The sequence below is a fragment of the Zosterops lateralis genome (genome assembly GCF_965231275.1).
Source record: "Zosterops lateralis genome assembly, chromosome: Z".
NCBI lineage: Eukaryota > Metazoa > Chordata > Aves > Passeriformes > Zosteropidae > Zosterops > Zosterops lateralis.
Window position 1 is genome coordinate 73,882,958 of NC_139800.1, and position 144,179 is coordinate 74,027,136.

A 144,179-nucleotide genomic window follows, 5' to 3' on the forward strand; every position below is an offset into this window, starting at 1 on the left:
ATTTGCAAGAGCACTTTAGAGTATCCTACTATGTGAACAGTTTACAATATCCCACTTCAGAATGTCCTACTACATCGATCTTCCAGCTCTGATATATTTTAGAATTACTTATACACTGTTTGGATGATTGTTCAAGTAGAAAAGAAAATATTTTTCAAATCTATTTTTTTCCTTGATTAAGAAAGTACCTCTAAAATGTTATAACTCAAATTTATAAAACTAAAGAAAAACAAGCAAGTTTCCCTTTCTGTTTACATAATTTGTTATTTTCTCCATATATTACTGCATTAAAAATAAATAAACTTCTATAACTTTTTTTTTTCATTAGGAACTATAGCAAAATACCCAAAGTGTTACAGACTGCTAACAAGAAAAAGAATAGCTCACATTTTTGTGCCACTTAGTGCCATATGATGAATTCTTGAACTTTAGCTTTGTTAATATACTTTAAATCAAGGTTATATATAAAAGATACAGTAACCACGATCTGCCCTTGTAATAGAAGTTTTGGCAGTGGCAGAGCTCTAAGTCACCCTCCTGAAAAGGGCAGTTCTGCAGTCCTGGCAGGATGGAAAGGAAGGGCTCTTCCTCTCTGCCTTCTCCCCCAAAATACACTTTTCCAAAGCAGATTCCCTTTAAAAAGCAGTTGTTCTTGGGCACGCAGACAGAATAGAAGTGGCTGAAGAACAGGACCCCGGCTAATAGAGGTGCACCCACAGCCTCACCCTGAGTGCCTCCTCTGGCTCCCCTGGGAGGTAGCTGTCCTCACGGCTGCCGTCCAGCTGCTCCATCCCCTTCTCCTGGGGCACGCTGGTGATCTCCAGGGTGTACAGCCCAGGCACAGCCCTGCCCCTCAGCACGTGCAGGAAGCTGGCTCCATCCCTCCGGCAGATCTGGAAGATTCCGCGCTCGTTGCCGCGGGAGAGGACGTAGCGCACGTGGCGCCCGCGGGCCGGCAGCAGCTCCAGGATGTCCTCCCGGCTGCCCAGCCTGGACATGTCCACTCTCACCCTCAGGGGACTCTCCGTGTCAAGGCTTCCCCAGCTCGTCTGCTCCAGCTGGAGGAGGAAAGAGAGAGGAATAATCAGGAAAACAGTTAGCGGTTTCTGCCCCGACTCCATACAACACAACCTATAAATCCTAAAGGTATCAAACACGCCTTACAAGGACAATGAACAGGAGGCTCTGGCTTCAGATTATTTTGAGAAATAGTTTAACTTCATGTTTGCAAAGAAGCCATGTAGAAAAGTGTTAAAAACAAGCATTTGAGATAGCTTAAAAATCATCAGGGTATCAGCAAAAGCCAGATTCAATTTTCAAGGCCAAGGCATAACAAGGATTTCTCAGACTGCGCTGCAGCCTAGAAAGAAGGAGAGGGGAATGCACCATCACAAGGAGAAACATGTCCTGTGTTTACACACAGTTTGTATGTTCTTATGACCAACAGAAAAACACAGAAATGCATTTCACAGCACTGCATGGAAATTCCCTGAAACCTTCTCTGAAAATTCCGTACTGTAGCAGTATGTAATGCAGCTAATAAAGCATAGTGAAAATAAGGAAAGTTTTTGGACCAGAGCAAGTAATGCAGTAAATACCTCAACCCCATAGATGATGATAATGATTAAAAAGTGTTTCTTTTTCACATAGTTTATGGATGTCATGGTTACTGCCTAGAAAGTTCTAGAAACGGAGAAGATTAATGGTATTTTAGAAATGCAATAACAAGATGTAACAATTACAAACTAGGTATGAGTTCCTGTAACTTACCCTTATAAGTCCACAAAACGCAGCAAGAAAAAAAAATATTCTGAAGTTTAATTCTCTAAAAACTTCATCAATTCTGTAAATATTGGACTTCCATCACCCAGGTCTAATCCCCCACCTCTATGAGCAACTATGGAACAGACAGCAAGATTAAAACGATCTTCTGCAAGGAGATCTGTTTAGCTGTCCCAGACCACAAATTCTGTCCAACTTCCTCCTGGCAGAAGAACATGCTGAAGACAAGTCCAGTTTGCCAGGTCTTTGTAATTAAAGGAGAATTACTCCCCTGAATGTACTCTGAGGAACAAGACCACATCTCACACTACAAAGGAGTCTTTGCAAGCTTTAAAAACTTCATCCTTTCACATCTGTTGGTGTGCTTCTTATCATCAAATTATGAGTGCCAGCAGGACCTAGGTGAGGCAGGGGGAGAACAGAGATTCTCACCACTGAATGTGGCCTGTTTAAAGGCTCCCTCCATTTACTACTGGAGTCATATCTCTGAAAATACCTCAAAAAACATTACAGTGCGTTTTAATGCTGGTACATACCCTGTTAGCACTTCTCTTCTTCCTGCTGTCTTTTTTGGAGTAGCCATTGATTTTGCACTCATAACACACTTCAGGGGACAAAGCATTCTCTTCATCAGCATCTCCATCCAGTGGCAGGTACTGGCTTTTGTTAACTCCCATCCCTGAGACACAGTGTCTGTGGAATGAAAACATGTGTTTTAGTTACTCCTTGCAGTTTTATGAACTGTCCCTGCTAAATGGAGTGTGTGTAATTTGTGCCAGTGTCTGTATTCCCTTCCTTGCCCTTTCCCCAGCAGGAGGGCTGTGCATTAATTTCCTTCACACTAGAGTGGCTTCCTGAGAGAAATGCAAACACTGGCTGAAGGCTTTTAGCTAATCTAATTTTCATTTACAAGTTCTACAGAGCAACTGAACAAAGTCAGCTTGCCCTGAAGCTTGGGCACTACAGAATTTACCCATTGTTCTGTACCAGAACAATGTTAATTTGTGTTTAATGTTCTGGACTGATCAGTGATACTTAAACCCCTTAATTATCTCAGTACACATGGTACCTAACCCTTATTCATGATCAATCCCCACTGAGCAGGTCTGTGAACAATTCATGTGCTGATACTGGGCGAGAAAGCAGAACTCCTTGATTAATGTTATTTATATGCTACATTTAAAATTAATGTCATGTTGCATGTACAGACATTTTACTTTTTTCCTAGTTTCTGGATATTTTGCACAAGACTAGAAAGGACTTAGCAGCTTGTCCTTCATTTGCACCTCTGCACCTTCTGAATGTGTCTTTGGTGAATGGCTGCATGGAGAAACTCACCCCTGTCCAGCTCTGTAATAGCCAGGTGGGCAGCCACAGAGATAACCACCCTCAGTGTTGGAGCAGCCATAATTGCAGGGGTTCTTGGCAGAAGAGCACTCATCCACATCGTGGCAGGCGTGGGAGAAAGGGTCATAGGAGAACCCAGATGGGCAGACACATTTGTAACTTCCCAGGGTGTTGTAGCAAGAAGCAGAGCCACACGTGTGAGGATTGGAGCACTCGTTTTCATCTGGTAAGCAAACACAAAAATATTGGTGTTTTCTAGTCTGAGACAACAGGCCAGCATGATGCAGCTAACAAACCAGAACATCTGCAAGTCCCAGGGCTCTGCTACACCCTTGACCTCATCATCCCATAAATATCAGTATCGTCTTCACTTGTGGGTGTTAAGATACAGAGAAGATGACACCTCCAGTCAGTGTGACTTGATTTGGTCTGGTTTTGGGGAAAAAGAAAAAAAAGAAAGGAAAAAAAAGAAAAGGAAAAAAAAAAGGGGGGGGGGGAAGAAAAAAAAAAAAGAGAAAAAAGAAAAAAAGAAAAAAAGAAAAAAAAGAAAAAAGAAAAAGAAAAAAAGGGGGAAAAAAGAAAAAAAAAAAGGAAAAATAAATTTTAAAAAGGAAAGGTTATGGTACAGGAAGTCATGTTTTGGTAGTTGGTATCATAGTTATTTTATTTCTCTAGCCAAGGTATTTGTCTAAAACCTGTAGGTTTTTCTCACCAAGTTATCCTCACCTCAGTTTTCCTCACCACGGCCTGTAGTGAATGCTTTGCCACTCCTGCCTGCAGTCACTTGAGGGAGATTCTTTTGAGGACTATAGTTTACAGAAACTGAAGCTGGTGTGGGGATTTGTGGGACCTGTTGATAGTGCATTCTGTCACACTCATCCCAGTCCTTTGCTTTCTTTGCTGAAGAGCAGTATTAAGTCAGGAGTGATCATGGTGATTGGGACTTCAGAAAAACTGGCTGATGTGCTACTTAATGTTAAAATGCGTAGAATAAACTAATTTTTATGTACGGAATTGGGACAGTAAAATCAGCCTAAATGAAATGTATGGCAGTGCCCATAGTCATGCTCTGACTGTGATACCACTGACAGAAAACCATGAAAGCAAACTTGAAAAGGTAAATATTTTGTATTGGTCTTTGTGAACAGCACTGGATGACATTGTTTCTGTGTGTATTGTTTTTTTTTTTTAAAAAAAAAGAAAATCCCACATTTCATTTTCCATATGATACATCTTGGTTTGTGAACCACAGAAAATAATTGCTGGATTGAATGAGTTAAATCTAAACAGAACTCCTGAGCTTCCTAATTCGTCCCATTCCCTGCACAAAGAACTAATGCTGGCCTTAAAATTGCATTTTGGAAGTAGGAAATTCTTCAATTTTTTTGGACTTCTTTTCCTTGCCATTTGCTTTAGATGCTATTCTGTAGAATTCTTAAATTGCTAATAGCTTTTTATGCTTCTTTTGTTTGTTTGTTTTATGACAGGTATGGTTTTTTAATGTTTTTTTTTTTTTTTTTTTTCCTCAGCAGAGGTATTTACATTGATACTTTCAGGAATTCAATGAACATTCAATGATGGGGGTTTTTCACAGAAGAAACAGGCCAGAATTTAGACCTTCCTAAGAAAGCTAATTGTCAAAAGGCTGAGCATGTTTTCTTGCTACCTCCTGTCACTGATTTATGCTGGGATTAGTACGTGTATGGAAGGAGAGGGAGACACATAAAAAGGATTTTTGTTTGCACACCCTTTGTTCTGCTCACTCTTGCCCTTGCCTGGTATTGTCCCTATAAACACTCTGATACATTTGCTGTTTAAATGAATTCTGTGCTGTTTGATTCCTTACCAACACACTGATTCCACTGGTAGTGCTGGATAAATCCTTTTGGGCACCCACATCTGTATCCACCCAGGATGTTCTGACAGCCATGCTGGCACCTATGGTTTCCATCACATTCGTCCACGTCTGTGGATTCAGGAGGAAAGCAGAGCATGACACGGGTTATACCCATTGCCAAACACTGGTGGATCAGAAGTTTGTTGTGACCCAGCCGTGTGCTCTGGCAGCCCAAGAAGCCAAATCTGTGCTGAGCTGAGCCCCAGCGTGGGCAGCAGGGGAGGGGGATTCTGCCCCTCTGCCCCCTCAGCTCAGAGCCCACCTGCAGAGCTGCCCCAGCCCTGGGCCCAGCACAGCAAGGAGCTGGAGCTGCTGCAGCCAGGCCAGAGGAGGCTCCAGGATGAGCAGAGGGATGGAGCAGCTCTGCTGGGAGGAAAGGCTGAGAAAGCTGGGGTTGTTCAGTCTGAAAAAAAGAAGGTTTTGAGGAGACCTTAGAGGCCCTTCCAGTGCCAAAAGGGGCTACAGGAGAGCTGGAAAGGGCATGTAGTGATGGGACAAGGAATGGCTTTAGGCTGAAGAAGGGTAAATTTAACCTGGATATATGGAAGAAATCCTTCCCTGTAAGGGTGGGGAGGCCATGGCATAGGTTCCCAGAGAAGACCTCCAGGAAGTATCTGGAAATGTCCAAGGCCAGGTTGGATGGGGCTTGGAGCACCCTGGGACAGTGGAAGGTGTCACTTCCCATGGCAGGGAGTAGAATGAGATGGGCTTTAAGGTCCCCTCCAATTCAAGTAATTTTGTGGTTGTATGACTTATGATAGAGGATAGAAGTTCTAAGATAGAAGGACCATGCAGGTTTTTCTTTTGGAAAGCCTGGCAGTCAACTCACATTCAGTTCTCTCCATCAATAATCTGATTTGAGCCTTTCAGTACTCAAATTTGGAGGATAAACAACATTCCTGGTAATCCAAACATTGTTTTTTTAGTGTAATGCTTAGAATTTGAGGGGGTTTGTAATTTCAGTTTTAAACCAACCACTCAGGGATAAGCTTTCAGTTTCCTGAAACATATTGTAGTGTTTGAATGTCAAATTTGGATGTCTTTGCAATTGAAAGTAAAAAGCCACATAAAAAGTCTCTGAGACAAGTGTCAGTGAAAGGATACAGCCACAACCATCCCACCCTCCAAATTCTAAAAACTCAGACATCCTAAATTGTACCTGCTATCGGAAATAAGTGGATTGTAAGCAACCTAATTATTAACGTATAGTATGCAAGTCTTGTAGAAAATAAAAAAAATAATTCTTTGCTTTATAGGCGCACCAGGACATATGTACTTTATGAGAATAAAGTAAACCAACAGGAGATAAATCTTAGTAAAACTTCTAGCTGCATATATTCTGGACTGCTGTTATAGAAATAGGCTCTAAATATCAATTCCTGTTTTAAGTGCTCCATCAGAGGTGTTTGTATTTTGAAAGTCATGAATTTCTTCATGTATGCTCTTGCATTTTTAATTCTCAGCAGCCAGATGGCCTTGTACTGCCTTTTATTTTCTTCTTTGATCAATACCTGAGGCCCATTGAGAAGTCTGGAGCTCTCAAGTACAGATTTCCTGACTGAGGCTTCCCCTTGGGCCAATAGAGAGAGATAAAGCTCATCAATGTAACTTGCATTTTAACTAATAATCAACTTTCTGAATGCAGTGAATTGGCCTTCTCAGTGTGTAACTCTGTGGTAGGAGAATGAAGTACAGGAATTTGGAATCTAATCTTAGTCCACTCTCAGGTGGACAATTAAAATTAGCTAAAATGAAAATTGTAGAGAGATCCTGTTCAGACATACAAAGACATAAATGTAAAAAAGCCCCACAACTACTAGACTTTTAGATGCAGAAACCTATGTGAAATTGAAATGGCAGCCTGAAAACAACTGTTGAAGAGTACAACTAGAGAGTCACCTTTTCACCTTTTTACCCAAATTTCTGTAAAAATTACTTGAGGCAGTACATTCTTGCATATACTTTTCTTATACTTACAATTAGTCTAATACTTTCCAATTTACTTTTGTAATTACTTTTACTATGGCTGGTGGTTTGTTTTCTCTGTCTTTAACGTCAAATGGTTTGCTAGAATCTGAAGTAAGGATTCACACCATAAAAAAGTCTGACAGTTCCTAATTACCTTCACAGTTTAATCCAGTAGAATCCAGAGAAAATCCCCTTTGACATTCACAGGTAAAACTTCCAGGAGTGTTTTGGCAAATTCCTTTTGATCCACACAGTGATGGATGAGAACCACATTCATTGTTATCTTCAAAATACAGAGGAGAGAGAAGGTTGGTTTACCTTGTGGCATGATATTAGACATGTTCATATAATATAAAAATAAAATCCACAGAGGTACAACATTTTATTTTGTAGCTTTTCATTTTTAAATGCCAGATGAACCAGAGACTCATGCAGAGCTATGAGTAATTAATAAATGGAAGTGCTAGTGGCAGTTCAGTTGTGATGTGAGTGTGGAAGAGCAGGGATGTAGTTGCTGATATTGGAAAAATGCTGCCCTTTTGTGTTAGCTGAACTGAAACAGTTTCAGTTGGCAAGATTTATACATATACTTAGGATCTAAAGACATCTGTATCTACTAAAAAAAGAAAATGTAGTCTGGTTTTGGTTAGCTACATTTTAAATGAGATTTTAATAATTCACCCTTTTGTCTCCATGTGGTTATTCTTAGAACATAATAACACGTATTAAATATGTACAACTCTTTACTAACCAAGAAAATAAAAATGGTGAACAGACTGGACAGACTTATTTTTCTTTAGCTGTAATTGCTGCTTTTCAAAATCTGTTTTCTGCCCTCTTGACACTATTGCTCTGCATAAAGAGCACAAGAGATGGTTGAGAATGTTGTTCTCGACAGAAAAGCTTATGAAAGAAAACCAATGTTTTTCTTACCAATACAAGCTGTATGATGTTGTGTAAAACCAGGTGGACATTTGCATGTGAAGCCACCAAGGGTGTTGATGCAGAGAAACTGACAATTGTGTTGTTTGGTTTGACATTCATCAAGATCTGAAAGTAAGAGATGCTGTTGTCTTAAAAAAGTAAACAAAGAGGCACATTTAATCAAATTTAATGAAAATATCGTACTTCTAAACCAATTTCTTTTAAGTTAACCTGTAACCAAATTAAAAGTTACTGTGTATAACCTTCTTACCTTTACATGTCTTTCCATCCTCCTGAAGGACATAGCCCCGGGGACATGAGCACTGATAGCTCCCTTCTGAGTTCTTACAGATAAAATTGCATGGTCTGGGAGACTGGGAGCACTCATCAAGATCTAAAGAGAAGAAAATTTTAAGTTATCTTTTGTCCTCATCTCTCTGACAGAAAGATGTCTGCTAGACAGCACAACATTTTAGAGAAAAATGCTCATAGAAGAAAGCCCCCAGTCACACTTGTTCAGAGTTCCTATTCCTTTCTCTACAAATGTGTTGCTGTGGAGTTTATATGGGGTTGCCACTACCACGACAAACTGTCTTGAAGGAGTAATATACTAGAGTGACAGTGGCACTGCTATTTTCATTTAAGCAACAAATATTTACTTTTTGGTATACTATGGACCTGCAAACCAACAAAAAAGTGGGAAAAATGTAGACTGTGAAGTAATGAGGTGGTTTGTCACTTAAAGTAGTTACACAGCTTTAACCTATTTCAGTGATCACTCAACTGCAGGAATACTGCCAGCAGAACTTGTTCTTCAACTTCCCCAAATGAAATACAAAACCAGAAATGCATATTAGGGAAAGAAATAAAGGACATGAGATAAAAGAGATAAATAGACAAAGAATGGTTTGCTACAGGGATTTACAAAGGTTGGCACATCACTATGTAACAACTAAAAAAATAAATATACTTCAACTGATGAGTAATTAATGAATCTTACCATTACAAGATGTGCCAGTTATGTCAGTGGTATAGCCTGCTTTGCAAAAGCACCGGAAGGAGCCCACGGTGTTAATGCACTGCCCATTCCTGCACAGGTTTGGCAGGACCTTACATTCATCAATATCTGTACAGAAATTATTAAGTATGTCATGTCTCAGTTTTAAATTCAACCTTTTTCTTCTCTTCCATTTTTGCACAGTTCCTCATCATCATGTTTCTGACAGGAACTTTCTCCCTTCTCCCTCTTTAAAAATGGATCTGAATGAAAAGCCAAACATCTTTCAAATTTCATTATTGTTCTTTGCACCAACAGATTCCTGCTGTTTCACTGGGCACTCAGGTTCCAGTTTTGCTAACTCCAAATACACACCCCATGCAAGACAATTTTTTACAACTACTTCCATGTCAAAAATTATCACCAACATTAAAAAATACACATTAGCTTCTGCTTCCTGTGTGGAGAGTACCTGCAAAGCATTGTGAGATCTTTGTTAAATGAGATGGTTTTTGTCTTTGCCATGTGTCCAACTTTTCAGCAATAAAAGAGCTCTGGGATCATTTCTAGCTTTTAGTTACTGATTAGTACTTCCAACCAAATCCTAATCTTGAAAATTCTGCACAGTTGATCTGTTTGCAGCTACTGTCAAATGTGTTTTTAATTTCTGGTCTCTCAGCACTATTTGAAAAATCAAACTCTGTTGTTTAACAGGAAATTCTCCAAAGGAACTTCAAAGGGAATTTTGCATTTTCTTAAGCATGCAAGCATATTCTTTTCCCCTTTTCTGCCTCTTTTCATCTCTGCAAATACCTCTTCCATCTGTGGTATAGCCTGATCCATGTGGACAGAGTTTCTTGTAGTGAGTGGTTCCAGGGAGGGGGCAGAGCCTGCACTGGTTCCCCCAGCCCCGGCCCCCGTCACAGCAGCACTCGGACCTGGTGACAAGGTTCTGGCTGCTCGAAGCCATGTGGCACATGGTCTGCAGAACTTCAGCAAAGCAAAACCCATGGCGATTATCTGTAAGGAGGAAGGAGAGAGGCTGGAATAGAGGAGGAGATAAAAATCTGCTCCATTCAGCATCTGGTGTATTTCTCTGGCTCTCTGTCAACACATGCAAGCAGCAGAAGGTTATCAGCTACCATGAAGTCCATCTTCATTTAGCCTTCCAGAATTGTTCTGGTATATGCTGCTGTTCCAAAAATATCCTTAATATTCAGTATCTGCATGAACTGGGTAAGAGTTTTCCTTGTAGGAAAGTTGTGCCCTTTGTAGTAAAATATGCTGTGGGCAAAACTGAGCTTCCACTTCAGCCGCCTATGCTGTGTTTGCATTTGAATGATTTATTTGGAATGGGGTTAGAAGTTTGTTTTGTCTGTTTGTTTCACTGGCCAAAATAGCACATTTGATCATCTGTAATTATCCTGCTGTGGTTTAAAAAAAAAAAAATCCTTACAACTTAAAAACGTATGCAACTCAGTACTTTTTCAGTGGTACTCCTAAATTTTGCTGAGGAAAAAAATAGAATTGTATTGTCTTATTGTTGGTATGTCCCTGTCTAATTTTAGTTTCATTTTTAAGCCTTTTGGTTAACACCTGTCAAAAATGAAAGGGGAGCAAAACTTTAAATTCATGGGGATCCTACCGGCTTCCTTCAAACAGCTGAGGAGAAAAGAAATACCAGTTTCCAGTGCTAACAGAAATTCCAAATCTTGCCTTATATATAGGCTATGTCACCTCTCTTATTTCTTGATTAAAATGGAGACATTGTCAATTACTGATCTGAGAATGCTTGTGTTTTTAAAAGAAAGCTTTTATTTTCTTTTTCTCTTAAAGCCAGTAGTGATCCCTCAGAATGTATAATGCCTCAATACTTAGCTGACCTTCTCTTTTACAAATTAGAAGAATCTACTTTTCTTACAAAAATTAGGCAAACTCTGGTTTTGGGAAAGAATTTGTTCACCTGGTAACTTAACTGCTTACATCAAATAAAGCTGTCCTCACTGAAAGTGTCAGTTTTGTGAAACAAAATATTTGCTGTAGTAATTTGCAAGACTGTGCAGATTTCTGTTCCCCCAGACAGGGATATTGTGCAGATCTTTAGGGACATTATGACCTGAAGAACACAAAAATGCTTTGTGTCCAGTTTGAGATGTGGAATGAATTTTAATGGAAGCAGAATATAAAGGTTTGCACAATATATTTATAATAATGTAATCTGTGACTTAATGCTCATGCTGTAATTCAGAAGAAATTCTGTTTCTGCCAGATCCATTCCTCATTGTAATTTCTAACCCAGGAAACCTGAAAGGAAAAGCAGCAAAAAGCAAACCTTCCCAAGGCAGAAAATAGTAAGAAAACTACATCTTAAATGTAGGAAAGCAATAATGACCTCCAAACAGGGTATTTCTTTGGCATTAATGATTGGCTGGGGTTAAGAGACTGAAGTTTGCTCTTCCCATCTGGTTCTAATCCTTAGGAAGTACTCTTTACTTCAGTGTTATTGCTTAACCATGAATTCAGCATAGTCCTCATGACAATTTACAAGGAGCTGGTTTTTATAATAATAACGTAAGATAATTATGCTTTTTTTCATGCAAGAATACTAATAAATACACCCTTTCGGTACTATATGTACACTTAAACACCAGTCAAGAAAAGTCAATTTTTGCAGCTCCATTTGACTCCAAAAATGGGAATGATGAATTTTGTAGTGGAAATGACAAATACAAACATATTAAAAAGAAAATACAGGTTGATGAACAAAAACCCTCCACCAGTATTTAACTTGCAGGTCTGCATTAAAAAAAAAATCTTTCAATTTTCTGGTACAATCATAGTATTTTATGTCTGAATTAAAGGTTCAGAAAATTCATTGCCATATGGTGCTTAAGATCATGTTCTGAATAAGAAAACACTCAGCTTTACTCTGCATCCATTTTTGAATTATCTCAAGGGAACTGAATTTTCCTTCTTTAAAAATCCCTGTATTTTGTCTACATTAATGTCCTATGAAATTGATTGTTACAAGCTGTTAATTCCTATCATTATTTAATAATATCATTTAATATTGTATCATTATTTAAGAAGTGTAATTATTTAATTTCTGTAGAAATGACAGCTATTAGGTATTCAGAAGCCTAATTTTCTCTCTGAATTTACACTCTAATGTGAGATGAAATGTGTAAAGAAGAGACATTTACCAAGACACTCGATGCCTGATGGACTTGACAGGAATCCTTCATTACATTCACATCTGTAGCTCCCAACAACATTCACACAACGACCGTTTTCACAGACACCTGGCTTGGAGCGGCACTCATTTTCATCTTTACAAAAAATATAAAGACATTAATAAAATTAATAATAATAATAACAGCAACAGTAAGAACGAAAATAAAACATAATAACATCAATAACCACAACAATTCATTACAATATCTATCAGGCCCTCTAGAATACATTAAATATTCCATGCAGTATTTGAAAAATATTTTCAAGACATGGAAAAATCAACTGATTTAGACTGCAAAGGGCTTTCCAAGGAATGTTATCCTATCCCAGTCCTTCTATACTTCATACCAGAACAAAAGCTTTAATGCTTCACAGCTTATAACAAGAGGCAGAAAACACAGCAGAGCAAGCAAGCTCCAGTCACAACATTTACCTGGTAAGTAATATTTAAATAAAATCAGAATACATGCATGATTTGAGTGACAAATCTTCACTCTGTAATCATCAAGAGTCTCTAAACACACTTTATATCTCCCGCAATAAGTCATAATTCAGTCCATGTGTTATTTTCTACACTCTTCATGTATTTTCTTCCGTAGCTAATGGCACATGTATTGTAAGCAATTGCACAAAATTTTTTTGATTTTTAAAATAAACCTCAGAAAAACCCCAGGTTCTTTAAAGGTAGAATTCCATGTCAAAAAGAGGGCAAAATATTTGTTAATACAGATTTTTTTCCTCTAAACTAAAAAGAAAATCCCATAAAGTTCCCTAAAGGAGAGTAGTCATTCTCTTGCTGAAGGAACATTGCTATAAAATATTTCCATTTAAACCATTCACTAAGACGAGTGTTCAATTTTTTCCACCCCAGAGAATTTTGGAATGGTCCTGGGTTTCCTTCTATATACCAGAAGAAAGTACAATTTGCTAAACTATAGCTATTGTCTTCCCCTCAGCTAATCAAGTAAATGATGGAGCAAAGGTGTTTGTTTACTTCCAGGATGGGGTATTGTTTTGAACTATAGGAGTTTCCATATATTTTGATCTTTATGTAATTTATAGGCAGTTTCAGAATCCTTAGAGTCTTAATTCTTTTAAGAAGTGAGTGACACATTATTTATACTAATGCTAAAGGAAATGTAGATTTTATTAATGAAAATTTTGCTTCCTACCCATAAAATGAAACCCACTTGTTTAGCAAATTCATTTTTTACACGTAACAACTGTCTAAAAACCTTCTGGATTTAGTTTTAGAGCAATGGAGGTTTTATTCTGAAATCCATATTAGTCAGTTAGAACTCACACTGAAACAAAACAGAAAGTTTAAGATGTTTGGTATCATTAGATATCTTAAATGTCCTTCATGAATTGTTATTTTCTGATTTTTATATATACACACACATATAATTTTTTATCTGTATGCTTGTGTATATTCCATTACATGCCTTCTTCCTTTTCTAAGCTTTACCTGTGCATCCTTCTCCATCAGGTCTCTGGATCATCCCAGGAGGACAAATGCACACAAAGGTACCAATCAGATTTTTGCAAATCATGCCTCTTGATTCACAGTCATGGAGACCTTCTGCACACTCATCTAGATCTGGGGGGAAAAAAAAAAAAAATCATGTTTGAACTTCCTTCCAGTAGCTTCAGTTTCTGAATACAACTTCAAGAGAAAGGACATACAGGCTTCCCTAAGTAAAAGCACAGATGGAAAAGTCCAAAATTTATGATTATTTGCAGTTCTCTTGATGTCTGTGAGCTGAATCATTTTGTCATGTTAAAGATGAATTTCACCACTGTGCCATTCTGGGCTCTGCAGTCCCCCTCAAGGGTTACACTTGATGACAAAAACACTGAATATTGCTTTTTTGTGAGTTCTGAAAGAGCAAATCATCACCTGCTGGGCTGTTTGCTACATTCCATGGAGAGGATGAGTGCAAGATGCACAGAAATATTTGGATTACGTGTTGGTGATGGAAGGTGGGAGAAGTTTATACATCAGTCATTACCTTTGCACATCTTTTGGTCTTCTCTTAGTTCATATCCCACTGGGCAGGTGCACTCATAGAAACCATAAGTGTTTGTACAACGAAAAGCACACAGCAAGGGGTTCTGAGCACACTCATTGATATCTGAACAGGGAAACAAAACAGTCATTCTCTACTAAGTTTCAAAACAATCACCAAAAAGGTTTATTACACCTATGCTTCTCTTTTCAGCTAAAACTATCAGAAATGTGTTAATTCAAACCATTAGCTTTCGAGTAACGAGAGAAAATAGAGCAATGTTCTGCTTAAGAATAATGTAATAGTATATATATAGAGCTACTTGAGCTTAGCATGGCAAGTTAGGGCAGGCCTATTTCAGATTTTTGTTATATGCTCATATTTAATATACTTTTCTGTGATGAGAAATGTCAGCTTCAGAAAGCAAACTAATTATGATCAATAAAATACAATATTTTTGAGAATGCCCCACAAGGGGCTTTCCCATTGAGTGGAAGTCCTGTGATAAACTAGAAGTTCTGCTTAAATCAATTCAGATTTCTTTTCTAACTATGTATTTCAAAGCACAGAAACTTTCTCTTCCTCTGAGTTATTACAGCATGAAAGACATGGCTAATAAAGTAATTTGAATGCTGAGGACTGGACAAAAGCCAAAAAGAAAAAAATAATAAAGAGGACAGGTTACCTTCACAATTCATCATTGGGCCTGGCTCAAATCCTTCATGACAACTGCACTCAAAGCTGCCAACCACATTGGAGCACGTTCCGTTTCCACAGGGGTTGCCAATGGAACATTCATCTGTATCTGTACATAATGAATAAATGCAGAGTGAAGAGAACTGGGACAAGTTGTGTTTTAAGTTCACGGGTTCCAATTTCTATAACTGCACACACCTATGCAATGCACTCCTGTGAAATCCAAGTTGTACCCCATGGGGCACTCGCAGCGAAACGATCCATCGGTATTGATGCAGTGACCATTGGAGCAAATTCCTGGGCTTTCAAGGCATTCATTGACATCTAAAAAGCAGGAAGATATTAACAGCCACCCAGCTGATGCATTTCACGTCTAAAAAAAGGCATTTAAAAAAATAAACCTAAGCACCTATTATTATTTTTCTCAAACCATGCATTTCAAAACTTTTTTTAACACATTTTACAGATCAGCCTCTTGCACCAGCAGCTGTGAGGTGCAAGCTGTAACATACTATAATATCCAAGTATAGTTTTAAGTATTAATACTTACTTTTTATATTCAGAAGAATACCTACCTTCACGTGTATCATCAATTCCAGGAATAGTTCCATGACCATATGGGCACAGGTCCTGAAAAGCAACTGTAGAGATACATTTTCTTTAAAAAATAGAGCAAGTGAGAGACAGAATCATGACAGATGGTTAAAGCCATCCAAAAAGGATACTAGTACAGGTCTCTACAGAGAAAACTAAGAAATTAGTATTTCTCTTTGTGGTGTCTTCCGTTTAATTTTATTCCTTTTGCTAACTTGAAAAAATCATTCTAGAAAAAGACACTGAGAGCAAACGTCAGAAAAATCTCTCTTTCCAGTGGCCAAAAAGTACACCACCAATGTGCTCCTCCTTTTCCCCCAGCAACAAATCTTAAATTTTAAATACATACCTTCTTCTTCCTTTGGACAGAGCTCACAAGGATCACCCCATCCTTCTCCTGGCATTTTACTGCAGCAACACTTGGCCTTTGAGGTGTTGAAAGCCTTGGGCACTGAGCACTTCCCGTTCTCAAAGTTGGTGAAACAGAAGCTCTGACGAGTGTCTAGGAGAGTAAAATCCAGTTACACAGATCTAGAACCTTTTCCCAAGTTAGATGATGACTGTCTGGCCTGAGAGAAATAATGTAAGACCTGTATTTTCCATACTTTTAAAAAGGCACTCGGCAAACTTCGTAAAGATATAAATTGGAAGGGGTATGTACAGAGTATCTGTTATCTTTTAGAATGAGTTATTACCTTCCTGATCCATGAACTTACCAAAGCACCTCCGCCCGTTATCAGATAGCACAAAGCCTGTGGGACAGATGCACTGGAAACCTCCCGGGGTGTTTGTACAGGACCCAAAGAGGCAGATGTTGGGATCCTCGTCACACTCATTAATATCTGTAAAGCAATGGAGAAACCTTCACCATAACCTCACTTGCTGTAAACTCCTTGGTTAAGGAAGATTGTTTATTTATTTATTTACTGATTTAACTGAAGCCATGTGCCCAAGAGATAAAGCAGCCCATAGGTTTCACTGACTCCTTCAAATTAGGAGTTTCTCACTGGTATGCAACTTCTTTCCTGAATACCATTGTCTGTTATTCATTATATTCAAAATTAAATAAATGCTTTTGGAATATATTTCCCATAGGAACAAAATTTTTCTGTAAGCATATAACATCCAAAGATTTTTTTTTTTTTTTTTTTTTAAATCTATACATCGGGGCTTCTTTTAAATTAAAGGTGTACTTTTTTCTTTCTGTCAGATTCTGGGACTGAAACTATAGCAAGTTATTAGTAGAGTAACACCTTTAATTGTATTTAGATGCCCAGATTTATACTTAGCAGTCTTTTACTGCCACCCTCATTGGGCTATCTAAAATGTATTCCTGTTCTACTGAATAATCTGTAATATATTACTATTACCATTAGAAGATAGTTAAGATTAATTTTTTAATAGCAGTATATCATTAAATATTATATTAAATAATTATCAAAAGCATAAGCCAAAGTATTAGTATTTAGTGTAAATAACAAGCATCTGTAAAATTGTGCAGCTTGAACATATCTGGTGTACATCTCCCATCTATACAGACAACAGGTAAAGCGAGAAAATAATATATTAAAAGACCATTAATTTTTCGTATCTATTATTTAAAATTATATTTTAACTTATCCTATTCCACAAATACTAAAAGAATATATAAGCCGCCTCGCTAAGGTAATTTTTAAAGGTAATTATAATCTGATAAATTTTGAGATGTATTTTAATAATCTTTAAAGTACAACTCTTCTTGAGTCTTTCACAAAGGAATATTGAAAGAACCATCTCAGAAACCTGTGGCTATACAAGCATCCTACAATGGAAGCCAGACTGAGCTTAACTGAAGCTTAACCAAAGCTGTAGGCAGGAACAAGGCTCTTTTCATGAAAATTAGCTTCATGGATGTTGAATTTGTAGTGCCATTTTTTCCCTTATTTACTGAATTCTCTGCTGTACTGAGTTTTAGAAAACCACCCTGTTTTCAGCAGGAAAGAAAATAATGGAAATACAACCTTTATTATTTGGAAAATATAAGAGGAATGATGGAAGAAATCCATCATGGGAGTAGATTCTGTGATGTAACTTCTGAAAAACACTACTTTGAGTCCCATTTTCAGAAATTGCTGTTAGGTACAGCACATGGACAAACCACAGCAGCACAATCTGGCATATGTCTGAACTCTGCAGTAGCTTCCCACAGACAGCCTCTTTCTGTGTGAAGCATTCTAAGTCAGCTTATTTCAGAAAAAATGGTAAATAATTTCCCAGTTGCTGTGATAGCTGTTAATAAACAAAGCTCAGCAATCCAGCTGCATAAGACATGAAAATTGCTCTTTTGAAGTGCTCATTATTACTGCAACGAATGGTTTGGTGATAAGACTCTTTCTGTGGCCATGATGGAGAGGTGATTAGCCAGACTGTGGAAGTAAAATGAGTCCTTTTCCCTTCATTCCTGTAAAATGGAAGGGAATATATCACATGGGTGGGTGGAAACTAATTTTTCTGTGGCCCCAGTTGTTCTGGTTTCTCCTGCATATATATTCACCCTGAGCTCACATAGCAATCAGCCACTGCCAACCTTCACATCACAGACAGAAATAATAGATTCTCATACAGCTGTTTGCATACAACATCAATAGAGAGTAATGGGGAACATCTGCTACAAGGGCTGTCAAAATATTAATCTAAGCTTTAGTACAATCACATGTGACAATCTGGGCATTTCCTAGGAGCTCTAGCTTTGGATTTTCTGGACACGTGGCAGAATGACAAAAGAATGCAAGCAAGCCTCTTTTTTTCAATTTGGGCAAAAATCTGTCTGGCAGTCACTGATGCTCTCAAAAACAGAGATTCTGAGAAGGTATTAAATTTGAAATAAACAGTAATATTCCTTGAAAACCAAAACCTTTCATTATTTTATATTCATGAGTGTAGAATTCTAGGTGATTTGAATTCACCTCAAACATAACTGCTAATATGGAGTCAGCAGCTGCCAAAAGAAATCATGAGGTTAGCAGGCAAACTGAATATTGGTGGCATGATACAAGTGGCTGAGAAAACTCTGGGGCTTAGTAAAATAAATCCTGTTGTTCAAGACAAAAAGTTCAAAATGATTCCTGTTCCTGCAGCCACACAGATTAGGTGACAGTAAGTCAAATCTTAAATGACCAATAAATTCATAGTGTCCCATGCTTTGCCCTGTTGCAAAAGGGAGTTGTAACTTGGATTTATTTGTTGTTCTCTGTCACAGAAAATCTTAATTCAGTGTGTGACATTCAGCTCCTGAATGGCATTCAAGACTTTAAGTGAGAATTCTATGAACAAACTAGAACATAAAAAATGATGACAGGTCTGCTGTATCCTCCTTCTCCTCTGAATCTCAGCACTTGAGAGGCGTTATACAAAAGTCAAAATCAGAAAATAGTTGTTAGAAGAAACCGATTTAACTGATTATTCCTATGAGTGCCATAATTTTGTCAAGATTTTTAAACTTCATTTCCCTCTGAAACCAAATGTTTAGTTCATGTACTGATTGCCAATAACTACCTTCTGTAAATATTATATAAATACAGTGAGCACATCTGTTTTATGAATTTTAATTCTGAAAAGTGACTGAAAGATAAAATACTTCTTTTTTAAAAATAATTTTTGTTTGCATTAATGAAGAAACCAATGTTCAAGAAAGAGTACAAGACAGTACAAAAATATTCTTCTGCCTTCCTTTTTAAAACCTCTTCTTGAAGACTTTTCATATGTACTCGTTGTCACCTTTATTTTAAGTAAGGAAAAAATCACAACCATTAGGGTGTACGTGGCCTTCCACCCAACTAGAATCACATACAAACTCTTAAATTGTTCAGGAACAAGAGTTACAACTTGCCTTACCAATACAACTTTCACTTTTTACTTCATATCCTGGTGGACAGATGCACCTGAACGATCCTTCCAAATTTTGGCAGGTACCAGGGGAGCACGAACCAGGCAGTGCCACACACTCGTTGGTATCTTTGGGGAGTGGAGGAAATCAAGAAAGGTTTAGAATCCTATAATTCTTGTGGTAACGAAAATTGAAAAAGACTAAAAGGTTCTGTACTAATTTTCTTTCTCTAAGGCAACTGATTGCTTGAAGACCAACAACCATTCCAAAAACACGCTGTTACTTCTACTGTGTTTTCATTTAAGTCACTACCATTCTCTTTTGATAGATATTCAGACTGTGTTACTTCCCTCTACATGGGAGCTATTAGTTTATTTCAGGTCATCAGTACTTGAACATCATACATACCCACACAATTCTTGCCATCCAGAGTAAGCTCATATCCTTCATTACACAAACATTTGAAAGAACCAATTTCATTGAAACACCGTCCATGTCTGCACACTTGACCAAAGAAGGAACTGCACTCATCAATATCTGATAAAAAAAAAAATTAAAAATATCAAAACTGAACCTAGGGAGTGAGAATTGAGTCCCAGCATACAACATACAGTATATTATAACCACACTCAAGTTTCAATACTTGGTATTTCTGTGGAGAAACAAATCAACTGACATCTGATGGAAAGTAACTCTCACTGGAGAATTAAGGTGCATGTTCTAATTAAACCACACTATTTTCATAGAATATTACAATTTCCAGGCTTATAGCATTACCTCAATTACTGCATCTGGAGATATTCAATTACTCCTAAGGGACTGCATGACACCAAGTCTATCTACAGAGGCTAAAATGTTACTTGGGGTGCTCTGGACTTTATCTGGATCCTTATGCACTTGAGTTTACTCTTAAAAACCTGTCCCTGCCAATCTCAAGTTTTGGACTATGTAATTTCCTTTCCACAGGATGATTTTCACCTTCTTAACTGTTCTGAAAATGATGTTTTAAAATTCTTGTTGTTTTGTCTGTTTACTTCAGCAACACAGACTTAAAGGAGCACTGCATAAGGAAAAAGATATGGACGAGGAAGAATAAATGAAAAGGATATTGGATATACATCACGCTGTAAGAAAAAATTGTACTTTGCGGCACATTCTTGTTACTTTAACTTTTTCTTTCCTGGACAAGAAGAGGATTTAAAATGCCTTTTTAAAGATGTATTAGCTCTCTTCTGAAGCTGAAGGAACAATTAGACTTTGCTTTGTCTTCCTTCTGTAGCAGGAAGGAGTGTAAAGCTTCTTTTCTTTACCTATGCTCTACACAAAGGGTAAGATCTCGTGGTTTATGAGCCTGTTTCTCAGCCCAGGAAGGTGTCAGTTGCTTCATCACAAGAACTCACAAATTGAAGTAGTTCAAACTCATCAGATATTGTGGAGCCCTGTGCTTTAAGGAATGCGAATAGCCATGCCTGTGTCAGCTCTGCATAACTTTGCTCATTTTAGGAGAGTAGATCTGGCAGGTCTGCTCTCCTAAAATAAGCAAAGTTATGCAGATCAGCTGTCCTGGCTTTCTTATTGTTGGTCTGCTTCTTCTTTCTCACCCCGTGCAAGAGTCAAGCAAAACTGTGAAATAAAGGAATTATTTTAAATTCATGAGGCAGCACTGGTGGGATAGAACAAGTGGTGCCTGTGGACTGTACCTGTAGCCAAAGACGTGCTGTAAATACCAAGGAAATCTAAAGGAGTTGTGAGATGCATTAAAACATCAGTGAACTGAAAGTTACTCCAGTAGTCCAGATATTTAGGATAATATTAAATTATCTCAATTGGCTGTAATTAAAAAACACTTTTAATTAGTTTAGAACATGACATTAAGGATTAACATCTAGGGCTGGTAACAGCAGAAGCTACTGCACTTAATTAACTTTCTTCACACCCTTACATCTCTTCTGTTTAGCTACACACTGTCCTCCTTGGCATGCCAAACCAGCAGCAATGGAAATAAAAGCTTGGGTTAGGTCTCTTACCCACGCAATCATTATTACGAGTTAATTCAAATCCTGGATAACACAGGCAGTTGTATGATCCAACTGTGTTCTTGCAGGTTCCATTTCCACATGGATACTGTTCACATTCATCAACATCTGCAAGGAGAGACAAAAATGCATATGGGAACTGGTTTTCCCAGGTATGGGTTAATGAGCTGCCTGTGCACAACTGCAATACCCTAAACTTTGGTCCCTTGTTTCATCTGTCACATTATGTAGTTATGCTACAGATTTTTACAGTTTCTCAGACACAGAGGAAAATACTACATGATGCAATTTTGTGTGTATTTTAAAACAAAGAGTACTGTTACATGTAAAAATAAATGTGTATGTGCAGTTATCTGAAGGCATTCTGTCTTTCTGTTTCCCATACAAACATTAATTAATTTCTTAATTTACATATACGAGTGATCAGGTCTGAGTACAAATATGTACTACAATATCAATATGTTTAAAATATCTATTTAAAATTAAAATGCCTCATCTTTTCATTTTAAAACCCTGTAGAAGTGATTATGAACTAAAAGAACAAGATGAACATTCTTATTGTTCAATCTTATCTCTTATATAATCTCTATCATGCCATCATTTTCACATGAAGTTAGCACAGTTACTTTAAAAGGGGGATTCTGTTTATTAAATGACACATGAACTCAACAGATTTAAATAACTGAAAAATGTGCAGTTTTAGCTCCAAGCTCCGTCACTCTCTGATATGTCCTATAAAACTGTCAAATAAGCCACTATGATGTATTTCTGTGGAAATGTTTCTTCAGTAATGTGGAATTACCTCGAAATTGTTTTGTTCTGAGTTTTTTTCTCAAACTAATCTATCCTCTCCAAGGACAACTTCACAGACTCTATTCACAAAAAACCCCCCAGAAATGCATGAATCAGTTTTATAGTATCAGTATAACCTACTGAAAAAATTAGACTTATCCTCTCCCCATGCAAAGAACTCACAGCTAAACAAACCACATGCAGAAAAGTATTTTCTCTCCATACCCATGCACATAGTCTGATCTTGGGATGCCTTAAAACCATTGTGACACACGCACTGGTAGCTTCCCTGCATGTCCACACACAAACCATGACTGCAAACGTTAGGAATTTCCAGACATTCATTGCGATCTATAACAAAATCATAAAACAGATGGTGCACGTTACTGACCTCCATTATATCGTCATTTTACACAATAACCTTTTTACAATCTGTTGTTACGATTAAAACCAGGTTCAAAATTATCTGTAAGTAAATCTGATTCATAACAGACCTTCATTTTACAGGAAGTGCTTGCCTACACATCTTGAGGATAAAACTACTGTCAGGATTTGGCTGATACCTGGAAAATGTCCTTTAAGAATGTCACCCTATCTTTTCTTTCCTTTTACTGAGAAATGTGGTTATAAAGCAACAGTAGAATGCACAAGGTAACAGAAAATAAAGGATGCTGAGAGAAACACACGTATACCACTGCTGAGGTAAAAACAGGAGAGAAAAGTCATCTGACATCCTACCAACACAGGCACCGTTGGGTGACAGTTTAAAGCCAGCAGCACATTCACAGCGGTAACTCCCAGGGCTGTTGATACAGTCAGCATTTCTCTGGCAGAGGTTGTCCCCATTGCTGCACTCATCAATATCTGAAACACCAAGAGTTCAGACATCAGAAACCACTCCTGCCTCAGAGTTACACTGCATTGTCTCTCTGTGCAAGAGGAAATGTAAGTCCTCTGCAAAGTCTGAGCAGCCTGACCTCCAGCCCTGTGTGCTGGGAATGCACACAAAAACCAAAATCAACACCATTTCACCCATGTCACCTTCCTCTGAAAGAGGATCCCACAAATCCAACTTACCATGCATCAAAGTCACTTTGCAAATTTGCAATATCTGCCTAAAGATTTTTTTTATTAAAATAAACTTCCTCTTTGCCTCTGAATTTAAAAAATAAGTGGCATGGTTTGCAACTTTTTAGGTTGCACATGTTAGCACAAAATCCTCAAACAAATGACAAAACTTCTACTGACTCTACAACACACAAAACTTATTAGCTTCTAAGAGTATCTCTGCCTCTGAAACTGTAGAAGAGACTCAAGTTGAAAAAAAAAAAATAAACCAAGATACTTTTCTCTGAGAAGTTCTAAGGACAAGAATTATATTTTCTCCCTAAAATACAACAAAACAAAACAAAAGCATTGACTACCTACTTAGGAATTTGACAGAAAACAATTACAAATTTTATTAAGTGTCTGTGTATCTGTATTAAAGATAAGCACTTTAACAGATTTATAACCTTGAGCCCTACAAAAGCTCAGTCAATCTCTTAAATTTTGAAAACCACATGAATTAAATGTTTCCCTTCCCTTCAGCATAAGTTTAGGGGGGCTAAGGAGAAAATAACCAAATTTCAAATCACCTTCACAGACCAGGAGCAGGTCATTGTAGCTGAATCCAGTGGGGCACTCACAGCGGAAGCTGCCAATCTGATTGATGCAAACTCCATTGGCACAGATTCCTGGGATTTCCTTACATTCATCAATGTCTGAAAGAGAGAAGAGCTACTTTAAGTACAGTTCATCATGTCTTTACAGACTTCAAGGATTCCCATTTTCACTGTGTTTAAAACTGAGTTGAGATGTTCCTTTTAATGTACAGAAATTACACACAGGTTATAAAACCACACATATGCCCATTATGACAGAAAAAGTCATATGAAGTTTGGGAAGTGATCAAAACAGAGCTACCTAAAATATTGGTCAAGATGCAAAACTTACATGCAGAGAAGTCTCACAATGTTTTTGAAGGCAAAGCTTTTTATCTTACCAATTAAAACTCAAAATCATGAACTCAGATGATGGCAGGTGAGCAAAATACCACAACAAAATGCAGAAATTTAAAAAAAAAATTGGAAGCGTTTTACATATAATTTTGTCTCAATTTATGTTACCACTCTAACTCCAAATTGAAATTTAACAACTTTAGTATATAAAATGTTTATTTTGGTTAATGTTATGCAGGCACAAAAATATTATGCAAAACCATTTTTGGTTAAAATAAGACCAGTGAAACTTACCAACAGCTTTTCCAGTATGGATGTCAAAAGTGAAGCCAGGAATATTTCCACACAAGCTCTTGAATTCAACTAGAGCAAAATAGAGAGCAATGCATTTTCAGGGAATGCATAAATCTCCCAAGAATTACCTGCAGTTTTCTCAAGAGTTGTTTTAAGCCAAATGTATTCAGGAGAGCAATTGCCTCTTCTATAGCTTGTACTGAAAATTCAGACTGCCAACAAATTAATGCAAATTGAAATAGTAATTCAAAACTTCCTCAAACCTTTGCAGACTTTGGCACATAAGTAAATGTCTGATTTGAGAATGCAGCCATTCAGGGTTTTTTTTCAAATAGAACTCCTTAAGTTTTATTCCTGTTTTCTAAGCATCTACAGTAGTGAGAATCTACAGCAGCACTTTGAAATATGAGAAATACATAAAATTTACCTAAGTAAATTAATTACCATACCTAAGCTTCTTTCACATTTCTATCTATTTTATTTTCTGTGGAATTACTGCAGATTAGTTCCACTGAGCTGTTCACCAGAAGGGAGACTGTGCTTTAAAAAGAGATGCCCCAAAATCCTCACATTTTTTTAACATGCTCCTTCTGTATACTCTTTTTGCACTTGAAGAATGGGAAATGCTTGGTGTGAAGTCTTAAATAAATTAACCCCAGTTTTCTAGGAAAGATGTTTGAAATTGAGTGGGTTTGAAAATACAGAGAAAAATTTCTAGCATAGATTCTATTAATTATTGCAGATGAGATTTTAGTGGCCAAATAGTGCTCTCCAGACAAAAAGTTATTACACATTTACAGTAATAATTTTTTATTTAGGTAGAAATATAAAAAATGACAGGTCTACAACTATAAGCATGTCAAAATTCTGTAATACTACCAGAGGAATTTGTACCTGTTTGAGGGAAATGAAGCAACTCCAGTGTGAAGACACAACCAGTTTGAATGAACAGTTTGCAAACAATAACCATACAGCCACTATTCAGCACCTTTTCAGATCATATCAGCATGCAAATTATCCAGAAAAACTATGTTTCAATATTCAGTTTCCAAACTACTGCCAAGGAAGCATTTCGAGGTGTGTGGAAGGTTATTGTATACCTTCAGGGCATTAGGTTAAAGCAAAATATGCTTCAAAAAAGTGAGTAAAATTTACAAAAACATCAGATTGACATAAAATTTGAAGGATTTCTGGAAGTTTAATATCTGGAGAGTTCCATGAGTGCTTGGCCCACTGTTGGTGCTGCTGAGGACCTACAGGACACCTCTTTACCCAAAAAAAGGAAGAGTATGGAGCCTGCCTTCGATGTGTCTCTAAACTTGAAATGCTGAGAAATCATTCTAAGGCCAAAGAAAGAAAAACATAGACCTCCTTCTGTACTCCTGAAAGTAATGCTCTTTAGTCTGCAGCAATCACAGTCTTTGCTGGCTGTAGTCTGAGTTTCTTATCATCTGCATTTTAATGGCAGATCTTCAGCAGCTCATGATTCTGAAAAGTTTAACTATAATTATAAATTGAATAATTCTTGCCTCCTTTACACAAAACATCACAATTTTTAGCAAATTTAGTTAATTACTGCTCAGAATGGTATTTGGCAAAATCTTTTTTGCACATTCAGACATACTTAGTCATTTCTCTAAGCCAAGCAAGAGCCAGTATGAACATCAGCATTTTCTCCTTTCTTCTGTCCTATTGTTTAATGGCTGCTCATGCAGGTTACTTTTGCAGTACAGGGCTACAGAGCTGTCTACCACAATGCTTTACCATCCAGCATTTTACTGCTCTTTCACAGATGCATCTTTAATATATGTTACTATAATAATTTAATACACTAATATATTTTACATACTACTAATGTGTAAGATTTGAGGCTTAGCAACTTAGTTTTTTTCTGCAAGGAGATGTACGCCATTTACTGCTCTCAGTAAGCCTGTCAGTAAATGTATCAGACAAAAACAGAGCCTTGTGCTCACTATCCTGTCCTAGTGGGCAGTGATCTTCTAGCCCCATGATAAAACACATCAGGTCTGGGAAGATGAGAAAGAGGCTCAAAGGGTTGCAGGACCTCTTTCATTCTATTACACTACCACCATATTTCATGAATTTCACTGAATTTAGTTTTCACTTTTTTTTTCCCACCCTGTTTTTACTGTGTAGAAAAAGAGTATATAATTAGGTAAGGATTGTATGAAAATGTCTTTGTAAAAAGTGACAAAATAGCCACAAAAAAAGCTGCCAGAGATTTACCTTCTGGAAGCTTGGCTTTGCCATCAGTGACTTTAAAAAGATCTCAAAATCCCATATACTTATAACTATACTATTTTTAGGACAAAAAGATCTGTCACATAACAGGAAGAGGCACTCCTGGAATTACCAAACCATGAAAGAGTTCTGTAGATGCTTTGTTATTTCTTAACAGGGAAACAGCTTTCTACGCCTCTTTGGGTAAAAAAAAAAATAAACAAACAAAAAAGGACTATTATGTCTGATTAAAGTCTGTATGCTAATAGTTATGATCTGCACAATGTGTGTAAAACCAAGCAAAACAGTCTTTACTACTTTACTCCAAAAACTACTTTACTATACTCTGTCATCAAACAGACACTGATTGCTAAACATAAACAGAGAAAAAGGAAGACAGAGCTCTGTTCACCAAGGAAAAGAAAAGACAAATGCATGGGCATGTTAAATTCACTTACAATCCTCCTGAGGGCAGAATTATGCTCTCAATGAGCCACTGGGCTCAGTCTGGTGACATGGTTGAGGTCAGTGTATCCCAACCCCTGGCTGTGATGTGCAACCCCCACCAGATTGTGAAACAACTGAGTACAGAAAATAAGTGAAGCTATTCAACCATTTCCCCTTGGAATTTGTGTTTGCTCCCTTAGGCAGTCCCCTTTCATGGCAAAAAAGGTTCAACCATGCCTGCAAAAACAGTAAAGTCATTTAGAAAAGTTAACAAGGCAATATTGAAATATTTCAGGAAATATTTAAATCTCACAACTGCTTGCACAATACCAAGCAATTTTTGTTTTAACAAATCATCAAAAGCTGCAGAAGTTTTTGAGAATTGGAATGGAAGTAATACATTCTTTACACTAAAATCACAAATTATTTTAAAATCACAGCACCAGAGGCATAGATTTAGTGATACTATACCAGTAAACTTGGCACAAGTATATTAATCAATAAACTGTGTTTGTACAAAACAAGCACATGAGTTTTTTAGTTTTATCTACGCATCTTGGCTCTTTTTTTCAAATGTAAACAATCTTTCAATGAATGTCAGGTTTCCTTCCAAGTTTATGATTCTCCCACCAATGACTTTTGTGAGTTGAGCTTTCAGGGGTGTTTTATTCCAGGAAATCAATTCCGTAAAGACTGACTGAAAACGAACTGTCCTTAATTATTTTCACCTCCATTTACAGAAGAGATTTTTTTACTTCCCATTGCAATGCCCTGCCTACTGGGCAACTTTGGCAAGTTCAGTCACTTCTGGTAGAGGAAACATAAAAGCAACCAAGCAGATCATGAATCAAATGTGAGACACAGCTGAAAAATCTAGAAAGGCTTCCTACACTCAGTATGAAACCCAATATTGATGCTCTGACAGACTAGGACTACCAGGATGGATGTGTCTCTAAATAACAAGAACTAAATTATACTCTCCTGAACTGATTTTCCTGGAAGAAAGACTAAACAGGAGGTAGATCTGGTCAGCCAGTATCTTCAACACCACTATTAGTGCTCAGTAAAAGTTCCTTTGGGATGAACTGTTAACTTTAGTTAATAGATCAAAGCAGCAGATAAGCAAAGAAAGAACAAAATAGGGTGACCACAGAAGACTTTACCTGCTCCTGGAGTTGGACATGGCTCACAAGGTTTGTTCCAGGCTTTCCCAATATTGTATGTGCAGCAGCACATCCTTTTGGTCACATTGAAGGGCAGTTCATTCTCACACGAGGTTCCATTATAGCTTCTGTAGCAAAAACTTTTCCTCATGTCTGGATGTGAGAAAAGAAGCACTTATGAAGTAATCAACATTATGATAATTACGGTACTATGTAAATATAAATCCCCTACCAAACCAGAGAATGATTCATAAACTCTGCTTTCTGAATGCAACATAAACACTGGCATTTAAAAATAAAGGACCGATTTATTCTACAGTCTTTGTTTTAAACTTATGTGACATATTTTCTGTTTTCATTTAAAGACACAAGGGGGGAAAAGGCAAACTCCTAAGAAATCATATACACAGTGTAGATACTAATTTGTATGGTAAACCCCACCATTTGGAAATGATCAGCTAAAATAAACCACTGAACAGTGAGCCCTGTTAGGGAGTTAAGAGCCCTTAAATGCTGCATGTCCATCACAGGGATCTCTTTCCTGACAACATGACACCAACTGGGAGCCAAAAATAATCAAAATAAACACAAAGCACAGGGTCTGGCCTTCAAACAGTCTGATATTCTTGCAGTTCTAATAAAGATGACATTTTGCATACCCATGCAGTTGTGTCCTCCGTTGACCTGCATATATTCAGGTGGGCAAATGCAGGTGTAGTTCCCCAAGGTGTTATAGCAGGTACCAGGACCACAGACTCCAGGGTGTGCAACACACTCATCAATATCTAGAGACCAAAAAAAAAAAAAAAAAAAAAAAAAAAAAAAAAAAAAAAAAAAAAAAAAAAAAAAAAAAAATTTGCAGTTAACAAGGGAGAAGAGGTCCAAGTCAAAGCAAATGCTTCTAAGAAATACAACTATAACAAAAGACAACAAAAATCTTTCATTTAAAGAATATCTTGGAAAGCACAGCTCTGATTTTAACCTCTAAGCTTAGCCTTAGTTCTCTTAAGTGCAAGACAACACATTAAATAAACTAGAAGTTCTTGAACTGGCCTCTGACATAGGAACAAATCAACTTCACAAAAGACATTCACACCTTCTTCTCACAGCAGGGTTGGTCACTTTTTAGTTTTTGGATTAATTTTTACAATTTTGGTTGTAATAGTTATGAAAAATCTCAAACACAGAAGGAAAAACAGTATGATCTTTACTTCATAATGAGTAAATTAAACTGCTACTCTCACACCCAAAATGCAGGGAGCATCATAAAACTTGCCAGGGATACAAGGTGTTGAAGTGAGAAGCCAGAAACCATTAATAACCCCTTAGTTTACTGAATACACAGGCTGAGGTCTAACATCTAAAATAAACATTAATATATCCAAGTATTCCATTCCAAGCCTTGTGCTAATTATTGTATCAGTGGTGCCAAAGATAATGATTTTAGGGAAGACTCTAAGTAAGGGTGGCATGTACCATGCCCACTTATGGATTCAAGGCTAAAAATTAGTGGTTTTCATAATAACTGCACTGTGACAGAGAAAGAGGCTTTAAGGGACTCAACCTTCACAGATTCTTGTCTCTTCACTGAGGTAGTAACCTCTTGGGCATTCACACTGGAAGCTGCCAAAAGTGTTGATGCAATTTCCACCCTGGCAGAGACCCGGCAGCTCCTGACATTCATCAATGTCTGAAAACAGAGGAAGAAAAAAACAAACTTCACCATATTTTCATTCCAGAATGAAAAAAAAAGAAGAGAATTTAAGTACTACCCTGAAATTTTGCCAACTAGTAGCTTTGAACTGTCATGTGTGGTTTTTGGAGGGTTTTTTTGCTTCTAAATTGCTCTCCAGGAATGCATGGATAAGATGCTCATTCTCTTCCATTCAAACATCCCTTAAGGAGCAGTTCCAGCTTGTTAAGCCCAATGTTCCACTGCTGCTTGCAGGAATTTGGCATCTAATTCCTCACTCCTGCCCATTTATTGGAACCAGAGCTGCTTTGTCTGATGAATATTTCCTGACATTTGCACCTTCTGCTGATGAGCTGTAATTTTCATAAATTATCTACCCTTCAGGGCCTGATTTTGAAATCCAGTTAAAGTAAGAACACAAAAGGTATGCACCAGACTGTTTTCCCACTGAAACGGTGCTGGACTTCTTCAATATTCTTTTGCTGTGTGCCTTTTCATATTGTTTCCCAATTCACATTAATAGCGGTTTTTGATTTCCACTAAATTTAATTATTTCTGAAAAATGCAGTTCCTCTTCAAAGACGATCCCTTTTTAATTATCATTATTAATATTATTATTATCAGTCACCACAGTCATTTGCAAAAAACTCACCTTCTAAAATAATAGTGATGGGATTTGGTCTGAATCCTTCTCCCCCCGGACAGAGAGTATTGTATTCAGCTAAAGTAAAGTATAACAAGAGACAACATGTCAGTCTCATAAAAAATAAAATTATGACAACAGAATCATAAAATATCACTTGTGTTTTTAATGGCTGTTCTTCCTTACAGTCATTTGGTTTCTACTTTTTTGACCTATTCACAGTAAATAAAACATGCATTAGATTAACAGAAAACCAATGTAAGATTAGGAGTTCTGCTTTCTTTTATAGCCATAACCTCAGATACGCTCAAGGCAGGCACAATATTAGTTTTTCCATACTGTATCCTTACAGAGGCACGTATTTTCTGTTTTGATTAGTTCTTCAATAAGAAATGTCAGTATGCCACTGATAAAGATAAGAGTTAAACTTGGAATTCCTGCTATTATGAGGCTGTAAAGAACAACTTGACATTTGTGTTGCATTATTTATTAAAGACCTCCAAAGCTCTACAAAGCTGATAACTTTCATTAGGTAACAGGTTTCAAAGTACTCAAGAGTGACTTAGACAGAAATACACAAGAGTTATCAACATTCTTCTTTGGAGAACAATGAAGCCCTCCAAATTAAAGCCATGATTGCAGTTTCAAGCAGCATGAATTTATTTCCCAATCAGCTTGAAGATGTATGCATGTATGCACTCTATACCATTATTATCTGTAAATTTCTTCCTTTTTTTTTTTTTTTTTTTTTTTTTTTTTTAAATGAGAGGAAAGTAAGAGCAAAATAAAGTGCCCAAAACTACTTTAAGTATCACCTGGTCCAGTGTGAAATGCATTCTAAAGGTAGCACTGATTTAGTAGTGTGAGAACAGGCACCAAGTCACTCACAGAAGACTAAAGGTCAGGGCTGTGGTGCTCAGGTCCACACCTCTGCCCCTCTGACAGTGTCAGGGAAATTGTCTCTAATGACAAATGTACAGCAACACAGTAAAAGACTGTAAATTCTTTTTCCATCTCTTTTAAAATAAGGCAGCACCGAGAGAACACAAGAACATTTCCTTACTGCTGTTGACAGGGGGACAGGTCTCACAAGGGTTCCCCCAAGCCTTTCCCAGAGAGCAGCAGCACGAGGAACGAGTGACTCCAACCCCAATCTCAGTGTTGCAGGACAGGCCCCCATCCCCTCTTGGTCCAAACTTCAGGTAGCAACTCCCCACACGGTTATCTATGTAAAAAGCACACATGGTTACAGCTGCACACCACGAGCCAGGCAAAGAACTGCAGGCATTCATCAGTAATTTCACACTTAGAAGGAGGAATTCAGGTAACACTGTGCTATGCAAGTTATTGGCACTTCATTGATAGTTATTACTGTCGAGAGACACAACACTGAAAAGCTATATAACAGAATATGCAGGATTGTGGAATCATTACTTTTCTATCTTATTTTCATAAAGGCAGTGACTTCTAAAGTGGTACTTCAAGAAGCTTTTACTTACCCACACAACCCACTCCAGTAGGATTCAGCTGGAAGTCTGGAGGACAATTACACTCATATCGTCCAGGAGTGTTTACACAAAGACCATTAACACAATTGATGGGATCAGCACATTCATCGATATCTAAAATAGGAAATCCACATTTGTAAATGTGCCCATTCTATAGAAAAGAATAATTTTACTTTCTAAGACAACAAAGCGAGAAAGTTTCAAATGCAAGTGAATTTTAGCTGAAACTGAAAAAAAGTTTTACAAATAATTCACCAAGCAACTACAAATAAACTTTTTTCATCTGCGTATTTAAGAAGCCACCCTTTTTTGCTGGTGTATGTCTGAAAAGCAGTGATTTATTTACCTGTGCAATTTCCCCCAGTTCGATCCAGTTCATAGCCATCATCACAGATACAACGAAACATTCCTGGGAGATTATTGCAGGTGCCAAACACACAAATATTCTGGAAGGAGCATTCATCGGTGTCTGAAGGAATACATTAAAACCAGAAAGTTACACAGCATTACCATAGTATTGTTATTGTTATTGCTGTTGTTGTTATTATGTGTCATACCACTACACATCCAAACTATTTTAAAAACTAACATTCTTGAGTTTGTGTAGAATACTACACAAAATTTGTGTTTGTGAATTTGTAAAGAAAGTGTAATAAGAAGAGAGTGTATAAGCATAAATGGTCATATCTCCTTGGAGGAAGAACACAGGGAAAATAGGAACATAGGAAGTAAGAATCATCTATGATTTTTTTCAAGCCCACATTGAAACAGTTATGTAGTAACTACACACAGATGAGCTAAAATGCATCTAAAGGACTGCCTGCATACTCATCTAAACTGAAGATGAAATCAAGTTGAAAGACACTGACAGAAAATTGGATGACTGTCAGCTGCAGGGTAGAAAGGAGTTGAACAGTGACACCACAGACTGCAAAGCTATGGTTTTAGCCACAAACCATAAAAGACTTCTGAGTTTAAACTAAGTAGGATAAGAGTGGAAAAAAATCCCCTCCATGTACTGTCAAGACAGCAAGACTTTTTAAGTTGCCAGAATAAAGTAGCTGGAAAAGACAAATGCAATTTTGGTACGTATTACTGAATTATTTTTAGCACAGACAGGAAAGTGAAAAAAGATTAATATCGTTTTACAAAGTGCAGCCAAATCTTAATTTGTAATTCTGAGTACAGTGCTCTGCTGATGAACTAATTTTGCACACCTTGTGCAAAAGGTGTATTAAAATTATTACAGTAATAAAATATCTACTTTTAACCTTGCTGGATTACCTCAGCCAGAGGTTGAGAAGTGACAAAATGCCTCCTGATAGTAACATATGAGAAAGGTTAACTTATGAAGGCAATTTGAGAGAGACATTTTTTAGGGAAAATGAATGCTTAACATCCGAAAGTCCTGAGTCAATTTCATCTGGAAAATAAAATTTCTAAATATCCTGGAGTACAGCCATGGAATGACCTACAATGAGGTCATTGAGAAGCTAATGTACTGACTCTCAAGGGACTTCTGAAGAAAGTGGAATAACTATTTGCATTACAATTATTTCACTAAATTAAGACTGGACTTTTCCCCTTGAACGCAGAAATCAGCCAACGCTTCTCCTTACCATAGGACAGATTAATATATAAACTTCAAAATGAGAGAAATAAAAACTAACTTATTTTAAGAATCCAGCACCCAGATACTTTAGTTCTCCAACAGGACAATTTAATCAATGGAATGCCTTCAGATCTCTGCTGTAATCACAGTAATATATCAAGCCTTTCTCCAAAATCCTTCAATTGTTGGACCCAAGTCCTTCAACATACTGACCCAAAATTTAGAATTACATCGTTTTTCAAAACATTGGTTGGCTGGAATAGATTGGACCTATTAGGGGATTGTTATTACACCATTAGCACCACTGTAATACAACTAAGCTGCATCAAGAAATTTAGTAAAGATGTTTGACAGTATTTTGTAATGATTAACAGGTCTGAATATGCAGTGGCACAGGTAATTCCTTAGAAGCACCTGAATTATTTTGAGGTCTGATTCATACTTGTGCACCTGAATGTTAGAATATGCCATGCTCTGGACTGGGTATCCTAGAGATTAAATTTTGAAACCTGTTTTTCATATCTCACCAAGAATTTTAATTTCCAAAGATGTTATGTGGTTTCTACCATTAAATATTAAATAAGTTAAAAGTTTTAAGGCACCAGCTAAAATCATCTACTATTCAGTCATATTAAACAACAACAACAAAAGGCATAAGAACACAATAGGGAATAAAAGCTGAACTGGACTAGAAAGTTAACACAGGATTTTCCACACACTATCCAATAGTGACAAAAAGAATTAAAAAAAAAAAAAAATACAAAATTGCTGAGGCCAACTTTTACTCTGGGATTTATGGATGAAGGCCAGGAAAACATCATAAAAAAGATGAAAGCAACCTTCCAACACAATTCACATTGAAGAAATTTCTTGTATGTGAAACATGTGGTGCTTTCTCTGCTTCCAGGTTGAGGTCCTCTTGTTTGTTCTTTGCTTTAGAGCAGCCAACCCAAACTCAGAGAACAAAGCTGAGACAGTAGCAGCCTCACCTTGGCAGGACTTGCTGTCAGAGGCAGGAGTGAACCCCATCTCACATTCACAGCGAAAGGCACCAGGGGCATTCAGGCACTGCCCATTTTCACACAGGTTGATATTCTCTGCACATTCATCAACATCTGTGGAAGACAGGAAAACCTCTCTGAAACTACATGTTTCACTAACAAAAATACACATGAATATATCCTGATATTCAAAATAATAGTGGTGTTGAGCACTGAAGTTTTAAACTGAATATTTATACCCAAACTTTTTTACCTGAAGTAAATTGAAAGAATGTAGAAAAGCAAACAGTTTCCAAAATTATTTCTTACTCCTTGTTTTCCATTAACAGGATGCTTTTTTTAAAAAAATCCCACTGGTGCACAAATCAGAAGAAAAATCAGGTGTCTCTGACACCATTTCTTATGCAGACAGGAAGCATCTTGATCTTAAATTACATTTTCACAATTATTGTCTTTCACTGCGGGCTTAGGCCTAATTCACAAAGGTTCCATACAAGAGAACAGCAACCAGGGACAAGTCAGGTGTCACAAAACTCCTTACCAGAGCAGGTAAAGCCATCTCCAGTGAATCCCTGTGCACAGGCACAGTGGTAGGAGCCCGGGCTGTTCACACACTGGGCGTTGGCACTGCACCGCTGCGTCCCGTCGGAGCACTCATCAAGATCTGCACGTCGGGGTCAAAAAGTGCAGGCAGCAGCACAGCAATTAGTAAACTGGCTGGAAATTAACTGCCGAGATAACCAGCACCACTACAAACATGATTTATGTCTCCACAAATACATACATTTACTATTAGATGATATAGGGTTAATCTATAGGGACTCCATTTTAATAAATCTTCCTTTGAATTACATCATGTGGGTCTGGGCAAAACATTTCTGAGCAACAGATGAAATTCAGCTGACTCATTACTTGGATATTAATGTCCTGTTAAAGAACTTAAATTCAAAATTAGTTTAAAAAAACCAAAACTGAACCAAAGAAATGTAGTGAGGTAAAAATCTGCAACTTATTTAGAAAGTTTCCTCAAGTAATAGAGGAAACTGAAAACAATGCAACCCCATGAGAGCTGATGCAACCTATTCACTTGGATGTTAATATGTATGAAAAAAAAAAAGAAAAAAAAAAGAAAAATAATAATAATAATAAAAAAATGAGAATAAAATGAGAAAAAATACAGTAATTTTTTTAGCACATTACATCAATAAAGCCTAATCATTAATAATCATTAAATGAAGCTCCTCTTCCATAGATCCCAAAATGTTCTGAAAATAAAAAGCAAGTATTAAAATCTTTCACCCACCAAACTGAAACACGAAGGCAAGAAACATATAAAACTACAGCAGCCCAGCAAATGCAGATGCAGCTTTCCTATCCCTCCAGTCCCAATCTGGTTTATATCAGGCTCTATAAATCAGATCTATTACAAGACATTAAAAAAAAAAAAAAAGTTTGAAGGACTGGAAATATCTTAATGTCAGGAAACAATAAAACAAGATCTATTTAATTTCTTGGGTTTTTTTATTTTGCACATTCTAGTAGCAGTTGTATATGAACTTTGTAAAATATGTAGTTAATTCAGTAAGATGTTACAGCATTAAGTTTCTGACACAGTAAATTATTTTTTTTCTTAGAAAACCAAATCTGTGAAACACAAGAATCTTTCATACCCTTCTATCCACAGACTACAGCAAACAGAAGAATAATTCTTTGTTTCTAATGGACTAGTCACACAGCCACATTACATGCTTTCAGGGAAAAAAAAAAAAAAAAAGAGTGGGGGAGGGAGAAAAAAAATCATTATTTTCCATATACTTACCAATACACTTAATGCCATTTCCAACCCAACCATCTCTGCAACTGCATTTGAAACTTCCTGGCACATTGACACATGAAGCATGCATGTCACAGTTGTGAGCTCCAATTTCACACTCATTCACATCTACAAGCACGAAACAAGCTATCAGTATTTACATCAGAATATTAAAAATTCTTTTCTGAATATTTCCACTGTGAGGGTTTGCAGTCCTTTAAAACACAAATGTTTAAGAACATAGAATAATTCAAGCAAGCTATTTCATATTTCGTATTAGTTATAAAGAGTGACAATTGCATTTTATCTTCATTCTTTTGCTCTTTGATGCAAGAATCAGTCAACCTTCCGACAACTGCTTTTCAGCTTGAAATTAACAGTCTTTTCCAGAAATATGAAATATGCTGATCTTTTTATGTCTAAAACTGAGGGATGAGGCCTTTGGGTGAAAGGCCACTTCTCAGTTGTTAAAAGAATTATACACCCAGGGCTGTAGCAGTTATAGAACAGATTCCTGAACATGAAATTGTTGGAGAAATTCTATCAGCTTCTTCTGGATGAGCCTGGATTCTTGAGAGCATGCAGAAGAAAAGGTACTGCTTAAATACCACAGGAACTGGTAGCATGATTATGAGTGACTACAGAACCTTAAAAATTGTTGGCAAAGGTTGAAGGATTTTTTTGTTTACTGCTGTTTTCCCTCTTGTTTTTTCATTAGGCCACATGGCCATTTCCTGCAGCTTGAGTTGAGATGAGTTCTTCCTCTAGGTACATGTGACAAATGAGCACTGATAAAATACTTCCAACACAACTGCAAGCCTTGCCACCCCAAGCCATGTTCTGTAACATGGGTGTTCACACAACCTGTGCTGATAAAATCTTTAAAATTAGTTTGTAATGGGCCTCCAGCATTGACACTGGTGAAGGAACACCTCCTTTAAAACTCTGGCACATGCCAGCCGATGTGAAACACTCACATATATATATGTAAATACCTATAGATACCAACCTCTCCCTTGTGTGAGAACACTTGTGCATTTATTTTACCTGGAAGCCAACCAAAGTATGTGACACATTCACTGGCAATCTATTTTACCTGTGCAGCCTGTGGTTCCTTTCTTGACTGAATACCCAGCTTGACAGTGACAAATGAAGGAGCCTTTGGTGTTCTCACACTCCCCAAACACGCAGATGCTGGAGTTCGAATCACATTCATTCTCATCTGTAGGTGATTATAAATTAATTATTGGTTGGACGTGGTTGTCATTTTGGAGGACTTTACTTCACGTGAAAATACCTATTATATGAGGTCGTAATACATTTCAGATGTTCTATTCTGTAAATTCCCTAAAACAAAGGATAAATGTGTAGTCCAAATACCACTGTTTTGTGCTAATACAAATACCATTTATTTTCACCTTTTTTTGAATGCTAATTAAAGGAATATGAAGCAAACTTTTTGTTACAAGAATCACTTAAAATCATTTTCTTAAAAGATATTTGTGATCATAATAATTTTCTTCCAATGAGTAGTTTTTGAAGTGCCCCCTTCTTGACCCCTCAACAAATGCCTTCTCAGTACACATGTCCCATTATAGTAAAATCACCCCAATGTTTCTTAACTGTGGAATCAAGTTAATTGTTAGGGACTTACCAAAAGGCATACAGATTAATTTTTATAATATACATAATTTCAATACCCCCTTTCAAGGACATGTAGAAAGAACATCTTGAAACAAAAGCTGCAGAATTTTAAAGACTTGCACTAAATTTGGTGCACACAGGTACTTACCAACACATATTTTCCTGTCTTCAGAAAACAAAAATCCATCATAACAGAGACAGCGATATTCCCCTGGGATATTGGTACACTGTCCACCATCACAGATATCTGGATTGTTTTCGCATTCATCAATATCTGAGGGGGGGAAAAAAAAAGCAGATAATAATTCTGTCACTCTGACATGGATGGGCTGGAACTCCAAGTTGATTTTGGCTGAAAGATATGATGCTGGAGCTTTTCAGATGTAAAAACCTACCTGCACATGTCCTGACATCTGGCATCAGAGCATAGCCATCACGGCAGCTGCACTCATAGCTGCCTTCTGAGTTAGTGCAGTGGGTGTCACAGCCTCCATTCATTATCATACACTCATCAATATCTGGGGAAGCAACATTGGTAGCAGTAAGTCTACTTCTTTAAGAAAAAGAAATCATATTCCTTTTACATTAAAAAGTTTATCATTGGCTTCATTCTGAATGTTTATTCTCATTCTACATTCTCTGATTTATAGTTCATTCATTTTTCCCTCTTTCAACTGTTTTTTTCTCGTGTGGGAGCAAGTGGCTAAGTTAAATGTTGGTTTTGTTCCTATGTATTGCCAGGGGTGTGAAAAAAAGCTCAAGAAACAAAGTTTGGAAAGAAAAAAAAAAGGAAACTCTAAGAAACTTAAAGCTTGAAATGTAGCACAAATTTGTATTTGAACCATATATATATATATTTGTAGAGAACTATAACAAGCAAATAAAAACCACTCTCAGTACTGCTATACTCTTTTGCAAGGAGTTCATGTGCTGGTAACTGCACATGAAGAATTAAAGAGATGCATATGATAAGGAGAAAAAAAGTGAAAGATAAACCATCAATGCATAGGGCTTTTCTTGGTTGATCAAAAATGTAGGTGCATTTTCTGTTTATTTCTGTTCTCAGACCTCTGATTTTAATGGAGTAGTACAGTAAGTACGATTTCAAAGTATTCTTCAGAGTTCACTACAGCAATCATCTTTTTATACCTTCTTTATATTCCTTTATATTTCTGTATTTTCACAATAGTTCATGATAAGCCTCAAAGCACATGGGAAAACAGCCCTGCTAATTTTCAAAAGGAGGGTGTGAAATTAAATAAAAGCAAAGACAGATGGAATAATGCAGCTGAAGCACGAACTCCCATGTGCAGGTGCAGAACACTTGCCTGTGCATCCCTGTCTGTCAGGAGTGGGCTGGTACCCTGAGTCACAGACGCACTGGTACGCCCCAACCATGTTCACACACTTGCCATTTCTGCAGAGAGTGCCACTCAATGAGCACTCATTTACATCTGGGGAAGAATCATTCATATCAGTTGCAATTCAAAATATTCAACAGCTTTAACAGCTCAGGTTCCAGGGAGAATGAGTGGTAATATTGGAAACTGGTGGCTTTCAGGTTTATTCAATTTCTCTCTTGTTCTTGGCACATCCCAGTTCAAGGAATGGAATTCTGCACAGCATGTTTAAGCTTGTGTCCAAAGATTTATCATCAGATCTGAGACCATTACAAAGTCTGCGGTGGCTGTTAATTACCAAGTCAGCTATTTTTCCATAAAGAAAATAAGCCAAAGAGATAATATGATTTGTTATTGTTGTCGTTGTCGATAATGTGCTAAAAGGAGAGATGCATTTCAACACAGGACAACATCTTCTTGTGACTGATTTAAGATGCTCCCATGAGTGGTACAGCCCTTTCAGTTGCTAAATAACCCCTAAGATGTCTGGTAAAATATTTCTGTTTGGAGTCAACAGCATTACTGGCACTGAGGACTTTACAGGCTTTTAGTTTTTGATTTAAAGATTATAATATAAAGGAGGAACATTAATTTGTTTAAGAGATTCCTAAGACGCCGCCTTTGGCAGGGACTGGAAGTTTCACAGCAGAAATGATCATTCCTCAAACTGAAGATTATTTTCCTGAAACTCACCTAAGCATTCCTCCTCTGATGGTGACAGCTCATGTCCCAGGGGACAGTCACACCGAAAGCTCCCCTCAGTGTTCACACAGGTGCCACCTCTGCACAGCAGAGGGTTGCGTTCACACTCATCTATATCTGCAAAGAAACCATCATGTGCAATATAAAAAGGGCATATATAAGGGGCAACAAAGAGAAAAGCAATTCCCAGTGTCTGCAGGTGACAAAATAAAAGGATTGTTTCATGGTGCTGCTCCTTTACTCATGCTGCATAACAGGGCAAACAAAAAACTATCTATCCTTATTAACTCTAAAGATGGGTATTTATTCTCTCAAGAAAACCAGAAATTCATCATTTAACATTAGATATTCAATAAAACATGGGATACAAAGAAAAGCAGCAAATTTTGATACTGCCCTTTGGAACAATGTATTAATGTGATGTAATTGCTTAAGGCAACCAGACACCTGTTCATGTATGCACTGAAATCCTTGTCTGTGGATGCAGTTATGGTGGATGTTTGTGTATTGATTTTTTACCTAAATGGCTCCTCAGTTTGGAAACTCCTATGTATGCCAAGGTGTGGCTGGGAAATATTCTGGCTACAGTTCATAAAGGCAAACTGAGTATTTGATTCACAAACCTGACAAAACCAGCTAACACTACAGTTGTGGACAGAGAGAAATATGAACAAAAGTTCAAGGTGGAGGATGCACTCACACTTCTGGTCTCCCAGGAAAGTCTAAAAGCATCACAATTTGCAGGAGAACAAGCAAAGGTGACAGGAGTCTAAGTCAAGATTTTTTAAGCTGGCTGGACACCTTCTGGTGTCTCCAGACCTATTCTTACAATCTTAAAAAGATTAAAGAGATGCAAGTTTTTTTTTTCAGGAAATGCTGTGAGAACTTCTTGAGTCCTAGAAGAAACAATGAAAAGAGATTGACACTGCTTTTGAAACTCTGGCTTACTATTCCTAACTTTACTAAATATTTGAGTGCCCCATTAGCAGTTTTTAAATGAATTGTGTGAAGAGTTGCTGCCATTCTAAAATACCTATACAGAATAAGTGTCTCCTAAGCACAGAAGTAATCAGAATAAAGAACAAGCAAGGCTATATACTTAATTCAGTTATCTGTCTCTATAAACTGTGAATCTGACTCATTTGCTCATAAAGTCACAACAATGACACATCTGAAGTGTTCAGTGCGGCAGTTGAGATAACAGGCTTTGCATAGCAAATGGAGACTCCAGGGCATCCTGGCAACTTACCCATGCAGTTCTTCATCATCATAAATCCACTCTCATAGCCATCAAAGCACTCACACTCAAAGCTGCCAGGAGTGTTGACACAAGCACCACTTCCACACAAGTCTGGGGAGATCCTGCACTCATCAATGTCTGTTTCATAGCAGTGGAGAGGTAGAAAAAAATAAAAGTGGGTTTAAGGTAATCCTGCTTTTCACAGAAAAAAAATTGACTATAAGTGAAGTCCACAGAAACTACATACAGCATGGAAATCAACAGAGAAAAATTAATTACTTATAGAAACATTTGATTATATGAAACAGTTCATGGAAGATTTTTAAGGCTGTGTCTTCAGAGCTCTCAGGTCATAGTAAACTATGTAACAAGTTTGCTTCTATTAAGTATAACTTAATAGTGTAACATAAAAGTTACATATTATTCTATTAAGTGTAACTTAAAATTAGATTCTTAAGGTAATAACTAAGCCTAAGACATTCTGAGATACCATTCTTACAGAGGTATCAACTGATTGCATGACTACAGTGCCATTGATTATAATTTGATTATTATGAAGATATTTATGCAGTAGTAGCATTATGAGCTTACATACACCCTTTTCATCAGGAATTAGCTCCTATCAAAGCTAGATTTATAGTTCACTAGTTGTCTTGTTAATTAGGTTTGAAACCTACTGCGGAAAGACAAAATAACACTTTTCAAATCACACTGGTGGTGAGTCAGAAGTCTAAAGAGGTATTTTAATGTTGATATGATCCAGTGAAACAAATCAGTGTTGCAGGAGAGGACTTTGTGTCATTCATTGCCCATGGACAGGTTTCTGCTGGGTGATGACACCCATTCCTCACAGATGTGTGGAGGTATCAGACCCTCACTTGGCATATCTGGGACATTACTGAGTATCCTGGATCTTACAGGCTTTATAAAACAATTTATTGCTGATTTAAAACACGCAAAAAAGTAATATATTCAAGAAAACCTGTTTCTCTACAGCTGGTCAGTGGAATAATTTCATCACCATGGAATAGAAAGGGAAAAAAGCTTTTGCAGGGAGTTTTCTGACCTGTTCTGGTTAGTTTAAAAATAAAGTTTGTTAAATGCATTCTTCATCAATGCAATCATTATAAAAACAGGGAAATCACCAGTTAGGGCAACATTAACATCCAGACCAACCTCAATGAACATGTCTTACCGCCCACACTTCATAGTTATTACTCTGGCACACTCATGGACACCTGTATGTTGTAACAAAACCTCCTTCATTTTCAGCACAGAGCCACCCACAACGCAGGTATCCAAGTTCTCACAGCCACAGAACTGTCAAGCTTATCTTCAGATTTTCCAGAGAGTAAAGAACAAAATCCTAAACTTTTAAATTAAACACATGTGCCTGTATTCTCTTGGAATAACACTGCACTGTTTTCAGAATTGCTGAGGTGCCCTTGTGTGTCCTCAGCCATCAAATCTCAACGAAAATTAACTTGCAGTCTCTAAATTCATTTGGTAATACAATGACCAGAGGGTAAGGAACATAAAGTAAGATAATCTCTATATTAGAACATTAAACTTGCCTTCACTGGTGATCCTTATTGATTTTTCAGGTTGTACTGATATGGCATGACCTGAGCATCTTAAATACCAATCATAAAAAGAGAAAAGTGTTGTATTTATCAAATAATCAGTTTCTGAAAGGGAAACTTGAGGCTACTGCCTATTCTGCCCAAAGATTAAGCTCTTAGAAACTGAAGGAAATGAATGGCAATAAACTTCCAGATCACCAAGCCATGCCACAAGAGCAAGTCCCTTTAAAAAGCCCCAGGGATGTGATGGAGTCTCCATCACTGGATGTTTCCAAGGTGGACAGGCTGCTTAGATAATCTCATCTGGGCTCCCTTTGCCCACAGCAGGTTGGAGGACTTGGTCTTTTCAGGTCTTTTTCTACCAGGACTATTCCATGATTCAGAACTGTGGAAAACACAAGGCTTACTTACCTGTACAGTTTCTTTCCTCTGTGTCTAAAGTGAACCCACTGTTGCATCGGCATTTGAAACTTCCAATCGTGTTTCTACATTTACCATTCATGCACATGCCATGGAACACTTTACATTCATTGATATCTAGGAATAATAAAAAAAAAAGAAAGTAATTAAGAAAACAGAATTAAGAATTTTTTAAGCACAAACATACATGGAATCAACGGGAATTTCCTCTTTCTTCTTACCAATTGCATTGACCATAAAAGGCAGGGTTTGGGTTAGAGGAGACATTCTTGAAGACTTGACTGAAGGTGAGATGTTTCCCTACCTTTTGAGTTATTTGTGCTTACTTTGCTTCACAATATCAAAACCGATAATTAAAAGTTTATGTTTATCAGCTGTCAAAGAAATTCAATGGTACTCTCTGAGTTGAAATTTTGGTATGTGTGTTGTGCTCAAGTTTGCTTTGTGCCATAATCAATATTCCTGGTATTCCTGAGCCAGCTTCTAAAATATGGAACTATTACCTCAATGACTGGGTTTGGTTTTTAAATTGAGACTGCCAGAGTTTTATCTGGAGCCCAGTTTTGAAAATCGTAACTTTGCTTTTGTAGAATAACAAGTCAAATGTTTCACCTGCCCTCAATGCTGGGTAATATAAACTGTTAAAGGATCCTGCATAAGACAAGGCTAAATGACCTTTCCTACACTCTGTGATATAATTTGCTGAGCCAATGTCCTTAACTGAGAATCATCTTCAATGAAATAAACATCTATCTCCCATGCATTTCTGTTAATGGAAGACAATAGTGGTACAAATAAAGAAACAGAAACAGGAAGCCAAACATCAGAAACTCAGCCTAGACAAGATTAATGAAATAATTCATTTTTTAAATTAAACAAATGCTGATAAAATTATTGTTGCTGTTGTTATTTTCCTTATTTCTTTAGTAAATCACCAACAAAAATCAAGAACTTTGCCTGAGAGTAATGACTCCTGAAAATCAGAGTTTATTTATGGTGAAGCAGAGGTCCAATCTGTTAGAGTTTTCTCAAGCAATTCAAAATATTCCAAGACAAATGCTTCAGAATATATCCTTAAAAAACCAAAAACAAACAAACAAACAAACACAACAAATAAAAACACAACCTAACAAATTTCTGGATCACCTGAGCTTCCTAAAACAGAAAACTACAGTTTTCTTCTCAGATTTTAGCCATCTGAAGTAATTTAGGTCTTGTTTCTTAACATTTTCCAGACTATTCTGCTTTGTTGTTGCTCTACAGGAGGTGAAGCTAGCAAAAACTGGACATAACACTTTTATTTACTCCTTTATCATGCAGATCCTTCTTGCCACTGCCCTTATGATCGTAACACAATAGATACCCTCTCTTTTTAATCACTTATTGACTTTGCAAATCAGAGAATGAACCCATCCACCTTCAACCTCCCAGAAAGCCCTGGTCAAGTTTTAGTAATATTTCATGTTTACATCTAAAATAACTGGTTTCACAGACAATCTGACACTCAGTTCACTCCCTGCAAAGCACTATCTTAAAAAACATGCACATTTTGCATTATTCTCATAATTCAGAGCTCCTCTCCTTTCAGGGATTTCCTTCTTCACCTTACCCAATTCAAAATTTGCACCTTTTGCTCTCAAGCTCCCATGAAAGAAGAAGTGTTCTCCTCCTGTACCACACCTCTATCCCACCTCTCAAGCACATGTAACAAGCAACCTCAGACCCCGGGATTTCCAAAGGATACCCTCTTGGATGCACCCACAATTAATCCTCAGGTACCAGAATTGATGACTTAGGATTTAGCTTTTTTATTTTTTGGATCCTGCACTGCTTTAGTGTATAGCTCTAAAACTCCATAGCCTGTCATCTACCATTCTCCCATTTTATTTAGGCAAAATAATTCCTCTCTAGGCCTGAAACTCAAAGACAGTTTATTGTCTCAGGCCCTGAGAAACAAAAACAACTGTGAACTGGGGGGCCCAAACTTGTAGAAAGTTACTTCTTTACCTGAAACTGTACCTGGAGGATTAACCCTTGATATGTAAATTTACCAAACTTTTAATTGTGTGAAAATCTCGTGACCATTGCCCATCTTGGGTGTAGCCTCTCTCAGAGGCTTCTGACTGCCCAAAGTCTACCTATTAAAGCCTTCAATAAATACCTACTTTATTCTCTTCACCTTGTGTTATAAATGTGTATTACAAAATTGGCTTTTCGCAAGATGTGTGCTATATGATTAATAATGTTGTGGTAAGAATATAGGAGATAAGTTTTTTATTTCTGCTATTAGTATAAGAAGATTAGGCATAGTGGTAGTAGTTGATATAAGTATGCTTAAACTGTCTGTTTGGTCGGGATAACATCAGTGAACATGTAAAGAAGACTCTGCTACTGATATACCAACTATCAGCATCTACCATCTGAAGAAAGTCTGGACCAAGGCCCAAGTTGCACGTGATAGTGAAGACACAGTCAAGAAATACACATGCTCTAAAAAGGCGGACCCAACAAGGGACCATGCTAAACAGTTCCTGGAATATGGAAACTAGTTTATGGAATTATATGAATATTCATAAACTGATGCAATAGAAAGGGTATTTAACTAATATCTCTGAGATAGCAAGTTGGACTTGGCTGAGTGCTGAGTCACCCGTCTGGCTGTACTTAGTTTTTTTTATCTCCTAACTGTCTTAATTTTTTTATTAAACATATTTCTTAAAATTACCAATAAGTGAACCTCATTTTTCACACCTTGTCTAGCCTCTGTTCTAGGCAGCCACTCCAAGGCATCAGTACCATCAGATCTTTTGGGTAAATGCCTTTATCCCATCTCTCCAGCATGCAACGAGCAGCCTAAACCCCTGGAATTCCCTCAGGATACCCTCCTGGGTGCACCCACAATTAACCCTCAGGAACGAGAAGGAAGGCTCACCTTTGTAGAAGGGCCTGCCAGTGAGAACATCGCCCCTGTTGGCAAAGCCGGGGCCCCTGGGGCACAGGGCCAGGTGCTCCTGGGTGCCGGGCACGGGGCAGCGCTGGCAGCCAGAGCCCCAGGCAGCCCCCACGGAGCAGCAGCAGGAATCCATCCGAAGCCTGCCGGGCACGGGCTGCAGGCATTCCTCCTCCTCCCACTGCAGGTAGCACTGCTCCGTGCGAATATCTGCGTGCCACAACAACAAACAGGCGGTTATCCCTCTCCTCAGATGTTTCTCAGGCGCGATGCGGTGATGCCTGAGCGGCAGGTCTCAGCCTGCCTTCAGTTACATGATGATTCCTGGGCACTGTATGGTTAACACCACCAGTATTATTTAACCATAAAGAGATAGCTAAAGATGCTATATAAAGAGATAGACAAAGATGCTTATGCTAGCTCTCTATAACCGTGTGGAGTTACCTACAAAAAACGTATCACTTTCTCTGAGACTTTCCTAACTGCTGCTGATGCCTTAGAATTTTTCCTCATATACTTTTAATATATTTATTTATTTTATATAATCCTGCAGTTCTTTAGTGTGTAACTCTAAACTCTGCATATAGTGTCAGCTACTGCTCTCCCATTTTGGTCAGACAAAACAATTCCTCTCTAAGCCTGGGAATCAAGGACACCTCACTCACTGTCCCAGGCCCCAGGAGTGTAAACAATAGTTGGGGGGGAGCAAACTTGGGGTAAATTACTTCATTACCCGAAGCTGTAATTAGAACATTAACCCCCAATATGCAAATGGACCAAATTTATAAAAGTGTCCATTTCAGGTGTAGTCCCTGGGGGGCTTTGTCTGCCTGAAAGTGTACCTGAAGTGCTTCAATAAATATAATCCCTTCTTATTCCCTTAGTTTTGTCTGCCCTATGTTTTTACATAAGGCTGGAAAACGCACCAGTTCCTTCATGAATAGAGGCCTCTTTGTAGGGCATTTTAGGGAAAATCCTCCAAGCCAAGGCCTGAGCCCTGGCCAGGTCCTGGCCCCTGCTGGTCGGGATGTGTGCCAGCAGATCCATGAGTTCTGTGCTAAAAATGTAACCAAGTCACTCTGACTTGATTTGGGCCTATAAAAGCTGGATCCACTTTCAGGGCAAATTTGGAGACTTCGGCTGCAGGTGGACACATTGTGTAGGATTTTCCCAGTTGCTGGGAAGGGTTCTCCAGGTCCTTGCTGGGAATGAGGCTCCTCAGCAACTGAGGATCTGGATGATGGTTAAGTATTTAGGTGGTGTATCCTTCTCAATCACTATCCTGTCTCTCACATCGTAACAATTAGCTGCACTACCTTGCTTACTTTTGCTTCTTGCTAAAGCCAAGTGTGTAGTTTTATTTAAATATACTATTATGCTTCTGTGTTGCCTTTATATTCTTAGTAAAGTAACATCATTCTTTCCATCGGTGTCGGTGTTTTTTAAATCAACCCTGTCAATTGGCAGAACACAAGCACACATTAACACTCAGCTCCTGCTCAAGAGTCTGCATTTCTGCACAGTGTTCAGCCATTTGAAGTTGCTAATGTTGCACTCTAGTTAAATTTATTCATCTTTCTTGTGCCACATAAAAGTACAAGAATTTCTTTTGTTGTCTCCCAATCTCAAGATACATCCTTAGCCTCACATGACTGTGCTTTTTAGGATTCTTTGTGTATTTGACAGGACAGACACATAAATTTTTTTACTGCACCAAGTATTCTCATTTATAAAATGACCCTTTTATTCGATGGGACAGACATATGTATTTCTTTTTTCTACCAGGTATTCTCACCTGGTAATGTATGTAATGACTCTTTTGTGGCTCTCATAGTTAAAAAAAAAGAAAAAAATGAAATGGTTAAAAAAAAATAAATCCTCCCTATATTTATGTTACTGAATTAATTTAATAGTGCAGTGAATACAGACTAAAAATAAAAAAGCTGACTGTTGTAACGTTTACTGTAAAATTAGTTGGTAGGAGAATACAATAGGGTTTCCAGAGAAGCTAATTATGGTTGTTATACTCAAGAGTCCATCCCATTAGCAGCAAAGAAGGTCAACCACAAGACAAATCAACCAAATGTGCAGGCAAAATCTTGTACTTGTGTACCCAAATGTCAAGAAAAGAATCACACACTGGCCTGTGCAGTGAAAAAAAAGACTAATTTGCACCAGGATATTTGTGCTCACCATCCATTACGCAGGACACTGCTGCTCCTGACTAGGAGACAGAGCATGGAAAGAACTTTAGCACAACCTACTGACTGCACCGAAGGCAAAACAAGCCTCAAAACAAACTCATTCCTCGAAGGAACTAACAGCTCTTCTCTGAACTGGCACAGATATTTGATATCTAAGCAGGCACGTTATCTGGGATAATTCAGAAATAAACCACGCTTTCTTTCAAGCCCCTTAGGAGAAGGATTTTGGACAGCTGTGGGACACAGCTGTGAGAGCAGGGTATGGTCTTACCTAAACACACTCGCCCTGTGCCGTCCAGGGTCAGCCCCTCGGGGCACTCGCAGTGAAAGGAGCCTCTGCTGTTGATGCACTGCCCATTGGGACAAACCCCCGGGAAAACCTCACACTCATTTACGTCTGTCGGGGACACAAAGAGTTCAGTTACCTGCTGACTCCAAGGGGAGAGCTACAGCTTTATGGAGGATTTCAAGTGACAGGAAAGAAGCAACACAATAAATGCCTTTTTATCAGATCTTCAAATGAGGGGGGGAGTGATGTCTTGAGTAAGAAGCAAAAACTTCACCTTCACAGGTAACACCCTTCACTCTGGCAAATCCTCTTGAGCAAGCTGTGTCTGAAATCAAGCCAGAAAGATATTGTTACTGCTTTAGAATGATAGGAAGGCTGGAGCAGAAAAATTTAAAATACATGTATCTTCAGAATTTGCTAGTAATTTCTGTGTAAGGTGGGGAGTGCTCTAGTCTCCATTGAGAAAAGTATTGACTCATACATGCTGCTTAAACTAAGTGAATAGTTGAGGAAATGAAATCTTAGACCTTTACTTTCTCATGTACTCTCCTTAGTGAAATGATCAGCATCTAATTAGATCAGTCTCTGTACTCACATGTAGCTAAAAAGTAAAATTCCTTCAAGAGGCTTGAACATTTAAAATTGTAGTAATGTCAATTATTAGCTTTTTTTCCCCACCAAAGCTTAATAATGGATCTGATCAACAAGATCACTTTAGAAGATGTATGTAAACTGTATCATCATAAAATGATTTGAGAGCTTGTTGTAATTTAACTAGTTGCAGAATAGGAAATTCAGGGCTCAAACACACCCAATCTGAGCTAATTATCTGTCTAGACTGATTAGGTTTAATCAGTTTTACCAGTCTAACCTGACCATGCTGCTTCCTGAAGTCCAAAGGAATATCTGCTGTGCTGCACAGTTAAGAGCTCTGCTGGATGCTGCTTGCACTCTGCTTGTTGGGGGGGGGGGGGATACATGCGCCTACAGTTACTGTTCCAATTAAAAATCAGAGGCTAAAACATCTTGACATCAGTTCAGCTGCCAGTGGCATTTTTCAAACCTTAAGGGGATCAGTATTTTTGCCATAAACTAGAGTACAGTTAGCAATTGCTGCTTCCAGCTTCCATAACTAGCCCTGCAACATAACAGCAATACTATTTCTGCAGTCAATAATGGTACACAAGCTACCTGTTTGAAAAGAGCTGGGAAAGACGTGCTAACAGCTCACAACATAAAAAGTCATCCAGAATTTTACCATATATTTCACTTTACTGTTTTAGTCCTTTACCTCCCTATCCCAGTCAATACACAGTCCTTGTGGAGATGAAACACAATGTAGCCATTAAGAGGTTTATTCACATGTTATTTGCTGGCATGCTTCGAAGTTATTAGAATGATCTCTGATGGTGGAGATTACAAGTCTAAAATAGATAACTTCTAAGGAAGACAACTTCTTTTCATAGGTTTTTGGGAGGGGGGGTGGTTTTGGTGTTTTTTGTTCGGTTTGGTTGGTTGTTTTTATTTGTTTTGTGTGGTGGTGCTTAAATTCAATTCCAATTGGGTTTTCATTGCTCCAGTTTAGTTTTATAATTTGTGTTTTATAATTCTGTAATTTTTACTATTGTTTAAGATGGCCTCTCCTTCCCTCTCCTTCTCTCCTTCCCTCAGACTTTCCTTCCCCCCCCCCCAAACCTTCCCGCCAAAATCTTGGTTGTCCTGGTAACCCCATCCCATAATAGTTGTTTACCACCTTTCGGTTACCTGTCAATCTTTAAGTTATATAACTTCCCCACCCCCTCATCATGTATTCCTCCTCCCCAAGTTACCTGTTACTGGTTCAAAAGTTGTGCATCCCCTCATTATACGTTGGCAAAGAGTTTTAATTGGTCCCACGCGATCCCACCCTCGAACCTACTCAATAAAAAGCCGTGCCATCTTGAGGCCAGCGTCTCTCTTCGGAGCGCTGCCTCGGGGACACGCATCCCCTTGTTGCACCTCTGAGAGTCCCGCCTTTCTATTCTGCGCACCATCCGCACCTTGGTCGAGTTTGCCCACGCCTCTGACAAAGTGAGCCCCTGGATCTAGTGGCGGCAGGGCTGGCCGGAGCTGCACCCATTGGAAAGCCGATCCACAGCAGTTTTGTTTTTTTGGGGGTGTCGTTTCATTTGGGTGTTTTTTTTTTTTTTTTCATATATACAGAGATGATAAGAATCTACTAGTGGTACTTATTCCCTTCTCCCAAAAGATGCAGGTTACTGGAGCATACCCAATTCACACCGTTCACATGGGCTGCCCCAAGCTGCTCCTAAGGTAGCACAGCACTCAGATTTCAGCGTGGCACCATTGATGTTGACTTCACAGTGGCTGTCTCGGATATTAAGCCAACAAGTCCCCTTCAGGCTATCTGCAGCAGAAAAGAAAGCAGAAACAATACAGAATTGTCATGGCCAGAAGAGCTGGAATGCCATGTCCATAACACCAGCAAGAGAGTACCGGTGGAGCACAGGCTCTTTTTAAAAAGAAAAAAAACTTCCATAATAGTAATTTCATACACATTTTAGTTTAGAACTGGTGTAAAGGGATAGCACTATCACTGAAAATGGCCAACTAAGCACACTGCCTAAGGCAAGGTCTCACAGCTGGCAGAGGTCTTCCAGACATTGCAGTGGATTTATTAATTTAATTCAGCCAGTGGTGGATCCATCTAAAATATACAAAAGCAGAGATCCCTTTCCCAGATGACTGCCTGAACCCTTTCTGAAATGCAGGTGTTCTTGTCTCTCTTGAAGGGAAGCCTTCAAGATTGTAAGGAAGTTTTTTTTTTTTAAAAAAACAAACAACAAAACAAATGTGGTGGGTAGGAATGTTCTGTATTATTTTAGGGGTCTGGTTCTGCTGCTGCATTACCTACACTTTGAAAAGACAGTAAGATCTCAAATCAGCTACATACTTCATAGGTTTTATTGTCAACACCTTTACACTTCCCTACCTTTACAAGGTTACTCTCAAAGGTACATTTCTTGAGACAAGCAACAACCTTTGGTGATAAGACAGAAAAATCAGCCTGTAAGGTCAGACCCAAACTGGCAGATCAGCCAGGCAGGGTTTAAATGTTGGTGCATACTCAGAGTTCAAAGCTAAGCAATTGACCCAGAGAAATTTAGTTTGATGAATAATGAAAGGAGAATAAGATTTGGTTTTAAGATTTTACATGCACTGTATGTGCAAAAGGCCAGATATATTACTGATGCCTCATGCTCAGGAACAACGTGCTTAAAACAGAACTCATTCCAACGTATTTTCTTCCAAACAGTTTCAACTTTTCCACAAGCTGTCATGTTAAAAAATTATGTGGACCACAGAGAGCACAATCTTACTTTGGTTAAAGCAACAGGAAAAAAACTTGCACAATAATGTGAGTGAAATCAGCCCCAGAAACTGGGCAGGGTATTTCATTAACAGTTAAGTGTAATACAGTCGTATTATTTAGGTTAACATTGGTCTCAAACATGTGGGACAGAGCTCCATATTTGAACAACTGCATAAATATAGAACTCAACATGATTTCCTTTTACTTGCCAGCTTTGTGAGTGAAAAATCAAAACCAGTGTCTCAAAAATTATTTAAATTCTAAAAGTTAGCAGTTGCTTCTGCTCACACTAGCTGCATCCACACTGTCCTGCCAAAGTCTGCTTGTCTTATCTTTTTCAGGCTCTTCCTTTATTTTGCATTGTCTCTTCTGTCCAGACAAAAATCTTTGGTGAAAGACTTATTATCCAACATCAAAGCATTCCTTCTGTTGCTCTTATCTCTTTGATTCTTGAAGACTTGAAGAATATATGCATACTACGGGCAGATGGCATCCTACTTATTGTGCACTGTATGAACTCCACAAATCTTGACTAAAATATGCATAAAAAGCATGTAAAAGTGTGTATTTCAAAAAGCACAAATGGAAGTATCTCTAAGGTACGGGCAATTCCCAAAATCAATGAAACTCTTGTATACTTCAAATATACTTCAAAAACAACTCCCTTTTTCTTCCCTCCACGAGCATGGTCTTAATATTGCAAAAAAGCTGCCCATGGGCCAGCAAAGTATGTCAGTATCATTGCTGAAAGTTTTTTATTATAATTGCTGAACTTACAACCCTCATTTGCTGAAGGTTTGATCTTTAATCTTGGTGCAAATGCTGTGAATTGCAATAATATAAGCAAGGCATTTTTCTCTCTGCCCAGGAATACTCACAGAAAGAGACAAATGGCTCACATCTATGCTGAATAACGTTATTACTGATTCTGGCTCTGACATGAGAACAAATTTGAAAGCAAAAAAACCCCAAACTTGTCAGAATTGGTCATTATCTTACTTTGATTATTCATATGAAGTAAACAAAAAAATCCTAAGCCTCAATACTATTTCAGCCCTTCATAAGGTATCTGTTGTTACAGTAGTGCTTTATAGAAGCAATCTTATAAAAACAAAATAGGACAAATATATTCAGCATACAAGTCTTTCTCTACAAGAGTAATGGAGGAAAATCAGTTTGAGATTTAAAATGGCATATATCTGATAAGAACATTTTTAAGTTTTTCCACACAGTAAGCCACCTGTAATCCACAGCTCCTCACTTTTCAATAACCCAGCCTGCCCTCCTCTCATTGCTTCCAATACCAGTGAAATTTTGGCCAGGGTGGGAAAACTGGGCTCTAGCAGTAAAAATCTGTACATCTTGCATGCTCTACTTCTGACCCTTCTGTCTTAACATATTCACACTTGTAGTGGAAGAACATGGTTCCCGAGCCAATTTTTGTCAACATGAAAAACTAATGATAAGACTCACAGTATGTAGCTGGATCCTGTTCTTAAGTTTTTATCTGACTATTCAGCTGGTGTTTTTTGTTTATATTTTATGTTATTTATCACTGCTGTTCAAGCCAAATGGGACCTCATACTGTAAACAATTCAATGAAAACCATTTGCAAAGTTAAATCCACAACACTGTTAAAATTAGGGTCTTGGTGAACTTGTGGCCCCTTTGTATGTAAGAACACCAGATTAAAAATAAGAGGTACAAAAAGCATAGGCTAGTGGGGTTATATCACGAAATTAGCATAACATGAAAATTACAAAAACAGTAATAAACTTCACCAGCCAGTGATGTTACAAGGAAATAGAAGAGAAGACCTAGGCACAAAAATAACGTTCACTTAAAAAACATATTAAGGCATGGAAGAATTCCATAATTAAATAGAAGCTCAAGTCTTTACATTCATTTTTTCCACCTTAAGAAATCCTGACAAGAAAATTCAAATGAAAACCACCAAACAAATCCATCTGAAAACAAAAGTAACATTTAAGATTAGCATCACCCACTTATTAATGACACTACAAGAGAGTTGGAGTACCACACATATCCTATAATAATTTCATTTATGCTACACCAATAATATGAGAAACTTGCAGCTTATGAACACCTGTGAAGTATAGATGACTGAAACCCTTTTGAATTTGCTTAGGAAGGCAAGGAAAAAAACTCACATTAATGAATGGCTTTCAGAGATAATACCAATGACCTCCTGCAGGCAACTGACATCCAGGCAACATCCAGCTTCTTACTCTAATAAAATCTCTGCATCATTCTGCTTTTTTTTCCAAAAGAATCCTGAAAGGATGCTAACATTTTATATATATATGTAGAATATGTGTGTGCATGTGTGTGTATTTTTTATTTATAAAAAGGGAAAATAAAGAGAGGAAATACCCACCAATACAGATCAGTCCTGTAGGGTCCAACTTGCTGGCAGATGAACATTCACAGTGGAACGACCCAAGGTTGTTCCTGCAGGCACCATTGACACATGGGCTGCTTTCACATTCATTTATATCTGTAATCCAGAAACAAAAGACATTATTAGAACTACAGAGTGCTTCTGGGAAGTATTACACGGTAATTTATACTCTCTAAATGCTGTTGTGGACTGTGAAGGGCGAGGACTGCATGAAATACTTGCCCCTCCACTCCTCCCAGCAAGCATTCAAAAGATACATGAACACACAGGTAGCCTGTATTTTGAAGTGCACATATTTTGGAAGTGTTAATTAAATGGCCCTTTTCTACAAGGAGAGGTAATTTCCAACACCATGGGCCATAAAGTTCTCCAGCATCAATTACAACTGTCCCATGAGAAAACAAAACTCTTTTTTCACAGAATACAAATGCATTCCTAGCCACATCATGCAGAGCACAAACAAAGCTCTCATTGTTTCTGCCAGTTATGACTCCATGAGAAAAATTAACAAAACTGCGTCTAGAAATCTGTTAAGAAAACCAGAAGCAAAATATCACAACACTAGCTGCAAGTCTCTAGTTATGTAAACATTGAAGAAATAGCAGCTGTAATTGGAATACTGTAAATGGTACTTCTCTGTAGCCCCAAAATCCTGTTTCTTATCCCTGTGAGGTTTTTAAGCTTGTTACATGCAATAATAGGACCCCTGCTGACAGCATTACTGGCTGATTTTTCTTTTAACTGGAATCAGTTTTAAGATAAAAACAATACAAACAAATTCTCTCCAAGAAGAATTGTCGATGCATATCCACCATGTCTTTCCGAACTCAACCAATTTAATTTTTTTTATATGCATCCTGAATCAAGCCATATATTCTAATCCAACTAGTTCCCTTTGGCAGCCCAAAACTAAAAAATGTTTAGTGCTTGCTTGTGTTTGCTAGCAGTGTTTGAGGAATATCTTGTAATATCGATGAATTAAACCAGCTTAATTTAAATTAATTATAACCTAATGAAGTATCTAGCTAAGCACTAGAGATATTAATAGCATCAAGAGATAATTTTCAAGACAAATTGAAATGTTCTCCGAATTTTTAAAAAAGTTTTCTAAGAGTTACAACTTGCTATTTTGATATGATGCATCAAGCCGTCATTTCAGTAGAGATGTGCATCAAAGGAAGCAACAAGTATTTTAATATATACAATTTATTAATATGCATGTATGATTAAAAAAAAAAAAAAAGTGAGAGAGGGAGACAAAAATGCCTGGAGTCAGTAAGCTTCGGAAACTGTGATGTCTCTCCATGCCAAAAGCAAGCACTTAATTTAAAAGTCAGCTTTCACGGATCCTTTACTTAATGGATTTATCTACAAAGAGCAAACAGGGCTTGTCTTTGACTGTCAACAACTTTCTGAAAAACAACAGAGCTTTATGTTTTGAAGCCTACTCTTAATCTGTGGATTGCCCATTTTACAGATTAATCATACACAGATACAGGGAAGTAAAATCTAAGAGGCTTTATCAGGTCAGGACAATGTGCCTCATTGTTAGTTCTGACAAAATAAGCTCCAACTCTCTCTGCATCCAAGATGTCAATCCGGAGTCCTTACCAGCAATTATCTGCTCTACCAAGGCCTTCTCCTCCCTATGAATATATTTTACACTCTATTACCTCTGTTTTTATTACCCAGGGAATGTTCTCTGCCTCTGTTGCTTCCCACTCTCTCCCCAGCCAGCAACACCTGGTAGTGGGGAGTATTCTCTGCTGTTTCTGCAGAGAAACCAAGCGGTTCTTAAAATCATAAATCACACTGACACAAAAAAAGTAATCTTAAGTATGTACTTTATGTCAAATAATCCTCTGAATAAAAATGTTCCAGGAGGAAGACACACTTTTGCTTCCTCTCCATCTGCCATCTTGCTTTCAGAAGTTTGTCTAGCTTTAAAAAAAAGTGAGAAAAAATTGAAAAGACAGGATAAACTAACAAAACTGAATTGATGTAGTCCTGTCCAAACAATCATGAGTGTTCCTCCCTTCTTCTACAAAGTCACAATGTCGGAGTAATTTCCATGAGGGACCACACATCATCTGTGAAGGCGCTCAAAATGGGTGGTTTTCATGTGAATTGTCACAATGTTTTAACAGCTGGCAGCTGACCTCACACAGGTTTGCAGACATAACCAATGTGCAAGACAAAGTAAAAAGCAGGCACGGGCCACTATCCAAAACATCACTCCAGGAAGATGCATGAAACTTAAATTGTTTCACATTTATGGGGGTAATATGAGGTTATCATGCACAGCTTTAATTTTCCCTGGCATTGAGCTAGGTAGAACTACAATCGATTTTCTTCTAAGAAAAGACATCTTTTGTTTCAAATTTTCAGAGTTTAAACCAAAACCTGACAAAAAAAATATTGAGGGCCACACCTGGAAGCCAAAGGCCCTGAAACTACAACCAAAGAAGGGAGTAAGTGGAGAGAGAGGGGCCAAAGTTCAACACCTTTTAAAAAGTAGAGGCAGCTATCTTGGCTTCATGAGCCATGATCCAGGCCCTTCTGCATTTGAAATGCTTTAGCACTATGCTAAGTAAGAAGAAAAAGAAGAAACAAAACCCAAAACCCAATGAATTTGGATAGTAGTAGGCTGATAATAATGCATTAATTACATCACCATCCAGGAAAAGAAAAGATTAAAGATGATATTAAATGTATTTCAGCATTAGTGTGCAGCTGAATTAAGTGAAAAAGTTTCATATGCACAATGCAAACAAACTCTAAATATTGTTCCCCTATACCTTCTCATAATAATACTAAATGGTAATTTTTAAAAGAGTAAGCAAGAAACCAAATGGATTTCAACACTATTTTGTATGGTAAAATAAAACTCACTATGTATGAAGGTATTAATTGAGGTGTGTTTCAGAAATTTTTTTCTCTCAAGTGAAGTGAGTGTACATTGAAAACGTCAGAGAAACAAAAATTGAAACAGTCCGCTGTACATTCCTGGAAATGAACTTCAAAGTACATCTGGCTTACATTTAACTAGTTATGTCACTGGAAACACAAACTAAACCATGGAGCTTGTCATAAAAATCTCAACTTTCACAGACTCTGGAGCCTCAAACAAGTCTCCTACTCCTGCAACAAACTGATAAAAAATTTCAATTGAACTACAAAAAAAAAAAAAAAAAAACCAAAACAAAAAAAACAGTGATGGGTTCTGTTGTTTCTTCAGAGTTATTGATGAGAGTCATATTGAAAAATTTTTGGTGACTAATAAGCACCAGAGCATTTTCAGTGTTCAACACAGAGCTCCTGACTACAGCAGGTTTTTACAACCAGTGAACTAATAAGTCCAAAACCAATTACGAGAAACAGGATTTGGGCAGAAGGAGAATAATTTCTTTCTCTGCTGCCAACCCAGCATTACTACTGCCTACCCAACATGAGTAAAAACGCAACACATTTAATAGGTTTTACAGACACTTTTACATAAAACTCCTCCTGACCAGTTTTTTCTACCTCACTGGCTAAATTTAGACATCAAACTAATGATGAGACTCAAGATGCATTAATACTAATTGTATCATTACCATAAAGAAATAATTCCAATTACTATTTGAAAATGTAGATACATTTTATTTCAACAAGATTGGCTGGGTTGTCTGCATTCTGGCTTCTCATCCATCCAGCTTTAGATCAGTGTTCTATGCTCTGATGTTCTTGGTTCAGTGAGCACCTCCCCTTACCACACTACTTCAGTTTTTCTGTCTAGAAGATTTCTCAAGAAACATGTACCTTAAGGGCACACAGTAGACTGTTTTCACAGACAGAAATCTTCCAGTGCACTGGAAGATACTGTGATCAGATCACAGAAGATCTGTGATCAGATACTGATCACAGAGACAGGCACTGGAGAATAAATTCCTGAGCACTGTGGGTAAATAGGCACTGAGACAACTTGGCCCAGAGAGCTCTTGTAAATCCATGAAGTTGGCACAAGACAAGCACCACTCTGAACAAGTGGTACCAATTTGTAACATGTAAAAAGAGCAAGAACTAAGTTTTAAGAGGCTTGTACCACATGTATTAAAATATTAAAGAATATAATTTCTTTTGCATAGAAGAGGTGAAGATGTTTTGTACAGAACACGTGAATGATTTTATACTGCCAAAATTTAAAACATTTCTACCTTCCTTTCTACAAGTTTGCTTAGCTGTATGGCAGTAACTTCCTTCTACCTGATCAATAATAATAAGGAGCTGAGGACTGTAATATCTCTTCCACCACTTCAGAGAAATCTGGATGCTTACACTGGTTCACATAACAAGTGTTTTGCAATAAAGAATTGCAGCTTCTCCATCACTCAAAGAAATGCAAAACCATTTACTATAAAAACTTACTAATGATTACAAATACTGAGATTTATAGACTGTGGAACCAAACAAGAAATAAAGAAGACCAGTAAAATTCAACTTCTCTGAATACTAATTACGTGTTGGCACATAAGCTAACGATTCCAATTTTACTTTTTTGGTACAGTTTTCCATGTATTTTTTTTAAATAAGTAAAATTTCTCAGTTTCTGCTCTATGATGTTTTGCTGCCTTAACATCTGTGTTAAATAGTAATTTAAGAAAGCAATTTTGATTATACTGTAAAAATAAAAGACAATTTTAGTATTACTAGGCAGTAAACCCATGTCCTGGAATGCATCACAAAAAACACAATTTGATCTAGAATTATCTATCGCCACAGACTTAATGGAGAGAAGAAGGGAGAAAAGAAAAAAGGAGACTGTGATCAAGACAGATTTCCCTAAATGACAGACATGGTGTTCCTGCTACATGATCAAAGGCAAGTACCTATTACCCTCTACTGTAGTTTAAAAATGTTGTAGCTAAGCAAAGGAAAACATTATTTTATAAAAATTAAATGATTACTTTGAAACAAATTCAACAGCAATATCTAACACACTAAAACCCAAAGAAATTAAAAGAGAAATGTGAAAATTTATGCAGCATCACAGCTCTCTCTTTTCCTTGGCATCTGCCATCACTCCTGTGACTGTTTCGCTTTGACGTGACACAACAAACAACAAATCTGACACAACGTGCAGGTTTCCTCACCTTCACAGGTGTCTGTCTCTGAGCTGAACAGGTAACCCTTGGGGCAGGAGCAGCTGTAGCTGCCCGGGGTGTTCCGGCAGAGCCCGTTGTCACACAGCAGCCCATTCACAGAGCACTCATCAATGTCTGCAGGGACAGGAGGCACACCGTGACCAAAAATTGCACTTCTGACTTTCAAAGCTCTGATGCACTTTGAGGTTTTTAAAGCAAAAACTTCTGTTCTGCCCTTAAAGTTGTTTTTTTTTTTTTCACTAGCAAACTCAAAAATTAGTTCATGGTTAGTCTTAAAAGAGTAACTATGTTTTCCTGCGATAACCTTGGTAATTTGAGTTTGGTCAATGACCTTGGTCAAATGACAATGAACTTTTGTATGACTACAATGTATAGATTCATGAAGGTCTATTTGCTTTGAAAATTTTATTTATTTCTTTTTTTTAAACACACAAACAGTAGTCTGTTAATTACTGTTAAATTAATTCTAAATCTGTTTTATAGGTTAAAATTGGTTTTTTTATATCATAGAGTGAATTATAATCCATCCTGTATGGTTCATGTATGGCAGCCATCTCAAGAGAACACATGTACCTCCCCTCCAGAGGAACACTCTTTTTAAAAAAAACCCCTATGATTAGGACCAGAATATCAAGTACACTGACTAGGAAAATCCCATACATTAACATAATTCCCTGAACTCCTCTTAAACTAACTGAAAATAATTCTAATAAAAAGTAATCTGTCTTCCTCACTGCCCAATTTATTCTATGAAAGAAGACAAAATATAATTTTAGGCCTTTTCCTTTAGTGCTTATCACATGTCAAAATAACCTGTGTTTACAGAAGAATATTGATAGGATAAGTCAGGATAAACATGACATTGTATCCTGCTTCAGGTTGTTTCCTCTTTATTTACTGCTTGATTTCCCAAACCTAATACTGCAACTGAAATCTTAAATCAACTATATTTCTAGAGAGTTTTTAAGTTTAAAAATATATGACTAAAGTGAGAATGCAATATAACTACAACTTAGAATTCTGGTTTCCCCAACTACTTCAGATTTTCCAAGCTGCGCTTACTCCTGTAGGATTCAGACAACAAAGCCTAAATTTCCCAGATGATGAATCCAAGACTTAAGTTTGGCAGCCATGAATTAAAAAAAGCTTTTCTTTAATAACCTGTTCTAATCTAACTTCATCTGATTTTAAACCAAAGAAAGGAGGATAAATTTGTAACCTGATACTTTCAAGAGCAACTTGGAGCTCGTTGTCAAACAACCCTTAGCCCAAACTGTGCAGTGTGATGAGTGCATTATTTCATTAGAATCTCATAGAGTAACTTCAGATTTGGACTGTAATCTGTTGTGTTACACTCTGTAAAAACACTGAACAGTGTAGCTCATGCTTTAAACCCACTCAGACCTGACAAAAATACTGTCTGCATTTTGACCGATGACCATTTTTATTTCCTGGCATCTCATATAAACTGTGTCATCAATTAAAATCTTTCAACCTTTTATCTGAGTGTTCATACTTCAATTCTTTTATGGAAAAATTCTATCCAAGAATAAACACATTCAGTCAGCTTTATCTTTATTTAAGTAAATACACAGATTACACTAGCACTTACCTAATCCCAAGAGTAACTGGATAAATAAAACCTCTTCCCGTAAAATCCACTTGGAGAACAAATATCACATTAAGCATTTTAAAAATAAAAACACCAATACTTTTCAGCAGAAGTGCTTTTCCTGCCAGAAGTCATATTTAAGGCTTTAGGAAGTAATTAAATGTAAACTTCCTTTTTTCAAACAGATGAAAGGAGACTCTTTACTTTGTGTTTGCTTTGCATGACCAGGAAGGAAGGTTTGATATGAGAACACCAGCACGGCTACGAGGACGAGATTTTCCGCTGTAAAGTAAAACTGCTGGAGTTTTGTTGAATACAAAAAACAGTGGCAGGGAAAAAATCTTTAAGTGCAGAGAGCAATAATTCACTAAAATAAATAAATAATTCACCACAGTACTTAAGGACAATGCTTTGAATATCCTGATGGTTTCAGAGAGATTTCCACTATCCTTTAATTTAAACGAGCTTCACCTTTCTTCTTAAAATTACAAGGCTATAAGCAACATGATTGTACAATGCAGTTGTGGCACAATACACTCTTTTTTTGGATTTAAGAATTTCTGAAAGAAAAAAAAAAACCCACTGGGTTTCATGTTTGCCCATGAATAATAAAATTAATTAGGTGGAGAGTGAAACTGCAACATCATCTCCTGCTTACACTTCCTAAAGAGTAACATTCACCCATCAAATTACAGAAAAATATACAGTAAGAATAACAATTATGCAGTTATTGAGAAAAGCATCATTCCAGGACTTCTGCATTTTCACTGTGGCTTGAAGAAGCAGATATCTTGCACCCTAAATTCTGTCAGGTCAAATCAGTATCAATGCAATGACAATTCAGCCACAACAAAAAACCAACAAATAACTTACCCACACAATTGGTTCCAACAGGATCAGGCTCATAGCCACTGTTGCAGTTACAGCGATAGCTGCCATGCAGGTTTTCACAAATCCCATTAGAGCAAATGTCAGGATCCAAAGCACACTCGTTAATATCTGCATTAGCACAACAACAGAAGATAATCAGACACTGACAGGTATGAAAAACCTGTTCCTGTGAGAGGTGTGGCCAACACCTGACTCACTAGATGCTGGGGCTCTCAGTCAGAGCCCAGGCACAGCACAGGTGCACCCTGAAGGCTGAAAGAGGTGATTATTCTCCTTTATTTGACACTAGAAGGCCAAACCTGGAATACTGTCTCCAGTTTTGGGCTGCTTTACATGGGCTCACTCCTCAAGCCCACAGAAGCCTGTCATACTCTTGGCACTCCTTGCCAAACTCAGCCTGAGTGCCCTCGCTTTCCCAATCCCACATTTACACATCTGGACAGTTTTCTTCTACTCTACACAGCATTCTTCTCTGGTTCCACTGACTGTGCATTTCCTCCTTACACTTCAGTTTGATCCTTACTCAGCCATGCTGGTCCTCACCTGACTTCTTACACGTGTGAACAGAAAGCTCTTGTGATCTCAGGAAAACATCCTCAAAACTCTGTTTTGCTTCTTTAAACCTGAGGGCACTTTCCCAGGGAATCCCATTCAGTGATGCCTCAAGCAACTGGAAGTTCATGTTCATGAAATTCAGGGTGCCGTCTTTACTCTCCACCTGGCCCATCCCCCTCAACTCAGCATGAGTTCCAACAGGGCATCACCAATGCAATCCAGGCTGCCATCAGTCTGGACATCACTAATTAGTTCATCTGTGTTGGTAAGCAGCAGGTCCAGTAATGCCTCAGCCCTGCTTAAAGTATCACCTGGACTAAGACATTTTCCCCTCAGAGTGCTCCAAGTGTCTCCTGGCCTACACACAGCTCATGTCAGTGTGGCTAAATTCCCTCAGCAGCATCAGTGCCTGAGGTGTAAGAAGAGGCTGAAGGGACTCGACTTGTTCAGCTGAAAAGATGGAACATCAGAGGGACCTCTAACAGCACTTCCCTATTTTAACAGGTGACTACAGACAAGATAAAGCCAGATTCCTCTTTGAGGTAGATAATCACACGGCAAGACATAACATTTGCAAGATACAACAATGGAAATTTAAATTAAACACCAGGAAAACAATTTTTCACCATGAGTGTGGCTAAGTACTGAATGAAGCTGCCCAAAGGCTACAAGAACTCCATCCTTGGAGATACTCCAAATTCCACCAGGCAAAGCCTTGAGAAATGGTTCAGCTTTGTCAATATCATTGCTTGGAGTGGAAGGTTAGGTGGGATGACCTCCAGCTATCCTTTCCAACCTAAACTGACAAGGAACTACGTGTTTGTAAGAAAAAGCTTGATGCAAAATACCTAGCCTATGCACCCAGAGCCTGTGGTTTAGGGATCTAGGTAAGAAGTCATAAATTACTAGGTGACATAAGAATTTTCCTAATACAGAAGTAAAAGTCAAAACTACATAGGTCAAAACTACAGCGTATTCAGTCCTGTAACCATTTGTTGGAAATTTAAAATTTTTCTCAAACAGACAGAACAGGATGATGGATGAGTTATATTCCCTGAACTTACAGTCCCATATAAAATTTCTGCTGTAGTTGGAAAAGTCCAAAATATTTATATGATCTACAAGAAGAGGAACAGACCAATTTTAATACTTCTTGCCTCTGAGGAAAAGAGGGTTTTTCAATATTTTCGTTCTTCTCATATGGTAAGCCTATTACTTTAAATAGTTCCTTTCCCAAGCTCTGGAATGAAAGGGTGCTTGGCCTAGCTATGACTTCATGAAAGGCTTGTTTTATACTGGTAGGGCTCAACTTTTGGACAGAGCATTTCCTCTTTAATCACAGTGCAATTTAGATACTGACTTATATTTAATCATATATGCATTTGAAAAAAAACATGGTATCCCTGGATAAAACTCAAGATTATAAGACATCTGAAAAACTTCATAAGAAAATACAGTTTGGTGCACTACTTCAGATTTGTATTTTCTTTAGGGCAAAATGCATTCTGTAGCTTACTAGACATGTCTGAATCTTGGGGATAAGCCACCCAAGGAGCATACAGGCAGTGACAGGAGTAGCAGCATGAGTATTGGCTGCAATGTTGCTGTACAAGAAGTATAGAGAACCCTGTGTTTGATCCAGAAACCTGAACAAAGGAGGACTTTAGTTGAGACATGAATCCATGACCTTTGTCATGCATTTGGAAGACAGCACAGTTGTTTCAACATTTTAATCAGAAATTGTATTTTCCATGTGTCCAAAAGGACACATAAACCTCTCCCTCAGGCTGCATGCAAATTCTTATGGTAGGATGCTGCTTGTACAACTGTATTACTGAATGCTGACATTATTTCTCTGAGATTTAGAGATTCTTCAATGGACCTTGTATAATTCACTGAAAAATAAATTGAGAGAATTTATAAATCCTGAGATTTTTTATCCTGAAAAGTAAATTGAAAGAATTTATAAATTTATAAATAATGGATTTCAAATTACTTATACAAGCTTACAACATGTTAAGCAATGAAGAAAAGAAATACGCATATACTTAGAGTACTGAACAAAACCAGAATTTCTTTTATAGAAGTGCTATTTTTAAACATTATTTAGGCTATAACTAAATGCAATTATGGGAGTTCTTACTCTGTTCCTGCTGCAAAGAATAGGAGCTTTAATGCTGACAAGGATCATTATTAACACATCAGCTAAATACCTAGCAATAAAATTTATGTTCCCATATTTTCCTATTCCTTCTTCAACCCATTTTACTTATCTGGCAGCTGCAGTATGCTTTGCCCCTACTTCAGACCTTGCTCAGCCATTATTTTTTAAAACCCCTGTCTCTGTGGTACTAGAAAAAGGATCTGGAGCTTTACAGTTCCCAATACTAAATTCAAGTGTTAGCTTTCAGGACTCTTTATAAGGATATGTTTTTTTCAGTTAAGCTCCCTTCCAATTTTTAACTCTACAGGAAAACAATCCATCTGTGGAAATGATCCATAGGTCAGAACTCTGAAACAGATTACTTTTTGTCTTGATAGGGCCAGGCAAAATCCCCTGTTCTAGAGAATTAATTTCAGCCTTTTCTCTAGACAACATTAAAATACTGTACTTTGAGAATGAAAATACTAAAATCAACATGTTAATCTTGAGGCTAAAAACTACACTCTAGTATGTTATCGAAAAATGTAATTCTGAGGAGCGTTGGGTTTTTTTGAACTTTGAATTATTGTCCTGGGGTGACTTTATGATGCTGAATTGTTAAATTGTTAATTTGTTAACTGCTTGTTAAAAAACCAATTTTTTCCACTTTTATCAAAAGAAGTTTACCTCCCAAACCAGAGGTTGGAGGAGGGGGCACTTAAATTAGCTTTAGGGAAAAAAACACTTCAGAAATTTCATCCCAAAATTTGCCCTAAAGCAGGACAATCACATATATTAAATAAAATATGCAACATACCTCTTCCATCAACAGTAATACCTATTCCACTGCTACACAGACCATGGAACTCAGCTGCTCCGTTGAGGTGGAGATGTTGGGGAAAAGAAAATGTTATTTCCAGTATTTCACCTTCTTTAATCCTTAACTAAATCCACGTGATTTTTTTCCAAAGTAATTTTTCTACAGTGCAACTAACAAAATGCCAACGTTCACATGAAACAACCACTTATAGATAATTTAGTTCAATCTGAGGTAGCACTCCATCCTGAACTTTCACATTTGTACAAAACCAAATTTAGATGACCAGAGGAAAACACTCAGGTGATTTCTTTACAGTCTTGACATGACTGTCCTCTCAAGTTATTGCTTTTAATCACACTGTCAGTTTTACTTCTTTTTCTAAATAGTTTTCTGCTGCTTCAGAAAACAGTACTAAATGGAAATTCTCTCCAAGACGCATCACCTCAGCTCTGTAGTCAAGAGATTTCTTCCTTTAATAAATCCCCTGGTTTACTTAAAGAATTGATTCTTATAAAATTAAATACAGATTTCTAGAAATAATATGGGCTGCTCTTTTAAGCTACATTGACTGGACCAGGAAATTTACAGATTCATTGGAGAATTCTGCTTATTATTTTGCAAGAATTATTACTGATACCAAATACTTAATTCAGGAACCCAAATTCATCCTGTTCACTTTTCTTTAGGGCACGAAATAAATCAACAACAGGATCTCAAAAAGATTTTTTTTGTTTAAAATCTATATTCACTGTACCACTCAAAGAAACACAAAATTTTACCAGAGTTTTTAGCAGGACAGGGATGACATGGCTCTCCAAAGCCATAGTCAGGGTTGGCACAGCAGCATTCAGACTTTGTCACAGCACCAGGGAAGGGATGGACACACAGCCCTCTTCTGATGCCTCCATAGCACGTGCTACGCACATGAGTGTCTGAAGAAAGAGGACAAGAGGAAGAAGTTATTTCCTTAGGCTGATAGTGAAATGTAAACATACTATTCCAAAAGGTAAAACCCTTTATTTTTGGTCAACAAAAAGGTCACACTGGCTATATCTGCACTGCCTTAATAATCCTGATGGCACCAAGGCAAATTCTCAGCATGATTGCCCTCCTGGGACTTCTCCAGAGCACTTTCAAACCACCTAAACCAGGATTTTGTGAGTAAATTCAAAAGCATTCCAAATGACCCAGCAAAGAGGATCCACACTCTGAAGCAGCTCTCTAAATCCACCAACAAATATGTCAGTGAGAAACACAGAATGGCCTGGATCAGCATGTGGTGGCTGATCCTTCCCTTTGAGAAGCACCACAGACAAATCTGGCTTCCAAAATGGTTCCTCAGTTAGGATAACTCACCAGCAGCCCAGGGCTGGTAAAATGGGAGAATATCTGCTTCTGAAAGGAGAAGCATGGTCTTCAGCTGTATTTAAAAAATCATGAACAGAAATGCAATTTTAGCAGATTGTTCAGACATTTATGTGACTTGACCATTTTAATAGGTTTATACATAAACAGGCACCTGTGCTGGATTAGTACACCAAAGAGGCCCCAAACTCTAGCTGGGAACTGCAATCTAGCAAATCTTACACACAACTAGGCAGTGAGGAAAGCAGTACTACTGCCCAGACTATAAGAAACTTCAGGGAGTTTGTGATTAAAACCCCACTCTGGAAGTTAGAAGCACCATCCTTGGGGAGAGGGCTGGAAATAACAGCCTGGATAAATCACCTCTTATCATACAAACAAAACACAGAACACTTGCAAGGTTCTTTAACCCCAAAAATCATGCCAAAAAAAGACAGCAGAAAAATTATACAGGCCAACTATACACCTGTATGACTCATCATGTATATGCTGCCAATCTTACAGCTGATTTAATCAGACAAATCAATCTGACAGCCTTGACCAGTAAGATGCAGGAAGAAGCATCTTCCAAGACAGACCCTTCATACCAATCTTTACAGGAATAATCATCTCCAATACTTATCCAAGAACTATGAGAATGTCCCTGTGACTGCTTTTGATGCATTTGTTTGGGGTTCTGTTGTACTTTTCTGGTTTTGATCTTCTTAAGTTAAATGCTTTTTCCCATGTTTGCTTATAGGACAGTATTAGAGATCTTTCAGCAAGCATGCAATAGGACAGTCTTTCTAATAATATGTAGCTGAGAACTGCAGGATACAGACAGAGTAAACAGCATTTACTTTTGACTCCTATAATTCTACAGACACTGTTGGAGCTGCATTGATACTCTTTGTTTCAGGTATCTTGATGGGCCAGAATAGAACACAGCTTTAATTTATGCTTCTTGTCAGTCCCCCAGTAAAACCACCATGCACTGTGGCCTGGACATGAGCCTGAGTGGACTCAGAAATTGAAACGGGTTTGAGGTAATCCAGTCAGTTACTTGCTTGAAGTATGACCCCAAAACAACAAAGAGAAGTTGCATGAGAAGTTTTACAGTTGAATATGTTGAATATGCAGAGCCAATCCAAATAAGAACTGGCAATTCCTTATGTGTTCTGTCGGCTCTTTGAGTATTGTAAGCTGGCTCCTGTATAACAGTACTGCCTGCACATAAATGTTTTCTCTTGCTTTTGGTATCCCATGGAACAGATAGTTCTGGAGCACAGCTAAATATGTCCTAGATTTTAGAGTTTTTTTGCTTGCCAAGAATCTAGGTGAAGCCAGTACAACTTCCTTGCACTTGACATCAGGAAAAGATTATGATGCTTCAAAAGTTGAGGACTTTCGTACCATTCGTAGAAATGTCTGACCATTTACTTTACAAAATAATTAGCAGTATCACATCCTTTTCCTCCACCCTAGACCCAGTTGCCACTCTGACAAGTTCTGCCATGAACCAAGGGACTTCAATCGCTACTCTGTCACAGAAGAGGAGGCTTCCCCCTAGTATATGTGTCTGTGAGGGAATGGAGATGCAAATCAAGGGAAGAAAATGGCATCAAGAGAAACAGCAGATAGACAGAAGACTAGAAAGTGTGAAAGAAATACTTTGGAGGAAGGTCATCAAAGAAGTGGAGTGTGGGAAGTAGCTGAAAGAAGCTACAGATGTATTGAGCAACTGCTCTGCACAAGAGAGCAAGTGCTTCAGCATAGATCAGTGCTTCTGGAGAAGTGGCATAGAACTTGGGGACAATTGCATGTCTGGTTACAGGAAAACAGGCTGATCTGCACAGTCAGTGATTCACTAGGCCTGTGAAGGATGAAAAACCAAGCTGGCTCTACCACAAGCAAAACAGCAACTGTGTGACAGGGAGACTGTGCCCCTTGGGCTGTGCTACGAGCAAGAATAAAAAGGAAAAATTCACTTCTTTGTGAATGATTCAGGCACCTCACAAACCTCAGGTTCTCCATTTCACCACAGTTCTGAGTCTGGACCTTACTGATGAACCTGTGCTGCTCCCCATGTTTAGTTTGATTAGCCTTCAGCTACTCATTTCAGAGCATCAAGAATTTATTCTTTGCCCTGGATCAGAGATTAGCATTGCTGCTGCTGTACCTGTGTACCTGCTTATGGGACTCTCCACTCTTTCCCAAGGCATAGCACTTCTACACTCTTACATCTGGCAGTGAAGAACTTCAATGCCCACAAAAATGATCATCACATTTCTGGTCCATTTCAAGTGGACCAGTGCTTGACCCACACTCAGAGAAAGTCACTGCATCCATCCAGAAGCCTAAGAAGGACAAATCAGGCTTACGACAAACACTTTTCCATTTGGCTCTACAAAATCATCAGGGTAAAATAAAGCTTAGTTACTGTGTCCTGGATGACTCTGGCTCTGAGCAGAGGTAATTAGAAGTGTCTGAGCAGAGAACAAACAACACTATGTGAAGCTGGAGCCACAGCTCAGCACAAGTTCTGAGGTGATACATGCTCACACACAGAGCCAGCTGAGGTGTCCAAGCATGGAGCTGCAGATGGAAGTACAGCCAAACCTAAAAAGCCTGCAAATATTCAAATATTGGAAGTTTGGCTCCAAGTATTTATCTAGCTGTTCCATGACACTGTAACTACCCATTTTCCAAGCATTTGTTCCCCTTTGCTGTACCTTTTTCAAGCTTGTATAACATTTTGTGATTGACTCAGCCATACTTACAAATACTAAGTAAAACAGCATTTTTTTTTTCTATGTGTACTCCCACCAGAACCAAGGTCATTATTCAGAAGTAAAGTAGAGCTCAGAGAAAGAGGGGAACAGCTGGACTATGGGCTCTTACATTTTATATTCCTTGCTAGTTACCTAGCAGACTTGTGGGAATGCTCTTACATTCTGTCCAATTTAAGTTATTAATTTTTAAATTACCAATGATCTTCTAGCAGCTAGAATGTCTGAGAAGTATTATTTAGGTCATGTAATATATGGAATAGAATAAGCAGACACAGAATTCCTGTAGTGAACACAGCATGTGGATTATATATAAATACACACACACAATTCTTAACACCGGATTGGCTCGGAAAATCTATTTTCAAGTCATGTGTGAGGATACTTTGTTATGCAGTATTTGAAATTTCCTATGTTAGTTTATGACTGGAATAATTACATCATCTTTTTAAAATTAATTTTCCAACTAGATCATGAATCTGCCTTGTGATTTTTTGTCCTATGAAGGGTACTTTCTGTTGAAAATGTAAGCATTTATGGTGTGCAACACGTAACTTCTAAATAAATGGTGTTCACAGATGATGGTCAACCTGTCAAGTCTTTTGCTGCTAGTACTGTGGCAACATTAAGTAAATTAAAGCACAGAAAATTGAGTACTATATTGATTCTTTGCAGCTGTATCACTGACAGAGGTAAAGATGAGGCCAACTTGGAACACAAAAAAGGTACTGAACAGCCTGTACTCAAATCTGGTTTTGTTGGTGTGCCACTGAGCAGTGAAATTCCAATATTTAAAACAGTACACCAGCCCTTTTCTCATAGTTTAACTTCTCACTGCTTTTCTCTAAACTTTCAGCAAACAGAAGAAAACAACTCAGCTGCCACACATGAGGGAACACAACCTGCTTTTGTTGGTTCAATATTTAGTACAGTTTTGCTCACTACACCATTGAATTTACTTAAAACAACAAAGTTTGGGTTCCAACTGAAAGACTGAGAATGTGTTTTAGCTTTTTTTGAGCCTATGTTTTTAAGACAGTCTCAGTTTTTATCATGCATTTTTAAAACTGAAGTGGTAACAGAAGAGGCTAACTTGTGCTGGCACTTGATAGAAACACTTGTCCTAGATGTTGTTTTGAAGAATTTGGAACTTTTGCATCATCAGAAATGTTATTTGAAATGAGCTGCTAACAGTAACATGAGGATTTAGTATGTGCCATCCCTTTGGTGTGAGAACCTCCAAGCATCGTGATGCAGTCTGTTTTTCCTTTATCTGGAAATATGCTGATAAGACAAAGACAGCTACAACATCCACGAGTCCATCCGCAGGAAAAGTCTTAGCACTGATTAATAAATATGATTATTGTAGAGCCTCTGGTCACTAACATGCCTGATGACAGACACACACATGAGCTGGAAAAGTAGAAATTTAGGGTATTTAGAACTGATGTTCTGCTACATAAAGGGGAAAGATGTTATCTCCTGTGGATTAAATTAAGGAATTTTGCAGTATTGCAAAGCACACACAGTATCATAACTCTCAGAAATACCTGTCAAATATTTATTCTTCTCCTCCCTCCTCATCAGTAATCAACAGAGAATGAAGTACTGAATTATTGCTCTCCACACTTCCTATAGTTCTTCACCAGCTTGAAATTTATCCATTTTTTGTCCCACAAGCTCCCTGAAGATAGGCTAGAACTCCTAGCAGAGCTGGTAAACAAGAGGTAGTGCCCCTCCAGTTCTGTGAGGATACAGCTAGAGAGCTGTGCTGGGAGCACTGCTCAGCTCGTGACAGAAATGGAATGTTAGCATTAGTAGATGCAAGCCTTGGCAACCAACAGCAGAAGTTTGAGAAAAGAATGTAAGGGACAGCCATGTGCTTGGTACAATGCATGCTTAGCAAGCAGAACTGAGATAAGACAATACATACCTGTGTTAGGTAGTATGAGGCATGTCTTAAGCAATGGCATTGTTACTTGCTGTATAATGAAAAGGTATGTAAACTCTGCTAGGTGTATCAATGAACAGCTTCATGCATGCAACCTACGAAGTCCACGTCTCTCTGTCAGTAGTTGTCACAATTCCACAGAGGAAATGAAGTTTTTTGTCTTTTAACAATAGCTTATGGGATTGCATCTTGTTTATGGTTTGATCTGAGCATTATTTAGAAGGGAATCATTTGATGCATTTGATAATTAACCTGATAATTCCACTTGTTTTTCCATGAAGAAAAAAGAATAAATCTGACTTACCTACACACACACGACCATCAACTCCAACAACCAAGCCAGGTGGACAGTCACACCGAAATGAGCCTTCAGTATTTATGCAACGGCCATTCATGCAAATTCCTGATGTCTGGCATTCATCAATATCTAAGAGGAGGCAAGATACTTCAGCAATCAACCTGTTTCTAAACAAAATTACAGCTAATAGTCTCAGAACATTATCAAATTACTTTATGATAGCAGATAATAATATCTTCTTATTTATAATAAAAATTTAATCTTGGAATAACCAAATTTCCAGCTGGACAAACAAACAAAAAAATCCCCAAAACAGGCAGAACAACTGTAGGATTAGAGGTACTTCATAGCCTACATCAAGGAAAAACAACAGTAAATTTTCCCCTTCGTGCATCCTATGATATTTTATTTTGCTTTAAAGTGTGGCTAAAAAGCACTAGACGAAAGAATATCCTAATGATGGTTAATTTTAATTTCAAAGAACTTTTAAGTGGTCATCAATTTCTAAGCACAACTGCATGTAGTTAAGAAAAGCACAACTAGTAGAAATAGTTCAATTTCAAATCAGAAGACTAACAATTTAGACCATTTACTAGAAGTGGCTCAAGCCCAAACCTACCTCTGTGGGCAGCAACAGGTATCTTCAATTAGTCTGCTGAAGCTAAATCAGACTGTATTCTTAAAATGTTTAATAGAAGGTTTTAGTGATTGCACTTTAAAAAGTTTATAATTCTGTGTGACCCATGAAATTATTCAAGTGCTATGGACCCTGAAATATCAGAATAATGATGTAGGAAATGTGTAGGGCTCATCAGTGTAAAATCTTTCAAACCTCCTAAAGTTACCGTACTGCTCGCTTTACCATTTCACAAAGGGCTTGAATATGTTAATGCATTTAGAACACTCCAAGACTTTTCAAATGCTAATTTATTGATTGTTGTGGCTTTCACACACTATTAAATACTTCTTCCAGTAAATTAAGAATCTGTTTCTAATCCAGGCAGCTAAAGAAATCTACTTTAGTGAGTAGCAAGGTGTTATATGGCACTGAATCAATCCATGTGACCAGACTGCCATTCCTGCAGGGATGAACAGACAGGAAAAGCAATTTTCAATCAATATCCCCCAAGTTTCACATACCAGTGCAGTAACGTCCATCTGGAGCCAGGACAAATCCTGGTTTACAGATGCATTTAAAACTTCCATCTTCATTTATGCACATCCCATTCAAGCACATGTTTGTCGTGGCACACTCATCGTGGTCTACAAAACATTCCAATGAAAACTGCTTTTAATTTCTCACCCTCCAGAAGACAAAACAGTGAAAATAATCAGGACTGGTGGGACATATTTCTTCACTCAAAGATTGGTTTCTAATCGTAACTCTGATAAAATATTTCAAGAGTTTTCACTCCATAGAAAAAAGCAGCAATTTTTTTTCATGTCATGATCAGTTGCTTTCCTTATTTCAGCAGGCTGTGTATGAAACAACAGGGTGTGTCTTTCCTTCACACATGAGAGGATAGAAGTTTCCATTGCCTGAGAGAATTAAGCTTGTTTTTTATCTAGGAAGGTTTTTTCTTGATACTGTGCAGCCAAAATTAAAAACAGGTATTTTCTTCATCAATGATGATTTATGGATCATTTGCTGTGAAGCTTTATGGAAAAACATTATTCTTAGGACTCCGGAGGAGAGGTGCGGCTTCAAAAGCAAAAATTACCTCAAATTTTCTTTGAAATCATATGGTTCTCTATGATAACTATTTGAAGGAAGGGCCTCTAAGTCCACAGTATTTCAAAAAAGGTAATCTTCAATGATCCTTATCTGTAGTACGAAGTACAATTTCTAGAACCACCAAGTCAATGCCTGCCCCATTCTTTACACGAGTCCTTACCCACACAGTTTTTTCCGTTTGTAGTCAGTTCAAACCCAGCATTGCAAATGCACTGGAAGATTCCCTCAGTGTTCACACACCGGCCATTTTTACAAAGGACACCATTCTGAACACACTCATCGATATCTAAGGGGAAGAAAAAACAAACCTAGCCAAGCAAATTAAATCCTACACAAACGAACTACAGTAAGATAAAAATGCATTTAGAGACAATTATTGCTTTGAAGAATACTGGCACATCACTTAAATATTACTTAGAAAAATGTTCAAAATTAAGTTGAGAATTTAGTCTCCTTGCATCAGGGAGAAATATTATTTTTACAGACATGTACAGCAAATGCTACATTTTGTGATGCTCTGTAATTCCTTCATGAATACTTTCAAAAACCTACTCACACTTTCATCTGCATGCATACACAAAAAAGCACCTGTCATTTAATTTATTTTTTTTATTTAGAACTCCTGTCTGGGAAATTCCCTGGGTTGATATCACAGAATAATAGATAAATACTAAAAGACAACAAAGAACAAATGAGGTGGCAGCCCAGATCTAGAGTGTCTTTTGATTTAACATTGGGATTTACTGAAATTGCACTCCAATTTTTTAAATTCAAACAGCATCTGATGCAAGGGGTCAGAACATCTGCAATGCCAGCAGACATGGAGCAGTTTTCTCACCAATACAGGCTTGCCTGGTAGGAGTTCTCTGGAAACCTGCGTGGCACTTGCAGTAATAGGAACCAGGTGTGTTGACACAGTCCCCATTGGAGCAGGGGTTTGATGTGCACTCATCAACATCTGCTGGCAGCACAGAAAAGCATTAGTGACTTCACAACCTCTACAACATTTTTTTCCCCCCCCAAGTCTGGAAGCTTCTGAGTGAAAAATATGGTAACTAGCAGCCAAATGCTAAATATTAAAGCCTGTTCTTTGCTCAAAATCACTGCTTTGCTAGGAACACAGGGCTGTTCTTGGTTCAGCTAGGCAGGTATTTGTAAGAGGTGAGGTGGCACTGCATCATTGGTAAGGATCTCGAGGGATAACAGAAAAAGAAAAATCTGGAGGATTTTGAGATGTGACAGTTGCCTTAATGATTGACTTAATACAACTGAGTTTCATTTAACTCAATGACCATTTATGCTCCTTTGTAATAAAACCAGTATTAATCAAAATCCTTTAAGGATTTTAAAGGCACTTTAAAATGAGAGCAAACCAAAAAATGAGAGCATCCAAAACCCACCCCTACGACATTACAGGTTTGTTGTGAAAAAGTGAGGGGGTGGCCGCACACCAGCAGGAGGGATTCTTAATGACACCACAGTCTGTGCACCACATCTCAATTATTTATACCCACTGCATCCTCAGCCTCAGTTTTTGCACTGAGTAACGCCAGATTTAACCTAACCCTTTTCTATAATGCACCTTACACTCCTTTCCAAAAGTTTTGTGTATTTGAGTGCAACCAAACACCAATTTTAACCAATTTAAATGTCAGCTAACTGCTCAGAAATAATTCTTATTTGACATGGGGCTCTGAAAACTTCAACAGTTCTTTTCAAGAACCCTTACCAAACTGGATGTCCAGTAGTCACCAGTGAGTCAGGCATGTCTTTGGCTCATGACAGCTATTTCCAGATCTAAAATAACAGTGATTGTTCTCCTCATTACATTTCTGTAAATCCTCCAGGACCCTTGCCCACTCTAATCCAGAGACTAGAGTTGGTGTATGTGTATGCCATTGGTCTGGGAGGGCAGGACTGGTGGCTCAGTCCCCACTGAAGCTCCTAATGGATGACCTAAGCAGGTGCTCTCTGTTAGAACTCAATTTACAAGTGACAAATGGATCTCTTGATGAAATCCCCCATTTCTTTATCAGCAACTTTTGCTAATTTGACTTTTCCCTCCAAGCTGTGCCCTTCATTTCATTTACAAGGTATTTGTAATTGCTCATCTCTTCATTTAGGCAGACTTTTAACACTACAAAGCCAGTGGTGACTCTCAGGAGTTTCTGGCATCTGGTTGAAAGCTACTATAAGAAGCTCTGATGCAACTGCTGATCATTTCCTGAAAATGATGATTTTCTCATGCATTTTGCAGTGCATGCTTCCAGAAATACCAGGGAAATCCCCGGGCAATTTTCATTATAATTTCTGGTGACTCCTTATCAAATCTGGTTCTAGAACTTTGCCCATTTCATCTTGAGAATACTGGGAAGCGACAAGAAATTGAAATCATAAGAATATTTATGTGTACTTTCCAGAAAGTGCTGTTCCATTAATAACTTCACTATAAATATGGCAAAAAGTTAGTTTTGTTCTAGTTTAATCATAAATAAAACCACATATTTGTCAGGAATTACTGTGCTAATGAACACAAAGTTTAAACCAAGACCAACAGCATACATAAAGAGATCTGTGTTTACATAAGTCACTGATATGATGGCCTGATTTACAGCACTATTGGTGCCCAGATACAATCTGTGTAAACAATCAAATGAATAAAGGAAAAGCAAATGGAAGAATCAAATACCTCCCTTCACAAGTAATTAGCTCATTCACATTTGCACCGGACCCCATCACCACTGCAGTAAAACCACAAGAACTGAGACAAGATAAAGAAAAGAGGAATTCAGGGTGTTAAATACAGAGGTAACTGAATTTTTACATGCCAGTCTGTGTCACTGTAGTAGTTCCCTGCTCTCATGTTTCTCTGCTATGCCTGGATGTTGGGATGCTCTTTGTTGTAAGTGGGATAATTTTTCTCAAGAGGTGGGTTTTCCTCAGTGCTCAGCTGATATAAGAAGGGGTCAAGGAGGATTGAACACTACCCCTTTCAGAACAAAGTCCTCAGCTACCAACAGAACATCAAACTCTGAATCACATCTTGACAATATTTTTTTTGTCAAGTGCCCTAATTCAAGTGACTTTACTGTATTTATATCTTGCTTTATTATAAGGGAGCACAGAGGGAACTTATAAATACTTGATACAGCACTCACCTATTTTGTTTGGTTTTCCTGCAGAAAATGACATTTAGGACATTCTATATTACAGGCTCCAACTTGCTTCAGAAAAAGCCCATGTTCATGCTAGAAAGGATCTGTCTGTAAGTTTATAAACCCTACAGCAGGAATGCAGAATTTCTCTATGAAACAGATGACTTAAGCTTCGAAAATCCTTCCAAAGCCATGTGCATCACATGACTTCCACATGAAATATGCATCTTAAGATGCTCTTATTTTTATAAGCTCCTGATAACTGAGGGAAATGGCAAATGTATGTTAATATAAAGGAGTTATTCACTTTGAGTTTGCATTGAAAACATGCATATTCCAGCAGTATAAACAGGAAACATCTGAGACAGAGATATTTAACCCATTTATTCCTTCTCCCACCATACCCCCTTCAATGTCAAATATTTCTCTTTCAGCACATGCCTCACACACATCTCCCCTTTTCAGTTTTTCATCTCTAACAACTGTCAGAACTCTCTCAGACACAGAAGGAAACTTCCAAAACCGCCCTTAAAAAACTTACTGCAATGAGTCTGGAGACAAATGACAAAATTTTAAATAAGGATATTTGTATTGAAAAGACAACTAAAATTCAACACAGCACACTTACAGGTTTGCTCCAACTTTTTAAAAATTCTCTACAGTTTTATCCAGAGTTTTCATAAACAGAAACAAATAAGGAAAGGTAATAAAATTAAAGCTGTCTATTTTGAAGAAAAGGAGTGGCCCCTCAGTCAGACCACTTAGGACACTCATGGTCCTTGGCCCATCAAGCATGTTCTGTTGTGAGAACACCATAATGCAAGTTTAGGTCAGAGAACAATAAGTAACATTATATTTTTTTTGGTTTGAAAGAATTAATCTTCAAACAGGACTTTTCTCTAACTCTACAGAAAAATATGTAACCACTTCTGGATCTTTAATTTATTCCTTTGGGAGCAGGCAGACAGAGTGTTCATTTATGTGCCATTAATATATTTCCAATGCCCCCAGACTGTTCTTTCAGTAATAAGATAAATATTGAAATTAGATTCAAACAAGCCTTTAAATTAATTTATTATGTATCAGCATACACATTAAATCCTTGCAGTAAAGTTCCTGCCTATATTTCCAAGAAATTTTGAGTGTAATTTGTAGCAACTACTGTTCTCAAATCCCACATTCACTGGGGAACTTAAGACACTTTGGCTACCTCTTTATAATACAATTAGAAAATAACAGTTATACAAACCTCTGTTATTTATAGAGTTCACAGAGTTATTTATAATTCATAGAGTTAACTCTCTTATAAAACATCTTCTGAATTCAAGTAGCTACTGAAAAGGCAAACCATTGCAGAGCTGAAATTAATAACGATTGATTCATTTCATGCAGGGAAAAAAATGTGCAAAATGACAAACTATTTGAAGCCATTTGGGTTTCTTTTCCCATGCTTTCAACAAGGGGCAGCACTGTAGCTGGCACTGCATCTTCAGTCTTTTTTAAGCCAATTGAAATTTTTGTTTTGATCCCATTGCATCCAAAATTGCCTCTGTTTTCAGCCTACTCTTTCATGCTGAGGTAAGCATTGCAAAATCAAGATTAAGTTCCTTCAGTGAATGCACATTTTTCCTGGGCACATACTTGTATGCTACAGAACTAACCAGGTCAATTTTTTTTTTCTCCCAATGCACTTACGAACCTAATCTCAGAGTTGCCAGGCACTTGGACCCCAAACTGAAAATTAGATACAATTTCACTATTATTATAAGCCTGGAGTAGAAGGGAAAGTTCCAAACAAGTGTCCTGCAGGGTCACCCCACAGAAAAAAACAAGGACAGAATAACAGCCACATTATCAAGAACACATTGTATTTTTCTGTCCCAGGATCCAGATATGTAAAGCTGATGGGCCTTTCAAATCACAGATTATGGCCATACTCCAATGACAATTGAAATACTAAAAATTTTAAGTTCACACAGCTCTACTTGCTATAACCTATGTGCTTCAGATGTTTTCAACTTGAGCCCTGAGTAACAAAAATATGAATACAAGATGTGGATTAGAGTTCAAAAAGATAAGAAAGTCCAAGATGCCTGACAGTCCTTGGTGTCAAGCTCCACCAGAGTTAAAAATATTATTGATTTCAGTGATGCAAAATCTATTGCTGTAACAAATGAGCCAGGGCTCTCCATACTCTACAAAGAACAGCCATACAAGACAGACATCACGAAACTCCTACTCCCCACTCACAGTGGGATTATGGCTCCTGAGACCCAAGGATGCAGAAAGAGATTAAGCCCTTTGAACTGCCCAGTCACAGATCAAAGGTACAAAAACTCTCACCCAAGTAAAAAGCTAAAAAAATTCAGGTTTGCTGTATCATAAAGGACAACTTGGAAGAAGAACTATATCAATCTTCAAGGAGAAAAAAGTGAAATGAAGAAGGTACAGAACTGATTTCCTTGTATAGTGAGGATAAGACAAGAAATAACAATAAGCTGAATTTTTTTGTAAATGTAGTGTTTAAATTAGATTAGACACTCTGAAAACTTCCTGGATATTTGACTATGGGAGCAGTGCAACTGCTTGGGAAAGTGGTGGAATCCCTGTTAACTCAGTTGTCTTAAAATGAGGGTGTACAGTGGCCAGGAATGGTGCAGGTACAACCAACCTCTCTGATGCAAGAGCACAGCTGAACTAAGAGGAGACAGGCAATCCACAGACACACCACAAATTGATTCTAAACTCACACTTACTGTGAGGCAAGCCTATGGCTAACAAGCCCTTGTGTGATATTTTTCATTCACTGATCTCACTCTCTTTATAAAGACTCGGTAATCAAAGGTTAAATCCAAAATATAAATAGAATTTTTATTTAGGATCCTACAGATTAATCAATGTACCCTGCATAAGGGGTTCCTCTTCACACAACCACCCCACGGGAACCCCCAAATCTTGTATTTTCTCTGAAATAACTGATGAGTTTTGGACACTGCAAGAATGAAGTCCACAGTAACTGAATAAAAGTGTAGGATCCCAAATTCAGTTTTTGTTATACAACGTTAGCATTCTGCATTTCGTATGAAATGCGAATTTAATCAGAAGTTAATTAATGCAATTTTAAAATTATTTGGTATTTTTCAAATTGACATTAATCCTTATGAGGAGGCAAAACATAAATTCCACCCTTCATCATCTTGTTCATAACAATACTACATCCCAGAAGTGGAGCTTTCTGAGCCTAACAAAAGATTAAATTAAGCAGAACTTACTTTACTGAATGTGACAAAAATGCACAACTGTCCTTAAGTACAGGAATAGGAATACTGAATACCATTATCTGCATTAAAAGATTTTCTTTTCTTGGTAAGAAAACAGATAGCTCTCATAGAAAATTGAAATTATTCTTGTGTAACTAATACCATGGTCTTTGCACTCTCTCTGAAGAGCAGTATCATTAAAATGAATATGATTTCTTTTTGTAGAAAAGCCCAGGTTTTAAGTGGAAGAACATTAGAATAATGGGTTTTGAAATGTGCACTCACCAATACAATCCCCATTTGCATCCTGTTTATATCCCATGTTGCATTCACATCTGTAACTAGAGGGGGTTGGTATACAACGTCCATTCAAACAAAGATTGGGATGGTTCTTGCAGTGGTCTATTGTCTGATTGAGTATTGCTAATATAAAAAAAAGAATGAAAGGCAAATATTCAGATTTTCAAATGGAATCAAATATAAATATTGTACTTGGCTCCAGAAAGGATGTTATCAGGCACACAAACACATTAAAAAAAACTTCTTCAAAGAACTATCTGTTCACTTGACAGTAAACTAACAACCACAAACAGCTCTTGGAAATAAAAACTGCACTAGACAAACACTCTTAAATATGATTTACTATTTCTGCCTATAGCCTGATGAGCCTATCAGTGGATAAACCATGATTTGTATGAAAGTTGAAGCAATTTTTGGTGTACCTGTCTTAATAATATTTCCTACATTTTATGATCTGTATGGTTATGATCCCAGAGATCTGTTTACACATGTCATAAGCAATGTTTACATCCATGAGGCTTTTGCCAGAAAATTATTCACCTTGGGCTTTCAGCCAAGGCAGTATTTCTGCAGAGTAAGTAGGTTTTACAGTTGGAAGAGAAAATACAGAAAACAGTTTATTTTAAACCCCAGTGATTTTTTGAAAATACGTAGAAATCTGGAGTTCTATTGGTGCTGACAAAGACACCTCAACAGGGACAACACAGGCTCAGGGACTCTGTAACTGAAGTCAAGCAAAACCTCTACCTTTGAACTCTTGTTAAAAAAAGGGCTCTTGAACTTTCTGATGTATCAGCTGAGGTGTTTAAAGCGTGCCTGAATGGCAAAGAACACCGTATCATATTTAGACTGAGCAGTAAAAATAAAGGAAAAACAGAAGGAACACTGAAAAAAAAAAAAAAAAAAGAGAGAGAAACAAGACAGAATGCAAGCACTTACTCAGCCCTGTAATGACTGGGCCACTTCCAGTGGGACTGTGACCACCTGCTCCTACCCCTGTTCCGCCCATGGCTGGGGAGAATCCGTTGCTTCCTGGGATGGGGATGAACCCTGCTCCCCTTGGTCTGAAGCCGTTTCCATTGTTCCCGGGAAGGAACCCATTCCCTCCTGCTCCACCGCGCCGGGAGCCGCCTCGGGAAGGGGCACCCTCCACACACAGCCTGCGGTGCTCATCTGTCAGACATGGGGGACAGAGAAGCACAGACCAGGTCAGCCTCTCACAGGCAGATCAAAAGGAAGGTGCAGCTCTCCCTGTGCACTACAAAAACCAGGATGGCAATTCCTCATTTCCCTGATGTTGCATGTTCTTCCTGCCACTCTGAACCTCCCTTGGTTGTGGCAGGTGTTGCTTGAGGAAGGACACTAGAAATAATAAAAAGGAATGCTGCAACTTAAGAGCTTTTGTTCAACTGTTTGTTGAAACTATCAGCAGCACTCTAACTCCCTGGTATCTTGGAGGTGCTGATAAAGAAAATACCTTTCACTAGGGATGTGCACTGTTCTCCTCTTAGTAGAACTGAAAGAACGACTTAAAACTGGTGCATTCTTGTTCAGAGTAATTGAAAATGCAACAGAACAAGAGAGCAGCCATTCCTTTAAATCAAAATTAACTATGGACCCTAAGAGTCGTTTCCTCTTTGAGCCTGACCACAAAATCTTCCCCATTTCCCAAAAGCTATTTCCAAAGGACATTAAAGAAACAAGTGCCAAACATCCATGGACCTAAAATAAAAATGGTTAACAGATGGTAGTATCAGTATTAAAAACATGGAAATGAATAATAATGCAATCCATAGCCTTCTTTTTTTCTATTTAGCCTACATTTTAAAGCCGTTTAAGACACCTCCGTGACCTCCATCCAAAGCAGAATGAACAGCAACAGGGAGAAAATGAAACCAGGCATACCAGCAGGGCACTCACCAGATCCTCTGACAGGACACACCTCTGGGACAGAGCCACTGGCCCAGCAGTGGCCCAACTCACAGCAGCAGTCTCTTCTGGTGAACCTCCCCAGCAGCTTCTGTCCACAGTGGCCGCTCGCAGAGCTGGAGAAACAGCTGCTTGCTCTCTGATCTGGCAGTCAAGTTAAAAACAAAACCCAAAAGTAGTGTCACTGATGCCATTTTGGTTTTACCCTTCTTTCTTTTATACATTCTCTGTGCATCTTTTTACTTGTAGCTTTGTAGCATCATACTGTAGCTGATTTTCAACGTTTTCCTAGGCAGAAAGAGAACAAACTGCAGGATCCTTGTGCTATCTTGGTTCTCCAAGAAACCAAGGCTGTAACCAGCTTCCAAGACAGACTTTTGGAAACAGGGCCTGGATCTCATCCTAAGGAAGGAGAATCCAGAAGGTACCAGAACTGGGGGAATTACTTCACCAGACAGGTTCCTAGTTGGGGAGCTCTTGTCAGATATGCTAATTTGCAGAATCTATAAAATTTGTACACGTTACACAGCAAGTGCATCTTCAGACTCTTCTCTTTCATGTCTTTGTGTACTTGAGGATCCTCATATAAAGGCACCCTTTTTATCACTCTAATTGTGTCTGACTCCTATTCTTAGGGCCGGAGAAAAAGGCATCAACACGAGATCTCAAAGTTACCTTCCTTTACTCACCTGAGATAAGGTCAAAAATGCTCTACTGTATTAAAAAAAATGAAACCAACCAACTGAACAAAAGCCCCACAACATCCAAACTGCATCCAATAATTATCTGACCCACGTGTTCCACATTAGATTTACTAACAGGATTACACAGGTGCAGTGGCATTAGCCTTGCATTAATGCAATCCTAAAGTCTGCTCAATCCAACAGGAAATATGGAGGTATGAAAGACACAAAGCAATACAAACAAAAACTAGATATATTTTTATATATAAAAACCCTATTATGGCAAAACCTGAGATACTTCATGTAGCAACAGCAGTATCAGTAAATTAATTAATTTTTTTTCTTTGTTTAGATGAAAAAATGCTATTCAGTGTGCTCTGCTCAGCAGACTGAAAGTACAACAGTATTTTTTATTAATGCCATGTGAAAACTACTCTCCTTCAAGGACAGATGATCTTTTATTGTCACAGTCCTGAATGCTGACTACAAGCGAAGCTCAAATAATTTGAGAAGACATGGTGCTAATTACAGAAACTGAGCAGATATTGGTATTTGGTTTGAAAGCAAATGATCATCTTAAATTAGGAAGAATAAAATACTTTGCTTTAAGATTTACATTCTTCACTTTTCTCTTAAGCAAACGAGAAATTACCCTTATGGAGTATATGAATTATACTTTAATATGATAGAGCACGAGAACTTTCAGACACATTTTCTTTGTAACATAACCACCTGCTCTTTGCAGAATAGGATATGTGATTTTTCTGCACCTGGTTTGGGGAGCTGACTTTAAAAATCAAATTGTAAAACATGCCAAAATCCATAGAAATTTTGATTCTATTGGAAATTATAGGTTTTCAGTATTCTCGAGCCTAGCTACAAAGTATTTGAAGTTGGCAACCCTCAGATGAATCTGAGTGGTGGTTGCATTGTCTAAAAGTTATTAATATTAAATCACTTGTATGTCTTGTGCTGCTACTTGTTTACATCATTTATCTGCAAGTCAGAAACCCCTTCAGAATTGCCATCCCTTCCCCAATAGGAGAGCAAAGAGCTTTGAGAGGCCCAAAATAAGAAGAACCGCATGAGATCTAGAAAATACATTACTGTTAGCAATTGTTAAGGGTTTGTTACAAGTGGTATGCAGTATTTATAGTTAATTATCAGAATGGTTTAAATCACACACTTGACACATGCACCTATAAAAAAGGAATCAACACATCTGGAAATAAGCAAAACACATTTTTAAAATGCAGGGATAGCTATGAAATGAGCTGTCCTGTAAAAGGACAGTTAGTTTAATCTAAAATATAAAAATCTATTGAAATCCAACCATTGGTTTGCTTCATTATGTGTTTATGACAAACTAGTGGCACATCAACATATGCTACTTAATGCCTTTTGAGTTTATTTTTGTGCTTTATGTTGACCACTAAAGATTAAATCAACCTGTGTGAGATGGGATTTGAAGCACCAAGTAGGGAAAAATGTTTACTCCTTTAAAACCAAAGTTGGCTTAACTTTTGGGCTCATCAGATGCAGATTCATGGAACAATTAAAATTAACTGCTCTGTTAGCCTGGACAACAGAGTGAGGCCTTGGGCAGAGGGAAAGTGCCAGATGGCTGGAAAACCTACCAGGAGAGCAGGATCCATCCATAGATGCGACAAAACCCCGTGGGCAAATGCACAGGTAACTCCCCACAGTGTTGGAGCAAATGCCACCCTCACAAATCCCTGGGATGATGCTGCATTCATCAATATCTACCCAAAAAGGAAAAGACATGGGATAATTAGAAGAGCATTTGTATATGCTGCATTAAAAGGCAGGAAAGAGAGCTTTTCTGAAATGAAGTTGTTATTCAACTCTGAATAAAATACTGCTAGTCCTTATTGCTTAAAATATTGCTTACTGAAAATAGTTTTGCTTGCCACCTGTTGGAGGCTTTCATTATACATGCACTGGGTATTTAAAACTTCAAGCCACAGAGTACATGAGAGCAGGCTGAGATTTCCTCCTCCTGGATGACAGAGTGGCACCTCTGGGAAGCACAGAGCAGCTCCAATGGAATGCCAAAATACACATCCTGCTTCCAGGCTGGAGGAAGAAGGATGGCACAGCAGCCAGCCAGGACATCTCTGGGCTTCCTGTGACCACATGAATATTGCTCATGAGATCTGACTGCTTTCTGCCCCCCTAACATTCCAGCTGTAAGAAAAAAATTTGGCCAAGCCCTTCAAATGCAAATGAACCTTTTGACTCCTTCAAGTATTTCTGCTGACTGAAAGCAGTGGTCCCACTTGAACACCGAGGCAATTTTGAGTGCAAATATGTTTGAATGTAGTGAGATGTCACCACGCTGATAAATGAGCTGCTGTGTGTAACATGGGGCTGCCAAATTCCAAACCAGTGGTCCAACGGTGCAAAGCCCATCAGAGCAGTGAGTTTGTAGCTGGCAAGTGAAAGGCAGATGAAGGAAGTTTTTCACCACCTCTGCAAAGCTGCAGGACACCGACCATCCTTCCCAAGTGGTTAGGCTACATGCATGGGAGTTCAACACTGTCTAGGGCTCCTGTCCAAGACTGACAGGAAGCTGGGAAGGTAAAAAAGCACCTTCCTGAAATCCAGGCAGTGATCAGAGTGGAAGGAAGACTCCACAGTCATCTGCATCAGACAGAAAAACCAATTAACATGGAGAACTCTGGTGGAAAAATAATTTATTTAACTTACTGGGGCAGTAACAAGTAATTGGATTTTTTGTTTCACTGGTTTTTGAGCCAAATCTTTGTCTCTCCTTCTCCCTCCCTTGTTCTTGCATGTGCAATTATTTCAAAATATCGCTATTACCTCTGGAAATTCTGAGACTTTACCTCAGGAAGGGCTATTCCTAGTGAGGCTGATTGAAAAAGTTACTAATTTTCTTCCCTTCCCCCCCTCCAAAATACATAAACTAATGGTCTCAGGGAAAATACACCAAGGATAAGTAAGAGGAGATGCTGTGTTAAGGGTGAAGAAGACTGGTGGCATGAATGGCTCCAGTGCTGGGATGGGACATCCAGTCCCAACGTGAGAAACAATTTAAATGTGTGACAAAAACCTTGCAAATTTATTACCCAGTGAGTTTCTGCCAAAAAGATCCAGCCTGGCTACCTGTAATTCAGAATTCATGGCTTTTACTGCTTTTACCCTGGGAAAGCAGTGTTTTATAAATAACTGAGTTAAAAGTACCAGAAATGGTGCTCTCAACTGCCAAATGCTGGGAAAGGGTTCCTTGAAAACAGTTTTAGTCTAGAAAATAATACTAGAAAGTAGGAATACCTGGTAGGACCAAGTCTGAATAGCATACAAGCAAATGAAATTATACATGGAAGCAAGAAAATCTGAAATAGAACTATTTCTTTTAAGGGCGCCTTTTTTTTTTTTTGTAACATATCTTTCAGGAAAGCAACAGGTTAACAGGTAAAGAGTGTCATAACTAACTACATTTATTTAACGAGTATGATGTGTTTGCCATCTGAGAAGAATAAGTAAAACACATTTATTAGAACCCTGGAACACAATAAGCAATACACCACCCCTCTTGTAAAGCAGTATGCGTAACTGAAAGTTTCTCTCTCTTCTAAATTTCTCTACATTTAATTCATCTCTGAAAAACCCAAATATGTAAGTTCCATTAACTCTGGGAGATAATAACATCCTGAAAATGAACAGCATTTCATTCCTAAAATGACAGTGAGAACTCAGTATACTGTATACTGAAACTTCTAGACAAAAAAAGAGTGAAGTGTTCAGGGTTTTCTTTTGTTTAGCCAGGACACCACATTGGTGCACAGGATATCTGGAATTTGGTACAATCCCTGTAATAGCCTTTCCCAATTTTTTTTTTTTTCAATTATTATGGTACAAAAAAGCACAACATGGACATTCTTACTTATTCTAACAAGTGCTGTTGTTTCCAGGAAGAACAACAGGAGAAAAAAACACACCCACAAAATACGTCTGGATGCTCAGGGGCAGACGGTACACAGGAGATCTCAAATCTCTCCTTCTTAAATAGGAGAAATGCTGTTACAGTAAAGAAGGCCTGAATAATTATCACAAGATTTCAGCCTCTGAACACTGGAGCCTTGACTATTACTGACTCCAACTTGGATTTTGTCCTTTGTAGCTAGTGATAACAATTGATCTGCTTTTCCAGACCTAAAAGAGGGAAAGGAGTGAGCAGAATACTCCATACTACATCATTTCTATATCATGTTTGTAACAACAACAAAAAAATCATTAAAATAATGCAGTTCCTATTAAATAATTTCTCTGTGCACATGTTCTGTTAACTCATAGGACACCAGTTCCTTACATCCTTCCCAATGGCCCAACCCATATCCACAAACACAGATACATATCTATATATAGATATATATAAATTATGTAAATTCACTCAAATTACCAGTCCTACAAACTGAAAGCACAATTGTTTGAAGGACTGCCTACACCTTTTTCCTAAAAATTTTCCCTGAGAGACTATGAACACTTAATTAAGCATATAAGTAAAAAAGCCAGAATAGAACCATGCCTTTCATTCCATGCTCAATCATTAGAGTAATGTAAACATAGTATTATGCTTATTATTTTGACAGTACTACTTTGGCTATCAAGTTTCACAATGTCTTTCTTCACCAGAAAAGATGGTACAAACTGCAGGAGAGAGCAGTTACTTGCCTAATTCCCTGTAGGGAATTATCTGACTAGGGAAGCTGTGACCAGGGACTAATTAGTATTAACTTTTGCCACAGACACAAGTGGCAGGGGCTTAAAAGACAAAAAGTCAGAACATATGACCTGTTCTGCAGCAGGCTGCCAACATCAGGAAATGAAGACGTGCTGATTAATGAACCATGAAACAACAGCAAAATCAGACAGCAGATGATGTTTCATTTCTATTATGCATGGTCCCATAAGCACCACAGCTTTTTAAGAAGATCTAATGTCAAAAATACATTCACCTTTTTCTGTGGATAGTATCAAGGACAGCTGCAGAATAATGCTGTCAATAATTAAAGCTTTAGATAGATAGAATGCAAAGAATGCTCTAAGTACTGTTTCCAGAAGAAAGGAAACATGACTCTGAGTAAATTCTTTTGGCACCAAAAGAAATACAGGCAAGAGAACCAAAAAGATCCAATGCAGTTCTAACAAAAAAGGGTAAGTAACTGTGGATAGATTAGGACAGATTATAGGCACAAATAGACAGACTACTTCTGATAAACAGTCACAAAGAGGTTAAAGGCCTGTGGGTAAAAATCAAGGACTAGGCCAATAAAGAACATCTTGCAGTTGGGGTCTACTTGAGCCATGTCCAGGAAGGTCTAGAAGAACTAATTTGTATAGAAAGCCAATGCAAGAATTGGCTTTCCCCCTCACTCTCTCTTTCTTTCCTTTTTCCTTCTTTTTCTTTTTCTCCCTTCCTTCCTCCCTCTCTCTCTCTCTCTCTCCTCTTTCACCCTACCCATTATTTCAAATCCAACCCTATGTGCTGATACCAGGAGGTCAGGGACAAACATTCCAATTTCCATGCCAAATGTGTAATTTCCTAACACCATTTTAAGTTTTTGTGGACTTTCTGACTTTTGTTGTTCCTTTTCAACCACAAGCATCTAGACACCTGCCTGCTCCCTCCCCTTTCAGGTGCTAAGTAGAAAATAAAACTAACAAACACAAAAAAACCCAACACCACAGGCAAACAAAAGAATGTGGAGGGCAGGACCAGAAAAAAAATACCTTTGGAATTTTAAAAATATTTTATTTAGTTATTACTTGCAACAACACTTTTCTCTGCAAAGACATGATTTTTAAACTGACTGTATTACTTTTCTGTGAATGTTGTACTGTAGACAAATCTCAGCAAAATTCTGAGGGGATGTCCAAAATTGGCTACAAACAATGTATTTGTTTGTAACTGAATACTGAGTATAATGTCAGTTGGTACCATAATTAAATTGGCAGCAAATACCAAGTCAAATCCTTTAATAACAAACTCCTCTTATCAGCACAACTTACATGTGAAAGCACCCACTGGTTGAGATGAAGTCTGAGAGTTCTGAGTTCCTTCAAAAGGTATGAAAAAGTCACTGAAATCAGCGAAGTCTTCAGCAAACTCACAAAACCTCAGCAATTTTCTTTCACATTATTTTTAATTATAAGGAATTGCTTCTCCTAGTTGCATCAGCACATTTACTAAGTACGTTTATTACACTATATGTTTTATTAAACTTTTACTAACTATGTTTATTAAAGTATACCTATTAAAGATGGTCTACTTAATTCTTCATCTAAAAAAGAAAGGCACTTCCTTGGCACCCAGGAAGGCATCCAGGCTCATCAAAACTGCCACATTTGACTCTGTAGTCACTAGGCCAAAAATACCCACTTGAATTGGAATAGATATTTTAGAAAACAAAGATAATCTGAGTAACTCAGCAGCAGTTATATGTTATTCACACACTGAGTTTTTATAAATAGTTCTGAATTTTCAAAGAGAATAAACATTGTTTTTTACCCACAAGAGTCAGACAGAAAAAAAACATGTAATGCAAAATAGGAACAGCCAAGAAGAAAAGATGGGATGCTGCAAAAAACAACACAGGTCAGTGATCAGAAACTACAATTATTCAACTATTTCATAATGTTCACTACCAAAGTGCACTCTAACACTCTGCAAAACTCCTTTTTAGGTATGATCTTCTACAGCATCACTTACCATCACATTTTTGAGTTGCCTCATTCTGTTTGTGGCCAACAGGACACTTGCATTTGTATGAACCCACAGAATTAATACAGCTCCCTCCCTGGCAGACTCCAGGGATGGCCTGGCACTCATCAACATCTGCAAACACAAAAGAAGACCCAAGTGTCTATTAACTTATGATTGAAAAGCAATTTTCAGTAAATTCCTGTAGCATTTCATTAAGTTCTACTTCCACTTCAAATTGTGGTGGTTTTGTTGGGTTTGTTTGGGGGTTTTTCTGGGTTGTTTTGGGTGGGTTTTTTTGTTGTTTTTGGTGGGGTTTTTGGGTGTTTTATTCCTCCTGGTGTTTGTGTTATAGATAAACCTATGGTATTCACCCATCCAATCACCTGCTTTTTCCATTTAAGCAAGTATAATTTCTCATAGTCCAGGAAGAAGGCAAGCATTTTTTGCAGGTTTAGGGTTTGGGGTTTTTTTTCTAACCCTTGGACTTGGATTTAAGTATATTTGCTGAGAAGTTTGCATTTAGCTCCTGAGTCCATTATACTACCATGTCCAAAATGCAACAATTAGACTGCAAATGAATTAAGGACTTTATCAAAGGCATAGATTTTCTTAATTTTTTTTTCCGCTCGTTTTTCCTCCTAAATAACCAGTGCTTGCTGCTTGTTTACTTGGCAAACATTTCACGTCTGAAGTATTTTAAGGAGTGGGGGGGCTAGACTGGGTGCTCTCCAGAGATTCCTTTCAACCCTAATTATTCTTGATTCTGTGAACAGTGACCTGACCTAGCAACATTTTGAGAGAAGAAAGTTCCAGCATTTATTGATATACCCAGTAGCTCCCTACCAAGTGAAGCATGTGGTGTTTGTCTTCTGACCCTAGGGCTTCAAAATGCATTTATCACACACAGTGTGACTATGCCTTATGTCACTTATTAAAACTTAATTTAAGTTTCCTGTGTCAGCAGATCAGTTGTTAAAAATCCACTGTGTGTCTGACACAGTTCTAGAAGTTGAAGATGTCAGGGAACAGTAAGTTAACGGCAGCAGCAGCAGCAGGCAATAAACACCTCCCAGAAACAGAAAAACTGTAACTAGACCTGAGGTGAACTAAATTTTAAGCTCTATCAGTTCCATAAATTTCTTTCAATTATTTTACAAAGGCAAATAAATTTTGCTGAAAATACAAAGGAAAATAAATTTTCCCTGAAGCCTGAAAAGACAATTCCAGTGGTGCAATGCATTACATTAACAACATATTTAAGTGTACTTACATCATATTTAAGAGTAAAGAAAGAAAGCATATTCAACTTTAATCCTAGCTTAAAGATACATACATGCTAGAAGACTGATGCTTTCTTTTGGTCAATATTGCCTTTTGCTGAAAACTCAAGTTTGTTTTAATACTTTATTGGTGTTTTGGGACTCAGAAAAATGAGAAAAGTCAAGAAGACCAGAAGTATTTCATTAAAAGGGCATATTTTATCAACTGCTTTCTAAATAAGCAAATTGAAATGAAGCCCTCTTCTTTCTGGTTTGTTGTTGTTGTTGTTGTTGTTGTTTGGTTTTTGTGGAGTTTTTTTGGGGTTTTTTTTTGGTGGTTTTTTTTTTTTTTTTTTTTTAGTATCTTTGACAGTAAGGCTAAACCACACAGGACATTCAGCATTATTAATTATCCACTTACACTTTTAAACCTCAACCACATTAGCACAGGAAACTTTTTACCATAAACAGCAATTTTGATTAATATCTCTGTAGATACTGTTCTATATACAAAAGTTCAATATGTTCCAGATTAAGTAGAATGTTTCCATGTGTTCATAGTCTAATATTTGGTAAGGGAAAAAAGATTTGTGCTTTTGCAGAGTTTTCTCTGCAAGATGCCTGTGGAATTTGCACAGCTAACAGTAAACATGCACCTTCCCTTTCTGATCTGTTTCTCAAACAACCTCTGAAAAACCAAAAAGCTCAGGAAAAATAAATTCACTCAGATGTTACACACAGATTTCAGAGAGCTTTTTATTTACTATGGTAGTGACAACAATTATCCAAATTAAAAAATCTCTCTTTAATTCTGTCTGGAATATGTATGGGGAGTGTCTTTGTAACTGATCTGCAATGTGGGAACTAAAAGGTGAATTGGTCATAAATACAATAGAAAACTCCTGGTTCTTCCTCTGCCTCCTAGAAAGCAGAAAAACTGCACACAATTGAAATAATATCACACTATTTTTTTCCCCTGTTTTAATGATTATTTTCACTACAGCAGGATGTGATCTTAGACAACACTGTCAACATTTTCACTAGCTCAGACACATTAATACCAAGCACTAGATTTCAAAAAGAAACCATCACTCTTCATTGAAAATTGAACCTTCATCTGTCTTCTCTCTCTTGTCCAGTTCACATCAGCGCCTTTAACATTTAGACAGTGTATTCCTACTGCAGAACAGATTTTATTGGACATAACCATGTCAGCAAGAGAGGCAGGAAGAACTTTCATGTTTTCAAAAATCTACTCAGCCATAACCACTCTTCTCTCCTGAGAGCAAAAAATTAACTGTCTGCAGGGGAAGAGTGTAGATGGGAAATGGGACTGCTGAGGAATGGAGGGAGGAACTCAGAGAACATCCTACACAGGATTTCTGCCATTATGCTGCTCCTAAGGCCATGTAGCAGTGGCAATAAAGTTCATTCAAGCAGAACACTGAAGTTCCTCCTGCCTGAATTCTTGGAATGAGGGATGCCTGAACAGCTACAATTCCTGTTTTAAGACATGACTCAATAGAAACTTCTGGGAAAAAAAAAAAAAAAAAGAAACACAACCAAATAATTTTAATTTTGATTAGTTTTAGTTCTCTTAGATTTTTTAAAACCTGTTTATGGTAATAATGGAGTTAACAGTATGACTACAATGTTCTGTACAAGAACATTACCCAGGAATCATGATTAACTCTCAAAAGGTGCTAAAGACCTATTTAAGATTGAATCATGCAAATCCTTTGCAGAGTAGGAGCAACTTCCTGCTTAGGAGTTAGACCTTGTCAAATTTGGCTATCTAATACATACTGAAATTATGACCCGTTTTCCAAAAGCAAGGCTTGCAAGGTCTACTGACTTTTAATTGTTCAAACCAACTCCCAAACTTGGCTATCTACTAATGTAAACATTCCCCTCTAACAATCAAACAAACTGACTGAATCATCCTGGCATTGATACATGGCAAAGGGGTAGTTTAGTTTTACTAAATACCAAAGGGGTTCTTCCATTAAAGTCTCCGTAAATCTGATGCTCTCAACAGAAAGAAAAGCACTGAAAAGCAGGACAGATCCTCTCCTTCTAAAATTCTCAAGGAAAACATTTGGTTTCTTCTGACCTTTCTATTGAGGATGGCAAAGCACCAGAGCAAGCTGCACAGGGAGGTCTGGACACACTCCTGTGTCACCTGCTCTGGGTGACTCTGCCCTGGCAGGGGGTTGGACTGGATGATGTCCAGAGGCCCCTTACAACCCCAACCATTCTGAGATTCTGTGATCTTATTTCAACAGTCTCTGTGCCGTAACGTGGAGTTTGGAAAGGCACAAAGTGCCACATCCAGCCCCTTCCTGCATCAAAGCAGGATGGTAATTCATAACAGAGCAGACATGGTGCTACCAATCTGCTCACACCACAGAGCTCAGGTGAGGAGGAGTTACCAGTACTCAGAGCTTAAAAGGAAATGTCTTGATTGGCGCAAGGCAAAGATTCTGTGAAATAAAGAAATTCTGTCTCTCCCTTTTCCCTGAAGAAAGGTCAAGCATTTTTCACCTGTGCCTTGCCATCATCTTGTAATGTTGCATGTTAAGCCCAACTGACATAAATACAATCCAAACTTCCTATTTAGCAATTATATGTCAAAAATGTAGCAAAAAATTATGGCCGTTCAAACTTCCTTCATTTACCCATCACACAAAGTAGACTACCACATTGTTTCTATGCTCCCCAGTGGAATTTAGCAACACGGCTGAACGGGTAACTTAAAACTTTGCCAGAAAAAGAAAACACAATTATTGTGGGCATGGGTGCTGAAGAGCACTGCTGATCTCTCACATAATTCAAATGAAGCCCCAGAAGGTACGTCAGGGTCAGCCTGGCAGAGCAGTTTCAAGGACCCATTGTATGTGGCCAAGTCATACAAAGGAGCTTGACTTGGAGATTGCAACACAGACCCCTTCTGTAGTGCACTGTTTCTGTTCCTGACACTGTTATGAAAAGAGTGTCTAAAACATATTAATCACTCCAAGATGAATGGCAAAACAAACTGCTGCACACAGGCAAAGGCCTAGCTCTGACAAAAGGAAAAGCAACATCAAATATTTTTCCTTAGTATTGATTAATAATCACTTTTTCCAGGCACTTAAGCTTTGTTCTCCAGATCCAGCAGCAAAAATCTGGAGGCAGCAAAGCCCACTCAGATTCTATCATAAAACACAGATCACACACAGGGACAGCAGTGATGTTTCAAGGGAAAGGTTTTCAAGGTGATTATCAGAGAGGGGAGAGCTGTCACACAGAATTTTCAGTCAGAGCTCACCTTGGCAGGCCCCAGTGCGGATATTTGGGATGAAGCCACGGCGGCAGGGCTGGGGCTGGGCTGGGCACATCTCACAGGGGTGGCCCCAGGCTCGCCCCACGGTGGCACAGCACAGGGACTTGGTGCACACAATCCCTGTCAGCTGGCCCTGGCACATCTGCTTGTTCACCTGTGTGAAACACGGGCCTGTCCTGTAATCTGGGGGGAAAAAAGGAAAGTTCACTGTAGTATCCAAGGCACTGTACTAGTAGCTATAGAAGGAATTGTTTTTTAATCCAGTAGATACCTGTATTAAGAAAAATCCATGGAAATTTAAGCTATATCACTGCTTACAGAAGTTGCATGACACCTTCCATTGAAGTTAATGCTTTTCTTGAGGTTATTGTTCAATTTATTTCTTTGAAAAAGATGTAACTAAATGAAAGGCAGCTGGACACAAAACTGCTCTTGAGCATTGACAATGTATGCATCAAAACCCACAGTAAGCAAAAGAATTTTACAAACAAACAAGCAAACAAATAGAAGATCAGATTAGGCAAACAAGGACCGGACACTTATTTTCTTGCTCCTAAGAAATAGGTGATTTCATGGTGATTTATGGGAGGGAACTACAGAGCACAGCAGCCACACATTTTTTCACTCTACACTGATCAAGATCCATGCCAGAGTGTCACAGAATCATCATTCCTGCTGAAATGCCTGTTGCAAAACAGTGCTACCCTACAGAGGACTAATTGGCAAACCACTACATATTTTCAAAAGAAAATCATGAGACTATACAACCAGTCCAAGCTGCATGCAGTACATTGAATCAAGCATAGACACTCCATGAAAATATATTTATGGTGGAATTCCTGTGAATAGTTAGTTCATTAACACTGAACCTGTATGAAGAGATTTTTTTTATATATATATATTATGAGTCAACACAAACTGGGATCTACAATTAACTGAAATTCTCTAGGAATAAGTAAGAAACAGCTTGTTGCTCTAAGCCAGATTTCATATCCTTATGGAAAATCTTAAAAAGAGCGAGGGGTGAAAAGAAGAAAATACAAAGCTTTGACTCAGTCACATGAAAGAAGGCAGAACAGTGGGGTTACGGCTGTTCCAGCTGCTGTTCCATCCTCTTCTTTTTTTCCTACCAAAACCAGGCTCCAATACCAATATCTGGATAACATGCTGTCTTCCACACACTTTCATTAAGGTGCAGCTGGTATAACAACCAAGATGCAAATGGGACCACCCTTGCTTTCTGTAACTTGATACTTTCACCCTGAAAAATAAGAGCTTTGACATCTCTGGAAAACAAAAGAATGGTCTTCCCAGTGAGACACTATACTAAGCTTCCTGGGCTCTTAAAATGAAAGCTCGAACAGTCATGTGTGTTCTGCTCCCTCTCTTTGGTAAGAGTAACTCAGGTATCAGTCCAGGAAAGACTTCAGCAGTTATTTATACACACTGGTAGTCAATTTCAGCTGGACTTTTCACTTTAAATAAAGTCAACCAAGTATACAAGTACAAAAATGCCTGTTGATAAAAGAATATTAAAAGATCTTAAATATTCAGTAAGGCCTGTGAACTTTAATATTTCTTGATTATCAATACAAAATAGTCTTCAAAGTTATACTCTGACATTCCCCTGTGACCATCAAGACACAAAAATGGCACGTCTAGTAAAATAAATACATTATAAAAGAAAATCCTGTCCTTGCTCCACAAACTCAGACAGAGTTCAGTTCTCCATGGGTGAATGCCCACTACAGGGAAATCAAATAATGACTTACTTCCTATCTTCAAATTCCTAAAACTCACACTCAGCAGGTCTGACAATCACTACATCACAGCTCACTTGGCAATTTCTGCTCAGGAAATAAATAGTTCTGCTGGACAGTACTGTATTTTTACAGCAGCAATTCTCCAAGATACAACTTTTTGTAGGACCACTCTTTGGATACCATGAAGGAACCACAGTAGGAGTAGAAATTCAAACCGTGTATTTCTCTGTTTAATGACTGGTGACACACAGGAATATCCTGGACAAAGATGTTCTGCATTAAGAAGCCCGGAATTCAATCAGAGGAAATTAAACTTGAAACTCAGACTAGAGTTTTGAATTAGATCTGAGTTCCACTGCCTTCCCATAGGACACAAAATAATTTTGTGTAAACTCTGTCAAAACTAGCAATGAAAAGTTCAGTTTAGAAAGTGTGTTTAATAGAAAGACTAGAGAATATAACCAGACACCAAAGCATGCTTGTTCAAGAAAATATGAATGAGTCAGGTACAAGAAAGAGTGATACCAATACACCAATTGCTAATTACATCCTATTAAATAGAAATACATGCTCTGGAAACCATCTATGCATAGGTGTTTATCTATGCCTTAATAAACAGAAAATGCATTAATCTAATGTTCAGATTCTGTAATCAAGCAACGTTTAGCAGCATAAGCCTGCAGCAAGGTATCTTTACAGAAATATGCTTTATATTAGTACTTTAAAATATTACTGTAACTTAACATATTATTCATAAAAAGTGCACCCATTTTAAAAATCTTTACTTGTTCAGTTTATCCACCACAAAGCCTAAAGGTAAATATACCAATTGATGGCTGCTCTCCTATGCTACAAGGAAAATACAAGATTTTAAAATACGAAGTAAAGGCAAGCATGTTTGGGTGAGTGGTAAAGTTCATCTGTTTACACAAAGATCTGTAGTCACAAAGCAAATTTTACATGTGGGAAGCAAATGCAATAAAAATAGATGTTATACTGAAGATACTTTGTAGCTTCAAATGAAACGTGTTGTTTCACACAGCCAGTCAGATTATATTATTATAATGGTTGATCAGACTTTAAAAACTCCCACTTATGAATCAATCATCTTTTCCACATGGGTTTGTTTGTCTTATTCTGAGGTGTTTCTTCATTTGTTCCTCTGCCAGCACTGCTGATGGAATAATTTTGCCAGAAAGAACATATGCTGAACATAAGTTATAAATCATTTGTTACTCTAGAAAGGGTAACTGCTTTGGGGAAAGAAAGTGATCTTCAGCACATGTGTCACACACTTTTGTTTTTTAACTTCAGAAAATTATATTCAATATGCACAGTGGCCTGGAGAATTACAACCTTTATCAACAATTCAAACTGATAATATAATTAAATTTAATGAGGAGTACTTTTTTCCTAGCATCAGGGAAAAAATCAAACCATGGACTTCAATATTTAACTATGCTGCAATGTTTCTACTCTGTCAGAGAAGTGTTTATTTTGTATTCTCAAGTGGGACTACTCAATTACTATTGTTCTTGGGATTTCTTCCATTAATTCCTTTCCAAAATTCCAATTCTACCAGTAAATAAAAAAAGTCTAGTTCACAGGAGCCTGAGACAAGGATTTGCAATGTTGAGATTTCTAGTCTTGGTTCAGTATCCATCTATTTTAGGTTTCTCCCTGTTCCTCTGGCCAAACAAATGATTCAGACGAAGGTGTAAAAAACGTGCTGTACACAGATATGGAACAGTCTGTCTGCCACATGTCCTTTGTGTCTAACACCCACTAGATAAAACCCCAAAACATAATGTTTAACATCCAAAACACCACCTACTGTTACTCAGGACATAACATTAAAATATTTTGGTACACATGTAAGGATCCAGTTTCTAACTGAATTGTGTCACAACTCCTGTCCTTAAAAATTTCACCTCTTCCCAGGTAACATGAAAAAGTCAGGCATGAAGAAAGTCAAAAGTAACTACACATGTTGGAATGCCCATTGCAAGCTATCCAGAAGATTATTAAAATGTGAGTTTCCTTTGTGGGAAAGCACAGACTGAAATTTTAAATTAAAGCTCCCAATATAAAAATACTGTTCCCGTAAGAAATCCAGCAAGGGTGCAGCGACAGTCTCCTGCACGCAGCCTACAAATTGTCACAAATACTATATTTCGTGTTTGTGAGCACTAGGAAGATTTAGCAGGAAGGAAAAGTGAAGTATCTTCCATGATTTTCATTAAAAAAACCCCAAAACACAGAGCCATACCTTAATAAGGAAACAATGCATCTGGAAACAAGCATTTTTAACTAGAAGCTGCTTGGAAGATTGATATTTCTATCACTAAAAACAAAATTCTGAAAATATTTAGGATTTTCATCAGTATGAATCACATCAGGAGTGAGTAAAGGAAGGTGTCTCAGATAGGCCTTCATAGCCCCTGTCAATTAAAGAACAAGACCTAATGCTTTATTAATGTGTTTCACTTCCTTAAAAAGCAGATTTGTCTTTCATTTGACTTTTCACAGAGCCTCAATCTCCTAAGGAAGATTTAGGGCACATTAAGGAATAGATGAGAAAACAAGTAAGTTCTACTTCCACCACCTCACTTGCAGACTTAAGTAGAGAGAACAGGTTATTAGTATTAATTTTTTTATTATTATTATTATCTCAAAAAATCCATTCCATGCAGCAGGATTATTAAATTAACATTTAACATGGGACCTGAAAGCTGGAAAGAAGTAAATGTCAGCATTATCAAGAACTTCACTCTCTTCTAAAAGGAAAGTCAGCACAGTGGATAAAAGCCCAACAGACTGCACTCTATGTCAAGGAACCTTCAGAGTGGAGACATTTAGTCCATATTGGCAAAGACCTGAGATTAAATTCACTTTGCTATAAGTAACTCCAACAAGAAACAAGATGGAGAAACAACTGTCTTTATTTAAAACTCAGATAGGAAGCAAATTTCCCCATAATTTTGGCTAACACTTCAGGCATCCGAAATTCTTTTTGGCTGCTAGTTGCAGAACCTGCTTGTTGATTACTGAAGAGGTTTTTCAACTCAATCTCCGAATTTTCCCCTTTGCAACGTGACATCTTAATATTTTGCTAAATGTAAGTGTAGTCCAGCTCCATCTTCCTACAAGGGGAAATTCAATGGTGTTCCGTGGCTTCCTACCATGGGACCATCAGGACTCGAAGAGCAAGGCATGCCCAGTTCTCCCACTGATTCTGGATAAATGTGCATTGCCCAGACCTTCCAAAGAAAGGGAGATTAGGGCTTTTCCTAAAAACTTTTTGTGTGAGTATGAAAGGGTTGGCAAAACTCATAACTGTCCTTGGATTCAGAGCACAAATCTGAAATTTATGCATATGTAAATATTATTATTCTGACTCAATTCCAACATCTGCAGACCGTAAGTCACAGTAATGCAAAAAGCTAATTCAACATTTTAAAAGTACATACATTTATTAAATATTATTTAAATTTATCTTCTTTCAGTATTTTGATCAACTTTATATAAAAATTTGGGAGGGCTTTTTCACAGTAAATGCTTAGCTGCCAAGACAGAGTACACAATATGGGACATTTCAAAGGTAACAAGAAGGTATATAAATTGTACTTGATATAAATAAAAAGAATTTTTTTCCAAAGGTGACATCCAAAAAGTTATAGTAAAAAAGACTGTTGGCTGGAAATGAACAATGATCTCTTGGAATACGAAAGGGAGTTGGCAATGCTATTAATTTCTCTTGGAAAAAAAAAAATCTGTGGGCAGTACTACTATCTAGACTGAGGAGTTCTTATAAACCTGAATAGTAAAATCAAAGCCTCCTTTCCTTTACTTTTTCTAAGGAACTTGTGTGTCAAGTCCTTAATTAAATATTTAATAGCAACACATTTATCATTAACATAAACAACGATCATGGAAGTCTTTCAAAAATTTAAAATTGCTGCTAACTCAAAGCTGGGACACATCCCCAGCATGTTCTTCAGTCATGACTGGAAGTGATGACTTCTATAAAGTTTATTTTCATGTGTAATAGAGAAGAAGAACAGCTTAGTGGAAAATGGTTTTGAACATTGATATACGTTGAAATACATCATGAAAGTTTGGATGTTTTTATACAACTTTCATTTTCAGTTTGAAATTTTATTATTGACATTTACTGTTCTAGTGGTCCCACATGACCTTTTCTGATCAGCTCCTGTGATGCAAAACTTCCCATCACACAAAGTCCTGTGACTGACTGGGTAACTTAACACACACTTCACAGCTGAAAAGGAAGTGGAGGGCAGCTGTAAATCAAAGAAGAAAAAGCCATAGGTTCAGTGCAGGAATCTGTGTGGGCTCAGTAGCTTTTAGCAAGATTCCAGGCTCCACCACTATTTCTGTCACATCCATTCTAAGCCCATTGTCATCTTCCTCTGGCTGGAAGAGCAGCAGCAGCAGCTCTTTTCCAAAAGCAACAACTCCATGGTTCACACAGACATTTTTATATAATTGGTATTATGACAGTTTTAAGCAGATAAAGTCTTGGAGTAGTAATAACTGCAGACCTTAAAACTCTTATTAATTAAAAGCAAATAGTTCTTACACACCTAAGTACATGGAGAGGGGAAATGGCAAAGTAGCCAACAATATTTCTGAAATAAAATGCAATTTTGTCTAATTGATCTGAACACTAAAGAAAATGTTTCTAATACTTCAGGACACAAAACATTTTGAGAAGTATATACACACACACACACACAAAAAGAAATAGAGAAACATGGAAATACTTAGCTTTTGCCATTTATGTAATTCAGCACCTTCCAGAATTCAAGTATTTCCTTAAAATCTTCTTGGAACAAAATGTTTCCACTTGTAACTGAAGTATCATACACTGACTGATAGAAAATTTCAAGCACAGAATAAAAGCTGAGAGAGAAGTATTCCTGAATTTTGGTTCCAGCAAGATGTCCAATTTGGGTGGTCTTGGAGCTCCTTGTAAAAATAGATATTTCCTTTGGCTATTATATATACAGCCTGCTGTTATATAAAGATGGCACCTGAGTTGGGACTAATGAAATTCCAACACTTAGCATACAATCTCACACACAATGAAATACTAATCATCACATTGCAGGAAGTTACAGCCTGAATCACCCCTGGGCAAAGTGTACATGGAGACAAAAACGCAAAATAATCTTCTTGGGGTTTTTACAAGATTCAGCAGTTTGTACCAACTACCCTGATAAGATTTTTGCACATCTTTGCTTTACCGTATCTAAAGCAGTGAAGGAACTCCTTCATGCTGCCTGCTGCTCCTTCCTCTCGTGTTTCTCCTTCAAAAATACCTTCCTTACCCATCAAAACTTGGATACTGGAAAACCAGACAGATATACATTAAGCTCTTAATTCTTTCGCATCCCAGGAGTACCTTGCCCAATACCTTACTCTATGAGTGCAAAAATATGTTACTTTTCTTGACCCTAAGAGAGACACTTGAATTGCACTGTCCACAGGCTTTTGGTCCCCTGCTCCATGAACTCAGTGCTACTCAGTTCAGCATTAAAGGAATGAATTCCAGAATCAGTGAAGAAGAGGACTTGGATTTTAACATAAGACACCCTTTTAAGAGTATTGCTGAACAGTACAGCAATAGAGCACAGTGTACAGGGCACAGTGTAGATTCCCATACTCCACCCTCACCCTCCCACTTTGGAGTTCAGTGTCATTCCCCACAGCAAAAGCCAAGGCTTTCAGAATGCACCCATACTCACAAAATCAGGAGGGAAAATATTTCATAACCAACCCCTGTGTAAATGAGGGAAGCATAGAAAAAGGCAAAAGGCAATCTCAGTAGACCAGAAGCCCTAATAAAACCACAAACGTTGAGCTGAATGCAGTCTCATTAATTATTAACCTAAGTAGGAGAAACAACTGTTTCACACATTACCCTTAGAAAAAAAAAATTACATACATATATTTAAACAGCAAGAAATATTTCCTCAGATGACTCTCTAGGATGCTGTGACAATTTCAGTTCACAATAAGCTAAAAACCCAGCCTGCTACTATTTACTAGTGCTCTGCCTGCATAGAGACAGAAATACAGTTCTTGTTCTTGAGATCTCCTGGGTGTGCTCAGCAAAACCAAAAGGCTTTAGAAATTTACCTCTTAGTCTTATACAAGATTTTCAGGGAGACATTATAAAGCTGAGTATCCTTTAACAACCAAAATATAGGAAAGAAGATAACTTACAGATCTTCTCAATACAGAAATAATTTAATCCTGTTTCTCATAAACCAAGATATTAGTCTGAGGTGGAATAAACAAGTTTACTTTTGGCACTCCATGACTTTGTAACCCTGGATGCAATGTGCTCTTGACAGGCTTCAGTAAACTACCCCTGAAAATACCTGGATTAGTCTTTTCCATATACATTATAGCAGCTATAGCTTTCAAGACACTGCATAATTAAAGCCTATTGATGCCTTAAGCTTTAGCTTTCATATTTGCAGATTCTCTGCTGCCTAGGGATGTACTTCTGAGCCTCATATTTAGTGCCAGTAAGCTCTCTTCACAGAGTAGGTAGACAAAACAAATCCTCTTCCTACTGAGAACCAAGAACAACTTTCTGCCCAACAGCAGAAACAGCTGTGGACTGAAGAGAGAAAAGAAGGATGAGACCTCACAACTTGAAGCTGTAATTGGACAATTAAATCCCATTATGCAAATTGACCAAAACTTATAAAAATGCAAGATCTCATGGCTGGTCAGCCATTCTTGTGACTATTGTAGTCGACCTTGGGTGCAGCCTTGGTCAGGCCCTGCCCTGCCTAATAATCAATAAGTTTCAATAAATACCTACTTTATTCTCTAGCTCTGTTCAGTCTCTGTTTCAGGTCAGCCTACCAAGGCACCATATGAAGAAAGATATGATTGAAAATTTAAAGCAGATCTAATTTACAGAATTTTAAGCCTTAACATTTAATTCACTGATTCCCTGTAAGGGAGCTCAAAGTGTAACAGACATAATGAAAAATATCAGGGTGTGAAAAGAACACAGGAGGAGAAAATACAGACAAGAAACTTACTTCCAAATATCTGCCATCTATCTAACCTTCAACCAGAGTCACACAGAGTTTTGGGTTCTCCACACTCATCCTCCTGGCTCAACACTGAGACAGTTTTATGTAAGAAACAACTTTCTTACTACTCAAAACAAGTCTAAGATGAATGACTATACCCTTTGAGAAAAAAGTAAGAAAACCAAAAGGACATCTTCCCATTTCTTATTTTTCAAGAGTGTTTCACAAACAACTGTTCAGGTGTTACTGAATAAAATGTACTTTCTCTCTTCTATTTCTTTTTCCACCACTGCAAGAGTCAAAGAAATATCCAAACTCCTCCTTTCACTCTCTCTCAGATCTAATATGGAACCTCTGTGTACTCAGAACATAAACCCAAGGTAAAACAACAATTTCAGACATTCATAATCAGTACAGAAATAAACTTCCAAGGTTCCTGAGTTTCCCAAATAATCTCTCAAACCTCCTCTACACATACTTGTAAACTTTAGAGGAAATTTGTCTAATTTATTCTAATATATTTTACAGTCACAAAAACTGAATAAATTGATTCTTTTGCCCTTTTCCCAGCACTTCAAAACTGTTTTGTTTAGCTTATTTCTGGCTTTTCCAATTGTGCCTAGAACACCTATATAAGCAATATCTAACATTAGCACTTGCTGAATTTGACAGAAAGTTTTCCTATTCACATGGATATTTCAGAGGTTTTTGCATTTTCTTTGTTAAAAACACTACTTGTGAGCAAGTGTCTCAATTTTTTCTGATCTCTAACTTTCCTAGATATCCTAAAAATACATCAAGATTTATTTTCCTGGATGTCTTACAAACTAATTCTCTTATAAAATTAGTAAGTTTTTTACTCTTCAGAAGAAAATATTTTTTCTTCTGAAGCTCTAACAAAGCCATCATGGCCTTGCTCAGCTTTTATCAACAGCACAGTATTTTCTCTCTCCCCAGGTAATTAAAAAAAGAAGATAACATTTTAATGCATCTGACAAAGGGCAAAATTTTCACTGAGGAAGGGAAAAGATAAAACTAGACGGGATTTTTCAAAGGTATCGTCTTACATCTCCTCTGCAACTTGTTTCTCACTCACTCATGATTTGGCTTTATTGCTCTGTATTATCAGACCCTTGTTTCACATTTCAGTGAACAATCTTTAGATGCAGATCATAAGCTGGTCTAAGTCCTACCTAACACAATGAAAACACAGTATTTCATGCTTTCCTAGACTTGTTCCTCCAGTAGGTAAGAGCATAAAAACTACTTTTCAAGTGCAAATTTTAAAAAATAGATACATGAAGAAAATACATCTGTTGGCTGTAAGCATAAGGTGTAACAGTTCTCGTGGCTCACTCTTTCTTTCTTTTCACAGTTCAGGGCAGCAGAGCTACAGAGCTTCCCTATTAGATGATTTAAACCAATGAAATATTCCCTGTGCCTGAGCTGCACTCTGGTGAAAACTCTCAAGCCCTTGGAAGAGGTCATTCAAACCCATATTTTCATTTTACTTTTGTAAACCTACTATAAAGGCATAAAAACTCTGCTTTTAATTCTTATACAAAGTACAACGACCCCACTTCTGTAACAGTTTGGCACTTGCCTGTCCTATGCTTGAACAAACTGAGAAGTTTTGAAGACTTTGAGTGCTTCAAAAGCAGCAAAGCTGCTGCATTGAAGGGTTTTTACCTTTTTCTTTTGGTGGTGCCAAACAAAGAGTCATTCAAATACTAGGGTTTAATTAAAAACTAGAAGAAGGGAGTAAGAGAAAGACATTAACTGGGATCACAATACTTTCTGCATCACTACAGCATGATCAGCATTACCCATGAAATTTTTAAAATTGATAAATGTTAAATCTTTCTCAGACCTAGAAGGGAGAAATTTTCCAATGCCAGCTAACAATAAGCAAACACATATTCTGTAGGCACCTCACAGGATTTTAGTGCTTTAGGTGGGTATTTGGCTTTGAAAACTTTGTTTTTGGAGATAATGACGGATAGCAAAAGCAGGGAATGCAGTGTCAGAGCCTTGCAACACCAGAAGGTAATTGATATCTGAGAGCAGGAAAGCAGCTTCTTGAACCTGCTCTGCTGTAATCAATCAAGGGATGATGTGGGCCAGTATCTACAGGTCAGAACCTGCAGCAGAAAAAGGAGCTTGGTGAGCAGGGACTACACTTAAATGAGTAATTAATACTTGACAACACCTCTAGCCTCAAAAAAAAAAAAAAAAAAAAAAAAAAAAAAAAAAAAACCACCACGAAATATCTAACAGGTTCTTCCAACACAGATAATTTCATCTATTGCCCCGAATCAGGTACTTACCTCCCAGATAAAGCTTTGCCTCTTACTGTTGCAGGCATTTGCAATTGTTATTGCCCATCTCCAAGGGGAATAGAAGATGCTTTTTTAGTCTAAACTGAAGCTTCTTTTGTTAAAAGAAAAAAGGCCATTGTGGTATTTTGTTTGCAGTCAGCTTTCAACTGAGTGTTGAAAGAGCTGACAAAAATGCTTTCTAACAAAAAATTAAAGACATAAAAGTAGATAAGAATGTTGAAACCTCCATATTTTAGGAATAGTCATATTCTGTAGTTTTAAACTACTGTTGAATTATTTTTAGCTAATTTTATTAATCAGAACTTCATTTATTTTAGTTAAATTAGACCTTAAGTTGATGATTTAACACTTATATTTCCCTCAGTGACCATGAACATCCCCTGTGAACTGGGCCATGTAGTTTTGAGTGTGATACAGTAAAGTAACTACTTTTTTCTTCACTCAACAGGCCTTGCACAACTCCTTTATGAACATGCTGAAAATAATCCAAGAACACATGCTCCACCTCCTAAAGGCTAAAAATGGACTGAATATGAATTCAACTGATGTTAAGCAGGTCAGTCTTTCATTTACTGTACACTGAAACAAAAAGAAGCAGGAAGACCATAAAAATCCTCTATGCTGGGCCATAGGATGATAGCAGCCATTAATAAAGGGAAAAAAACCCTGAAACAACTCCACAGCAAAATTTAAAAGCTACCTTCCCAAGACTCCCACAAAAAGAGAAGAGCTTGCTGGCTGAAAAAACATTTTTGCTTTTAAGCAAAAATGGTTCTGCCAGCTTCAACAGATAGGAAAAGCTGTGTAAAGCTGTCAGAAGAACCAGTTTCTTTAGGGGACACCTTCCACTGTCCCAGGCTGCTCCAAGCCCCAGTGTCCAGCCTGGCCTTGGGCACTGCCAGGGATCCAGGGGCAGCCACAGCTTCTCTGGGCACCCTGTGCCAGGGCCTGCCCACCCTCCCAGGGAACAATTCCTGCCCAAGATCCCATCCAGCCCTGCCCTCTGGCACTGGGAAACTATTCCTCTTTGAGTCCCAACCCTACCTGCCCTTGTAAAAAAATCCCCCTCCAGATCACTTTAGGCCCCCTTTAGCTACTGGGAAGCTGCTATCCAAATGCTGTATTTTCTTATTTTTCCCAGTTTTTTACCTGTCAAAGCTTGATAGCTTTATCTGAAATTCTCTTCCCTCTTCAAAAGAATGCTCTTCCCAAGCTACACATTTCTACTCATTCCAACCCTTTTGCTTCCCATTATGAGACATTTAATACAAAGTAAATGAGAACTGTTCATCCTCCCTCTATATGAGGGGCAAACTTCCATCAGTGACAAGATTTGCCTTTCTCACTTCTTCCCTTTATCCCATGATAAAGAAGGAAAAAAACATCCTTGTTTTTCCACAGATTCATATCTCTAAAGACTGTCAATTTTAAAAAATGCACAGACCATGAGCAGTGATACAAATATCATTTACAATGTTAAGAAACCAAAGGAATTGGTTATGCTAGGAAAAAAATTGCCCTTATATGTACAACTCAGAATGAGGCCTCTTATTCTGTTGCTTTTTTTCCTGTTCTTACTGGGAAAACTCAACTGCAAAAATTTCAACTTTTTTTTTTTTTTTCATTTAAAAATGCCACACAAAAAACTTGGATCTTGTGTGCTTACAAATCAAAGACAATCAGCTGGCCAAAGATTAGATTTGACAGGAAATAAAAAAGGTCAGTGTACATATCAGAAAAAGCAGGAGCTCCCAAACAGGTTTTTCTCTCTTTTTAACCCACCAAAAAGCCTCAAGTTAAATACTCTAACTGACATGCCAGTCAGCAGCTACTGCTCAGCCTCCTGTCTCCAGCCCAGAAATTAGTCTGTTCAGAGCCCAGACAGCTGAAAAACCAGCCACATTTTATCATACAGCTTAGGCTGGGAGGCCAAGCTGAAGGAAGAAACCTACATGTGTTCTATATTAGGAAGAAAATATCTAATTTTAAAGAACTTAATTTACAGAAACATAAAAAACATGCATTTAAAGCACAATGATGGAAATAAAAATTACAAAACAATGTCTCTTATAATTTTGATGTGATTTGCAAGGGAAGTTCACATATCCTTAAACTATAAGATTTTACTCAAAGAGTTATGAACTGCTACTAAATTCAGTTTAAAATTAAATAACTGAGACACTTCCTGCCATAAATATTACAGGCAACTACAGCAGCCAACAGATAAAGAAATCACTATATTCTGCTATTTATGGGAAAGTGTAAACTATTATATTAAAAACATAAATTACAAATTACTGTTGGAACTAAATACTCATTTAAGGCATCTTTTACAGTACTTTCACATACTCCACCTCATGTAAAGCATAAATAGATACTTTTTATAGTTATTATCAAGATAGACTACAGGAGTCATCTTTCTTTGACTGAATAATAGTAAAATACATTAATAAATTAGTAACTTCTTTATATGAGTAAGAGAAGGTCTATGCAACGCCAAGATTAGGTGTTGCCAATTTTTTTACCAAAATTTTACTTAGCCCTGTCGAAGTTGTAAAAGCATACTATATTAGACTAGATATATTACATAGTTATTATATATGCAGTTATATATGTTAAATATAGGCTATATTTTATTGACAGTGATAGAAGAAAATTTGGCTTACTACCTCCAATTTCAAGCAATAAAATGTAAACCTTCAATTGAAATAACTCAATTTTCAAATATAAGGCAGCTGAATCCTTGCACAACAGGAGCATTCTATACAAAATTGAAAATCTAAGACTTTCCAGGACAGTTTGGGAATATGGATGCCAAAACACTGTTGTTTAAATTTCTGTATAGGGCTTGAATTCTGCAGCTAAAGATTTCACAATGAATGCTAAGAAAACAAACCTAAACCCTTTCATCATCACAAAAGTTAAGTTGCAACACCCACATGTAGTAGAATCTTTTAAGCTTTGAAGGTCCAACTATTTAAAGTATAAATATCATTACTAAAACCTCTGAGCCATCATCACAGCTGGAGTCATATGCATTAACAAGATTCCACAGCCCTGAATGCAGTCAGAGAACAGAATCAAATCTTAACTAGGGGTGATTTATTTTATCTAGGACAAAAAGCAACCTTACCAAGTTGTCGGGCAATAAATAAAAAGCATGTCTGAATGCAATCAACTAAATTTAAAAAAAAGAAATCATTCTAAGTATTGCAATTCTATCATGCCATAGTTCAGCTAGAACTATAATCCACCTTAGATATAGCCCAGACTGCAGAATTTGCAATATTAAGATCCATCAGAAGTAAGTTCCAGAAGTAAGTAAGTTCCTCTCAAACTATAAATTACCCTAAATTACTATAAATTACCCTAACCTTCTCCAATCCCTTGAAAATCCATTCTAAACAGAGAGACTTGGTAGTCTCTTATTTTAGACAGGTATACATTCTGCACAGAAATATCTCTGAAGGGCTATAAAACAGCTCTAAGTATTAACAAATTTTAACAAAATACTACCCATTTCTCAACTAACCAAACTATGTAAGACTTGAGTCCTTGTATTTGCTTAAGAAGCAGCAACTACAGGAAAGGGGGTAAATAGAAAACTGTGTATCAAGTTTTAAGAATGAAAACAAGCTAGAGACAAACAAACTGATCCTTTACATTCCTCTAATGCTCGTGATACCTAGTAGGTATATAAACCAGCCTGGAATAGCAAATAGAAGCTCCTACTTTTTCAGTGTTTGGGTTTTCAGTTCCTTTACCTCCATGGAAATTATTTCCATGTCACAGTTAAATGCTAAAACAAAAGTTAAAAACATAAGAAAGGTGCAAGATATTTCTCCCAATTTATACACAGCTCTGAGCATTTCACAACTGAATGTGAAACAGGGAATTCCACAGGACTCCCTTCAGAAGCCATCTCTGAGATGCATTCTGGAGTAAGGATGAGTTTAGGAACTGATCCCATACTATGGCAATTGGTTGTTTTTTCAGTCCTTCTCTGACTTACTCCTAAATAACCAGAGCAAATTACTTCCCAAGTTCCTCTTATGAAAGAGGTGTTATACAGAAAAAAATCCTTCAGCTGTCTAGACTTACACAATCCTAACACCACCACCAATTTTGCTAGATTGTTATTTCATGCAGCAAAGAGCAAAAGACAGCTGTCTTTTAAATATTACATGACCAAAATACGCGGCCTAAATGACCTGAAATTCCTACCAATCAGGCTTTAGACTTGCCAATTTTTCACGTGTCTGCCAAACTAAAAAAAAAAAAAGGAAGACACTTTCTAAAATTACAAATAATAAGTGGTTTACAGAGAGTTTACTGGCTGAAAATACACGGCATAAAACATGCACACACAGAATTTTTTGTATACAACTACTCACAATTTCCTTCCTTAAATTTCTTTTACCTCTTTGGCACTGAGGGCCAGTGAAGCCGTAGACACAATGACAGCGATTGGGTCCAACGCATCGTCCTCCATTCTGACAGCCACTCTCACAGACAGCTTCAATTAACAAAACAAACAGACAAAAAGTTTAATAATGTCATGGCAATGATATTTCCAAGATTAACATATGCATCATTTTAAAAATATTAATTTTTCTCCCACTGCTCTATGTCTTTCTAGGCCTAAATATGGAGCTGATCTCCCTCCTGCCACCTCCACCAGCAATGGCTGTGCAAACCAATTTCCATTAGTACCTGCAGATGGTAACTGCTACCAGCTGCTCAGCACAGATTCAGCGCAGATTAACAGCAGATGTTCAACTTCAGTGTATTTTAATCAGCTGTGCAGCTTTAGTCACTCATAAGAATTATCTAAGAACTTACTATATAAGAACTTATTATCCCTCACTGAACTTAGCTATCTATCAAACCAACTATGAGAGTTGAGAGGGGTTTGGGGCATGTTAATTTGTGTTGTTCAGTCACAAGAGAACAAACTTTCAAGAAGAGAAAGGAGTCCAAGAGACAGATAATCATCTCTCAGAGTTGATGATGCAGGAAGAAGGAGTGATGTTTAGAGGCAAGGGAGAAGAATTACCCACTTAACTCATCTTTTTAGGTACCTGGAAAAACTGTGTTTCTTAAAAGATCCCAACAAAGAAAAAAATGTGGTGAGGAAGGAAGCTGGGTGGGGTGAAAGGCTTATAAACCCACAGTACATTTAGATGAAGAAGACATTTCACTCTCATGGGACTTGAGAGCACCCACTCATACTCTTTACCAATGGTCTGAATGAAGAACAAAGCTTCTTGCCAGACCACTGAATTTTCTCAGATCAAAAGGAAGAAAGTTCTTCAGAGAGGCTCAAAATATGCCATTAAAGGAGTGCCTTAAGTAACTAATTTTAGCTATTTTCTGACTCATCGCCTCAGGTCATTGCTTCAAAATTGTTCAAAATTAGCACATGTTCCAAATCAAAACATTTCAGCTTATAGGAAAGTCACAAAATTTTTAAAACTTTATGTTATTAATATTTTGTGTTAAATAAAAACTACAAAAAGTTCTTATATTAAATTCCTTAAATTTAAATTCCAACTTCAAAATTTTGGTCTCAAAATCATTAGACTGCCTTCCTAAATGTGTCACCTCAGTTTGGATGTAACATTTGTAACACATTTGAGTATCCAGGGCAAAAGAACCTCAGAAACCTAGAGAGGTAATAATTTCAAACTGAAAAAAGGTACACATGACTCCTGTATCATAGTGGAGGGCATAAAATATACTGTTGGTGGAAATGTTATAAAACCTTACTTTTCACCAAGAACCACCAAGCAGAATTACCTTTTCCTGAGAATGAACACATAAAATGAAGATATTTTGCTGCATTTGTTACATTACTGAATTAATAGACAATGACACTTCAGCAAATTAACTGCATTATATACTACTAAATTTTTCTAAATAGAAACAAAAGCATACTTAACATTTTTTAAGACTGTCTAGAAGACACATATTCATAATCTTGCTTGAAATTTTAACTACCTTATACACTGAAACCAATCTCCAGAGTTTGTTCAGCTTTTCTGGATTGCTTCAGGGTCACCACTTGAAAATGAAATCATCTTTTCATTTATTCCCTGGAAATGTGCCTCATCCGAGAGCATTCAGGTGCTAACCCAATATTTTAACAAAAGCAGGAAAGGACCAGCAACCCTTAATACAAAATTTCACCGTGGCTAGGATCACAGTTTAGGATTACAACTATTTGCCAAAATTTAGGGAGTTTTATCCAGTTAAATAAAGCGAGAACAAGACTGTTTTCCAGCATTTTTAAAAAGGAGTAGGGCAAAAAAAAACATCTTCCATAATACTCAGTCCATCTGGTTTTGCATAGCTGCCCTCTGTCTCTATTTCTTTCAGAGTGTTTTATGCAATTAATTTCTCCCCCAATTAATAGTCAGCTGGCCTCAGGATACACTTTGAGTCTTTCTTCATCCCTGCAGCCTTTAGGGACTTTTATTGTTTGCTAAATTGCTACAGCTTGTAAACACAGTGCTATTACAGCTAAAGCTGGGCAAATAATTGACTTTCTAGCTTGTGTGCCAACCCAAAAAAGTACCCAATAGCTTTAACCATATTTATCCCTTTTCCCTTAGACTAAGTAGAAAACAGAAAAACACTTCAACCCAGCAGGAAGACTATTGTTCTGAGGTAGAGAAAACTTTGTTAAAGAGAATGAAAAACTAGTGAACATCTGCTACGAAGAGTGAGATGCACAGTGACACTGCTCCCCAAGGGTTTCCCAAAACTGCTCTGTGAATCCGACCTGTAACTTGAATTTTAGACAATACAAAAGCATTTCATGCATGAAATGACTGCCAGCTGAACTCCATGCCCCAAAACAAGCCTTTCTCTCAGGTGTTTCACTGCCCTTCAAGCAAACCAGCTATGACTTACGCTGCTCACAGTGGGGACCAGAGAAGCCCTTCTGGCACTGGCACTGCCCCTCCACGCACGTCCCGCCGTTCCTGCAGCTGATGCTGCACTGCTGTGCTGCAGAGAGACACCCAAAATCAGCCTAAAACACCCAAAGGAATGCAAAACCTTCTACAGTCTTTAAAATGTGATCTAAATTATCTAAATTTGTACTATCTACCCTATATATTTTAAGTGTGTACTCATGGAGATGTTTTCTCGAGTTTTCCACAACTATTATGCAGCAACTCGGAACTCTTAATTGCATTGGAGACTGTGCACTTGTAATTTCTTACCAAAATGGACTCAATGGAAAGGCAAGTACCACACACATTCATTTGTAAATTTGCTTCTCTCTTTAAGCACATTTTATTTAAATTTGTCACAGAATAAACAGGCATATGTGGTGTAACAAACTTGATCAAGAACTTGAGGCATTTTTACCTAAGCATAACTTACGTTTGCACATGCAGCAATGAGAAGCTACTTTTAAGGAAGCTGGCATTTTTGTCATTGAAACTTAAAGAGAATGACTCTCAATGAAATCTCTAATGGAAACACAGTAAGTCCTTACCAGGTCTCGATTCACATGTGGGTGATGTCTGCCCATTGGCACAAGTGCACATGTTGGGACGGGAACAAAATCCATCACCACAGCTATTTCTGCAAATTGCTGAGGAAGGACACAGAAAGAGAGTGACAGCAATTAACAGCAACCTGAGTCTTAAACTTGCAGGAAAAAAAGTCAGCACTTGAAAACTCACTCAATTGGGACAGCTATTACACATGCAAAGGTAATTTTAAGTTAAATAAAGCAAACTGAATTTTGGCATAATCAGTATCTCTTGACAAATTTGAACACAATCAGAATTAAATCAGGCATGTTCAAACACTGACCTGACAACTGAAACCAGGCAATCAACTCCTTCCCCAATTAGAAATACCAGTCAATTATGCAAGCAATATAAAATCAGTAAAAATACATCTTTTAGGCCACAAGACCTGTGACAAAACATTACCAAGAATTCAAGATTTAAAGGCATATAAACCATGCCAATTTATGCTATGGCCTTCATTCTTATAATGCATTTTAAAGGCATTTTAGGGTGGGTTTTTTTTCTTTTCCTAAGGTTATCCACCCTTTACCCAAAGCAGTTTTGTGAGAAGTCAATGTCCAAATGCTGGACTTTGCAGATTTTGTGGTGTTTCCCTAAATATGATTTTTTGTACACAGGTAGCTCCCACACTTTTATTTAAAAACTAACCATAGAACCCCCAGGAAAGCTTGTCCATCTCATATGTGTGTGTCACATACCTGACCTTGCACTATCCCCCTGATGACCCAAAGTCCTGCCTTCCCTTCTCACTCACCATCCCGCACAGCTCCAATGAGTGACAGAACCACAAAAAAAAAAAAAAAAAAAAAAAAAAAAAAAAAAAAAAAAGAGCTAAAAGTCTAAAGGATTCTAAAGCAGATCCAAATTAATAAATCAAATGAATCTGCAAGAATAGCAAATGAGTCAAAATAAAGCTTGAAGCAGTAAGAGCCACTATAACAAAATGCAGGAAGGCTTCAAAAATACATATATTGTGCAAGAGATAACTGGTATGGCAAAAAAACCCCCCTCAAAAACCACTAATAAAAAAACCAAGAATCACAATTCCTTTGTAAATAGGCCTAGAGCTTTGTGAGAACCAAGTAATCTGGCAGCACATCTCCAATATGTGGCTGCAATGGAACAAATACGTTGAGGAGATCATGTGCCACACCACTCTTTGGGCACCAAGAAGATGCAAAATGATCATCTACATTTATCATTAACTTCTGCCACAATTATGTCCCAAACATGAAGGTATGAGAGGTCAAAGAGTTTGTCAGATTTTTCTATTTAGGTGGAATTAGAGACATGCCATGGACTGACTTAAAATGCTTTGCCATGAGCAGAAGTGAAAGTGAGACACAGGACTTGGATTTAGGGCACTTGACAAGCACAGGAAACAGGGATGTTTTCTAATCTTCCTTTTCAGTTGACCTTTATACCACACAGGTGAACCTCCTGATAAAGCAATGTTTACATTTAGTCCATTTTGTTATGTTTATTATCTGTTAGGAAGTGATTTCTTTACCAACTGGAAGCCCTAGACCTTAAGGCATATCCTAAATATGCTTTCATCAGAAAAGTTTGCAGTGTATAACAAAATGGTAAAAGTAAGCAGACCTTTAGGTTTTTTTAGATAAAAAGATCATTTTTAATCATAATTGTGCTACAGACCACCAACAACCACCACATCATCATCGGCTTGAAACACTGTCAGGTCAGAATAGTTTCTTTTTGATCTACCACTGGCTCATAGATTTCTCTCATGAAATATTGCTTCAAAATCACCAGTGACAATATGCATCAATTATAATCAGCACATCCTCAACAAGAAGTTTGATGGCTTGTCCAGCAGCCTGTGCAGGATGATTCTTCTAAGTGAAGAACTCTTGCTAAAGGGAACGTTATCTCCACAGACATTAAATGTGAGCATAGGAATCTGTACACTTAAACCTTCACCCAAAGCAGGAACAGAAAAGTGTCACAGACAATACTGGTCTGCCAAAATCTTTCACCTTCCAAACTTGTTAGAAAGTGGCAATTAGAATGTAGTAAGTAGGCAGGAGCTAAAAGATGTCCTTTGTGCACGTAAATTAAAAATAAATCAAAGATTATTCTGGATGTGGGCAGACCTGAGACCAATGCCTTTAAGAGGCACTGAGAGTTACAATCTAAAGGATATCTTGTAAGGATTGCTGAAAGCCCAAACCACATTTGAGCCAGACACACAGCTGAATCTGAAAAGCCTATCAACAGCATAATAGGCAGCCTAAATCCTTCTTTAAAACTCTACTTTACATTAAAGTAAGCCAGTATTGAAAAAGCTGATAAATGTTGTGAAAAATGAGGTTCACTTTTTGGTAAATTTTAAGAAGTATGTTTAATTTAAAAAAAATTAAGACAATTAGGAGATAAAAAAGCAAAGTACAGCCGGCTGGGTGACTCGGCACTCAGCCAAGTCCACACCTTGCTATCTCAGAGACATTAATTAAATACTCTTTCTATTGCATCAGTTTATGAATATTCGTATTTCTCCATAAACTAGTTTCCATATTTCCTGAACTGTTTTGCATGGTCCCTCCCTGGATCTGCCTTTTTAGAGCACGTGTGTTTTGTGGCTGTGTCTTCATTATCACCTGCAGCTTGGGTCTTGGTCCAGACTTTCTTCAGATGGTAGATGCTGATAGTTGGTATATCAGTAGCAGTGTCTTCTTTACATGTTCACTGATGTTATCCCAACCAAACAGACAGTTTAAGCATACTTACATCAACACTATGCCTAATCTTCTTTTACTAATAGCAGAAATAAAAAAACTTATATCCTATATTCTTACCACAACATTATTAATCATATAGCACACATCTTGCAAAAAGCCAACTTTATAATATACATTTATAACAATGTGAACAGAACATTTTGAGAAAGTCGTTTTATTCCACAGGGACGTTAACAAAAGGATCTTCCTCTGAACTGCACCATTATCTTTTGCAGGGAAATTCTGGGTCAGTTTAGGTGAAAATAAGTGATACATGCCACAGTTATCCCCAATATTAGCTAATTAAGTTTAACCATGTAAAACCAATAGATGTGAACAGGAGAGAGAGGCCTGGAATCAAAAAAAACCCCACCAAAAGTCAAAAGTTTGGCAGGCCTTGGCTTATCGCCCTTTACTTCCCCAGTTTCATCAACTTCATGCCTGCAGATTATCAGATGGAGTATTACAAAGACCTCCACTGCTTACATAAAGAGCAGCATGTTCTTGAACCTGAATTCTTAAGTTGAGCATACTTATTAACAAAACAGACAGTAAGAGGCTAGAATAAATGGCAACAGAGTAAAAATTTAAGGTCTGAAGAAAGCATGTGTCTACTATCGGCTGTTATGTAGCAGAAAGTTAAACTTCATTTTGTTTCATAGTAAACATTCCTAAGACATTATCCCACCAGAGTACTGAGCACATGCCCCACACACAGAACTTTTTCCTTTTTTGCCATGCTAGGTACGTCAAAGGTCACATCTGTCAGCACAGTATGACCAGCCACTAGCCAGCCTACATGCCTGACAGCTCCCAAAACACAACTGAAAACAACAGACAGGAGAGTAGGCATCCCAGATGTAAAGAACCTTCCTATTTGATTGCAATTCCAAGTTTCAGAGTACTTCAAGATCTGATCTGTTTACATCAAGACTTTTTGGCATATTTTTCCTGTTACTACAGTTCAGTATTTGATTTGCCAAAGTTTTCTTTCCTTTATCCTTCACTGTCACGGGTTTTCTTTAAAAACTAGGTAGACGTGTCTATGGACATACCAAGGTCATTGGGCAGCCCTTCAGTTACAAGGAACGTGGATCTGTAAATCCATCTTGGGGTTTTTACCTTTTCCTTATTTTTGAAAATAAGGAAAAACACAGAAGTGAACTGGCTTTTCTCATACTGAATGGAACAGTGACTTGCCGAAGAATATTTACTTTTATTGTTAGCCCTTGGGCAGTAGAAGCAGTCAGACACTTACCAACACTGCACTCATTTCCTCCTGGAGGGGTCTTCCATCCAGGGCAACAGTAGGAGCGAACTCTAGAACCACACACATTTGGCCTGTGACAGAGACAAATCAGCAAATGTGTATGGGAAAACATGAAGCACTCTAAAGACAATTTGTTGTTTTACATACACACGTGGGAAGAATCCAGATGCATAAAACAAACGAAAAGTGCATAGCAACATTATCTACAAAAAAAACTCTACCCAAGGGAACAAAATCTTCCTCCAAGGCATTTTGGGCTAGTTCAACTGATTAGCATAAAGACGAGAGGTAGATGAGGCAAGAGCAGGCCACATTTGTCCTTGTAGCAACACCTGAGGACATGGACAGGATTCTGCTTTCGTTCAAAGTCTGAGAAGCGCTGCCATAAAGAGGGGCTTTTGCTGCCATCGGACACGAGACAGAAAGGCTGCTGCTCATAAGATGCATGAACTAACTCAAAGGAACAAGACGACCCCGAAACACCAGAAGGAAACCAAACGGGCTTTGCACCATTTCTCTGCAGAAACCCCCAGGTGAGCACCAAAGCATCTCAATACCGGAACACTCTGGAGCCAAGGAGCCCAGTGGGGTCGATGCATTGGCGGTAACGCAGCCCCGCACAATGTCTGCTCTTAACTGAACCGCACTCCTTAGGAGGCCACATTGCACAAGCGAGGACCAAACTCCCAGCCCAGCGAACCGCGAATCCTCGGCCATGCCAAGAGGAGGAAAAGGGAGCGGCACCGGGAGCACACACCGGCAAGGGGCAGCGGCCGGGGAGATGCCCTGGGGAGCGAACAGGGGGCGGGGAAGGGGGTTCCAGCTGAAGCATTGATTTAGAAGAATTAAAGACTTTAGTCAAAATAGATAGTGCTGAGACTTCCCTTTTTGTTAACAGAAGCCAGACTGAAGGAACTGATAAATCATGGAAGGAACTGATAAATCATGGAAGCTGTCAAACTAGGCTTTTGCATCCTGAATAATCAATAGACCCCATGAATACAATACAACCATAAATCAAACAGTCCTGAAAAAAACAGGATTCAGCTGCCACTAACACTAAAGGTTAAAAAGTCAAGGGAGGAAGACCCATCTTACTTCATCATTTTGGGACCCCACCCTATAAAAAAGACCACTGACCCATTTTAAAGAACAAACTACGCATGCTTGATGGCTTTTTGGGCTAATTACCATAAGGAGCGGGGAATGGGATGTACCAGAGTTATGAATATGGTTTTGTGTTTTGTGTATTCAATACTCCTGTACATAAAAGACCCTGTTATCATCTGTAAATTGCAGGTTTGTATTTGGGAGCTATCCCGCACGCTGCCCGGCGTCGTAATAAACATACACTTTCTAACTTTAAACTGTTAGAGAGTCTTTGTCCGTCATTGTTGGATATTGGTGTTAGATCAATATCCATAGTTTTTTAATAAATCACAGCCTTTTCCCTACCCTCGGAGCGGTTCCTGCTGTCCTCGCCTGGGGCTCCGACCAGCAGGACGGGCGGGCCCGTCCCCCCGGGGCGCGGCGGACAAGGAGCCGGCTGCTGCTGCAGGAGCGCGGGGCTCCAGGCGATGCTGATGCTGCTGATGCTGCTGTTTGTGGTCCTGCTGCTGTCTCCCGGCGTCTCCCGGCGCGCACAGCCCCAGGCAGGCGAGCCCCAGGGCAAAGAAGCACCAACGCTCCAGCCAGAGCCGCTGCCCCATCCTGCGGGAAGCGACGGGAACGGCGGGAGGGAGGGAGGGAAGGAGGTAAGGAGGGAGCGCCTGTCCCGCGCCCCGCGCAGCGGGCACGGCTCGGCCCGGCTCGGCTCGGCTCGGCTCGGCTCGGCTCGGCTCGGCTCGGCTCGGCTCGGCTCGGCTCGGCTCGGCCCGGCTCCCCGTCGGGGAGATTCAGTCGCAGCAATCCCGCCTCTGCCCTCCCCGGCCGGTCCTCCCAGCGGCCCCCACCCGGCCCTCTGCGGAAAGGAGCGGGGAAAAGGGGGGAAATAAAGGCAGAATAGGTTGGGATTTTCTCCCCCTCCGCCGCAGCAGGAAATCCAAGAGAACAGCGCTGAATTTCCCCCTCGCCCTCCTCCAAAAAAAAAAAAAAAAAAAAAAAAAAAAAAAAAAAAAATAAAAAAGGCAACAAAAAAACCCCCCAAACCACCAGACGATAGTTCACCGCGCCTCAATAAACGCGCCAGCGATAGGGGAGCGAAAAGCCCCCAGCGCCAATTTGGTGGATTTACAGGGAAGAGAGAGAGGCGGAGGAGGGGCCGGTGCCTCGGGCCGGTGACGGGATGGGGAGGGGGAGAAGAAGAGAGGGAGGGGGAGAAGAAGAGAGGGAGAGGGAGAAGAAGAGAGGGAGGGGGCCGGGAAGAGGGGATGGCAGCAGAGGAGTGCAGGGAGCGGAGGGATCGGGGGTCTCGGGCAGGGAGCGCTGCAGGCGGAGCTGGTCCCAGAGGGGGCTGTGCGTTCCCTCGGTTCGCCCGCACCTCCCCAGCCCCGGGAACCGAGCCGTGGGATGGAACCTCGGCGGTAAAAGCCCTACCTGGCACAGCACACGGGTCCCCCGACCTTCTCGTCCCCAGGATGGGCTCGGAGGGAGGCGGACCCCGCACCCGCCCCGGCAGCCGCCTCTGTCTGCCCAGGAGCGCTCCCCGGGAATACCGTCCCCGCCTGTGCCAATTCAGCCTCCAGCGCTGGCGCTTTTTCCATCCAGGAGCGTGGCTGTGCCATACTGGGAATAGCTGGCGCTTCGGTTCAGGAGTAGTTTTTGTAAGTTCACACTGTAACATTTTACTCATTGTGCACTTGCTGTATCTCCGTACATAACCATTCCAAAGAAAACTCTTGGCTCGGGAAATCTCCTGCTGCCTTTTAAGGCGAAGAGCTGCATCTACCGAGATGTGCGGGATAATCAGCCACCAGTGAGACACAAACAAAAGCGGTGGAAACGAAAAGGTGGCCCCACTGACAGTCCCCGAGTGCAGGCTGCTGCTGCTGGTCACTGTGATAACACCAGGACACAACCTGGTTTTGTCATCTGAGATTTAACCCTTTGAACGGCAGCTCTAGGGGTGAACACCTCACCAGACAGCCACCCGTGGCATACGGTGGCAACCTGGAAACTTTCAAGGTGTTTTGGTTTTTTTTTTTTTATTTCTTTTAAAACAAAACCAGAACGTGTCACAGCTTCATTTCACTCCACATACATATTATCTGTGACTTCTAATTCTGGGGTGAGAAGCAGGAGCCATGTGTCGTTATGTCTGAAATAAAACCCAAGTAGCCAAGAGGTCATGCCATTATCCAAGAGGAGGCAGTCAGAGAACTGATGAGCAGCTTGGATATTCATAAATCCCTGGGCCCAGATGGGATCCATCCCAGGGTGATGAGAGTGCTCATCCCAGGCAGATGAGCTTGCAAAGCCACTCTCCATCATTTACCATCAGTCCTGAGTCATTGATGAGGTTCCAGATGACTGGAAGCTGGGCAGTGTGATGCCTATTCACAAACAGGGTGGGAAGGAGGATCCTGGTGATTACAGGCCAGTCAGCCTGACCTCAGTACCTGGCAAGATAATGGAGCAGTTTATACTGTCATCACACAGCACTTACAGGATGGCCCAGGGTCTCAGGCCCAGCCAGCACGGGTTTGGGAGGGGTAGGTCATGTTTGACCAACCTGATCTCTCTTTATGACCAGGTGACCTGCCTGGTGGATGCAGGAAGGACTGTGGATGTTTCTATTTGGACTCAGCAAGGCCTTTGGCACTGTCTCCCACAGCACACTCCTGGATAAGCTGGCAGCCCACAGCTTGGACAGGAGCACTCATTGCTGGGTCAGGAACTGGGGACGGTCACCAGTTGTGTCCCTCAGGGTGGACACAGTGTCCCCTCCCCGTGCATTCCCAGTGCTGGATGGTGACAGCGGATTGCCCGCATGGTGGAGGATGACTGTTCACATTCTGGGATGTACTGGCATTACACAGCTGAATGCAGAAGGATGAGTGATGCCTCTTTTTCTCTGCTTGGACATCCACTTGAAGTCTGGCCAAGTCCAGTAACAATTGTTCAATAAATAGTGATATTTGGGAAACATGCAAGTGTACATCTGCATAAAGAAATTTTTTTTCCCCAGAGAAAAGCTTGTAATGCAGATTATTTTTTAATCGGTGCTTTTCCAAAGTGATTAAATTTTCTTCAACAAGGGTGGGGGATAATTTTAAGTAAGACAAATCATATTATTTTGACATTTTGAAATAGAGCAAAAAGATAGACCATCATTTTGCTAATGCAGGATCTAATTAAACTAGACTTGGTGGGTGTAAAAAATTTCTTAGAGTTCAGAAAATGATGTCTCCCAATGGCCACATTGATTCGACAAGCAAAAGCATTCTCAGCTATTCATTATTTGAATCACCAAAAGCACCCAGTGGTGGATACTAGACCAGTACAGGTATTGAAAGTAGAAGTGGGAAGACAATGCCAGGATTAAAAATTTCTTTTCAGCTGTTTCCTCTTCCCCATTGGACTGAATCCACACCTCTGCATGTTCAGTGAGTGCCCAACCTTCATTTGTTAAATGTCTCTGGTATCTTCACCATAGATCTATTTTAAAAGTATTTTTGGAAAATACCTTGGAAACTCATTTGATTAAACCTCCCTGCTGTAAAGCAAAAAGAAAATTGACCATTTAACCTGTACCTTAAACACAGAAATTCTGCACTGCTGCAGGTGATCTCCTACAGATGACAGTGGTTTTACAACAAAGAAGAATTGACCTTCATCCTCTTTTTGCTTTTTTTGCTTATTTTTTACCTGTGCTTTCTTTTTACAGTTTTTCTAAAATATCTGACCATTTTAATTTCTAATCCTGTTCTCCAATGTAATCATGCTATCTCCAGATTGTCATTAATATGGAAATGGGATAAATAATAAAAAATGAAACATTTTAGTCTAGACTGTGATTTTCTTTTCTTATTTAGAAGGATGTAATTTGAGACTGTTTTAAAAGCATTGCTCAGATTAGGTAGTTAACTTTTTGTTTTGTTTTGTTTTGTTTTGTTTTGTTTGTTTTGATGTTCTTGCTTTCACATAGAAAGTTGAATCATTTCATTTTTCAGCACTATCTCAGGCCAGAAAATTAGATTAGTTGGCCTAACTTCCTTTTCTCCCAGCCTTTAAATACAGGCACTGATTTGGTATATGCTCATCATTTGGTAAACAAAAAACAAAAACAAGTAAGCAAAAAAAGGTAAAACTAATTTATTCCCACTCTAAGTTTATTCTCAATTAAAAAAAAAAAAAAAAAAGTAAAGAGTTATGATCTCCTCTCTTTGTGCTCATTTGTAAGACTTCAATCCATATGAAGGATATTACCATCATTTAAGAAGATACCTTGATTCATATTTTTTTGTTAATTCACTTACATATATATATATGTGACTATGTTGTTCAACATAAAGTCCCTTGCATATGGAACAAAATTATTTGTTAATAAGATTAATTATCCCACAGTTTCAGTTTTATCATTTATAAAATTCAAAAATATTTTAGTAGTGGTTTTAAAGCAATGCTTTCACTGCAGAAGGAAAAAAAAGTCTGTGTTGCCTGAGGTACATTGAAAAGCAACAAAACCATTAAGTGGGGCTTATAAAATAAAAGAGGAAGATCCATAAGACACAAGACAATTTAGAAAAAGCAAAAAAAGTGTTGAAAGGTGTCATGAGGGAACTGTTCCATGCAATTAACCAAAAGAACTCTTGATGCTGCAAAGCTTCAGCTACAAAAGTATTACCCAGCACGGAATGTCTGATTATTTACCTTTGTGACACAAATGAAAATCTAAACAAGGCAAAATACTTTAGCATGTCATTCCAGAAGTGATTTGTGTGTTCTGGCTCTGAGACCTCATTATTATTTGGGATTTTTTTAGCATAGGAGAAGTAGGGTGGACCACTCTACTGAATTTTTTTCTTTTTTTTTTTTTTAAGTGATAGCAAACAGAAGTGAAATGTTCCTAATTTAGACATCTCAACTACCAGTAATTAAATCCTACTTTAAAGTCTGAAATCTATCATCCAAAGGAAGGAGTTGAGAGAGTTAAAAAAAAAATAAATAAATTAGGCACTCTTTTATTTTTTTCTCTCTATACACAAAAAGATAAAAAAAATTATGTGCAAAAATTAATACTAAAAATAAGAAATAAAATTAAACAGGAGATTGAAGCTATCTCTACATAGACCCCAAAGACATCAGTGTCTATTTTAAAATTATTCAAATTAAACAAGATAAAAACCACAGTAGATATTATTGGATATTCTGGTTTTATTTTTGGAAAAAAAGCCGACATAGCTGCAGAGTAATTCCTAGGTTAAGAAGATGTATATAATTAATAATTAATTTATCCTATTCTAGAAGCTCCATCCTGAGCAGTCTGTAGGGGGAGCAGGTAAAAGGTCTCAATTACTCAGGAGAAACTCCATCTGGCATTAAATTTGGACAACATGTTTTAAGTTCTTTAAACGCATTAATAATTTTATAGCTGGGTGATTTAATATAGTTTTCATTTTATAGGTTTCTCTAAGTCTTATTTTCTGACTCAGCTTCTCTTAAATAACTTATTTAGAAAGATAGGATTTCTTGGGTTTTTATGGTTCTTTCTCACTCGAGATTCCAAGGCTGGTGGTTCATGGGCTTGAGGGAGTGTTTTTCCCTCCTGATCTCTGAAGGATTTGAGTCTGATTCTGTGTCTCTTTGTTCTGTGCGGCGCGAGAAGGATGTGGAGTCTCAAGGTCTTGGTTTTCTTGGTTTCTCATGTTGTTTATTAATTCTTATCTTACATTTCCCTGTGTCCAGCCAAGGTGTTCACAGCAGCTCGGACGCGATGTGACTCCCCCTGTGATGGGAGGTCACTCTGCTTTTATTCAGGTAACTACGTGGTTATTATTTACCATTTCATACCAATGTCTATCACCTATACTAACAGGGTCATGTCTACTTTGACCCAATCCACTGGAACTACTTTGTGCCCATGTCACTGCAGAAGATGGATGCCAAGGGAGAAGAAGAAGAACCCAGGGCACCACCCTAAAATCTCCATCTTGTCCCTTTGCATCTACATTCTAAAAACCCAAAACTACAAAATCTTCTACACAGTGATAACTACACTACTCTCTGTAACACCTTTGTGACTTGCAATTCTTCTCTCTGTTAGATGTTTCTCTCATGGACCAAAATCAAAGACTGTGTCCTCCTGGGCTCTGTGCCAGGCAAACCCCCTGCACAGACCCCAGACCCTCTTTTTCGGATCCCAGACCTCTCTACAGAGGTCTGTGACCTTCCAGGGTGCCCAGAGGGATGCCCTGGACTCCGACAAGGATTCAGCTGCCCTAAAACTCACTGTGATTACATGTTCTCTGATAACCCCTGAATTAAGCAATGCAATTATCCTTATCCATATATATGTGTGTGTGTGTGTATATATATATATATATATATATATATATATATAAAATCCTGAGATATATAGATATATACACATATATATGATTATATTATATAAATAACCCTGAACAAAAGAATTAGTAACAGTTTTCTGTCATTATCATTTTGTGGTTTTCCTGTCAAATGAACCCATTGATCTTAGAGGTCTTTTCCAACCTTCCCAACTCTATGATTCCATGATTGGTTTTGTGTCCTAGAACAAAACTTCATTTTTGCCAAATTAAAGTAGGTTCATGGAATGTAAAGTAAAGGTAGGCTCTGATTCATTACGTGCTGTAAGAGCTGTGCAAATGCTGAGTTCATGGAATCCCAGAATCCTGTAATGGTTCAGGTGGAAAGGGACCGCAGTTGGTCCCACCTCGAGCAGAGAAATAAAAACAATTCTATGTTTTACATAAAATTCTAGCATATAATATTGTATAATATCATTATGGAATGTTTAAAACATCTGTGATGGCACTACATATACTAAGAACAATTCAGTTTGCATTAATGTATTTCAGCAGCTCTAGCTGCTAGCATGCTGTAATTATAAAATCTTATATACAACATGCTCTTCCTGTAGTCTATAGGAAGGAACAAGAATAAGTCATTTGCACCAGTGCAAATTCCATAAGAAAACTGGCAGAAATGTTTGTCATGTGGTTTTCCAGAAAGAAGGATTTTTTGAGTGCATTTGAAGCTCCCAAATTGAGCTCCCAAATATTCAGCCTGCAAATACAGGTATAAGGTTTGGTGTATAGGCTGCTACACACAACCCCTTACATATACCTAAAGATATCTAAAGATTCAAAGACTTTGAAATAACATGAAACTGCCTGCTTTTATTTTTATTTCCTTAAAAACTTAATTTCAGTCTTTTTAAATATTACACCCTAAGTTACAATCAGTCCTGATGTTTTTATTAGGTAAAACAAATCTGGGCTCGAGATTACAGAGTCTCAGTTTGCAGACACATGAATCTCAATGTATGAAGGGGAGAAGCCATGCTAATTCCATACAGATGTCTTTGCTGCATTCCTGTAAATTTTCAGACTGAAAAGGAAATGCTGGTTACACCCCTTTCCCCTTCAGTCTACGGTAGAACATTTCACAGATTTCATGTGTGTTTTCCAGAGAAGAACAGTCAGATCTCTGCTAATTCAAGCATCATATTTATTTCATTCATAGATATTTACACAGATTTCATACTAAGATATCTATTTATCTATTTTATATATATTGATTTCTTTCCTCACAAGTTAGAAAAACTAGTCTTTGGGATTCAGATTTCTTTTTCCAACATGCAAACATAAAATGTAGAAACAGTTTTATTCTTTTAGATGGCCTCCTTTGCTTAGGAAAAGAGCATATGCTTGTATTTTTCTAGGTATGCAAATGTATAAATATGGTTTTATATATATATATGTAACATATGAATATTTTTCAGAAGAACTTGGTCCAGGATAACTAAAAAACCCAGACCTGGCATAAAATGTGTCTGTTACATACCCCAGAAGGTTGTTTGGACAAAATAAGACTTCCATGCTAGAGATTTTCAGAGCAGCAGCTAAAACCAAACCATGTTCTTCACTGACTTCCACTGGCACAGAACCTGGTGGAAAATACATGTGAATGTGAAGAAAAGATGTTTTCCTTTTCTCTCTAAATCATAGATTGAAATCTGTTTATCAAGTTCCTTGACTGTCATTCAAGACCATATTAACTTCAGATCAATTCTGCTGCTATTTACAGTTGATAGTCTTTTTTTTATGTTGTTATAGTGACATCTAGGGGTTTCGTTCTGGGGCTGTGTTCTGCAAGCATGGGATGAACAATGAATTTCTTGATCACAAAATATTATAAGTATAAAAGAGGAAGGAATTGTCTAGCAGAGATTGCACAGAAGAAATGCTGGTAAGCTTGACAGGTGGATTCATTGTGCACATTATGCATAACTACTTAAGATTCCAGAGCTATATGAGTGAGAGGGGAGAAAACATGCTTTGCACGTACTTTCCAAAAGGGGAAAAAGAAAAAGGCAGAAATATATCAAGTTTTTACATGTGCTTGTCTGTGAGGATTTGTTCCACAGGCCAGTAAAAGGAAGTCTCTTCATCCCAAAGAGGGGTAACTGCAAGATTCTTACAAAGTAGGGTCACATAACCTACATTTGATAAAATATAAGATGTGGAATCAGCAAAATAATTTTTTCAGAAGCAAATGAACTAATAATTCATGGCATTTAGCCTGTCTTTGGGAGCAAGTTGATTCTGGCATTCACATTACTCTAACATCTTGGTGATGGTAGAGCTCTCAATTTGCAGCTGAAAAGCGTTTACCATAACCCTACAATTTATTTCATTATTTATTTGTTTATTTGTTTATTTTCCCGTATTCTCCTGAAGTTAAAATAGAACTTGAAAACTATAATGCAATACTGTCTTTAAAAATTTAAAGCACTGTGATAAAAATCAGCCCCCTTAAAAAAATGTAATCTAAAGTTAAATTGCCTAGTTGAGACGTGCTATAGCAAACATATCAAATTGCATAACACAGCATTATCCATTCCTTCTGTTATCTCACAAGCAACAAATTCCACCACTAACAGTTCTCTAATTCCATATTCCTTTCAATAAAATATTCCAGGATTGAATAAATAAACCTGGAATTAATAAACTAAGCAAACCTGAAATTGAAACATGTTTATATATATATATATATATATATATAAAGTAACATTACTGAAAATACTCAGTTTCATTTGTTAAAAAAAAAAAATCCTTCATTGTCATTTGCTTTCTTTCTACCAAGAAAATAATTTTTAAAATAAAGTAAGATGTATTTGGAATAATTTTTCAAAACATGAAAGCAACAAAAACAGTGAAGCCTAGGCTGTAATTCTCCAGTAAACCACTGGCTGAGTCTCCCTTTCTTCATGGGAACTGATCTTGCTGCAGAAATCTGAAGAAACAATGTCTTGTCTATGACCATCATGAAGAAAATAAATGAGCATGACAAAACAGGTGGGCAATGATGGTGTATCCCCTCTGCACATAATTTGATGTTGAATATGTAAGTTATGTGCACTAATGCTTTAGCAGACTGAAGCAGAGAAGTATCAATTGAAATGCACTTCAGGAAATTCTGTAAAGCTGAGTTAAGGCAAGGAAGTACTAACTTATCCTATAGGGAGCTTTAGATGTAAGGATCTTCATGTGTATTGTTAGTGACTATAAGGCTGGAAAGGCAGGTAATATGGGTATCACCTTCACCACAGTTGATACTTCTAGAAACTTGATTATTATAAACTTTAAGCACCAACACTTCAACCTGGCTGCCAAATCCAGCTGTCAGCATAAAAACCTCTGTGAAGGCTGACAGAATGTGATTTTGTGCCCCACAATTTTCCCTCCCACCCAAAATTTACACTGGTTTCTTGTGACATGATCTGTTTATATGCTTTGCTTTTATGGACACATTTAAAATTAATTTATAGCTTTCAAATATGTGCAGAGGCTTTCCCTACCTAGGCTGACTTTTGGGAAGCCAGAAAAAAGGTGCCAGACATTTGCCAGAATTATTTGCTCACAGTTCCTTTGACAGGAGATCCTGAACTGATGATTTCTTGAAGACAGACAGCATTTTACACTTCTTATTGGTTATAGCAATCAAAATATAAAAATATTTCAGTTAAAATGGGGAAAATAATTTTGGGGGCGATCACTCATGCCAGTGAGTGTTATCTTGTTAGAAGGCATCTCTTATCAGTCAACAGAAATTTAAATTTAAATTTTACAGGTTGCCAGTATTCCTGGTGCAAGACTGAGGTGGGGGGCCATTTTCAGGACTCATGTGATCACCTCCCATCAAATATTTATCACTTATGAAACCACAAAATTGTCATCAATATTGTCATCAATATTCATAAATTTAGGACTGTTAGCATTATTCCACATATGCAGCCATTTCTACTTCAGAGTAGACCTTATACAAAATTCAGTACACAAAAATTGAAATTATAAATCTCATCTTCACCTATTTCTTATTGATGTTTATCAGCATTTGCTTGAAATAAAAAATGGCTACAAAATTCATACTTGTCTGCTAGCAGAAAAGGTGAACTTCCTGTATCATAATAGGTCCTGAGAACTCTACTTTGCACTCTCCAGTAATGAATTCTAAAATTAAAATTTTCAATATTTTGCAGACTAAAGCAGAGGTTTCAAAATCTCCAGCTACTTCTACATAATTAAAAACGCATTGGGTTTTTTCAGGTGGGAGATACACTTTATATCCCAGGACAAATCCAATGTTAAACGACTATATATAAAGTCAGCTTGAGAAAGGACATTAAAAAAAAAAAAAATCACTATTCTTACATTTGCAGGAAATAAATGCAGAGCCATTTAAAGTGCCATTCTAAGAAAAAAGACCTCTGGAAATAGAACAGGTTGAGAAGTTATCTTGGAAATGTGTGAAGATCTGTCTTCTGGTTTTTTTTGTGTTTGTTTGTTTTTGTTGTTTTTTTTTTTTTTTTTTTTTTTTTTTTTGTTTGGTTTGTTTGTTTGTTTGTTTGGGGTTGGGTTTTTTTTTGTTTTTTTTTTTTTTTCATTTCTGAAAGTTCCTTTTCAGAACTAGACTAGAACTCCATCTGTTGTGGCATAAAAGGTTCAATAGAAGACATAAAACTTGGGATGAATTATGTCCTGGTTTTTTGATAGGAATTTCATGTTGTGTCTTCAGTGTTTAGGGATCTCAGGCAATGAGATGCACACAGTATAAGATTTCATAGTCTGTAAATTCAATGAAAAAGCCTTGATAATGATGAAATAGCATATTAATAATATATTATTAATAACAATCCTGAAAATCTGGTGTGTAGCCCACAGTGGAATAACTGACCAAGACATGGAGCTGACTGGACCATACATGGCAGTCACATTCTACAATTAGCTAACTCTATGAAAATGAGGAAACAGGTCTAAAATTAGCAGTTACAGGTTTTCTAGTACTTTACTGGTTCCCTAGAGAGTACCGTAAAAACAAAGTAATGGTTGAATGTTACTGAAACAATAAAATAGCTGGAAATAATCTTCATGAAACCACCATATTCATCTCCAGAATGGTCAGATTTCATGGACTGATCTCACAAAGTCACCAAATAATCTCCAGATTTCATAGGCTGACTCTCAGAAGTATGTGGTATCTCTGTTTCTCTGAGATTACACTGGTTTTGGAAAAATCACCTGCTGCTGGTGTTTCTCACAGGTCTAACCAGCAGCTGTACCTCAATAAAGATGAGGACAGCTTTTCTCTAAGTCATCATTATGCCTTTGCATTCTTGGGTAGATCAGTAGCTGAGCTGGTTTCCATCAGTTTATTCATCATTCTTGATGGATCATCAAGATTACAACAGCCTCCCTAGGGATTTCTGAGCCACTTGGAATTCCTACTGTGCCATATAATTGTGCAGCTTCTGGTCCCAGACAACCTAGAAAACATGGATTGCAATTTGTGTTAGTCCAGGATGTCTTCCCAGGTCATCTGGCACAGCCCCTTTTGTAGGGGGAGACCCAGTCTCAGCCCAAACTCTGGAACCCGCCTGAGTCTGAAAAAGTACAATTCCTGTCTTTCTAAGAGCTTGTCATGTAATGGAACAGTTTTCAGCCTATATACAGGAAGAAAAAGAAAAAAAAAAAAAAAAAAAGAAAAAAAAAAGTGGAAGTCAAAATACTTTTAATGGCACAGAATGGGGATTTGGAATGCTGTCTGCATGCTGTGGGTTGTCAGGTGTGGATTTTCATTGTCATTTCCTTGTGAATGACTTGGGATAACTGAGAAGCTAGATGAGATAATGCTCTATAAGTAACCATGGGTGAAAACACTTGAGCAGAAACCAAAAAATAAAATTTCTGGATGTCAATAAGAAGTAATACTCCTTCTTAGCTTAGACAAAATATGTGCAGCCTCACTTTTGACTTCTCAGAGAATCTTCTAGATTTTTCCTAGAAGAAAGAAATGGGCTATGGCATGTTCCCTGTTTTCCTTCTGTTTCTCTGCTGCCAAAGCCAGCACATGTGTGGCCATTCCTGAGGTGTGCTTGGCAAGCACCAGAGCACAGATGCCAAGCTCTGGAATGCTTTTTCCAGGAGTAATGTGTGGGACTCTAGCTGTCTGCCTGGCTGGATTTCCTCATGCTCCAGGCTGGCCCCACATTTGGCTGCCAAAACTACTGACGGAGTTGCCAACAGGACTGGTGCCAGGATTAGTCTGGTTTGCTGTGCTAGCCTTCAGGATGCTGTGATCTTTCAATTTTCCATTCACAAAATTGAGAAAAAAATTTGTATGTTTCAGAACAAAATTCTAGAAGTGTGGGGTTTTGGTTTTTTGGTTTTGGGTTTGTTTTAGAGCTCCTTTTTGAAATTACTTTCATGGTGGCAGAAGAGAAAATGCTACATTTATTTCAGCTGTTAGAACATATAGAAAGCTTCAAATGTACAAATTCTGCCCATATTTTTTGAGCAGGCCACAGATTTATCAAGTTCCTTTCCTGATTTGCTCATAGCTAAATGGAAGAACCCTACTGCTTTCTGCATTTCTTCAGGATTGAGTATCTTGAATATTTTGAAGTTGGCAACAGGGCAAAGCTTCTTTGTGTTTTTAAAAACAGCATGTAAGGACAAGTTAAAGATGTTGCTTAGTTTGTGACTAAACCTCTGTTTGCATCTGGAACAAATGTACCAATCCAAACTTCTTCCTGAATGTTTTTTACGCATCAGATAATGCTGTCACTCCAGAGGAAAGCAGACTAATTTGCACAGAAGAATGAAAGTTAGGAAATGCTTCCATCAGTAAAGTTCCTGGGAAAAGAAGGGAAAAAAGATTAAGAAGAAAAAATTCTCAAAAAATAAAGATCAAGGACAGAGGAAATAGTAAAAAGGAAGTAGCAGAACCTGGATCAGAGAGGACTGCATGTGGAGACAAAAAGTCTAAACCTTGTGGTCTTGAGTCCAAATCACATCATAGGAACATTTCAAAACTTGAGCCTGGACTTTGTGCCCCAGTGACCTTAAACCATCTCTGGAATGGAGCAATACTTGACGTGTATTAGAGGAAAATGTTTTGTTTTGTTGTTGTTGATTTTTAAGGTGATGGCAAGGAAAGAACAGTGAAAAGCACAAAACCCTCACCCTATGATTAATTTAAAGACTATGTAAATCTGCATCTATTTGCTACATTTGTTCTTCCAAGGTAAAAGAAAGGATCAAGTAGGATAGACATTCCAGAAATATCTTTTTATTCTTCTACTTTCTTTTTCTTGTTTGAAGAGGATAGGAAAAATAACTGAACCTTTTATTGATCAAAAAGACTTAAAGTAAGAAAGTGACATTAAAAAAATCAGAGGCTGCGAGTGGTGTCTTTGGGATGGAAAAATGGATTAAAAGAATGCAAGACACTTTAAGGAGTTGTGAGTATTCATGGCTATGTCTGAGGCTGGGACCAAGAAAAGTGTGTCTATTTTATCGGGTGAACATCAATGAACTTCTCAAAATAAACTCATCAATAAACATCTGAGAAGTTCTACTTGATGGTTCCAAAAGATCCTTACCCAAACCAGTCTGGTTTGCAGGGATAGCTCTTCCTGGATTTCATACCTATTTCTTGTTGCAGTCAAAAACAGGAACCAGAGAGGCAAAGAGAAGAAAAAATTACAAACAAAGGGGCACTGTAGCCATTCTGCTAAACAGATATATTTAATATATCTCTCCAAGAATTATAGAAAATTTTGACAAAATTTCTGTAGGACAGATGCCAATAAAATGCCATCCATCTCCAAGATGTGAATTCTTCACAAAACTGTCAAAAATCTTCACAGAGAGATCAAGTCTTTTGTCTCATTGGTCTGATGTAGGCTTCATAACAACAACAAAAGTCCAAAATAAAATGTACTAAACTTTTTTAAGTCTACACTTGAATTTAGCAACTTATGAGTTCAGAATCAGTATCTTTACAGATTTACAATTTCAATATTTAAAATAAGAATGTGACCACAAAATTAGTCCTGTTCTATAGTGGTGCAAGATACAGGACTCTGCATTTGGTCTGAAACTGATAAGCAGGTATATAAATTTCAAAATTTTAAATGCAGACATCTGCTGTTACAGAAGTGAGAGAAGTTTTATTCTATACCTCTAGAACGAGTGATGTGATTTTGCTTTGCTTTATTTATCTACAAGATGAGAATTAAAGGCACAATCTGTATTTGGAAAACAATCACACTTGAATTTTTGAAAAAACATTTATAGGGAAGTGGGGGAAACCTGACTTTGCTTTCTTCTAGAAGATAATGTAAGGAGAGCTCAAGATTTGAAGCAGGTCCTTGAGCTTTTAAATGTCCAGTTTGCTAAGACCTTAAAAATCTTGCAAGTAAAAAATACTTTGCAAACATTAGCAATGGAATAAGAAAACAGCAATAATTACATCAAATACAAGTTTAAAAAAGCTCTCAAAATTTCCTGTCCTGCTAGTTATGGCAAGCAATGAGAATATGAAAAAGGGGAGGAAATAAAAAGAAAAAAAGAAGGAAGCTGCAGATGAATTTCAATTTGTGAAATCTTAATGAATGCAGTCAGCATTTTGGAGATAGTGACTTGCATGTTGTTGCTGTGCCCATTTGTTGCTATGGTTTCTGCACTCTTGGTGTTCTCCAGGACTTGTGACTAAATTTACTAGCTGTCAAGACTTCTTTTCTGGCAATACACATTTCAGCCTTTTAAGATGAGCCTGTGACCCTCTCACATGCTGTGGTTGTAGTTCTGCTGAGTCCCTAACTAAAAAAAAAAATCATAAATACGTTTACTTATATTTACTTCCACTTGAAAAAACCTAACACTGCAGAATTACAGTACGGTGTGGCCCAAGTAATCTGCAAATTTGTGATTGTGGAAGATGCCAATAGACATCACAACTTTACATCCCTGAGCTATGGATCAGATGGGACGCATTCTCCTTAAACATAGAGTTTGTATTTAAGGGAAAAAGCAACAATTTAATTCTTTTCACTGGAGATCCTCTCTCTCCTTTTATCACTCATCATTGACACAATGTGTTCCAGGCTGAGTCAGAAAATGTAAATCAAAATGCTGTCTTTGGTATGAAGTGGTGTGGTTTAGTTTTAATTATATTCTTTTTATTATTATTATTTTGAGTGCTTTGGTGTTTGGTTTTGTTGGTTTTTCGTTTTTTCAGGGTTTTGATTGTTTGGGGGTTTTTTTGTTAGTTCACACAGAAATTCCTGTACATGAGAGAGTAGCTTATATTGTAATTTTTTTCAAAAGTACAGTCACACAAAGCAAAACAAGTGTTAATGAAATTTTGAAGGAGAAAAAGTCTAAATATTTCCCACAGCATTTTCTATTTCTAGAATGCTGTAAATAAGTCTCACTGTCACAGTTGGGTCTCCTTTTTTACCCTGGAGATTTCATGCAGTTGGAAAAAGACAGAAGCCAATAATTCAGAATAATTATTATCTACACAATTGTGGATTCTTTGGGACCTTTTCTACTTCTGTTGGCAAATGGAAGAATGAAATATCAGGAATACAGATATTATTAAGGGGTTCTTCAGGCATCTAGATTATAAGGGACAGTACAGACAAAGGTAATAAATTCGTAATGAAAAGTTGGAAAAGGACACCAAGCCTTTTGTCTGCACGTCATGGCTCCTGAGGCTAGAAATTTCTTTTTTCTCCTCCTGACCAAGAGGAATAATCAGTGACAAAATCTTTTCAGTTCACAGGTGCAGAATCAGAGAAAGGCAGAAAAGCCAAATGCTCTTCAAAACAGAAAATATGTGTGAAAAGGGTCTTAATTTCCTACTGGATGAGTCTGGAGCAGCCGTAAAATAAACTCACCTCACAGTACTGACCATGACACTACCAGGCAGATGGAAACAAAGATAAATAAAATTAATTTTGCCTGTAATCTGTATCAAATATAGGTTCTCTAAGACTTACAAACACTAATAATGACTGAAAATTATAACAAGTAAATATAAGTAAATTATAATTATAATAAGTAAATATATATTCTAAAAGGGATGTGAGGATTATATATTACAGATAACAAATATGGATCTCTGTGCAGAATATGTGCACCTGAGATGGCTGCCTTCTGTTTTTTGGGTTATTTTGTTTGGGTTTTTTCTTTTTCTCAAAACAGCTGAGTGCAGATGGCTGGCTGAGAGAAATGACAATTATCTTGCCTTCCCATTTTCCTATCTACAACAGACCATGGTGGGAGGAAAGGGGGGAAAAAAAGAGAAAGAAATATGCCAGATGTGTTCCTAGCATGTTGATGTGAAGGAAACGGCAACAAACGTTGACATTTTGGCATTGAGAACATTGCTTTGACTGGAGTCTAAGTGGTGGAATGTCAACATTTTTCACTTTCTTCTAGTAAAATATTTGGTTTAAAATGTAAATGAAGACCAAAGAGCTTTTTCCTCAGATTAGCTTGTCAAAACATCTGGATTTGTGTTTACATTGGTTGGCATCACAGGGTTATCCTTCAAAAAAAAACTGCTTTTATTTTCTGATTTCTAACTGAACCTCTCAAACATAAAGTGCTTTTTTGAGCAATGCAATATTGTCTGATTATGGGAGTAATCTTAAAGTAAAAAAGTAGTAGCTGAATCTATAGGAGGCTACTTTGAGAGCAGGTGAAACATGGAATGATACAGAGCAAATGCTACCTCCCTGTGAAGCTCAAAAAAATGACTCAAAAGCAAGTAGTGTTCAGATGGGACTCACTTCATCAGCTGATGATTAATTTTAATGTTAAATCAATTTTCAAATTTATTTTTTTCTGGTGTTGTGGGAAGCAGATATAGCACTTTTTCCTCTTTTCATATTCTATTCCTCGTTTTCATATTCTGTGTTTTCAAGAAAGCATGAAGCAGGAAAGGACAGTTGCAACTAAATTTGTATATTAAAATAATGTTTCAGTGATTACAAGAGCTATCAGTTGGTGTCCCATACACCTGATGTGTGTTTACACAGCAGGCAGCATGACTGAAAATTACTACCAGAAAGCAATAGTAAGAAAGCAGACAAAAAGAATTTAGAAACGCCAAAATTTTCTCAGTGCTTCTCAGCCTCACTACAAGGTTTTTCTGCCTCCAAAATGAGCTAAGCGTTAAGCTACCAATATGGGAAAAACAAATGGGGGACAGAACAGAGAGCACAATGGAGCTTAATGGTATCCTGGCCTTGGTGGGATACAGGCCATGGGGTAAGCGACCACAGAGATGAGAAGAACTGGGAAAGTACAGCATATGCAGAGATCAAGTTTTGTAAGGCTGCCAAGTAAGGCAAAAAATAGGCTGATTCTGTAACTAGTGGGAAATTCTTGCTTAAAGGATGTGATGCTTAGAGCTGCAACAGTATATAAGACTGAACTGAGAGGAAAATAAATTACTTCAATGACTTCAACTCCATTTTGCTTGGACTTCAATGACTTCAGCTCTGACTTCGTTTTGCTCAGGCCTTTGATTTCTTTCTGCTTGGACTATTTCTTGCACTCCTCCCTTGAAGTCCTGTCTCTCAGTTGCACGGCATACCAGTGTATTTGTACTTATTCTTTCTCCATCTCTACATTCATTACAAATATGAATGCACTGATTTGTACAAATACAAACACACTGATCCAAATATTTCTCTTTCATGGCTAGACTTTGTTGGAAAATTAGGCAAAACAGCCTTGTAATGGTGACAATATAAAGTAGTTACTGTTTTCATTGTTAAAATTTAGACTCTTTAAACTAATCATTAGTCAAATCAAAACAATAAACCCAATGCTGCAGTCCCTCTTTGAAATCAAGTTTATTAGCAAGAAAAATACACTGTGTGAAAAATCTCTTTTTTCCCCCCCAGAAAGTATTATTGGCTTATTCATTTAGAGAGTGGAAATAGTCATCTGACTGCAGGATTGGGTTTTTTGCCCTATCCCCAAGATATTCCTTACAGTATTTTAATGTGCTTAATGTACATGTGTATACATTCTTCTATAAAAATTAGAAAGATATTGCTGGGGTGTGTTAGTCCATGTGTTTATTTACACATGTGTATTTATATGAGGAGTATTTTAGTTATTGCACTTCACATCAGTGAAAAATTAATGTCCCATTGCGTTTTTATACAGTTGATCTTCTATTATTGTTACAGTCAGAGAAGGGGCTGTAAAAATGGCTTTGTTTATGAGCATACCAGTTCCTGTGTATCTTCAAGTCTGCAAGAAGTTATAGTAATGGCTCTGTAGTCAAGGATTATATTTTACACGCTTCGCTATTGGGACACAAGCACCTATTTTTCCAGTCTCTACAATGCTTGAAAGAATCTTGAAAGAATTCCATAAACCCATGTCTCAGTTTATTAAGAGCACTCTACTCATCAATAAAAGACACTTCAGACTTCGGGCACCTTGACTCAAAGACAGTGAGATTCATTCCATCTGTTAACTGGCCCTAAGGCTGTGAAGTCTAGGAGATTATTTTTCTTGCTGTGGAGCAGTCAACAAGGCATGTGTGAGACACACTGGCAGTACAACACAGAGAGAGACACTTGTCCCACCTGCAGGCCTTGATTTGAAGCAAAGAAATTGATAAAGAATTAAATTAAATCAGACAAAGCTCATCTGGAACATCTGCTGTAGATAGGGGCCACATATTTCTGCAATTCTTTCCTTGTGGGTTTTGTATTGTCTTTGTTACTGTTCACTGTGGACTCCCTGGAAACAAGAGAATCTGGAGGGGTTTTTCTGGATTGATTCTTGGGGTTTTTTTTTCATGTTGGCTTCTTTCTTTTAGAAACTACCATTACATAACTTTTGCACACAATAAGCAAAACTTTAAACAAACCCTTTGAGTGAACACATGGTAGTCTGTGCCTGCAACAGCTGCAGGATTTTGAAAGTGATCACAAAGCAGAAGTGTCATTTTTTTCAATGTACAGATATAGACTATATCTATACAAAGATCTCTATGCAGCTCTTTTGCTTCAAAATACCATGTCAGAAATTACAGCTGGGGATCTTTTAGGTGTTGTTAAGCATCTCATATTTTTTTGTACTCACCTACTGAAGGATCTTTGGGGTCAGTAATCTGATCGATCAGGTGAATATCTCCTCTGGAGATATTGTCTCTGTACCTTGTTCTGCCTTTTGTAGCTCTACCTCACTGTCAATTTGTTCCTTGTCATGATGCTTGAGGTGAAAGAGTTTCCTATGATTTCTCTGAATATCCTCTTGGTAGAGCACAGATGCAAGTAGGATGAAATTGATGCTGAAAGAAATCAACAATGGCAAAATTGAAAGTGGGTATGTTGGAAGGCAGGCAGGCAGGCAGGCAGGCAGGCAGGCAGGAAGGAAGGAAGGAAGGAAGGAAGGAAGGAAGGAAGGAAGGAAGTGGGGAGAAATGCTCTTTTGATAAAGGCAAATCTAATGACAAAATTCAACCCCTCACCCCCAGCCACCAGGCCAGAAAAACACCAGCCCTCTGACCTTCTCAGAGCACAGTCTCTCGTCCTCTCTGCATCACCGCCTCCCTGTCTCCTTGGGGCAGGATTATGTACTTCAGTATTTTAACTTCCCTTAAAAACGTCATCAGAAGCCAGAATATCCAATATGAAATTTCCCTAGATCTCTGTAGTGGTTCAACGTTCACCTGTTTCTGTTTGCCAAATTCAGTGTAGTGGTTTGAGTGTCTTTGCTGTTCTGCAAATATAGCATTTAGATTGCCAACCAATCATAAATTTACATGTATGCCTAACTAATGAGCTGCTTAGAGAATGTATAAATGTGTGCACTAACACAGAATAAATCGAAAGCACCTATTCAATCACAATAGTTGTCGTGTCTTCCCTCCCAGCGGCAAACGACAATAAATGGTGACCCCGACGTGATTTATGAGCTGCAATGCGATCCCTGAGCTTCAAAGCTGCGGTCGCTGGGATAGGTCACGAGCCTGGAAAGCACTGAGCATACCGAAAGCTCAGCTGGAATTTGCCAGGGCGACCCTACAGAGGAGAACCTGCTGCCTGTGCTACGAGCCAGGGAAGCACTGAGCATACAGAGAGCTCAGCTGGAATTTAACAGGGCGACTCTACAGAGGAGACCTGCCACCTGTGCTACGAGCCAGGGAAGCACTGAGCATACAGAGAGCTCAGCTGGAATTTAACAGGGCGACCCTACAGAGGAGACCTGCCGCCTGTGCTACGAGCCAGGGAAGCACTGAGCATACAGAGAGCTCAGCTGGAATTTAACAAGGCGACCCTACAGAGGAGACCTGCCGCCTGTGCTACAAGCCAGGGAAGCACTGAGCATACAGAGAGCTCAGCTGGAATTTAACAGGGCGACCCTACAGAGGAGACCTGCCGCCTGTGCTACGAGCCAGGGAAGCACTGAGTATACCGAGAGCTCAGCTGGAATTTAACAGGGCGACCCTACAGAGGAGACCTGCCGCCTGCGCCTGCTGCCTCGCATCGAGAAAAATTTGGTACAAATTAGAAGGGGGGATGGAAAAGCAAGCAGTAAATGACCTATTAAAATGCTTTTTAGAAAAGTGAAAAGTAACAAACATAGATCTGAAAAAAGAACTGCCTGGGTTGTTAGAGTATGTGGTAGCTAAGAGTTGTTTTAAGGATCCTAACATAGTGTTCTGTGTGAAAGAGTGATGTAGATTAGAAGATGTGATATGAGAAAATGTAATTAATAAGGATAAAGTAGCCAAGAAGTTAGCACGGTCCCAGCGAGCGGTAAAGGGCTCGTATGTGGCCTCATATTCACCGAGAGGCAGTTCTTGCTGAAGATATGCAAGCTGCCAGAATCCTACATGAAGCAGTAGCTCAGGCCTTTCCAGTCACTTATATGCAACAACAGACCCCACAGAGAGTAATAACACAAGGTACTATTACTGCCCTGGATTAGAAATTCTTACTCAGCTGCATGCTACTGTGAATGAATCGGGTATTCATAGTGAGCCTGCTAAAGAGTTGCTAAATTATATCTAGAGTGCTAATGTTTTGTTACAAAATGATATTCAAACCATTATGAAAATGATTTTGACCCAGTCTCAGCAATTCCTTTGGCAAGCTCACTGGCAAGACCTGTGTATTACTAGTGCTAATGCACAAAGAGGGCAGGGACATCCCTTATTTGGAGTCACTGCTAAGGAGCTGATGGAAACTGGACCATTTTCTAATTCAGATCATCAAGCTCTGCGAGGTCCTGATAAGCTGAGGGAGGCCTTGCAATTTGCTTTAAAAGCATTAAGGAGAGTTAAAACAACTAGGGATGCCCACCTACATGAATATTAAACAGAGCAGAGAAGAATCATTTGCTCAATTTGTAGATAAGGTATCAGCTGCCATAGATCAGACTCCAGATGTGCAAAAGTGGATGAAAGGTGCCTTATTAAGACAGTGTTTGTTGCAAAACTGTAATCCGGCCACTAAGACAATTTTGGCCTCGCTCCCAGGTAATGCATCTATTGAGGAGTTGCTGGAGCAGATGAGTAGAGTCCCTGTTGAGCCTCAGACTATGTTAGTTGAGGCAGTGAAAGAGTCAGTGGAAGCTGTTAAACAATTAGGGGAGGCATTGCGAGGAGGGCAGGAGCAGCAAACGCAGGCATTGGCCGCCCTGGCACCGCTGCGAGCAGCAAGTACAGTGAGAACTGGACCAGCTCCAGTCAAAAAGATAACCTACTTTCATTGCAGAGAGCAGCCCTAGCAACAGGAGTCACCCATCTCTTCACCCTGTCTCCTCCCTTCGTGCCTACACCTCAAGATCAGCCAGCCTAGACTTGGCAGCCACAGTAGACATATCTATTAAAGACAATTGCCCTGTGCCAATTTCCACTGGAGTAAAGGGACCAGTAACCTATCAAGGACAGTCGGTTCCTGCTTTACTTTTGGGACGATCTTCTACTTTTTTAAAGAGACATATTACTGTAAGATTTATTGATGCTGATTTCACAGGCGAGATTTGTATTTTGGCATGGACACTGTATCCTCCAGTGCTCATTCCAGCTGACACCTGGATAGCTCAATTGTTACCATTTTCGACCTTGGCTCCGGAACATCGCTCAGAAACACAAAGAAGAGACTATGGTCTAGATTCTACAGGAGGATCAGCATTCTTAACACTAAATCTGGATTCCCAGCCACTGGATGCAAGCAGTAAATGATAGCACCCAGCAGTCCAGCAGAACGAGAGCGGCATCGCCTGCTCCTGATCCTTCAACCTGTGATAGCTCGGCTCCAGCCAGTGTGGACTAATCCTCTAGTAGTAGAAAATAGAACTGATGTACTAATATTGTTGCACGAACTACAAAGCACCCAACTACGACTAATTAAAAGTTCTAACTCTCTGCACTGCGACAAGCCTAACTGTGGTGCTTGGGTAAAAAATATATTGTGGGGCTTGTTGCAGACAGTGGTGGGTCTTTCAACAGCAGCTTGTAGAGCCGTGGTGCCCACGCTGCTCCTTTTATTGGCATTGTTATAATTGGCAAACAGCCATAAAAAAATACACAGGGTGCAGTACTGTGCCAGAAGCAGTAAACCTTGTTCAAGATTTAAGTCAAAAAGATAGGCTAAAATTAGTATTTTTAATAGAAAGAGAGGTGTGTCGCCTGTTGGCACAAAAGGCTACTCGCATATTGCACACAACCTGCAAATATGGGGTGGGAATACCTCATATGCAACAGGTGGATCCTGCTGATTGGGATGTGTGTTGTTGTTGCTAGGCTCATAGAGCTACCAAAAATAAACGACAGGCAAAACATGTGGGTCACTTGGGCTAATCAATCTGGTCAAGATAGTTTGTGTTTATCACTTGCCACGCCTTCCAATCCATTTCGCACTTGTTTAATTGAAAAACAAGAATGTGCAAGAAAAACATTAAAAAGTTACGTTTCTCATTGGCAAAACAAGACAACAGCACAACGAGAATATTGTTCTTGGTTCGGCATTCCCAAACTTTTCTGTCAATGGTTAATAATAAATGAGACGTGTGGAATACATGATCGTGAAATGATGCGGTATGCAAATCAATCCCTTTCAGAAGTTCAAGAATTGCAATTACTAGAGTCAGCCCCAAGCCAATAGTGTGTTGATTTTAGTCTAAATGAAATGATCTCTACACGAAAGTATGATGTTACTCCTAATAGTAATTGGTATAGAGGTAACAAAACCAAATATTGTGTCAACCAGCTTATGAAGTTAAATTCACCCAAAGAAGCTCGGCAGTTGCCTCAAAGTTATTTTTTAATATGTGGTGACCATGCCTGGACAGGGATACCCACTAACTCAGTGGGAGGACCTTGTTATCTAGAGAAGCTTACCTTGTTTGCCCCGAACGTAACACAAGTGTTTGCAGCCACCCATACCAGTGTAGTACGGCGTCATAAGCGTGCCATAAACCAGTTGGGTCCTAACTGCAATGACAAAGTAAACTTGTGGGATCCCCCAGGAGTGATCGTTGCCTCCATCCTTGCCCCAGGTGTAGCAGGGTCACAAGCCTTAACACAGTTACGACGATTGGCTTGTTAGACAAGTAAACAACTTAACATCACATCCAACATTATATCTGATTTGCTAACTGATGTTAACAGCGACGACGATCTTTATGAGCCCTTGATTAAAATTGTGATGACAAAGTAAAATTATGGGGTTCTGCAGCTCGTATTTTGCATCTATAGCCCCTGGAGTTGGCACAGCTCATGCATTGGTGTCACTTCATAAACTTGCATGTTGGGCCATAAAGCAAGCCAATGTTACTACAGAGGTCATATCAGCACTCACTCAAGACGTAAACAACCTGAGACATGCGGTCCTTCAGAACAGAGCCGCTATAGATTTTCTGCTCAAGGACACAGGTGTTCAAAGTTCAAAGAGATGTGTTGCTTTAATTTATCCAATCATAGCCAATCAATACATGCACAACTAGACTAGTTAAAAAGGCACACGACAGAAATTAAACTTTCACGAAATCCCCTAGATAACTGACTAACCCAAACTTTTGGTCTAACACCATGGCTAACTCAGCTTTTGAAAGAAAGGCTACGATTTTTGCTTATAATTTTAATTGTCATTCTATGCGTAAGACTGCTGTTTGCTTCCTTTTTTCATCATCAGTCCCAAGTACTTGCAACCATTAAAGAAAAAGGGGGAACTGTGGAGAAGATGGCTGAGGAATACTTAGAGGATAAGGGACACAATAGCTCTCACATTAATCTTGTAATTAGAAGCTAAGACAAGGCCAGCATGTTCCTGGCAAAACTGTTAGAAAAGAACAGGATGAGGGAGAGAAACTGAGATCATGAGAAAAGAAGAACTGAACACTACAAGGCGATACGACTTTTGCAATATGCTGATATAGCATGAAGTAAGCTATTGTTTAGTCACTACCAATCAGAAGCTTAGCTTTTGCAATATGTATGAGCTGATTACTTAGAATATAAATGTAAGCGAAAAAACAAATAAAATTGAGCCTGATTGATCAACATTGGTTGAGTCAGTCTCCCTCTTTCCAACACCCCTTTTCCTGTCAATCCCAGTATCATTCCCCGCCTCCTCCCCTGAGCCCTGTCTGTCATTTGGTCACCAGCCCCTGCTTCTAGTAAGTTCATGGAAGGGCGTTGAGGAACAGAGGAATTCCCCCCCACCTTACTTCCCCATTGGATCCCTGGACAGTCCTTCCTACCCTTTTCCACTCCCACATTATCCCTTATTGGTTGAAGGTTCGGTCCCCCTCTCTGTACTTCCCCTGTTTATAAGTTGTTGCATTCCTCTGAGACTAACAGGTCTTTCTGGGGACTGTAATAAAACACTTGGATTTCACCCTCTGACTGAACCTGACTCCTTCCTCCACCAGTGTTGCAATCCTATGTGACCCAGAAATGTATTGCCTGTATTTATTTATCCAATCTAGCCATCAGTCTTACAAGTTAGATACACTGGTTTTCACCATCCGTGCTAAACCAACACACGGTGCCCTGTGCTTGTCACCATCTCCCCCTCAGCACAAAACAGAGATTGGTGGAGTTTGTTTGCCTAAGAGCTCTTGAGAAGCAAATGTTCTTGCTGAGATCCTCATGAGTGTCTCCGTTAGGTTCCAGACCCGCTGGAAGCTGCCACTCCCTGCAGAGGGCCTGTGTATCATGTAGGAGCACCGTGTTC

The 144,179-nt window shown here is 38.1% G+C and overlaps 1 protein-coding gene across 1 annotated transcript; it reads right to left on the reverse strand.

Moving 5' to 3' along the window:
• Nucleotides 1–698: 698 nt before the first annotated feature.
• FBN2 (fibrillin 2) lies at nucleotides 699–119,178 on the reverse strand (the record flags this gene model as incomplete). Its single annotated transcript, XM_083883193.1, is given in 66 exon segments — nucleotides 699–1,058; nucleotides 2,319–2,475; nucleotides 3,121–3,352; nucleotides 4,976–5,095; nucleotides 7,149–7,277; nucleotides 7,928–8,044; nucleotides 8,190–8,312; nucleotides 8,919–9,044; nucleotides 9,729–9,935; nucleotides 12,119–12,244; nucleotides 13,618–13,749; nucleotides 14,162–14,284; nucleotides 14,844–14,963; nucleotides 15,053–15,178; nucleotides 15,430–15,495; nucleotides 15,798–15,950; nucleotides 16,165–16,290; nucleotides 19,322–19,441; nucleotides 19,722–19,850; nucleotides 21,341–21,457; nucleotides 22,367–22,492; nucleotides 22,880–23,005; nucleotides 23,779–23,904; nucleotides 24,436–24,504; nucleotides 28,287–28,439; nucleotides 28,946–29,071; nucleotides 29,851–29,976; nucleotides 30,632–30,700; nucleotides 31,686–31,847; nucleotides 32,122–32,244; nucleotides 32,477–32,599; nucleotides 34,732–34,857; nucleotides 35,285–35,407; nucleotides 36,563–36,685; nucleotides 37,653–37,778; nucleotides 38,349–38,474; nucleotides 38,596–38,718; nucleotides 39,529–39,654; nucleotides 40,294–40,419; nucleotides 41,552–41,680; nucleotides 43,537–43,662; nucleotides 46,478–46,705; nucleotides 48,971–49,096; nucleotides 49,263–49,336; nucleotides 49,338–49,341; nucleotides 51,258–51,395; nucleotides 54,760–54,879; nucleotides 59,916–60,041; nucleotides 62,413–62,538; nucleotides 65,946–65,999; nucleotides 66,728–66,880; nucleotides 72,337–72,459; nucleotides 73,471–73,593; nucleotides 74,226–74,351; nucleotides 74,904–75,023; nucleotides 80,766–80,903; nucleotides 81,720–81,953; nucleotides 82,701–82,853; nucleotides 85,030–85,155; nucleotides 90,150–90,275; nucleotides 94,713–94,910; nucleotides 110,332–110,427; nucleotides 112,827–112,922; nucleotides 113,419–113,517; nucleotides 117,458–117,540; nucleotides 118,925–119,178. Coding segments are annotated over 66 exon segments (8,736 nt in total).
• Between the last annotated feature and the right edge of the window lie 25,001 nt (nucleotides 119,179–144,179).